General features: G+C 44.4%; 6 protein-coding genes and 2 long non-coding RNA genes across 23 annotated transcripts; 4 read left to right on the top strand and 4 right to left on the bottom strand.

Moving 5' to 3' along the window:
• The first annotated feature begins 6786 nt into the window (after positions 1–6786).
• On the top strand, positions 6787–12548 carry NME5 (NME/NM23 family member 5). The gene is made up of 5 exons (XM_061352082.1): positions 6787–6953; positions 8531–8736; positions 9066–9166; positions 10155–10273; positions 12310–12548. The coding sequence occupies exons 1-5, from the start codon at positions 6801–6803 to the stop codon at positions 12394–12396; spliced, it is 666 nt and encodes a 221-aa protein (XP_061208066.1). The 5' UTR covers positions 6787–6800; the 3' UTR covers positions 12397–12548.
• A 17782-nt stretch (positions 12549–30330) lies between these two features.
• Positions 30331–34767, bottom strand: WNT8A (Wnt family member 8A). Its single transcript, XM_061351993.1, has 6 exons — positions 33910–34767; positions 33785–33818; positions 33448–33586; positions 32397–32522; positions 32147–32289; positions 30331–31113 (listed from the first exon to the last, which is right to left on the bottom strand). The coding sequence occupies exons 1-6, from the start codon at positions 33978–33980 to the stop codon at positions 30553–30555; spliced, it is 1074 nt and encodes a 357-aa protein (XP_061207977.1). The 5' UTR covers positions 33981–34767; the 3' UTR covers positions 30331–30552.
• A 9662-nt stretch (positions 34768–44429) lies between these two features.
• Positions 44430–56982, bottom strand: LOC133211588 (thymosin beta-12-like). Of its 7 annotated transcripts, XM_061352077.1 has the most exons (5): positions 56841–56982; positions 55042–55228; positions 46425–46546; positions 45827–45934; positions 44430–44770 (listed from the first exon to the last, which is right to left on the bottom strand). In XM_061352077.1, exons 4-5 carry the CDS (start codon positions 45924–45926, stop codon positions 44733–44735), a joined length of 138 nt encoding a protein of 45 aa, XP_061208061.1. In that variant the 5' UTR covers positions 45927–45934; positions 46425–46546; positions 55042–55228; positions 56841–56982; the 3' UTR covers positions 44430–44732. The 7 variants fall into 7 exon arrangements, with proteins under 7 accessions (XP_061208061.1, XP_061208064.1, XP_061208062.1 ...); XM_061352080.1 differs by lacking the exon at positions 46425–46546; XM_061352078.1 differs by lacking the exon at positions 55042–55228.
• Positions 54074–55285, top strand: LOC133211592 (uncharacterized). The gene is made up of 2 exons (XR_009725240.1): positions 54074–54810; positions 55031–55285. It is a non-coding gene; the product is annotated as an uncharacterized LOC133211592 (long non-coding RNA).
• On the top strand, positions 56961–104795 carry FAM13B (family with sequence similarity 13 member B). 4 transcript variants are annotated; one of them, XM_061352048.1, is made up of 25 exons: positions 56961–57113; positions 67215–67381; positions 68333–68523; positions 68991–69203; positions 72500–72677; positions 73462–73606; positions 76186–76343; positions 82855–82896; positions 84075–84230; positions 86047–86182; positions 86412–86435; positions 88445–88512; positions 89100–89154; positions 89555–89702; positions 92252–92317; positions 93388–93598; positions 95242–95371; positions 95820–95901; positions 96181–96410; positions 96955–97038; positions 98201–98296; positions 100567–100650; positions 100746–100918; positions 101346–101447; positions 102476–104795. In XM_061352048.1, the coding sequence occupies exons 3-25, from the start codon at positions 68367–68369 to the stop codon at positions 102597–102599; spliced, it is 2862 nt and encodes a 953-aa protein (XP_061208032.1). In that variant the 5' UTR covers positions 56961–57113; positions 67215–67381; positions 68333–68366; the 3' UTR covers positions 102600–104795. The 4 variants fall into 4 exon arrangements, with proteins under 4 accessions (XP_061208032.1, XP_061208034.1, XP_061208035.1 ...); XM_061352049.1 differs by lacking the exon at positions 56961–57113 and adding an exon at positions 61509–61651; XM_061352050.1 differs by lacking the exon at positions 92252–92317.
• Positions 104796–107407: 2612 nt separating this feature from the next.
• Positions 107408–118163, bottom strand: PKD2L2 (polycystin 2 like 2, transient receptor potential cation channel). Of its 3 annotated transcripts, none has more exons than XM_061352045.1 (13): positions 118059–118163; positions 117734–117858; positions 115606–115859; positions 114633–114854; positions 113912–114140; positions 113218–113388; positions 111641–111822; positions 110438–110558; positions 109999–110100; positions 109123–109202; positions 108982–109030; positions 108094–108215; positions 107408–107662 (listed from the first exon to the last, which is right to left on the bottom strand). In XM_061352045.1, exons 1-13 carry the CDS (start codon positions 118138–118140, stop codon positions 107548–107550), a joined length of 1854 nt encoding a protein of 617 aa, XP_061208029.1. In that variant the 5' UTR covers positions 118141–118163; the 3' UTR covers positions 107408–107547. The 3 variants fall into 3 exon arrangements, with proteins under 3 accessions (XP_061208029.1, XP_061208030.1, XP_061208031.1); XM_061352047.1 differs by having other exon boundaries at positions 107559–107662; positions 108982–109026; XM_061352046.1 differs by having other exon boundaries at positions 107408–108215; positions 108982–109026.
• A 1297-nt stretch (positions 118164–119460) lies between these two features.
• Positions 119461–132265, bottom strand: MYOT (myotilin). Of its 5 annotated transcripts, none has more exons than XM_061352058.1 (10): positions 132165–132265; positions 129954–130556; positions 127816–127966; positions 125616–125717; positions 123580–123623; positions 122930–123062; positions 121811–122018; positions 121175–121340; positions 120433–120566; positions 119461–120017 (listed from the first exon to the last, which is right to left on the bottom strand). In XM_061352058.1, exons 2-10 carry the CDS (start codon positions 130388–130390, stop codon positions 119845–119847), a joined length of 1548 nt encoding a protein of 515 aa, XP_061208042.1. In that variant the 5' UTR covers positions 130391–130556; positions 132165–132265; the 3' UTR covers positions 119461–119844. The 5 variants fall into 5 exon arrangements, with proteins under 5 accessions (XP_061208042.1, XP_061208043.1, XP_061208045.1 ...); XM_061352059.1 differs by having other exon boundaries at positions 132169–132265; XM_061352061.1 differs by lacking the exon at positions 129954–130556 and having other exon boundaries at positions 119462–120017; positions 132165–132255.
• Positions 123630–129393, top strand: LOC133211590 (uncharacterized). The gene is made up of 3 exons (XR_009725238.1): positions 123630–124278; positions 126424–127022; positions 129253–129393. It is a non-coding gene; the product is annotated as an uncharacterized LOC133211590 (long non-coding RNA).
• Positions 132266–132855: the final 590 nt, after the last annotated feature.

The raw sequence follows: 132855 nt of genomic DNA, 5'->3' as shown, positions 1-132855 counted from the left end.
AGTCAGTTACCCCAGTGTGAGAGGTTTACTTAATGTTTCCAGCTCTGCTAGTTTTGCAACCGAGAGGGCCAGGATTTTGTTGGTTCTTAATGGAAACTTAGGTTCAGATATTACGTAACTCCGGAGCTGTCATCCTGAGTGTGCCGAGGCCTTAAATTCCTTTTGCCCCCAGATATATCAGCCTTGTTGGCAAAGTTGTGCGTGAAGAGTGCAGAAAGCAACTGCTTGCAATCATACTTTGAATTCTCATACAAGATGTGTTCCCAATACCCTATTTGTCCATGTCAAAGGCACAGAGTTCGGCTTTTGGACAGCCAGCCAGCCAGCCAAAGCTCACTGACACAGCCTTAAAAAAAAGTTAAGCCCTTTGCTTGTGGGCAGAAAGTAACCATTATTACCTGGCTTTGTCTGGTAATGAATATATGTGGTAATGATGCATATGAATAATGCATATGAATATATGCATCATTACTTTCTTGCTCCACCCTCTGTCACATATCTCCTCTGGCTCAACTTCCGTCTGCTAGTACAAGTTAGAAAGGGTGCACATAGCTACTGGTGAATAAACATAAAGTGGCAATACATTTTGTTGTTGGATCCAGGCTGTCCTTCAGGGAACCGCCTTCAGAGCGCTCTGTCCTCTCCAGGATTCATTTGCTGAAGTAGGAACTTGGTCAAACAGGGGTCATGAGGTTTGGGTTTGTAACCTTTGTAGCACTACAATAAGCAGAGCATTAAAGATGAGCATTAAAAGCAACAGGATAAGGGTCTGAACCTCCCTTCTTTCTTTAATAAAACATCCATTGCTTCAGACCCTAAGCCAGAGCTCAGAAGGGAAGTGGGGAGAAAACCAGAAATTGCTCTTAGTATTGGGAGGTGGTATAAAAAATAGGCCCCCAATACAATAGCCAATTTCAAACCGCCCTTATTTAGTGCTTGCCACAAGCGTCACATTATCTGGTCCAAGCTGAGCTTTCTGCTTTGATACCCATGCACATGAGCACCAAGACTTGCATTGTATTTGTTACTGGAATTACAGCTGATTCTCTTACAATACCTGGATTTTAAATCCTCATCCATAAGGGTTATTTGCTTCTGTAAATCTTCCCCCACACACACACCACCTTTATACTGCTCACAAGTGAAAAACTATTATAGCAATTTAAGTGCCCAGCAATACATGAGCCTGGTGTGACACATGTGATGTATCAACCAGATGCTCTATGCATAATGGATATTAATTTGAAAATAGTCCTGCACACTTTCAGCCCAAGCTACAATAGTACAGAATTTTATCTTCAGAGATGCTAATCTCAGCCAGATCTGCTGACAGGGACAAGGTATGCTATGGACAAACTCTACAACCAGCTCTTCAGGCTAATGTATGAGGTCAGGTCTAGTAAAGAGAGTCAGAATCAGTGCTCCCCACTGCTCTAGCAGAAAACAGGAGAAAACATAGGGGAAGGTACTGACAAGCCAAGCTGAAGAAGCAATAGGTGAGAATAACTGTACAAGCGAAGATCAGACATGAGCTGGTTATGCTACACGTGGCTGAAGGCCAAAGAAGAGATTGGTTTAAGATGGGTTGAGAAGCTTCCCGATGACAGGAGGAAGGAACACCAAGTTTAAGGGGATTTAGGGTAGAACCAGATAAGAGATGCCATTGGAAGACTTGTAAAAGTAAGCTGACAGAAGGCACTTTTACTGAAGGCTTGCATTTGGTTTCTGTTGGCTTTTTCTTCTTAATATGTAAAAGAGACCAGCAAATCTGTGTGGGTGCTGGGGAGTCAGAGCAAACCCAATGACTAAAGCTGTGAACAAATGGAAGAGTGGGTGTGAGGAAAATCAGGAAATGAAACAAAGTGAGGTTAATAAGGCAAGTGATGGAGTTACAGAAGATGTGTAGATAATATTATTGTTATTGCCACTTAGAGACTGGAGCATCAGGAGAGTAGTTTAATTTTAACTTTAAAGAAAATGGTGCAGTAGGAAGCAGAGGAGAGCAGAAAGAGAGGCTTGCCAAGGGTTAGTCAGCAGCAATGCAAAGCTAGCTAGGAATACAGGAGGGCAGATAAGCTGCAGTAGAATTGCTTAGCTGTAAGAAGGCAGAAATGGAAGACTGAGCTGGCTTGCAGGAGAGGAAGCTTGCTTGATGACACGGTTTCCGCCAGAGACACTTGGCACTGCAAAGGCAAGGATGGATGAAGCAAGCTGAAGGTAAGCTGGTGCTGTGGGTGTGACAGTTTATCATGAGAGACAGAAGCAAAGAAGTCAGTGGTGGATTAAAGTTGTGTGTGGTAAATGTATAGCTAATAAATTGCTGCTAAAGCACATACGTACTTCTGTGCTTAATGTCAAAATGCAAGTAAAGCTAAAGGATGTGCAAGCTGCATTTTTAATCAGTGCAACTAGTTTGTATTGCTTCTTTAGCTGTTCTTCACTCTTATTTTCATCATTCTGTTTTTCTACTGTTTTTCACCAGTCTACCAGCCATTCATTTATCCTCCATGTTGCAGTGTTGGAGTACAAAGCTCTGGAGTAGTTTTTTCTCCTTCAAAAGTTACTTACCTGTTGTTACTTGACTGCAAATGCACTTTAGCCACAGCCTGTCAGTGTTGTTATATTCCACGCCAGCTAAAAATAAGCGAGAGAACCAAGGCTGGTTAAACAGCTTAACAGATAAGATACAGCAGCAAAGCTATGCTCTAAGAAGTGATCAGAACTGTGATGGTTTCTTTCATTGTCAGTGTAATTTTACCCTTTTTTCTTTTAATCGTTTCTTTCCTTAAAAGCACACCCCTGGCCTGCAGATGTTAGGGAAGGTGCCTCAGGCCAGCATTTTAGTTACACAGACATTTTTTCAAGCACTATAAAGACAATAAAACCAAGATAACGATGCTAACACAGGGTTGCAAAGTCAGGTTTATGGAATCCGAGGCTTTAGAAGAACCCCTTGAGATCCTACTACTGTAAAAAGACGTGTCGTCGTTAGGGAACACAGGAGGGTATCTTCTCTTAACATGCGGGGCCACTTTAAACCCGCAAGGCTGCATTATTAAACCATCGTGGGACGCGAAGCCGGAGGAAGCCCGGTGTAATTGGCTGCAGCTCCAGATGCAGCCGCCCGCTCATTGGAGAGCAGAGGATTCTCCGAGCTACTAAAATTAGACAATCTCCGCCCTCCAGAAATGCTTCTGGAAACAGCGAGGAGCAGAAACCCCGACCCAGAGCGAGGGCCTGTGCTGGGGCAGAGGGCACAGGACCCTGCTCCCAGCCAAGCTGCAGCATCCAAAGGCACACAGAGGTTGGTTTCTTAGCTTGGTCAGCTGAATAAAGCATGCCCGCAATAAAGAAACTGCAGGAGATGAACGTTAGCAGTGTTTTACACGGATATTAAGTTCAGCATTTCTTATGTAATCACAATTCTGAAGCCTTCATCCAGGATGAGGAAGCCTTTGAATTAAAATCCAGGCTGTCAGAGTGGTGCTCATTGACTTTGAAATGAAACCATCTTCCTAAATGAACTCTGAACTGAACTAAAACAAAATGGTGAACTCTTTCCATCAGCCTTTCTGTTTAATACTTTTAAATGTTATCCATTATCTCTGTGGCCTTGCAGTGTTTATGTCTTCAGATTCCATACTGTACAAGGTATTCCTGTGAAAGAAACACCAAGTGCCTGTATCAGTGAACAAAGTCTGCATCTGAATTACTCCATCTTGTGCACTCAGGACCTTTATTTTGGTTTTTAAGGTATGTGAATAAAAACTTCAGCCTTTGCATTTCAAACATTTTCCAAACTGGAATATGTAAGGAAATAGTTTTTTCTATTTTTTTCCAAACTGGCTGCAAGGAAATAGTTTTGTTTCTCGTTTCTATTCTTACATTATTTACATTACTTGTGAAGAAGATAAAGGCAAAGTGGATTCTTCTTACACTATAAGCAGCATTTGCTGTTTCCTCTGCTAAGCAGGGTACAGTGTCAGCATCTGTGGCTCTTAAAGTGAGGGGGTTTTGGGGTTTTCTCCTTTACGTTCAGTCTGAGTTCAGTGAGAATTGAAACTGGTATACTTGTGTTTATTGGTGAACTTGTGTTTTATTGGTGAACTTGAGCTCAGAGGTGTCAGGAACCCTTTGGATCCCTCGACTTGTGATAAATGGGCACTAAGAAGGGATGAGGAGGAGCATGGCGCAGTTATCGGTGCCGCTGCACACCCGATAGCGCAGGGCCAGCTGGCCCGTGTTCAGCCCCGGCAAACAGAGAGGATGGCAGCGGGGCTGGGGATACCTGAGCACCCAGCCCTTGGGATTCCAGCCCACGGGCTCGGCTATGGCATGGATGAGCCCATTGGGTGTGTGAGGACTGCACTGTAATTGCTCCAAGGAGGAGCAGCCCTGCAGAGCTGGGGAAATAGGGAGTGTTCTGGGAGCAAACACTGGCACAATGGTGGTGGAGGCTGGTAAAGATCCACAGGAACCAAGCTTCCCCAGCTCCGTGGTTCATCTCATTATGGTTTAACCTGGAAAACAGTAACTGTTTCTTACTTATTATGTGTTTGGTTTTGTGGTGAGTAGCTCTGGATAAACACACGCACAGAGAAATCGATAAAAACCACTGAAAAACAACATTGGAGAGCTATAGATTCAGGTTAGCGTGTCTGGTGTGCCAGGAGGCTGCGTGCTGTATGCTGATCCCGCTGGTGTCAATCAGGCATGTAAACAGGAAACCTCAGGCATGCTCCTGCGATATATATTAATATTTAAATACCCCAAAGAAGGCCTTGTGTGCACTCCTTCAACACAAAGCACTACCTCAGTTTATGAACGTTTGCTGTGAGACTCCCTCAGCAGCCCTGTGAGGTAAAACCAACATAAAGCTTTGTCAAAATAGAGAAAAACAGCTTTTATAGCGCTCCCGCTGCTCCCTTCCTTATTCCCGTCTCCCACAGGGTGCCCATGACCACGTAGATGTGACCCTCAGTTATCTGCCCCAGGGCAGCAGCCTCCTGCTCTCAGCTGCCCAGCCGCCATCTTGGGTCCTCCCCCTGCCCAGCGCACAGCCGAGGGGCGCGGAGGCCATCTTGTGGCCGCTCCGGAGCCGGCCCCGCCGTCGCCTAGCAACGGCGGCAGAGCGAGAGGGTGCGAGGCATGGGCCCGGGTTAGGCCGGGCGGGGGGACCGAGCGGGCGGAGCTCCCTCAGGGCAGGCGGGGAAGAGGGAGCTGTTCCTTCGGGTCTCTGTTGCAGCCTGTGCCGGCGGGGTCTGTCGGCACCTTCAGCCCGGTTCGCAGGTAAAGGCAGCCCCGCGGTCCTGTGCTCCGCTCTGTATCCTTCCTCCCTGATGGAGGCTGCAGTCTGTTCAACCAGATTTGAAAGAGAATGGGGAGCCTCAAAAGTACAGGTACAGGAAAAGTCGCTTTAGATCTTTCTAAAAGATCTAAAAGAGAGGGTTAGCTGAGTAATTGCATCGGGTTCTGCAGCAGGGAGCCAGCGGCTGGCTGCGTACCGTGTCCTGTGGAGTGCGGGTGGGGAGAGATGGGAGGCTGGGAGCATGGAGGCAAAGGGACGAGGTGGGAGAGGAGGTCACAAGTGCTCACAGGTCCATAGGGAGCCCATCTGCGCTAGTTCTGCTGGTCACAGAACAACTCTGTGTTCTGATAGCTTCCTGATGGCCTCAGAAAACTGGATTTTGAGTCCATAAATACAGGAATTAAATAACAAGAAGTCCCCTGGGGCTTACAGATGGACTAGCTTTGGGGAGTACATCCCACACCACAACCTGCAGGCACGAGAACACAGATTTGGGGGTGGAACACACAGTTGGAGGATGGGGATGTGCGCAGCAAGGTGTGTGATGATGCTACACGGATTGACTCCACAAACTCGTTAGAGTTGTAAAGTAGGCATGCTTTATTCAGCGCTGAGGCGCATGGGGGTTGCTCCTCCAAAAGCATGTGTGCCCCTCTTTGCCACTCAGTTCGTTTATATTACATATCATGATTACCTAAACATGAGATTTTTCACGCCTAATACATATGCAAAACCTATTCCCGTCTACTATTATAATTGATTTTCTGGCATTCGTGCCATTGATGTGCTTGTGCAGTGCCTCCTGGTGGTGGTGGTTAGGGGGTCGTGAGGATGAAGGCCTGTAGTTCCTCTTCATCACCGCGAGTAACCTCTTGCCTTCACACGGACTCCATAGGGTTTCGGTTCCTATCCAAACCTCAGGGTCAGTACAAGCCAGTTTTATGTATCTTAAAGCAGAAACTTGTCAAGTTTGTAAATGGTGTTACTCTGGCTATCTTTTGTTCCTTTTCTTTCTATGGATATTATTTGAACAAGAGCATCTTAAATATTAAGCTATGAATCTTATCTACTACAATTCTGCCTGGCAGCTGTAACTCCTACAATTCTGCTTCACCATTCTAGCAACTTTGACTCCTACGGTTCTGCTTCACCAAGCACAGCGACTGCTTCAGCAAGCAGGCACAATGTTAACCCTTTATTTCCTGGTATCAATAACACTTCCGTATCTATCTCATGTATTGTCCTAGTGAAATGTTAGAGCAGTTTACATCTTATTTACGCTGACTATATAATATATATTATAACTATAATAACACTGAACTTTTGGCTTCTTTTCCACAAAGTGCTTCTGCACTGAGAAATGGGAGTGGGAACTATAGAGCTAACTAACCCAGAATAAACCTCACATGGCTTTTGTGGCGTGGGGGTGACCCTCTCTGCTCTTACACAGTGAAACTCCTGCCCTGGTGTCATTGCAGGGGGAAAGAGGCCGATGACGTCCAGTTTAGAAGCCGAGATGCAGATGTTAATGCCTGAACCTCAGGTTTTTGTGGAAAGAACTCTAGCTGTCATCAAACCAGATGTTGTTCATAAAGGAGAAGAAATAGAGGATGTCATTCTCAGGTCGGGGTTCATGATCCTTCAGGTAACAGGCTCTAGAGAAAATAACTGCACTTTGTAAGTCAGAACAATACTTTAGCAGCTAAGCAAGTGATTAAAAATGAACTTACATTTTTCACATCATCAGCTGTTGCTGCCAGATTCCATTTTACTGGCGCATGGAATGAGACAGACCAGACTGATGTGTTTGCTGACACGGAAAACACAGACTGTGTCAACAAACTCTGCTTTAGCGAACACACGCCGCAGTGATGCGGACTCCCTTCCGAAGCAGAGCGTATGGTGGGTTTGCAAGTGGGCCCTTGGGGCCCTGACGGATGTAACCGCCAGCCATGTGCGGTGTGACCACCGTGTGTCACTGTGCCGGTGGGCATGGCCTGTACGGCCTGCGCTGCCCGCTGCCAGCCAGGACGCGCTCCCCGCCGCGCTCGGGCACTGCCCGCCCGGGCCGGCCGCTGGAGGGCGCTGTGCCCCCGCTCCTGCCCCGGCCTCGCCCGTGACTGCCCACAGCAGCACCGTCTTTTTCCCCTTCCTTTTTCCCTTCTTTTTTCCCCTTCTTTTTTTCCCTTTCTTTTTTCCCTTCTTTTTTCCTTTTTTTTTCTTTTTCCTTTTCTTGCACCCGCTTTTCCCCATTTCCCCCCATTTTTTCTATTACTTCCTTTTCTTTCATTTTTTCCCATTTTTCTCCTTTTTCCCCCCTCCCTTTTCTTCCTTCCTTTTCCCCCTCCTTTTACCTCCCTCCTTCCCCCCCCTTTTCCTTTTTCTCCCTCCTTTTCCACGTTCCTTTCTTTTCCTTGGAAGTGCAGTATTTTTTCTTATTCTTGCAAATTCCCCTTTTCCATATTTGTTCTTTTTTAATTTCTTCCCTTTTTTATTTATACGAAACATAAGACAAGAAAAAGGAGATTTGTTTGTTGGTTTTTTTTTAATGACAAGGTGTTTATAGCATCTTCTGACATCTGCAGTGAATTTTGGCACCGAAGTCATTAGGAATCAGAATTCGTGGTGCTCTTGTGCTGCACCAGTTCAGGCTCACAGAATGCACTTCACAGTAATTCTCTTAATTCTCTCTTCTTGACTGCCCTGTGCCTTCTGATAACCTCCCAAACCTATCCTGGTCCTAATCCTGGCCACATGTGGGTAGGTAGCTATTGTGAGACTCAGAAAGCCTGAAAAATAGAACAATTGCATAAGTACCAGTGTGGGCAGAAGAGAAAATGGTTTAAAAGTAGAACATTACGCTGGAGCAGGCGAATAATTAAATCCTGCCCTTGTAATGCTCTTCCACTTTCTCTGTGCGGTGCCCTGACTGTGCTTTAAGTCATCCAACAGTTATAAAATGCTGTAGTTTGGGTAGGCTAAAAACACACCTTATTCAAACAGCCTATTTGTCTGCTTAATTAACTTGGAAAACTCTTGCTCTTTGTTACTCTGTGTCTCAGAGAGGATCAGATCTTGGAGAATCAAATTAGGCTGGGAAATGGCTCTGTGTCTGTTCTGCATTTGAAGATGTGACACAGTACAGGACTGTATCTGAGGTAGCAAGCTCTCTTCTTATAGCAAGCCTGTGTTAATTCTTTGTTTCTCTTTTCCACTTTCTAGAAACGGAAGCTGCAGTTAAGCCCGGAGCAATGTAGCAACTTTTATGCAGACCAATATGGAAAAATGTTTTTTCCTAATTTAACAGCCTATATGAGTTCTGGACCAATAGTCGCTATGGTTCTTGCCAGGTATCGTGCAGTCTCATACTGGAAAGAACTGCTTGGACCATCAAACAGCATAAGAGCTAAGATAACGCACCCTCACAGGTAACTCATGGATTGGCCTTAGGAAGCCAGCAGGATCTTGTAATTCTCTCAATTGAGGCTAGAATTCCTCTCCTTTTTGTTTTTATGTTAGACATACAGATTTGGGGTGACTTCAGACTCAAAGCTTTTCACCTTTGTTCTTTAGTATGCAAATTTCACCCATTTAATGGGGAATGCTGAGTGCATAAACATATTTTAGATAGCTAGTTATTTTGTTGAAAGCCAAGATCAAGCCAGTGCCTTGTTAATGAGTCCATATACATTGATTTTATATGCTCCTCGCAGGGATTTGCAGTTGCCTACCAAGCAGTTACTTTTCTTGTTCTTAGCTTGAGAGCAATCTATGGGACCGATGACCTGAGGAATGGGCTTCATGGCAGTCGCAGCATTTCCACAGCAGAAAGAGAAATCAGATTCATGTTTCCAGAAGGTAAAATGGTACAAATAATACGCTGCCAGTCTTTGGAGGATAGTGTCCTTCCCTGTTACAACTTCTCTCTGTCCAAACTCTAGATACAATTGGATTTAGAAGAGGTTGGGCTTGTTTGCTTTATGAGAATGTGTGAGTCTTTATGCACAAGCTTTTCTGCTAAGGAAAGGCATACCAAAACTTATCTGAAGAACCATTGTTGTTACAGGGATTGCTTCTGCTTTTCAAACTGTGGTCTGGGAAGTGGAGCAAAGCTGGTAAATGAGAGGAAAGGGGAAGGTCTTACACTCTAGCACATGCTTGTGGCATCCCCCCAGGGTTGTCTACTGGCTTGAGAAGACTGACTCTTCTTGGACTCAGGCTGAGTAATTCCTGTTCAACAGCAGCTGGATGCCCTCATGGTGCAGTTCCAAAGTTAATATGGAATTGCCAGAGAAATGTGTCATAAAACCTTAAAGGGCTGGGAGAGGATCTCTTGTTTGTAATGTAGGAGTTGAATGATGCCTTTTCTCTTGACAGAAAAAACTTGGGGTTTTGTCAAGTGTATAGGTTTAATGAAAGATGTTGCACTTCCCTACAAACCTTACCCATTATAAAGCATGTCTCTTCTCCTCACCCTAACAACAAAGCAGGACTCCAGGTAAGATTTTTAGGAGTCTTCAGAAGCCAGCTGCAAGAAGGAAGTACTAAACATGGGATATACTGTTTCTCTCCTGCCCCCAGTGCATCTTCAAGGATATAGGTTTTCCCCAGATGATCTGATTTCCTTCTCTTTCATAACTGGCTATAATTAGTAAGGTTACCTCAGGGACATTGTAAAGGGGTTTAGGTAGTTTCTTTGCAGTTTGTTGTGGGAGAAGCTATAAAAACCATTATGTATTATTAACTTATTAAGGAAAACAGAAACATGTATATAAACAACCTGTGGAAGAATGCCTTTTTTAATCACTCTACAAGCTGCTTCCCAACACCTGTTTGCTCATTACAGTGATTGTGGAGCCAGTTCCAACTGGACAGAGAGCCAGGGATTACTTGAACTTGTATGTAAAGCCCACATTACTAGCTGGGCTCACTGCACTGTGTAAAGAGAAGCCAGCAGACCCAATGGTATGTAGAATAAATCAGTGTTGTGCTGTATGCTTTTTGATACACCTACTTTGTGTTAAGGAAGTCCCTGTATATAGGAAAGCTACTCATTTGTGCTGTTTTAGCTACCTGTTAATGAGCTAATCAAATAGCATTTGCCTTTCAAGACATTGATTGGTTTGTTAACAGATGTAATGAGGGCCAGCAGTGAAAGAAATCAGCCTTATTAAGTGATGGGGAGAGGGGGTTTGGGTGGTTTCTGTAAAACTTGAATGTGCAGTTGTTACAGATGGCTGGAAAGGTAAGCATGTATATGATGTCATGTAGAAGTTTTTACTTCATTTACTGTTTCTGAGGTGAGTTTGAGTGAAATAACTCTCATATGGTAGATACTAAGTGAGATTAGATGCTAGTCACACTGGTAGTAGTTACACAGTTGAGTAAAAAACTATAGAGTTCTTAGCAAGGCTGTCTATATTGTGTCGTGCTTGTTTAATATTAATCCTTCATTTGAATAACCTATTATCTTGACTATTTATATATAACTATTATATGCAGTGTTGATAAGCATTCACTTGAGTTGCTCCACAGTTCCTCATGAAAATGAGTTATGATTCTTTGAAGTGAAACCCATCTCATGTAGTCAACCTGATGTGCAGAAAACTCCTCAGTCTTCTTGTGACCCCTCTGCAGTTATCAAGCTGATGCATCTTGCCCTTTTCTTGCATATTATTCCTTTTAACCATGGATGTCATTCAAATTACAGTTCTTAGTAGAAAGCCTAGAGTTAATTTCCTGTTGTTTTGGTGGTGTTTGGTGTTTTTATCAGTCCCTAAACAAAATTAGCTTTCTTTCATCTGGAAAAATATGGTAAATGTTTTTGTGTGTTCTTAAAGTTCAAGTCCTTCACACTTGTGCTTCTTTACAAATGTAGATAACTCATCAGTGTGACAACTTAGTGGCAGCTGTGGTGGATTCTAGTTCATTATCAGGTTTTTAATCAACATCACTTTTTTTACAAGATACATTTCAGAAGAAAAGCCTGAAAAATAATTCAGAGTTGTTTCTGTGTGATATACACGAGGTCAGATTAAATGTACTTTGATTGTTCCAGCTTTATAACCTGTTCACTTGATCTGGATGTCTGGCGCTGTTACCGTAGAAATCTAGAAAGCAGAGATGAAGGAGTCTTTTCATCCATCCCTTTGCCCAAAGGCCACACCAATTGTAGCTGAATTTGGGGTGATTCTTTTTGTTTTTACCACCAAATAGCCTTTCTAAGGGCTTTTGGGTTTTTCTGTTTGTGTTTGGTGATAAAAGGAGAGCACTGCTTACCTTACTGGTCTACTGCCCTATCAGTTCTTCCACTTCACAGTAAGCTATGAAGTAGCATTCCAGAAACTAATAATCAACAGCCTTGTGAAGTAAATAAGGACGTGTTAAAAACATCTCTTTACAAGTGGAGAAATGGAGGTAAAAGGTTATTTTGCCTAAGGCCAGGAGTGGCAGATGAAATTAGGCCATTCTTCCCTTGCTCATTCCTATGTAAGTACAATGTGCTGGAACACTTAAAAGATGAATTTCAAGAAGTAACCATGTTTGGGGTTAATGTTTTAGTACTATAAGGTGATTTCAGTGCAAAAGGCTGTCACTTTTAATTAATTAATTCTTAGCTAAAGTATCTCTAAGTGTTACCATGAGTCGTATTTCATTAAGCAGTTTCATGCCTATTGTACAGCCTCAGTCCAAAATAGAGCTGGCCAGGTTATTTGAAGTGTGGATCACATGTTCTTATACATACACAAAGATAGACATTGCCAGAAGTTTTCTAAAGGTCAGTGTGAATAGTTCAAAAGCAACATAAGCTGTGAGGATTTAAAAGAACCCTTTGAAAAAAACCAGGTTATTTTGTGTGTCCATTTTTGCTGAAAAATCTCAGTTTCACAGCATGGCAGGAGAGTTTCTGGATCAGGTTTCAAATAATGCTTTTAATATTCTCCCATACCCTTAACAGAAAACAACAGAACACTGAAAGTGCTTGGGGTTTTGTTCCACAGATCTGGCTTGCTGACTGGCTTATTGAACACAATCCTAACAAACCCAGGCTACAGCATCATGGCACTGAGAAGCAGCATCAGGGGTGAGAGCTCAGTGGAAACCACCTTAAGCATTCCAAGTTCCAGATCTATGTTATAATTTTCAGTGTACCCCTTGGCTATGTAATCAATATTATCTGAAGTTAATGTTACTGTCATAACTACTCATGTCTCTATGGAATAAATAACCTTGCGCTTAACCAGGGTGTAACAGTTGTAGTTTCTTTTCTATTGACAAAGTGAATGTAGAATCACAGGATACATTTATGGTTTGAGGTGATTAGAACAAGAGGAGTATCTCAATAGGTGTGACTTAGCTGCTATTCTCCCCATTTATCTTGGCTTGGCTGTTTGGGGAGAACAAAATCACTCGCACCAGTGCAGATTCCCAAATTACATAGAGCTGGCCCATGCTTTGGGAAACTGGGAGTTGTGTTTGGCATTGTTTTAGCAGACACCAATTCCATGATGAAGGGAGGTATTGGATGTGACTTAGAAAACAATTACTGGAGGTGTATTAACAGCTTTAGTATCTTAATTGCTGATTGCACCACCCAGCTAAGGTCACTCTTGAAGGGGATTCACTTGAGCCTCGTGTATTTTGTCAGAATGTAATTTGAAGGTCCACTGAATGTACCTTTCCCATCTTGGTGGCAAAAGGCATAGTGATTATAAATCAGTCTTTGATTTCCATCTGAAGCCACAAAAAGGTGTATTTTAGTCAAGGACTAATGCTGTCTTCCAATATTTGTGTGAAAGAAAGGTGCTTAATTGGAACATCTCACCTGAAGGGTGCTTTTTGCTCTTTAAAGGTATGCTGATTCCTGTTGTGTTCCTTGTATTGTTCACACGCTTGAACTTTAATGTGGTCTGTTTTAAGAATGTCAAGGAAATGGGTTAGGGGCCATGCTGTTGAACAGCAATGGGTTAATCCCACACTATTACCTTTTCTGAAGTAACTGGACTGTGTTTTGGGGGAAGGTTTGTAGAGCTTTAATTTTCGCTGTTAACTTCAAGCTTTGTATCTTATGGTTTGGTTGGGAGAGAATGTCATTTTCACAGCTCTGAAGCATGAAACATCAGTGTGCTTGGTTAATACCAAACAGGCACTTCCAGAATTTGTTTCATCAAAAACTTCCTCCCTCAGCTTATGGAATTATCAGAAACATGAGTCATTTGTAATATTAAACTGTGTTTAATTGCTTATCCTCTCAGTGGAATAAACCACTATTGCCGGCCCAGAGAATAAACCTCAGAAAACTGGTCCCTACAGTACCGAGCCCTAACAAGGAGAAAGAAAGCCCAAGCCCTCAGATACAATGAAAAGTGTGAGGTGATTAGAAATACACTGAACAGATCTGTTTAGGAGTAATTTGCCTATAACTATTGCCCCTATATGTATCTGACTGCCCCAATTCCAGGGCAGTTGCACTTTGTGGTTTCCTTCAGCCAAACTAAGACATTTATTTCTTTTTTGAAGATTCAGAAACTAAAATCTGTTGAATTCACAAGGCACTCTCCTGTACTTTGTTAGTTACTATGGCATTTGCTTTCTTATTCTGATAACAAAAAATAACAATAAATGCTTAACAATATCTCCTTTATGCTACTGGTGGAGTTTTCAGTTTTGCTTTTGTGACAGTCCTGTGGGGTATTGTATTGGTAGAAGATCATAACTTCCACAGAGAGTATGTGTCCTTACCAGGAGAGGTAGGAGAAAGGGAAAAGCAGCTGATGTTGCAGCTTTATAACCCTCACAATATAAAGTTTCAGTCATTCAAGTGTATGTCTGTCATCAATTTGATCAATATTAGAGGTGACACCTTCAGTTGCTGACTGGTGTTCACTTCCATTTTTCCAAGGGAAAGGTAGAAAAAGAGAAGATCTCTTCATCCCCCGGGTGCCATCCAGACTCCCTGTCTCTGTACATTAGACAAGTATTGATTCATCAAATCTCACAACTGAGATCTGAGGAGCCTGCATTAATAAGTAGGATGTGGCAGGTCAGTGCTGGGGATGTAGAGTGGACACCAGCCTGGTCCCCTGGGGGTGCTGTGGCACCACTGGAGAGGCTGGTGAAGGATGTGCTGCTTACACTCCTTTTGGTCTTTAGGTTTTTATTTGGTCCAGAGTGGTATGAACTTGGCTGGTGTTGTAAATCCATATCACAGAAAACACAGCTTTCAGTTCATCTGTTTTCCCAGAGCTGTCTTACTATTTGGTGTGTCAGCAAGGTAAGCTGCTGCCTGTGGGAACGAGTGACCTGTCTTCTCCCTCTGTCGAGTCAAAATAATTCCCTTGCTGTTGAGTTTTATTGGGTATTTTTAACTTGGAGGCAGTTCATTTTGGTTTTACTGCCTGAGTGCTGAGATAGAGCTATGTCCATAAAACCAGCGGCTCGGTCTGTTTCCCATAATACTGTTTTTCTCCTGGAACTTTGCTTGTTGTATGCTTGCTATTACCTGCACTGGGAGTTAACTCTTGGAGCTACACAGATGGAGCTAGTCTGAAGTATGATTGTCCAGCCTTCCTGTCTCATAAGGGATTTATTATCTTTAAGAGAAGTTAAACCGACAGGAACTTCGAATATAAAGATGGCAGAAAGCTCAATTAAAGCCATTTCCCCATTGTCAACATTAAGTCAGAGCATTCAAGCATGCCAAGCTTCAGGAATGAGTCGCTGTTCAGAGCTTAGGACTTTCATTCAGCAACTTTTAAGTAGAAAAAGTGTTCCATGAGGGTTTGCAAATCCTCATCTTTCTCATGTAAGAAAAGAGAGGATTTGTCTGTCTTCCTTCAAGCTATTAATATTGACCATCCTTTAAACAACAGTTACCTAACCAAATTGGTCCATTGGTGATGAACTGATGGACGTTTGTCTCATGGCACTGCGTGAGGGGAAGGAGTAACTAAAACTCTCTTTTTCAGTGCTGCATTGTAGTGATAGATTCTACAGAGACACAAGGGTCATGTTAATGATGAATTCATCAAGTCGGAGCAGTCAGATGAAATAACTTGTGTTACTCTGGACAGAATATGTTGCTTGGTGTTGGTGCTACCCAACAGCAGGGGATCCTGTGAAACTGCTGTGGTTTTCCAAATTTCTTTCTAAAAAGAATGTGAAGAGTAATTATTGTGTTGGAAAGAGGCTCTTTACACATCATAAAAAGGTAACATGCAATTGCTTTTACATTACCCTTTCCTTTTAGATGGCAGTGAGTGGATTTGTTCCTGGATTAGAAATAGGTCTTCAGTCCTCTCTGCTGATTACCTTCTGCTTTGCTTTACTCTAGGAGACTGAGCTCAGACCAGCGTGGCAATGTCACAAGGGCTTTCACAGAAAGCACGTACTTTCTTGTTCTGCTGTTACTGAAATAGAGAAACTTGGTATCTTTTGGATGGTAAATCAAGAGCAGCTGCCTGTACCTAGAAATCGCACACAGTCTGGATGAGCTCCTCTGGGTGTGGAGTGTGTCAGCAGCATGACTGATGTGTTGAGTCCCCATGGGAGGATGCCTGTCAAATGATTGTTATGCTGCCTCCTGCCAGGGCATCATGGAGGAGATGCCATAAACTCAGGGGAGAGCCTATTATTGGTCCTCTGAGTCAGAAGCCAGGCATTGTTGTGAGGCAAAGCAGTTGGTGGGAGAAGAAGGCAGCTCCCAGACAAGTGAGTGAATGATACTGTAATAAAGATAACACTGAAGGATTAAGAATTCAATTTACTGCATGTGTTTTACAGCCAAGGGAGGCGACGCTTTCACACAAAGTACTTCATGTAGTGCCTTGCTGGGTGCTTGCATTTGTCTTGTGTGGCATCATATGTCCCCTGAGACACCTGATTCATTCTTCTGAGGCACCATTGTTTAAAAAGTAAGACACTGGTACAACAGCTGTAACTTTTTTGCCATCTTTATTTAAGACTTTATTTAAGTCTTCTCACCTGGCATCTCTGAGCCAGCCTGGATGGATCTTATATGTTGTTAGAGAGAATGGCAGGAGGCAGTTGGGTGCAGTCTGTCAGAGAAATCGCATATGAACTCACCCTAAATCCAGGGAATTTTTATATGCAAGAGCCTAATTTGGCTCAAAATACTCTTGGCTTTAGTAAAGTACTCTGAAACCACCCATGCTTCTTTATCATCTATTTAGAGTTGACACCTAAGCTCTCATTTCCTTGCAATGGGACGGCTGGTTTTCTGTTACATTCCCAGAATCCATGCTGATTGTCAGGGTAAGGAATTCTGCACTTCCAAAAGCAACATCTTATTGCCATGCTGGCTGTCGGTTCTTATCTCTTTTAGGGGTTGTAAAGTCTTTCCTTACTGGGTGGCATTCCTGCTGCAGTGTGAATGGCAGCAATGTCTTGTACCAGTTAGTTTTGTGTCAGGCCTCATCCCTCCATGTGAGAAAATTCCCAGCAGCATTTAACGCACGCGTGCGGATAAACCTCCTGCGTGCCCCATAAAGTACTTTACTATGGGCAGTATAAAGCAGTCATTACAGGGCGATGTTTAAACTTCTGAGATTAACACAGTCTCTCAATTGCACTTACTTGTTTTTATAATGTGTAATTTAGCAGCTGAACCATGGAGAGTTCTGGCGTAGCAGCGTCTTCTTAGAAACAGTGCTTCCAACGGGGCCTTCAGCTTGCTTCGTTGTAAATTCAGAGCCATTTCATTCTCTGGTTAAAAGAAAGAAGGGAAACCAGACCACTTCTGGGAGCTGCACACATGGTATGTTATAGAGTCTGAAATGTATTGTTGGATGTTGGCATGGCACATTCTCTGCTCCTGTTGAAAGCAAAGAGTTTGTGTCAGATTTCTTTGGGCCAATCCTATGTTCTGCATGGAGAGCACTTTGTTACTTGTCATTTTCTAAGGCAGGTGCAATGGTATTTTTTGCCTGAATAAGAAAAGTTTGATCAAGCCTCTGTTTGAAAAACAGATGCTTTATTCTGTGGCCACCACCCATCCAGATAGCCCTGGGATCATTCCCTCCTGCTTTCTACTTCCAACTAAACTATCCCAGGAGGCTGTTTCAGAATCCTGCTATTTCTTCAGGGGTCTTCCATGTAAATATACTGCATTGACCAGCAAAGTTTTGACCGTGACTGTCTTTGTTTTGCAAAGTTCTCTTGTAAACAGGCACCACGCTGGCTGCCCTGAATAGCACCATCGGTGCAACTGAATGGGAGCCACAAAGGCATAGGAAATGAAATGTCCATTCCGTTTCCTATTCATGTAAATGATAGTTTATCGTGCTGATTATTAGCTTCATGTAGTCAGGATCTGTGACTGTTCTGAAGCCTTTTATTGCCTTTTTTTAATGAACTGCAATAAAACTTTGCCTCACCTGAGCGCTTTCTCAGTGTTGAGGCATTCTCCAAACTTAGTGCTATAATTGCTACTAATTCATCATTACTTATAGCAAGGAATGTCACCATACTACAAAGCAGCCTTGATGTATCTCTACCATTTGCTCATTCTCTCTGCAGCGTGTTTCTTTTTAAGAGTACATGGGGTTCCTGGAATGAACAATGTTAAGTAATCCATAAACATAGTTTTAATAAGGATACCAAGTTCCTTTAGAACATCTCTCCTGAGTAGATCACGCAATGAGGTACAAAGGAACTGGCAGCGCACAAATGGGACAAGTGTGAAGGTCAGGGATAGAGGAATGAAATGACTCCCCTTGGGGTCATCCTTTGAAGCAGCAGGAGGGTCAAGAATAAAACGCATCTCTCTTTAGTTTTAGCTTTGTGTCATGTCAGCTGAGCATGATATCAGTATATCTCTTGAATTCAAAAAGTGCCTGCTTGTAGTTAAGGAGGTTTGGCACCATGTACTGGGTCTGTAGCCTCATCTAATGTCCTCTGAGTCAGTGTGTCTCTTCTCTGTGTTTTCTGGAGCAGGACACAAATTAAGGCTCGTGGACTTTAATTCAGGCTTGTCCACCAGTATTCTGTGTGCCTAACATCTTAACTTCCCCATCTGAACATGGGCAAGCATTCATGTCATCATCCAACACCCCACAGGCTGCTAAGGTTGAACAGTCCTCGAAGCATTAGTGCTTGTGCACCTATTACCTACACTAGACATGGGTGATTACACAAGCAGATGGTTACTACATGTGAACTGCTGGGACCTGCACATTGAACTACCTACTCATAGGTAAGAATGGGGAGTTTAACACCCGTGTTCTCCAGGTTTGCCAGTGCTTTGGTGCTTGGATCATTTGCTATATCCAAATATATGCATATTCTACATATCAAATATATATATTTGATACGGTTCTTTGGAGGTAGTGACTGTTGCCTGAGTATGTGTGGAGGATGTCTGTGTGGTATGATGTTTTAATGAAGAAAGCTGCTGTCACTGCAGTACTGCCTGTTACAGGTGTGGGAATGAGTTCTGGGCTTTCTAAATCAATGATCAGAAATTAGTGGCCGGTTTTCTTTCACTCCAGATGAGGCTTATTTTTAAATGTAGCATATATTGCAGAGTAACCTGGAAGAATCAGTTGTTTAACATCTTATAACAATGCCTTGTAGTAAATAAAATGAATCCAAAACAACTCTTGAGCTGCATATAGTCATAAGGAAGCTTCTTTGTAATGCATCTGTGAGAGGGGGAAGCTGAGGAGCTATAATGGAGAGTGAGAAGGTGTGCTTCATCTGTGGAAGTGAGAACGAGCCCAGCCAGCACAGTTTTGCTGAGGGTCTCTGTGTATGGAACTGGCAGCAATTCAGCTCCAGCCACGCAGGTGAGTCTGTGACCAGGAGGATCTGTGTCTGCTCTAGCAGCCTCTCCCACTGCTCTGATTTCTGTTCTGTGTTGCTCTCTGCAGCCATTGAAGGCAACGATCCAAGAGGAAACCACACAGTGTGTTCACTTACACTGTCTTTGGGAGCTGTGAAACAAAGAGAACAGATAGAGAAAAGGCCAAATGAGGACAGGCATCTTCTCTGCATGCTCAGCTTTGGCTGCCTGTGTCTTCCTCTGCTCCTATAACACTGAAATAACACATCTCCCTATGTCCCCACCTTGCGCGTATTCTTACTGTTCTCTGCTCAGCTCACTGATGATTGCAGGTGTATGTGGGATGGATTGACCTGGACAGAGAGAGCAAAGGCTGATGGGCAATTCCATTTTCTAGCTATTTTCCCCTCTAGCTGCTTTTTTGGGGGGTACAAACTGTTGATGTGACCTTCCCCAGCTGCTGTGAGGGGAAAGATATAAGGTAAAGGATATTTTTTTAATTGAAATGAACAGATTTACATGTGCCTTTATAGATACACTGCACAAGATGATGTTGGGCCATGTCCCATACTATAGCCTGGTGTAATTCTACCAAGGTGAATGCTGTTTTATCAGTTTGGGTATGACCTGGGAACATAATGTCCTGACAGTATAAACTGGCAGCTTTGAATTTTCACTCCCTTGTCTGACAAGAAACTGGATCTTTATTTATCCACCCAGTTCCAATGAAAATCAATGGTTTCATTATCACTAACCTTAAACTGCAGTTCTGCTGCAGGTTTTCTTCCTTATGGGTCAGAAAGTATCACATGGAAGAACTTTCACAAGTCACTATTCATATGTGTGTGTGGAGTGGCAGTACCTGGGTTTCCCAGGAGAATGTGTCTGTTATGTGCACACGTGTAACATTAAATCAGTTCTGCTCATAGAGGTTGTATGGTTTGCATACTTGTCCAGAGCTGACAGGTTGCTGATGGGAATTTGTTTAATATTTAGAGGGAAAAGTTGTCTTCTTAAGGCTTCTTCTTACCCTGCTATAGCCTGCAAGGGGAACATGTTGGGGCATGTCCTTTTGGGTTTGCTGTCAGTAAAATGGCAATTCTTTATTTAAACACAAAAACATGGGAATGCCCTTTCTTCCCCTCCTCTCAAGTATGTTTAGGGAACTGAAGCACATTCACACTTGGAAGGATGAGCCTGTTTTGCAAGGGAAAACCAAAACATTCCAGTGCAGCTAATATTGCAGCCCCTCTGGTGTCTTAAGTTCAGGCCACAGCAGGGGGTGCAGACACCTAAGGGGAATGCAGTAACTTTCTGGATCTTTTCTTTGGAAGAAATACTAAGATGAGTCACAGTTAACCCATTCAGCTAAATCAGTGAGGCTCTGCTGGTGAGAGAAGAGATGGCGAGTCTGTTAAGTGAGGTTGCAGTGGGTAGAGGCTGCCCTGCAGTAGCCTAAGTCTCTACATAGACTGGGCAGTCCCGTCCTTGCCATCAGAGCTGTTTTACCTGGCTTTCCTTTGTGGAAATCAAGACCTCTTTGGCCTCACTCTTTGGTTTCAAGCAGCTGTTGCTTTTTTGAATGACTGTAGGTACAGAGACAACGTCCTGGGAAGGTATCTAGGCCTTCCCATGTGATGGGGACTGCGCCCATGGGAATAGCTGTGGCACGTTTTATTCCAGGCTGGACTCTTCCTGACTCCTGTACCAGCTATCTGACTCGCCAGCCACGTTGTAAGTTTACTTGACTCCACTGCAGTGGATAGGGCATTTTTCCTTGGCCGAAACCCTTTGTAAACCGATCCCAAGCCTGGGTTGGTTTTATTTGGTGGAGGGTTGTTTTGGTGGTGTGTTTTTTTTTCCCCTGCTCAAGTAGTTAAACTTGGTTTATGGACTACACGGAGCCATCAGTTACTCATAGGCTCTGCTACTCATCCTGCAGAAAAGAGGTATTTCTTACATTCCTCCAGGCTCCATCAATAACACCTGTATTTGTCATTGCAAGCAGCACAGTTTTGCTCCCTTTCTTACAACCTTCTCTAATCCATCCTTCCCTGCCCCATCCCTGGCAGTGCTCAAGGCCAGGTTGGACGGGGCTTGGAGCACCCTGCTCTAGGGGAAGGTGTCCCTGCCCGTGCCAGGGGGTCAGAAATGGATGAGCTTTAAGGTCCCTTCCAACCCAAACCATTCCATGATTCCCTGAGATGTCCAAGCCTGCTGTAATGACCTTGATTATCTGGCACACCAATGGGCTTGGTCCAGGCATCCTGTATCATGGAATGCAGCTCTCTAAGGAAAGAAAGGGCTCTCTGGAGCAAGCATCAGTGTGTTGGCACAAAATACCTTGTTCCTCTTACATGATTGATGTGGAAGGAGCGGGTTTAAGTATATGGGGTGTGTGTAGGATCCTGAAAAAGTACCTATAGCTGGTGGGCAGTGGGTGAGAAGCCAGTGGGGTGGCTCCAGGCCTTCAGCCCAATGTGATCTCTTCTTGCATCGCAGCGAGTGTGTTCTGAAATGCTTAAGTGAGCACACAGGCTGCTGTGCTGCTTTGCCAAGCCAACTGCATTACTCACCCTTTCCCCAGCTGTTTGCAGCGCTGTTATTTGCATGTCGTGCCCTGCAGGCCTGTGGGGAAGTGAGTCAGGAATGGGGTTTCGCTGGAGACTGTTACTTCTTTTGCAGTAAGAAAAAGTTAAAGGAAATATGAACAGGTGTCAGGAGCTGCAGGATGTTTAGGGGAAAATACATTAAAATAAATGAAATGTGGAAGCTGCACATCACCAGCTGCCTGATCCGTGCAACCTGGTGCATAGGTACTGCTGAGGGCATTCAGTGAAAGAACACTGTCAGCTGTCACAGTGACTTGCAATGGAAAGCCCATAGCAGCAGCAGTGGGGACAATAAGTGCTCTCTCATCGGCTGGGCTGTCCTTAGGAAGTGAGGACTGTTTCCAACCCAGGTGAAATCATAGAATCATGGAATAGTTGGAGTTGGAAAGGACCTTAACATCATCCAGTTCCAACCCCTCTGCCATAGGCAGGGGCACTTCACCCGTGTTTCTTCCTCAAGGACTGGTGCATGGATTAGCACTCAAACCTCTGCAGAACAGGCCAAAAGCCAACCTGTGGTAGGGACATAGCGGGAATTAAGAAGGAAAACCACCACATCCAAACCCTTTTATTAGCATTCTTGTTTTCTTTTACCATCAGACCTTTTGTGGTTTTGTTTATTTGGCTGTCTTGAGAATCCCTGTCTCCAAGCAAGCAGAGAAGTGTGTGTGTGTCTTCCCTGGAACCTCAGAAAATAAGGGTCTATCTTTGCCCATCACAGAAACACACCGGTGAGTTGGGCGAGCTGGAGATTTCATGTCCCATGTCCCTGCCTGCCTTGTGCAGTACTTGTGGAGAAGCCCTTCAGTGATCAGACAGCTGCCAAATGATGATGGATGGACCTGCAGTCCACAGAGCAGAGGATAATGCAGACCTGCTGCTGCAGCTCTTCCCCCTCCATCCCTAGCGACAAACTGCTGCTGAGCGTTGCTCCCATGGGATACATCTGTCCTTGTACCACATAAGCGCTGACCCACTTGTCTCAGCAGTGCTTCACCACTTTCTCTTTCCATTTTTTCCAGCCTTTGGGCCTTAATTTCTTTTTCTCCATCACCATGTAGCTGTGAAATAAGTGTCTTGGGGTGAAGAGGTCTGTGTGAAGAGCTGTCCATCATTCAAAACACAGGTCGTGGTGGCATCTGGTCCGGTGAGTAGCACCTGAAGGACAAGGCTTTTATTCCATAACTCCCAAAAGCTGGTAATCTCCAAGGAAGAAATGGCCTGTCTGGGAAAATAAAGCAAGGCATGTAAATTGCTTTAATAGGAAGCTTTATTGCATTTATAGCTCCTTAAAAGGAAGCCAAACTGCAGGCATGAGATGGTAGATGAGTTTATTTTCACATGTGGATTTAATAGCCTACCGAGATGTAACCACGGGGTCAGTGCTAGGAAAAGCATGTCTCGCCTTTGCCTGTGTCCAATTGAATGATCAGGCTTGATCTGAATCATAGAATCATAGAACAGTTCGGGTTGGAAAGGACCTTGAGATCACCCAGTTCCAACCCCCCTGCCGTGGGCAGGGACACCTCACACTAAACCATCTCACCCAAGGCTCTGTCCAGCCTGGCCTTGAACACTGCCAGGGATGGAGCATTCACAACCTCCCTGGGCAACCCATTCCAGTGCCTCACCACCCTCACAGGAAAGAATATCCTCCTTAGATCCAATCTGAATCCCCAGTAAGAGTCCTACTTCCCAGCCCATTGCAGACCACAGCCCTCATCCCAGCAGACCGGAGCCCTGCAGCCAGGCTCTGTGCTGGGACGTGCAGTGCAGCCCCACAGACAGCTCAGAACCAGCAGACTCGGTCCATGCGTGGCCCGAGTTTGAGCCCAAGAGCTGAGGCTTGCGCCTCTCCCCCCTGTTTTACAGTCATCCCACTGACCCCATCATTATCATCTTTTATGGCATCCCGTGAGCTATTGAAAGCATCGGAGGAGGAAATGAAGGGCCGTATACTGTCCAGGCTCTGTGGTGCTATGTCCCCTGACGAGCTATTCTCTCCTGGCCCTGCCCGTAAGTGCCTTCGATTAACGTGTGGATACTGAAGAAAGAGTAGAGAGACAAAGAGAAGGAAAGTTAAACCCTGCTCAAGGTCTCCCTATTTCCCATCACATCCTTCTCCTTGTGAACCTCCACCCTGCCTTTCTACAACCCATTTAGACTTACTCTCTCTCATTTTCTGGCCCTGTCCCACATGATTGCTACTCTTCTCTGCATCCTGACTGCATTTGGTGCATGTTTCCCATCTGTGGTCATCAATCTCTGCTCCTTACCACCAACTCCCTCTCATTTCCTTCAGGGATGAGTCTGGGCCCAAGACCCAATTCAGGCTCTAACCAGGGGCTTTTCTACACTGCAGAAACATCTGGACAGGATCCACTATGGCTGGGAGTGCTCTTGTGGTGGTGTCCCAGCAGTCACCTCTGTGCCTAAGTAACAGTTTAGTTAGGGAGCACATCGTCTTCCTTGTGCTCCTTGTGTGTCTGGAGGAAGGGGAGTGGGGATGGGAGAGGAGGAAGGAATTCATTTGGGAAGTACATTGTGAGTCACGGTGATTTGATTTTCTCTGATCCATCAGTCTTGTGTTCTATTGCTCATCTCCATGGGGCTTGTCTGAAAAGGGAGGATTTACTGCACTGTAAGCCAGGGCAGTGATGTGCAAAGGGGGGGGAAGGAAGGAATGTATCCTAGGAGGGAGCAGGGAGCCAGAAAAAGAGGTGGGGGAGCTTGTGAATCCCCCCACTGAGGTTTAAATCTGCCATACATTGCCCATTACCCCCCAGCCACGCATGGGGGCATCTTTGGAGGGGAACAACCTACCTTATCATGGAATGGTTTGGGTTGAAGGGACCTTAAAGCTCCTCCAGCTCCAACCCCTGCCACGGGCAGGGACCCCTTCCACTATAGCAGGTTGCTCCAAGCCCCTGTGTCCAACCTGGCCTTGAGCACTGCCAGGGATGGGGCAGCCACAGCTTCTCTGGGCACCCTGTGCCAGCGCCTCAGCACCCTCACAGGGAAGAGTTTTTCCCTGATATCTGGTATTGTTAATGAAGCTTTTCCCTGCTCCCCACATTTCCCATGCACCAGCACACGTGGCTGCACCAGAAAGGACCAGCGGATGGGCAATACACTGGCTCCCTGCACACCTCTTCCTCCTTGGAGTAACCCATGGGTAAGACACTTTCCCAGTAGAGCTGTGCTTGTGGATCAGGGATAGAAGCACGGTGTGAATTCATATGGGTTATGCATATTCAGTGTTCCGTGGTGGGTATGGACATGTCCTCTGAGACCAGGGGGAGCAGATGCAGCGCATCCCCATAGACAGTTATTGTAGGTGTTCTCCCAGCTGAGCGAGGTTTGGGAAACGCCTGGAACTCTCTTTCTCAGGTGCTGCAGGGAGGATTTGGTTTGTAAATAGCGTTAATTGCCTTGACTTCATTAAGGGGGAGCCACAAAGGTGTGAACAAGTTTCTGTTGCTCAGCGCTGGCCATGAGCCACCGAGGCACTCCATAGGGGGAAGGTGGCAAAGCTGCTAGGGAAGTCCCTTTGCTCCATAGGGAAGGGAAAGGGAATTAGGCACCGATTCAGCCAAAGACTTGGGGGTAACGTGTCACCTCTGCAGGAAGGGTTTAACCTGACCCACTGCCCAGTTCGATCCCATGGGATTCACAATGTCCCCATGGATGCGCTGGTGAAGGTCTGAGCTTTGGAGCGTTTTGTCCCCCTGCTCCTCCTGTTTGCACAGTGCTTTCAGCAGCTTTGGCACCAGGCTGGTGGGGTTTAGGGTCTGTCTTTAAGCACCTCACTTAAACAGTGTTTAGGGTTTGAGTTAAGGTTTCAAAGTCACTGCCTGGTCACAGAAACGATTCCTATAAACCCCAGCAAACCAGAAACCCCAATTCCCACCTGCCCCTGAAAATCCCCATCAATAAATCCCGCACGGATGTTTTCTCATCCTCCTCTATGGCGCTGGCTAACCAGGGGCTGATTAAAGCCCTTTAACTTTGTCATGCTAAGGGCCGGTTTTGCAAGTGGAAAAGGACCTGTGAGTTGTTTTTCAAGGCTTTAGGGAATTGCTGGCACTCACTGGTTTCACTGCACCAGATGCAGCGTGACCGGGAATCTACGCTGCATATGAAAAGGTCACTCACCCCGTTCAAGAGAGGAGATGCTGGCGCTTGTCAGCTTGAGTGATGGAGACTCTGCATGGAGAGCCATAATATTCATGTCAGGGAATTGCCAAGCCCATGCGGAAGTGTTGAAGATGGATGGCCCTGGGATGTGCTCCTGACACTTTAATACGGGGGGAGGATACAGCACGGACACCTCATGCAGGATTATCATCCATGAAGGGGCACTGCAGGCAGACATTAAAGGTAACCCACCAGGCAAGGAGTTGACTGCTGGGGCGAAGGAGGGCAGCGGGGTGGGAAGGAGATGGGCTCAGCCAAAACCCAGCCACCCCCAAACTGTTTTGCAGAGCCCATCTGCAGAACCTGCGCGATGTGAACTGAATAAACCCCGTTCTCAGCTTGCTGATGGTGACCCTGCAGCGATGTGACCTGAGAGGGGAGCGGGACTGGGGCACTCCCAGCTCACTGTGGTACCCCACATCCAGCACAGACAGCCCTGACAGCTTATGGGAGAGCATGGCCATGATGGTGTGAATTCTCCTTTGGAGCCCCCTTGGCACTCTGTTTTGGGAGAAGGGCACTGGCATGGATCCATCCCTGACATCCTCATCCCATATGGGTGCACTGTGGGTCTGCACTGCTGATGCACAGACTGAGGCCAGCACCAGCCTGGCTTCCGAGGACCCACACCGATAGGTTGGCATGGGATACAGCTGAACCTGTCCTCCACGCAGTGATGGAGGTGCCATTGGCCAACACCATGTGTGGACTCGTGCCATGTTCCTGCCTGGTGGGGAGTTAGGCTGTGGGGGCATTCCCATCTATGGGGCAGAAGAAACAAGAAGGGAAGCCGGTGGCTGTTGCTCCCTGTGAGGGTGCTGGGATGGCAGCATGGCAGAGCCAAGAGGCACCAGGTGAAGTGCTGACAGCGACAATGCTCCCACCAGTTAGATGGGAAGCACTGGGACAGCTTCTTGGGCTGTTACCATGGTACAAATATCCCAGCACTGATTTTCTGAAGCCCTATTAGCTGAGCATGGATGCCCGCCATAAACCTGCCCCGGTCTGTGGCAATGCTCTAGCTGGATGATGCTATTTCTTCATTCACAACATGTTTCCCTTTCTCATTGAAAATGCAATATAAATCAGTCCTTTCCCACAATAAAGCATAAATATGATACATAATCTATATATTTTATATATTATACATTATGCATAATATATAATATAAAAATGCTGCTGGCACAGGGATTTCAGGCCAGTTCAAGTGCTGTCCCACAGGTTTCTTATCACACAGGTTACTGTGGCCATGGCAATAGCTCTGCCCCCAAGCAGCAGCTCTGCAAAGCCTGCTCTGACAGGAAGGTGCTGCTCCAGGACTGCCCAAGAAGCTCCATGGGTGCCCTTTTTGGGTGCCTGGTGGGGTGTCTCTGCTCCAGGGCATCCCCCATTGCCCCAGGGCTGTGAACAGCCTCCATCCCCAGAGGAAGAGCCAGAGCTGACAGCTCTTTGGGGCTGAGTTCATACAACATTTGGCTCAGATTTTGACTATTTCATTGTAATTTGGGTCAGGCTCCTCCTCGAGGCTTTCTGGGGCCAATCCATCCCTTCCTGCAAGCATGCAGCGAGCTACAGGTGGTGGGGATCAGTGTCCCAGAGTGGAGTTGACTTTGGGTAATCAGGAGTAAATACATTCAGCTTTGAAGACATCATCAGTCCCTTCAGATGCTCCTAGGCTGTGGTTAGAGAACGGGCCTTTACAAGCCTGTAGGTGAGAGGGCTTTGCCCTGCTGCGTGTGATGGTGTTTAGTCTGAACACTGCTCTGCAGGAGTTTGCTGCCCAGGTAAAACCACTGCTGCAATGGGATCAGCCTGATGGAGTGTCCTGCATCAGCCTTGGGTTCGTCACCCGGGGCAAGTGGCATCTCTGTGTGTGTTACTGCAAGCGGTGGGTACCAGCGGGCAGGGCTGCTCCTGACAGTGCTGTGATGGATTAAGGTGATCCCGAATCTCTATTGTTTTGTAGTGAATGTAGTGAGAATTGATGACTGTTGTATCCAAGCAACAAGGGGGGGGGGGGGGTGAGGGAGCTTTAGCTTCTCCAGGACTGTGATATCTCTGGCGAGGTGCAGCTCTAAGCCATTGGAGTTGTTCTCTGTATTTGTTCAGGCTTGGTGCTATCCCTGCATGCTGTATAAAGGGAACAGAGATCTGTATCATGGGATGGTACGTCATTTTCTCTTGAGTTTGCTTCCATTTGCATTTGGTCTCTGGTTTTTGCATAAGATGCGCTCATTGCCTCAGTCTGGGGGCCAGAAATGTAAATGGATTTAAGAAAGCAATTAGAGGGAAGAACAGCTCCTATCCAGCATTTAAATCAACGCAGTGGGGATGAGTGCTGACTCGGCAACCCCCGGCTGCAGGTCGGTGGGAATGGGAGGGTTCAGTGGGAGAAGGATCCGTTCCAGATGTGGAATCTGCAGCTCTGCTCCCTGGGATGGAGCCTGTGTGAGGCAGGCCTGGTTTGATGCTATGGTGCAAGCCTGTCCCTTGTGTTCTGTGGCAATGCTGCTTCAGAGAGATGCTGCAGAGAGCGGTGGGAGATGACACACAGCATGCGCTGAGCATCCCTGCTCATGGGGACCCTCATCTCCCAGGATGCAGCTCTGGTAACCCTGCTGCTGGCGTGCAGCAGGATGGTGTTTGTGTGTTTGGGAGCTATCCTGGTAAAACAGTTCCCTCCTGAACGCAGCACTGCCCCATGCCCTGTGTATCCTCCTTCTGTGGCTCTATGGGACTCCCAGGCACGGTGCTGGTGCTGCTGAGCACCGGCTGGGGCAGCAGCGCGCTGGGCAGCCACAGCAGGCACTGCAAAGGTTTAGTTCCGTGCAGACAAACCAGCCAGGGCACAGGATGCAGGGAAGGGCTTGTCTGCTTTGATCGGTTCCAGTTCAGGCTGGATTTTGACGGGTTGCAAACGTGGCGACACTGCAAAAACCCTTGGGTTTTCTGCTTGGGACCTTTGTTATTTAAACTTCATCAACAGCTCGTGATAGGCAGCAGAAAGAGCCCTCCAGCGGGATGGGCACTGGTGCAGCTCTCCCAGCTTTAATGGAAGCACTCTTTGCATGGAAGTCAGTTTGTGCTTCCCAGCTTGTGTGTTTTACACCTTGAGCATCCTGCTGCGGCTCGAGTGCGTGTCAAGGCTGTGTTTGACTAGGAGCCACAGAGATATCTGGATACAATAGCATCAAAGCATTGGCAGTGGGGACACAATAGAATGGCAAAGCTGTGGTGTGGTTTCTCACCTGTGCCTTGTCCTCCTCCCCTGGCTGACAGCAAACCCCGCAGAGCATCCTTTGCCCCTGCACTGTGGGTGCAGGCGATGGCAGAGCTCTAGGGCAGCGCTGTGCTTCCCAGGAGCGATCCGTGCTGATGGACAGCGCTGGGGAGAGGAGCAGGACCCGTTCAGGACGGCGGCAGCAGCAGTTTGTGCCCCCGGAGCAGCAGGGACCCGGCCCCGAGCTTTCTCTCCTGCCCCAGTTCAAAGGCTCCTCGGTGCCTCCGAGGATTCAGCCCTGAGTGCCGATGGTTTCCACATCAAAGCCGGGCATTGCCTGGGGGATGTCGGGCCCAGGCAAATTAAGGAGGAATCGGGAGCTTCAAACCGGGATGGAGCCGGGCAGTGCCTGCGTGCGCGGCGCTCGTTGGGTGTGCGGGTGAGAGCTGTTAACGCAAACCCTCGGGGGCTGGAGCCAACGTTTATTGAGGTCTAAGAGATCAACCCCGGTGGCTCTAGGGTTAATGAGGAGAAATCTTGGAGGTGCTGGGTTTTATACCAAAAGGGACAAATTGGCACCTAAATTCATGCTCTCAGGAAGCCAGACAGGAAAAAGCCAGTCCTTTCCATTGTGTTTATTGCAAAATACAGTCCCAAAACCTAACTCTTGAGGGATACCTTCAAAATACATAGGGAAAAGAGATTGTGCTAAGCAATAATACAACTTATTAATAACAACATCAGGCATAAAGAATTCTGAATTCTTATAGTTAAAACCAAACCCAAACCAACAGTATAGGAATTGCAAACTGCTCAGTTTCATCCAGTACCAACACATGAAGCTGCTGTCTGTTGAGGCAGGGCTCTGGTAGCCAGATACAAAACATGAGAGGGAAGGAATCTGTAAACACTGACTGTAAACTTAGCGAAGTCCTCCACAGGCTGCAGTCATCTCCTCACCTCAGAAAGTGCATGAGTTTCCCACTAGGAATGCTGCTGAGCAGCCGCTGTGCATCAAGGGCTGGGGATGCCCCAGCCCTGGTACCCGGGGCTGCTGAGACCCACTTCTGGCCACAGCTGGAGCCATGGTGGAACCACTGTCAGTGGCACAAGGGGTTGATCCCATCTAACAAGTGAACTCTTCCCTCTGTCCAATACACAGATAAAGTGACTCCCAACAAGAAAGAAGTACTATTAGTAAACATTTACTACTAGTAAACACTGAAGACCCACCATGGAAGCAAGGAGGACCGTGGTCCCTCAGCGCCCGCGCTTTGTGCTTCCTAATCTCACAGCATCCATCCTCAGCAGGTCCCTCCGGACCCTGGCGATGCTCCCTCCCACCCCAGCTGCACCAGTGGCTGCCAAGCACGGGGACACCACCGTGTCCTCCTTGGGCACCACATCTGCCCTTTTATCTCTTATGCCCCTTGTTCCTCTGCTTGACGTGGTTGGGCACAGCGGTGTCGCGCCGGGTGCAGAAGTGCTTGGCCACCAGCTGCCGGCACTGCTCGCACCGCACCGTGCAGCACCAGTGGAACTTGCAGTTGCAACTGGCCACCACCTCGGTCCTCCTCTCCTCGACCCTCAGCCCGCACTCAGTGCACAGCCGCCGGCAGCTCCTCCGCTCCCACTGCGAGAGGTTCTTGCCCGTCTGCAGGCACTCGCGGCCCTCGGTGCCGTGGTGGCCCAGGCTGGCGTTCCTGGTGCAGTAGTCGGGAGAGTCCTCCAGGAAGACCAGCTCCGTGGCGTGGACGTGGTGGAAGGTCTCTGCCGTGGCCCCGCGGCTGTCGGCGCTGTTGCCGGCTCTCACCCGCCTCTTGTCCATCTCCAGCTTGTGGGCTTGGTCGTATTTTATCTTCAGGTAGTTCCCGATCTCGCGGAACTCGGCGAGCTGGAGCCAGCAGGTCTGGATGCTGCAGCTCCCGGACACGCCGTGGCACTTGCAGGTTCGCTTCATCGTGGCTTTCACGGCCTGAAATGGGAAAGGCGGAGGAGTTAGGAGCAGCAGAGCATCACCGTTTCAATCCCGAAATCACAGCACTTCTCATTCAGATGGCAAGGGGACAAAAGTGGCTTGTGCTCAGCATCACTTCTCCTTCCAAGAGGTGAGTGGATGCTGCTGGAGAGCATCTGTCCCTCTTCACTGATTTAAAGGACAGAAATAAATGGGCACAAACTTTTGTCTCCAGCCCTGGCAGGAGCTGTTTCTCCTGGCCAAGAAAGAGGCCAGGTCATGCCCTTCTCACGCCGCTCACCTCGCTCATTGCAGCATCGCCCTTACAGCGCTTTCATTCAAAACGTGTGAAACTGCTTTGGAATAATCATACCCAACCTCTCCGCATCTCCTCCAGGCCAAGCACTTCACAGATATTATCTGCCTATCTCCCTCTGGTATTTATAAGGTCCCAATCGCTGGTATCTATGTGAGATTAAGCCTCCACACGCCCTATCAGATAGGTATGTTAAGTGTTGCCATCCTTGTTTTTACAGACAAGGAGGTTTGGCAAGATGCTGAGAGCCTGGTCCAGGGTGTGGGGGTGAATCTGGCAGTGAGCAAGGCCAGCTCCCACCTGGCTTTCCCGACCAAATAGCTTGGAAATGCATATTGCAAGAGGGTAAGGTGGTTCTTGCTTTGTTTTACAGAGCAGACAAGTACAAACCCCATGCACTTCTGCATAAGGGGTGTGTGCTGGTAGTTAACTGCATTACACAGAGCTGCAGAGCTGGAAGTGGGAACAACTCTTGCTGCAGTTCCTTTATTCAGGTTTAGGGCCAAATTCTGGCTGTGTTTTTTAATCCATTCAATGCTACAGGGCCTAGATTATCACAGCGGGCTGCAGACAGGGACCTGAACAGCCACAGAGCCTCAGGTTTTGTTCTCAATATAGACATTTAATAATGTCTAAACTAGTATTTAATAAATAGTATTTAATAATGTCTGTATTAGTATTTAATAAGTAGTATTTCACAATGTCTATATTGGTATTACAATGCATTTGACTTACAAGTCTCCCGACTTCATTGTTGTGCAGGTTAATGAGCGCCCGGGTATCGTGTCCTGTTTCCAGAGCATCCACAAAGAGCTTGGAAATCCTCTCCCCGAACTCCACGTTGTCGCTGCATCCTCCCCAGACCCAGCCTCGGCCACCTGCAAGACAGAGGCCCAGTGAGCACAGACCCATCCCAGCGGAGCCAGTCCTGCCCTGCTATCTGGATGGAGAGGAGGTCTCAGCGCATCCTCAGGCCCCAGCTCACCGACGCGCCCGTTCCTGGAGTCATCGCAGCCGCAGCTCTCGAAGTCCCCCATGCTGCAGTTCCTGGTGAGGGTGTACATGACACCAGCCGAGCTGATGGCGTGCACGAAGGACGTTTCCCGGGTGGCTGAAGGAGAGAGGAACAGAAAGCTGTCCCATGCACACACAGAGACACCGGTCCCGGTGCACTGGGGATGAGGATCTGCGCTGCAGAGGTGCAGGAAGGAAAATACCCACAGGTCTGTGCAAAAGGTAATGAATGTTCTATAGAAATCAAATACTTGTGGAGTCTTCAGGCTTCAGCATGCAGGGTTGCAGTAACCTCGCACTGCTCATGCAGGTGTCCATGCATGGGGTGGAGTAGGACCCTAAGGCAATGCACCAGCCCCTCTCTGGCCAAGGTCAGTTATCACTGCCTTCTCCTCACTCAGTTCTCCCCTGCCCTTTCCTGCTCAGAGGGGGCACGTTTGGGCTTTGATCTTGCCTGCTGGGGAAAACCATCACTGATCTTGTTTCAGCGAGCCGTTGAAGCTGTGCTAACGGCGTCTGCACCCACGCTTCTAATCAATCTGGCTTCTTTCCTGGCTTTCCTAGCGCATTCAGAGATGCTGCTTTGGGGAAAATAAAGAGATTTCTGCTTGTTGAAGTAGAAAGCTTTGGAATATATCCACGGGTTTCTTATGAAGACAGTTTAGCAGTGCCTGTCCCTGGTTTCTCTCCTGTGCTTTTCCCCATTGCAAGCTCAGGTGCCTCTAGCATTGCACTCCTGGGATGCCAGGCACTGAGTGGCAGGAGCAAGCCCATGGAGCGGCACTGCAGGAAGGACTAAGCTCTAACCTAGCATGGATAGTGATCCAAAGAGAGCCTGGGAGTCACAGAGCACGTTAGCACTGCTTACTGTACCCATTAATACAGACAGAGGGAAAACCACCACCACACTTGGGACACCAAAGCCCTTCTCCATCAGGTTGACTGGCAGCACCGGCCCCCTCCAGAGCACATCCCAGCCTGTACCCAAGGGCATCCCGGGATGCAGGTAGAGGCGCACTCACCGCTGCGGAGCCGGTTGTGTGTGGAGAGCTGCAGGGCGCTCTCGGGGCAGTTCCAGCGCTCCCATCCGAACTGGAACTTGCACTCCTCCATGCCGCTGTGCGCGCCGGCCGCCACGCTGCTGGAGTACGTCAGGTAAGCCTGGCACGGGAGATACCACGCGTTCCCATCACCATCAGGGATAACAGACACAAAGGGGTTGTGGTCCTTCCCCTCATCCTCAGCAGGACCTGGAGCTGACACACTCTGGGAGTTCTGGCTCCTTGGGAAAGCACCATTTCCCATTTGCAAACCAAAATCCCTGTACTTTAACTCCCTGATAGTCCGTGTGTTAATTACCTTAGGTCCTGTCATCAGAAAGTTGTTCACAGACCTGAAAGAGAAGAGAAGAAAATGAATCACTGAGCTTGCCACAGCCTGAAGAGCATCCCTAAAAAACACCCTTTGCATGAACTGGTCCCTACCATGCTGCTGCGTGGAGAATGGCACCGAAGAGCCCTGCGATGGAGAGGATGAGGAAGGCGCTGCTCTTCATGGCTGTCACAAGGAGAAGGTTGGGTCCCTTGTGCTGGTCCGTAGCTCTCTGCACCACAGGTCCCGAGTGAGCAGGGCCGCCTCCCTCTGCTCCTTCCCAGGGTGCGCTTCGGGGTGGAGGGAAGCTCAGGAGCCACCAGCCCTGATATTTATAAGGTGAAGTTGTGAATAGTCAAAACCCCCCATTCATTTGCTACCCAATGACTTCATGGGGTAAAAAAGCTCCCTCTCCAATGGGTGACAAGGAACCGCCTAAGGTTGCACTTCAAAAGGCAGCACAGTGTCCCTGGGAGCGGGATGGTCTGAAGCAGAGCAAACTTCCCTAACAATGGGACACTTTTAACTCTCTTTCCCCATCACCAGCCACCCCTTTCTGCTGGCCCCGGCTCTGCTCCCCTTCTCCTTTTCATCCCCTGCTTGCCCAGCAAGGCTCATCCCTGTCCCTCCGAAATAACAAGCTGATGCATTTCTATAGTGCCCGAGCGCTCCCCTAGGAGCTTTAACAACCCTTCTGTAAAGAGCTATAGGGAATGGACCTCCCAGGTCTTCTGGATGGGAAGAGATGCGTTTAACGGCGGGGCTTTCCCCCCCCTCCACCCTTCTCGCCTCTTTATGATGAAAGTTGCTGCATTTCCATCCTGATAACAGCGTGCAGGGCTCGGGAGTGTTTGGGAACGTCTCTCATTTTCAGCTTGGGAACGCTGTGTGAATCATTCATGTGGTTTGCTCCCTGCTCCAACGCTGTCATTAGGGGAGCAGTTTTCTGGGGTTAGCAATTTCCCTACGGTGGAGGCAGGAGCGCTGCCCGCAGCCCTGAGCGGGGCCAGGGGCCTCCACCGCTGCTGGGCCATCAGGGAAGGAAAATCCTTATCAGAGGAGACCCCAAAAAGCCTCTCAGTTGTTACAGCCCATGTCACTGAGGGCTGTGAGGAGCGGGAGTGCAGAGATGGTGCTCATGGAAACTGCTCCATGTTATCCTGTGGATGAACGGTCCCTCGCCCTGGGCAGGGATCCTGCCTGCTGGGTGCTATCCCAAAGCACCCACCCTGCCTGCTGGCTGCTATCCCAAAGCACCCACCCTGCCTGTTGGGTGCTATCCCCATGGCACACAGCATCTGCTGGTGCTGGCTCCATGGCAGGGCAAAGGTGCTGCCCTCTTCTTCCTCTCAGCTCCCCATCTGAGCCCTGGGACACCATCTCCTGGTGATAAATCACTGCTGCTGCAGTCCTGAAGGGGCTGCAGATGGGAGGCAGAAGGGAATGGGACCGCACCATGAGCAAGAGGGGGGCACATGGGGTAAACCCCTTCTTTGCAGCTGGGTGAGCAGCCAGCAGCACTATGGGCAGGCAGGAGGCTGCACCTTAAACCCCTTTGTGAAGTGCTTTGCTGCCTGAACAGCAGCGTTGCAAAGCCAGCGCCTGCCCTGGGGTTTGAACATCTCAGCGCTGGATGTCTGTGGGCTCAGGTCCCAGCCTGGGGTAGCTGTCACTGCCCAGCAGCTCCTCGCCGTTCCTGGCTGCAGGAAGCCCAGGGACCCTCCCTGTCCTGTCCCACCGGCAGGGGAACGCGCTCCCTCCAGACCCAGCAAAGGGAAACCTGGAGTCAGCTGTGCAAAGCCGCAAACTGCAGCCGGGGGACTGAAATTGGAGGTTGGTTGGAAGCAAGGATGTAAAATACCTTCCAAGTGAGCACAAAGCCAGCACGGCAAAACCCCTGTGAGTCAGCGTTTTAATCACTACCATCCCCAACAGACCCTACTTGTTAGAGCTGTCAAGGGGCAATTACTGGGAATAAAGCGTTTCCCACGTATCAGTGAAGTTCACTGATTAAAGCACATGCAGAGGGTTTGGCAACCTTCCTATAGGCACGCAGGTCATGTTGGGGTTTGTGTCTGGCCGTCCCCGAGGGCATATTGATGTTTAGGGGCTATTTCTTGTCTCTGAGCTTGTGCAGCTGAAACCCATTGGTGTGTCTGCTCTTGTCAGTTCACACATGATATCCCTATCACACAGCAGGGGAATAACAGGGATTCCAGGCATGGAGCTCTGCTGGGAACAGTGGCTGCAGCTGGCAGCATCACGCAGCTCTTTGCTGGGCTGTTCAAAGTGCCCTTTCCAATTAAAGCCATGGGGATCTTAAAAGTCCCTCCTAACGTTATCACTGAGGCTGGCTGGCTGCAGGCAGAGCAGTGCGCTGGGAATGCAATGATCCCAGTCCTTTCGCTGCTGGACTTTCCCACCTTGGGCAAAAGCAGACTTTGTCTTGCTGTGTGAGTGTGGTTTGCACTTAGAGAGTGCTACATGTGATGCCCGTGCAGCAAAAGGGGTTAAATAGAGCTGTGGCTGCAGTTGGGTAAACTGAGGCACGGGGATGGGTGGCCTCAGGGTAACTCGGTGGTGGAGCTGGGCTGGGTGGAGCTGATTTCAGTGCTTTGCTCTGACCATCACTGTGTGTGTGTAGGGGGTGAAGCCTGGCTGGGCTCTGGAGGATGGGGACTCCACCATCACCCATAAGCAAAGCCCATAGGCCCTGCCTGGGTTGCCTGAGCTGCAGGTCCCACTGTAAAATGATGCTGAATGGGTTTCGATTGGGTTTTCCCAACAAGAAACTGGATTTTGGTTTGGGTTTGGATGGAGGGGGAAACATCTAAAAGGGAAATCCTGTTGAATTGACCTGGTTATGCAGAAAATGAAGTGTCAGCTGTTCTGGGCAGCCTTGGACCTCAAAGTGACCACCAGTGATGGTCAGTGTGATGGCACCACAGGGTAGGCTGTATGGAAAGGGGTGTCCTGAATGTCAGCTGGAACTCCCTGGCTTTACACATAAAACACTGATGCTTTGTTTCTTATTTTCTTGCAGGTGACCAAACAGCCTGTGCTTTCCACAGGACAATCAACATCTTCAGGTGTACTTTATGCCCCAAGCCAAGAGATAACCACGGTATAAACAGCCCCATGCACCCACAGACCCCCCTTCCCATCAGAATATGGGTGTTAAGGGAAGGCAGACATGAGACAAATCAGTTTATAGGTGCCCCAAGCCCTGCTGGGTGGCGGGTCCTGCAGGGATGGGCTCTTGGCTTCTCCATGGCTGCAGACAACAGGAAGATAAAGCACAGCCCACTTGCTAAATAGCCCTCCGCAGGTGACACATTCAGAGCCCCAGCGTCAAATCCTGCTCTGTTACAATAAAACCCACCTGGGTCATTAGAAACCCCCTCCTGATGGTGAGTGAGGTGGAGGAGGTTTTATGGTGCTCTCCCACCATGGGAAGCCCTCTGGGAATGGATGCTGTGTCCTTGCGCTGTGCACAGCAGCTGCAAAGGGGATGTGATCCTTTCCTTCAGAGCACTGCATCAGAGAGAGCTGCAGCCATGGGGCAATCCTGCTGCAGCTCAGCTCCACGCAGGGACTGCTTTGGGGTTATTTTAGTGCTCCCAACTCTCCTGTATCGAGGAAAATGTGTCCCCATTGCTCTGCCTAATGCAGAGTCCCTTGTGGGCTGCTGCAGTGGGAGCAAACCCCAGCAGGACCTGATCCCTGGATCCATGGTGGGAGTTTTGCCTGTATAACGAATGTGTCTTAATTAATGACTGGTAACTGAGGATGGAGGTGAAACTGAATTCAGGTTTTATGCCATACCTACCCCACGGGCTTAGTTCAATTCACTCCTATTGTGGCACAGAGAAGTGGTCTGATGCCCACTGAAAGCAAGGTTAAAGCATCCAACAGGGCCAGCTTAGGTTCCTAGTGATGAAGTTATCCTGAGGAGTTCCTGTCTCCTGCCTCCCCACAGCACTTTGTTCCCCCTCCGCTGTACCAATGCAACCAGTTTTACTGTCTTACTGTGTCTGCTTCCCAGCACAGCCTCATGTGCAGAGTGATGGGGTGAGCAGTGAACTTCATCAGAGAGGCCAAGAGCAAGCAAAGTCCAAGGTAAGAGGCTCTGCTGCAGAAGGAAGCACATCTGGAACAGGGCACAGAACCATCGGGATGCACAGTTTGGGGTTTATACCTCTTGGTTTCAGGAAGCAAAAACTTAGGGTTTGGAAGCAAATTCTGCCAGCCCCGTGCACAGGAGCTGTTCCTGGCACCAGGGCAGGGAGCTGAGCATCTGCTTCACTTGCAAGCAGATAAAGGGCATTTCTTTCCCCCTGTTTCTGCACTGTGTGTTTTAAAGCTGTAGTTTTCTGCTATCTTCTCACTCCAGTGACTCCCCCCCCCGCTCCCCTCCTAAGCCTCTGTCTCCCATCCTCACCTCTCCCAGAGGCAGCTCCCTTGCTCTCCCAGCATGGGGCAATGAGCAGAGGAGCCTGCAGAGCTGAAGGCTCTGGCACATTCCCCTGCAGAGGTACAGGCAGCATGCGCATCCCTCTGTGCTGCACAGCGAGGTCCCATCTCCCACCCCAAGCCCTTCCACCGGAGCAAAGCTTTTCCTTGCTGAGCTCTTATCCCTGAACCAGGGCTGCTGTGGGGCTCTCGGTCCATCCTGACTGACGGCTTTCTAAATCCCATTGGCTACTCCATGCCTGTTTCCACAAATGATGCAAAGCTTTTGGACAAAGACATGCCTGAACTTGGTCCCGCTGCACCCTGAACCACCCTGAAAAGCAGGACAGAGTAAAACACCCGAGTTTAGGTCAACCTTCAGTGATTCTGAAGAGGACTCAGCCCTCAAAAGGCATGACCTGGTCAGCATCACCTCACCCAAGCTGTGCCCTTCAAAGCCTGCAGGGCTGTTGACACAGCAGTGCTATAAAGCAGGGACAAGTGTTTTGGGTTTCTCCCCTTCTTTAAAGGAAGTGTCATGCAAACGGTGTTAGTGCAGCAGATAGGTTACTGCCTGGGCATCTGCATGGGGGAGCACATCTCTGTCCTGGCAATGTGTCACCTCAGCAGGTAAAAGCCTGTGCAGGAAGAGATGGGGCACTTGATACAGAGGGGAATTATCACCTCCATCTTAACCATCCCCACCGAACTCAAGTTGAATTAACTGATTGCAGCCTGGCTCATGTGGTGCTCCCCAGCCTCTCCCAGCATGGTTCCTTGTGTTATCCCTTTGTGGCTGTGGCTCTGTCTCCCCTCCTGTCCCCATCCACTCTGTGCCACAGGGAACAGATTAAGCCCAAAGGTCCTGATTCCTGAGCTGGAGGCTGTGTGTGCTGGTGCTGGCTGTGTTGGGCACAACGAGTGTGGGAGGATTTGAGACCTGCAGTGATTTGAGATACGGATATCTTCTTACAACTCATCTTCATCCCTTTGGACCAGGGCGATTCCTCTGGAGGATCCTGTGCTGAAGAGGAACTTCAGAAGCCCTTTGAGTCTTGCTAGGAAAAGCAAAGAGGGATGAATCTTTCCCAGTGGCATCCTCTGAAAACAGATTTCTTTGCTCATATTCCCTCTTTAAATGCTGCACCTCAAAACCAGAACCGTGGTGGTTTCGGAGGGAGCTGAGGATGGAAGCTGACAGCACATCCTGCATCTGTTACTGAGAGAAGGAAATGGAGCAGAACTCCCCGTGCTGGGATCAAGCACAGCGGTGCAGCGCTGTGTGAGCAGAGGATGCAGGGGTTGGTGGGGATAGCAGGGATGATGTCCACAGGGATGATGTCCCAGGGCAGTGTCCCCTGCAGGCTGGTGACAAGGCTCCCCCCGGTGGGATGTGCCTGCTCCACACACACATCCCAGCCCATCCAGCACCCACCCGTGCTGTGTTGGGACGTGTATGGCTCGGGTGGCCGGGGGGGATGTATGGATGGGACAGGCTTCAGTACCTCCAGCAGGAGCAGGGATAAAGCCACCCAGCGATCCCGCCTGCTGGAACAACCACCAGTGATGTTTCAATGCTCATCGCCCATCCCATCCCATCCCATCCCATCCCTGGGTTTTCAGGTGGTACTGAGGAAAAGAAATGCCTGTATTGTGGCTCTGTGGTTCACCTGGCCATGCTCAGAGCAACGAGGAGCCGTGTCACAGCAAAGTGTTCCTTCAGACGGGAGCGCTTGTATGCATGTAACTGCTGGGCACTAATGGAGATGGTGTGAACAGGAGGAAGGCTGCCCTGGTGGCTCTGGTGCATGAGGGAGGTTGGTAGCTCCACTCCTGACTCTCATGTGGTGAAACCAAAGTGCAACGAGATGATCTCATAGACCTCATAGCAGCCTTCCAGTATCTGAAGGGGGCCTACAGGGATGCTGGGAATGGACTCTTCCTTACGGACTGTAGTGACAGGACAAGGGGTAATGGGTTAAAACTGAAACAGGGGAAGTTTAGATTGGATATAAGGAGGAAATTCTTTCCTGTGAGGGTGCTGAGGCACTGGAATGGGTGCCCAGGGAGGTTGTGAATGCTCCATCCCTGGCGGTGTTCAAGGCCAGGCTGGACGAAGCCTTGGGTGGCATGGTTTAGTGTGAGGTGGTGTGCTTCTGCTCCAGTTCCTGCTGCCATGGCTGCCTCCCTGGCTCTGCTCCTATGGCATCCTCCTTCCCGGGTGGATGCAGCTCAGGCCCTGATCCCACCGAGCCTGGGTCAGGGTCCTCGTTCCCCTCATTTCTCTCCCCATTCTCCTCACAGGAAAGGTCTGTGCTGTGTCAGGAGCAGCACTGACAGTGAGTGAACACAGAGGTGATTGTCTTAACCAGCAAACTGAAGTCTTCATCTTCATGGAATGGGTTGGGTTGGAAGGGACCTTAAAGCTCATCCAGCTCCAACCCCTACCATGGGCATGGGCACCTTCCACTGGAGCAGCTTGCTCCAAGCCCCTGTGTCCAACCTGGCCTTGAGCACTGCAGGGATGGGGCAGCCACAGCTTCTCTGTGCCAGCGCCTCAGCACCCTCGCAGGGAAGAGCTTTGTAACATGTAATCTAAATCTCCCCTCTTTCAGTTTAAAGCTGATGATTGCCTTCCTCACTGCAGAGCAGGACCTAAAGATTTGCTGCGGGATGCCTCAGCAGCCACAGGGCCCATGACCCAAACAGGAGAGAACACCCAGATGTATGTGGGAAACAACATGACAGATGCTTTGGGCTCAGTGTGTGGCACCTGAGCTGGGGCTGGCAGGATCTCCAGGGGTTTTAGCTGGGCTCCAAGACACACAAACATGTGCCCTCTTCTCAGGAGGGCTAGGTCCAGGGTTCCACTGTTATCCAGTGCCTGCTAATGGGATTTATGAAACCAACCAGCTCCTGTGCAACAGTGACAGGAATGTGGATTTCCTCTGCTCCCTGAGACAGTGCAGAGCAATTAGAGGTGACTCACAGGGCACGTGGACACAGCCATGATCCCAGGAGGGCTGGCCCTGTCCCTGGGATGCAGGGTAAGGCTGGGTTCACGCTGGTGCCAAGGAAGCAGGTGTGTATCAGCATACAATGATTGCTGTAACCGGAGGAGCATGGAAGGTTCTCATTTAGAGGGGTTGCAAGGTGATGTCTCCTTCTGTGAAGGACCCAAACAGCAAAGGGCTGTTGCTCATTGGTACAAGTATTTAAGCTTCCCACCTGGAGCAGGTTGAGCTTCCTGATGAAGCTGCCTGCAGCTCGCCTGCCCCCAGCATGGTGTATGGGAAGGGATCACAGCTCCTGGTGAGTGGGGATGCTCTTCTGGGGAGTGAAGGTCAGGAGCAGGTTAACACCAGAGCACGTTCCCTAGGTGTGGATAAGGGGTTTGGTTTGTAGCTCCCTGCCAATGGTGGGAACAAACATTTCCTCAGTACAATGGCTGGAATGATGAAAATTCACTGTCTCAGCCTTAAACATGAGCAGTTTCCTGGTCTGTGTCCCCAGCCTGCCCCTCAGATAAGGGCTGCGCTGCTCTTTGGTTAAGATAACAGGGAGACAGGCCTGCCCCTGCTCTTGGCAGATCTTAATCTCTTGCTCCTGTTCCTGGGCTGAAGTGGTTTCACAGAGCAGCAAAGGGGATGCTTCTCAAATCAGGATATGGTAACTGCGTGTCCTTGGGCCTCTCTTAACCTGTTAAAAGTAAAAGCAAGCCCCCAGATCCTGCCATAAAGCTGAGTTCCACCTGGGGCAGGAGGGGGAGAGGTGGGAAGATGTGGCCTTTATCCTGGTGGAGTTCTTCCTGGTGTGCAGCTGCTGCGCTCTGTGCTGAGCCCTACAGCTCCCACAGCCAGATCCAGGGGTGGGGAGCCTGGCTGGGGTCTCATCTCCATCACCTTCCCAATGGGGTGAGGCGTGACTACAAGCACTGGGAGTGTGGATTTATGTGTCAGGCTTTAAATGCAGACACCTAAATCAGGAGGAGGTTTCATGGGGGCAGAATGAGTGGCACCGGGAGCAGCCCCGAGCCAAGTGCTTGGATAAATCTGGTATCTCCAGAGCTGTCAGCAGTGCTCTGATCTCCTGTATCACCCCTTACAGCCACACTGCTGGCCTTTTGTACCTGTGCAAACATGAGAGGACAATCTCTGTTGTTTCCTTGCTCTGGCTACACCCTCCTTCCCTTCTATCCACAAAGTGTATGCTTGAGGATGCAGCCCGGACCTTGAGTCTCTGGGAGAACCTCTGTGCACAGACACTGGCCGCTGATTCAGCCCTGCCGAAGAGGGGTTTAGTGCTTTACAGTGCTTTGTGCTGAGCGAGTTGGCAGGTGCCTGAGCTGGCAGAGAAGGAGGGAGGTCGTTGTGTGGAACAAAGCTCTGCCTCCTGGCAAAACCAAGGAGGGAGTCTGGTCTGCGGGCTGGGTACCCGCTGAGCGCAATGCGGTGCTTAAAAATCACCCTGTGGCACAGCAGTGAGTAATCCAGGGATGCTGGGAGGGACTCTTCCTTAGGGACTGTAGTGATAGGACATGGGGTAACGGGTTGAAACTGAAACAGGGGAAGTTTACATTGGATATAAGGAGGAAATTCTTTCCTGTGAGGGTGCTGAGGCACTGGAATGGGTTGCCCAGGGAGGTTGTGAATGCTCCATCCCTGGCAGTGTTCAAGGCCAGGTTGGACAGAGCCTTGGGTGAGATGATTTAATGTGAGGTGTCCCTGCCCATGGCAGGGGGTTTGGAACTGGATGATCTTAAGGTCCTTTCCAACCCTAACTATTCTATGATTCTATGGTGTTACCTGCACGGGTTTCTAGCTGGTGGTGTTGCTCCAAGTGCAATTTCTGAGCTCCTTCTCCATGAATGAGCCATCATCAAGGCAAATATTTAAACAATGTCAAAGGCTCTTTGACCCATAGGCATGAGAGGAGGGTGTGAGTCACAAAGAAAATAGCACTGTGTTCCTTGTTGCTCACATTATTCACCTTCTACATAAAAATGAGTATTAGTAAACCCAGCAGACCCTAAAAATACCCCAACCTTTAGAATCGGGCACCAAGGGGAGTGAGGTTCTCCAAGGACAATGTGCAGAAACCCTTGGTTATGGAAAGAAAGCAGCAGCACCAGTGAACTGATGAGTGGTGATGGAGGCAGCAGACTTTTTGCTCCTTTGAATTCCCCTGCCATTAACAAAGCCTTAGCTCCAATCCCCAGTCCTGCATGCTCTGTTCCCTGCGGTCTCTTGGCCACCTCTGTTTGCTTTCTGTTGGCACCAGAAGTCAGCCCTTCTGTGGCTACGCTGCCATTGTTTAATTGCAGCTGTGACTCTTCCCGTTAAATGTCAAGTGTCAAACCACCCTGAAGTAAACAAGGCCTTTCTAAAGATCACCATGACCATTTGCTTCTGGTTTCTGCCTCGCTTTGTGCAGGTGTAAACCCAGAGGAACCTGTGGAAGTACACAGAATCATTCCTGTTTCACAGCACAAGTAGTACCACTGATGCTCCAGGGACAGCAGTTCACCTTCCCAGGGTAAGCACTTGCTTTCTAACATGACTGCAAATTAATTCCAGCCATAATGTGATACGCTGTAATTGAGAGTCCCCCAGCTGGTACCAGGGTCTGGTTTTGCCAATAGTGAGGATGCAGTGAGGTGGCGATGTTATTGCACCACCAGCAATGGAGATTTAGAGCATCCCTGCTTCCTTTGAAGGTGTGTGTCCTATGCCCCTGTGCTGCTGAAGGTCTCCTCCTCATCCCAGAAATCAGTGCAGTAACAACTTCTCTTTCCTTCTCCCACCTTCCTGCATTGCTTGATATTAGATAGGCCAAAGGCTACATGTGCTGCCCTTGTCCCAAGGTTGACTGGATCTTGACAGGCTGAAGACAGAAAAGATGTTGTGGAGAGGGTGCTGCAGCCCTGCTCCCATTTGGGATGTTAATCTGAGCATTTGCTCAGCCCAATCTCAATTTTCCATGGAATTTATAAGCCTCTAACCTGCTGCTGGATAGGACTGAAGCAAGCCAGCAGCTTCCCATCGTATTCACACCTGCTGCCAGGCTGGGTTGACCTGGGTGTGCTCTTTAGGTGCTGTGGCAGTGCAAACAGAGGAAGAAGGATGCTAGTAGGAGTTGCAGTGTAAACCCTATTTCTACAAGGCTCAAAGACAGCTCAAGATCAGAAGAAACCTGTTTATTGTGAGGTTTAGGACAACAATTTTAATGCAAATTGCGCTTTTTTTGGCAAGTAATGGGGTTGATACAGAATTTGGGATTATAGTTTTAAGAGTACAAATACACAGTCTCTTGCTCAACAAACACAAAACAAACTTATTCCCCGGGGAACATTAAATGAGCAAATGTTTGCTAAAATAAATGGGCAATAAACCCATTTTGGGGGGTGGGAGGGACAAAACAAACAACCCGACTTGGAAGCCAAAACCCCACTGAAGAAGCAGCAGTCACATCTTCAGCTTTACGCTTAGGCTGTACTTTCACTTTGCTTTTCCTGTTCGATAGCTGCCAGACAAACAGAGGAAACAAAACCATCATTCAATAAACATTGTCATGATTCTGTAGGATACACTTTCCTGTGGCCATTTTTAAAGCCAGGGGATGGCAAATCCCCACTTTCTCTCTTTGGCCACCCTGGAAATGCCAGCTCATTCTCATGTAGGGTGTATCACACAGTATCACAGTATGTTAGAGATTGGAAGGGACCTCAAAAGATCATCTAGTCCAATCCCCCTGCCGGAGCAGGAAGTTCATGATGTGCAAACCTCATCTTGTATTTACAGCTTGAGCATTGGTAGGGATAATAAACCAGGAAAAAGCAGGTATCTTATGTTGAGGGACAGTGTGTCTCCATGGCTATCAATATTAACACACCCTAAGTGGTTAGTGATAGTGTTATGAAGGAAACTGCTCACAAAGTCCGGTCTAAATGGAGTGAAATGGCATGTTGAATGGGAATTACAACCAACATCTGGCTGCCTGTGCACAGTGCATGTATGGGACATGATCCTGCATGAGGAAAACTTCCTTCTTAAGGAAGATTGCCTGGTAGATGAGGATGATGATGGGCTTCTCTTGAAGCCTTACTCTCAGAGAAGGTGCCTGGATCATTCATGGCCAGGGCTGGCAGCAGGTACCAGTGGGGGGCAGCAGCTCATCTGCCTGATAATATCAAATCCAGACCCCAGGCAACTTTGGGGATGCTGCCAGGGACACAGAAGGGTTCCCCTGTGCTTTTGTGCCTCCAAAGAGGCTGGTAACATGGCAATTACAAACAGTTTGATCCTGTTACATGCAAGTAGCAGAAAAACTCGTCTTGCTTTTAGCAGAAGCAAGAGCAATCCCATCAGAAAGGCTTTTCCAGGCAAAATATACCATTGGTTACAACTAGTCGTATCCTTGGCAGCCCAACACAGAGTACAAGTCTTAGTATTATCCCCAGTTAAAGTCAGGGATGAGTTTGAGCCTGTAATCCTGTGATTAGTATTCATTTTGCATATGAACTGCATTACACATTGTGTCCTTGCCGCTCGTAGTTCAAAGAGCCTCGTAAGCACTTACTTTCTTTAGTGGGCAGTGGATTTTTCTCTCTGGTTTCTGTCTTCTTCAGCTTGGTCTTGTCAAATGTTTCGATTTCTGCAAAATCTGGTTTGTCGGACATGGTGGGTGCTGACAAAGAAAGGAAAAACACACCCGGGGCTCCATTAACCAGTGCTGTGCTTTCAGCCATCTGCAAAGCATTTGCTGCTCGGAAGCAAGACTACGAGAATACCATCAAAATGCTTATTCAAATAACCCCCCCCCCCATCCCCCCAAATCTAACACCTCGGTCTGGGACCTCTCCCTGAGGCTTGCCTCTTACAGAGTTAAGGAGGAAAGGCATAAATAGGATTTTATCTATATTTCTCAGCTGCAATTTCTAAGAAAAATCATATTTTACACATGGAAACAAGCATATCAGTAAAGACAAGACAATGCATTAACTGCCAATAACCCACGGTGCCTCCTGACGTAAACCTCTATTTTAAGCAATGCTGCTAACCAGAAACGTCTACAATAAACCTCAAATCCAATCTGAACAAAGAGCTTCAATTCTGATTTGGGTTTAATTCATAAGGTTTGTCTTTACTCCAAGCACCCTGCCTGAGTGCATACATACCCTGTATCTGGATGAGCTGCTGTGGACACTTGTGCTTAACAATAGGGGACCAGTTCACCCAGCCCTTTGTTTGCTCTCGCACTCAATATCCCAGTTGCAGGCTCAATGGGTTTGATTATACTCTATTAGAAGAGAAATCCACAAAGCACAAAGGCATTCAGCACTTCACCCGTCAAAACTTCCCTAATCCAATCCTTGGTTTTAACAGAAATTCAAGTTAAAATCCAGCCTGGCCATTATTCCCCTTATTTCCATGGAGTTTCCCATCAAGGCGAGGTTCGGCCCGGAGATGGCTGATCTAATTGTATTTTTAGCTTCCTGAAGACAATCAGATTTCATTGCTATCTGCACTGAGACAACAGAAGCAAAATATTCACAGGGAAATAAAAGCAATTACAAGCTACCAAACCCACATGGCATTACCGTCTGCTGCTCTCTCCTCGGCTGCTGGGTGGCCGTCTGAGGCAGTGTGAGTTGAAAAAGGTCAGGGTAATCCCTCCTCTCCTCCCCCCGCCCGAGCCCATCGCTATTAATATTGATTAGTTTAGTGCTGGGATTGCTCAGCCTTCAGGGAAAGGACAGATTGCTGCTGCAGAAAGTGCACGAGGGAGGGAAATGGGAAAACGGACGTGGGAAACTGCCAAAGTACAGCTTTTTGCCTTTCTCCTCGTTTACCAGGATGATCATATTGAAGTTTCCCTTCCTGCTCTTCTTTCACAGTGCTGAGGTTTGGAGTTAAAGGGAGGTTTGAGATCATTTAAGGGCTGCTGCTTCTGGATTAGTTTGTAGGGAGATTCTGGGTGCATTCAGCATCGTATCTGGGGATCATCCCCAACCTGCTTGCTCCCTGTTCTACACCCATACTGGTGGCATTGACCACACTGGAATTGCTTGTAGGAACATCTTCAGCTGCAGCAAAGGGAGAATGCACTGTGGTGCTGTATGGTATAACCCACATAAACCTTTCAAATGGCTATCAGCCTTTGTATTTGCAAGACATTTTATATTAGATGTACAAATAGCCACCTGCTAGAGCTGCTGCTGTTGAGGGCTGAGGACATCCCTGCGACCCTGACATGGCTCTAGCTATGCAGCACAAAACTTGGGGAATCGTTTTTGGGGTTTGGAAGGGCTTCCCCAGATGCCAGCAAGGGTTTCCCCTTGTGCAACTTTAGATGTCTCCATCTGAATTACTTGCCTAGACCCTAATCAATAGGGAGGCAACTAACTTAGGACAAAGTTAGTGCCCTACGAGTATCCGGGTTTTTCTACTGACTCTAAAGGGAGCCTGGACAATGAGCTCGGGGAGACAGAGATGTCTCATGGCTGACTAAGAGCACCAGAAAGGTGCTGTGGAACTTTCTGTTTGCATAATATGCTTAGGTGGAGTGGGTTTGAGACCGATTTGTGTGTGTGGAGGAAATGGTTTTAATGTGTTTAAACATGGTTTTAAGGACCTCTTCTTCCAGTGTTTGATTACATTAACAAAATTAACAGGTTTGTGGTTGGATTGGATGATCATAGAGGTCTCCTTAAAAGGTCTCTTAAAAGTGTAATGGCTTTAAGTCAAAAGTGGGGAGATTTAGGTTAGACATTAGGAAGAAGCTCTTCCCTGTGAGGGTGGTGAAGCACTGACAGAGGTTGCCACTGAGCTCAGCCCTCTGCAAAGCTGGCTGTGCTGCCTCCTGACCTAAGACTGTCCTGGCAGCAATGTACCTACATTTCTGTTAGCCTAAAAGCTCCAGTGACTTGTCCAGGCTGGCTCAGTTACCTCTGCACTTGCCTGACTGTTCCCACCAAATCAATGTGTGAGTACCAGTCATACCTAGGGACAGGACTCAGTTCCTTTGCTTCCATCCCATTAGCCCAACCAATTGCCAAAAATAGAAAGCTGTGCTCTTGACCAAAACCCCCTGGGAATAAGCAGGAAGGCAGCCACTGGGTGAATGTTCAGTGTAAGCCATGGCTGAGATTTGGCACTGAACAGTCTTAGTGTCTGTTTAAAAAGACAGCATTAACCTTTTCTTGTTAGGGTAGACACCAGATTTAGGAGATAATAAAATAATAAAGACTATAAAACACAATCTGAATGATTCATGAATTCAGGCAGTTCATCAGTTTCAGTTTTCTAAACACTTGTCCATTTTTACAAGTAACAATTAGAATTCTTATTATGAAGAGACTACAAGGGCAAAACCTCTTAAACTTTTAAACTGGCACAAATTCTCTTAGATGTAGAAATGAAGTGTTCAGGACAGCAAAGCAGAATAAACTCACTTCTGGCTTTCTGTGGGCAGTCACAGGTTGGGTCCCTCACATCCACAGCAGAGCTCAGGCTTTTTTAAACACACAGAGACTGGGTGGCCATGCTTGTTTTTCCATCACCACCATTTTCATTGCATGATTTATCAGCAGACCTAGTATTAAAAACAGTTTGAGATCTATTGTTTGTGGTTTTAGGCTGCAGATGAGCAGGTTTTAAATTGATATTAGGTTGGGTTTCTCAGGAAGGTGCAACGGTGTTAGTCCATGTAACATAATGATGAGAAATTACGTGTTCTCATCCTCAGTGGAAATTAGTAGATACTCATCTCCATAACAAACATCTTGACCATTGCATAAAGTCCTTGTCAAGTTTCTGTAGCTTTCAAGTTCAGTACTGTGGTCAAACACAGCTCATGCTGGGTTCAAACCTCATGTTTACATACTCTGTGCTGGACAGACAGCCTTCTGTGGTTTTCATAAGGAAAGTTTGGAGTTTGGCCTGAGGGCATTGTGTACTGCATTGAGGCTGGTCACAGAAGCAAAAGATGGGTAGGTAAGATTTTACTCAGCTGCCTTTTGCTTTCACTTCAGAATGAAATATTCTTGCTATATGAGCAGCAGAGCAGTTATTTGGAAGGCTTTTAATAGCAAGATTTCAGTTTCCACCTTCGGTAAGGGGAACATGGCATTTACCTGGCCTTGGGACAACTGTGGGAGCAATGAACCTCAGCAATGAACTTTACAGATCCCATACACATAATGTATGTAAAGCCATACTGGTGTGGCTGTGTCTGAAAAGCTGCCTCGGATACAATGGCAAGTGCATTTAATTTCAATCTGCTGCCAAAGAATGGAGAGCTGAGTCAAACCTTCCAGGACTGACACCTCTGATTCCAGTGAGTCACCTGCCACCGACAGCATTAAACCGTGCCTGGCAGCACAAGGCACTGAGTGCCTGTCAGACACCCACAGAGAAACAGGGGAAAACAAATATTTGCTACCAGGATGCAGTATTAGGTGAGAGGGAATGTTTAAAGGCAGCTCAAGTGCAAAGGAACATTCAGAGGAGAGTCTGAAGAGTGTGGCTGGGAGGTTTGGAGCCTGCTGCCACTTGGCTTTGCCACTTGGCTGCCGTCACTTGGAAAGACGGAGGCCAGCCTGCGCAGAGCTGGGGCTGCAGGGACCTATATATGAGGGCTATGGCCTTTCAGTGGGCTGGGAGGATGCTGTGCTCCTGAGAATGCCAAGGTTCATGGAGATTAGGTGGGCAACTGCAAGAAGAAGGGTATTCTTTCTGTTTGGTGCACCAGTGGGAATCAGATCACATCTCCTTCTATGTGGAGCTGAGGAGGGACAAAGCACCCTACTGCGAGCAGCCGGTTCGAGGAACAGACGCTCGAGCAGATCAGTGTCTGTAGCTTAGCCAATGAGCTGACACAACTGATTTTATAATCACATTAGTGCTGTCTTGAAATACCACACCCACTCAAAGATAACTGATTTCATTTTCAAAACCTTGTGGTATTTTTGGTGCTAAAGGTAGGGGATTAATTATTCAAGGTCAAAGGCTGAGCTAGAATCTACAAGCACCCTCATTCCTTTAGGTCCCTATGAGCACTGAGCACCTTCCAGAAAGGTAGCAGGATTGCATGTGTTCTAAACTATCCTTAGGTTTCCCGTCCTTAGGGGAACAGGAGGGGAAAAAAAAAGACTACAGCTTCACTGAAAGGGTTTTCTTAGTTCTCTTTGTGCCTTTTGTTCCGTCTTGCTGCCAAAAAAAATATCCATGTTTGGGAACAGAGACAGGTTCCCAGGCTAAGAGACAATGAATCCTGGGGGTGTAAGGAAGGAATGATCTCTCTTTGGCAGAGTGTCTGCCGTAATGCTGTGCTGCTGCTGGGTAAATGCTCGACTCTTGTCTTCTCCTGTATGTTTTATCATGAACTAAGGTGCTTCATTTCCTTGAGACTGTTGAACCTGAAGGGTAGGTGCATACAAAGGATGAGGGGAGAGGATGTTTGTAGATAGTCTTTCTGCTTGGGTTATTTTTTCCAACCCCAGGTTTTCAAATAGCTCTGGAGTTCAGACAGCCTCTACTAGGAGTCCCCTTGCAGCAAAGAGCAGAAAGAGAAAACATAAGCTAGTGAGAGTGGAAATTTCCTCTCCCTCTCTTTTTTGGTCTTATAAAACTCAGTGTGGGGGTGATCTTTTACAAGTTTAAGCAGATGGGATTCTTGCAACAGAACTTTCTTGAGAGCTGACCCAAAGTGTGTCTTCAGCAGAAAGTACTTGGCTTCAGCCTGGCCTTTTCTAGCAAAATGTGGTGATCCATGTGTGCATTATTAAAGGGAGAAAAATGAATACAAAATGTCCATGCACATGCTTCTCTTCCAAAGACAGGGTGGGGAAAGAAGCATGTGATATGTTAGTCACATTAGTCACTATGCTATGGAGCACATGACAGTTTGTGATGAATACGGTCTAGAAATGCTAGTTCAGCGTGAATCCCAGTCTTTACTAACAGTCTTTTTTGTCTCTCTGTCTCTGGACAGAAGCCTCTCTTGCAAACAGCAGCTCTTAGGGAAAGGGTAAGACAGAGAAGTCTTGGGTGAGCGTGGGGAGTGTGCTCAATCACGGTTCTCAGTGCAGCTGCTCTGGAGCTAAAGAATCCACTGTTGCATTTCTCACTCCTTTTGCTTTAAACAAAAGGAAAATCACCATTCCTTATGAAGATCAAATTGTGGCACCCAGTGTGCAACAAATAGATAAACAACCTAATCCAAGTTAAACTAATGCAATCCAGAGATCTGCTAACTTTATACTAACTTCACATTATCGTTTTGTCTGGGGGAAAAAGACAGCGGGTCTGATTACATGCTACATTTTGCTGGGGTAGATATGGAGGCCATGGTATCCTCAGCCTCTGGGCTACAGGGTTGTGGATGTAGTTTTGATGGGTGCCTACCCAGCACTTCTTTTATTGCCAAATCATTCTGGTTTCAGCACCCTGGCATCTCCTGGCCGCTTAAGTAGGTTTTGTCTTTTGGGGAAAAGAAGATAAACCCTGAAGTTTTTCAGCTGCTTCAGGAAACAGGGCTGCTGAAGCAGAGGAACAAGACTAAGCAGCTGAGTGTCTTTTCTAGTTGATCTCTCTGAGCAATTTCCAGAATCGAAACCTGTATTTCTACTTGAAGGGTTTCATACTTTACCTGTTACCAAAATCATTTTCCAATTTTATAATCTTATAATGCAGAGGTATTACATACTGTGTAAGGAAGGGGTAATCAGTAAGTTCCACATCTGTTACCTTCTCCCTGTTCTGCAGTATGCTGCAAGTATGCTATATTAAACACTGGTTTTCTTCTCTAAAATGTGAAAAGAAACCACACACACAAAAAACAAAACAGGAAAGATGAGATTATTTTCCTCTCAGGGCATCCAAAGTGAACAGTTACAACCTGACCAAACTAGAATGTTTTCAGTGAGTACTTTTACAGCTTTTTCTTTACAAATGTATATAATGTGCAGAAATGGGTTGCAGTCTTATTAAGGTTATGTCTTCTTAGGAGGGTTAGCTTGAGCTCTGTACACTCAAACTGACTCCTCTGGAGTCAGTATACTCTGCGTGTGAGTGGCCACACCATGAAATAACATGGGAGCAGCAGAGAGTGATTGTGTTGGCAACAGACAAATTGTACTAACTTGAACTCGAGCTTTCCCTAACTAAGGTTAAAGCACTACAGCAGCTTAAGATCCTTGTGAGTGCAAGGAAAGGGAATTCAGAAGGGATGGGGATATTCACGCTTTATTTCAAGCAGAGACTAGCTTTAGGGCATGAGTTCACATCCACAGCCCAAACTGGTGAATGCAAAGAAAAGCAAAGAGGAAGTAAAAACTGAAAGTGTGCCATGTTGTCATTTTTGCTTGTCTGATGCATACATTGAATGATTTTTCTCTTTGGATGAATACTAGCTTGCATAAAATTCAAAGAACTCAGCTGTCTACAGATGGGGGGAGGGAGTGTGGGAAGAGGAACAGAAGGAAGGAAATGGAACTGAGAAGATTGAATTAACCTTTCAATGTCTTGAATTTCAAGACGGGAAGAATTATCTCCTCTTAAGTCTGTAAGCATGCAATTAAAATGTGAACAAGCCTTAAAAGACACATTTGCCCCATATTCCTAGATCTCTAGTTTAAAGACAGATCTTAACAAAACAAAGGTTCAGATACAGGAGGCAGGAAAAAAAAACCTTATCCTTTGAACTTCTATTTTAATCACAGAACTCTGGTAGAAAAATGAGTAAAAATGTCTGACATTTACTTGGAAGATGTGTCTTTGAGATTTAATTCAGTTTCAAAACATCCTTATGTATGTGTCTAGTAATGGCAGACAATCCTCAAGAAGGTGAATGGTTTTCTCTGTGCTGGTTTCTGTTTCCATGAAATGGATTCTTTCAGGTATCTGCTTGAGCATTGTGAAGCTTCATTTGTTAATGCAGGGCAAAGCTTTAGAAAGGACTTTGATTCTTAAGTGCTCTGCTCGGACTCTGTGAGTCAGAAGAATTAGATACCTGCTGATTCAGGAGCCTCCATGAAGAGTTACGGATATCCAACGTGGCCAACGGTCTTGTGCTGGGCATCCTGAAATAAAGTATTTGTTAGAAAACTTTATAATGCTGCAAAAGACTCTGTTTGGGGGCATATCCCTGTTTCTGGATGAAATATCCAGGAAGGAAAAGCATTTTACAGAGCAGCTAGCTGGAAATTGTTACTGTTTGTTAGTTCTTTGGTATTGAAAGGACTCATGCTTGTCAGTACTTTTGCAAGGTATCAATAGGATCCATTTAAGACACAAATTGAGCACTTCCAAGTCCATGATAGTATATCAAATAATTTGCTTGTAAATGAAAAATTAAACCCAGAAGTAAATACTTTGCTGACATAGGGATAATTTTCCCACGAAATAAAAGCTGCTGGCACGCAATATCAGGTATTACAGCAGACAGTGTCTTGCTTTGATTTCCATTTCCTTCTAGTAAGATAATGACCCAGCATGAAGGCAAAGAATTGCATGGCAGGACACCAGCTTTCAAAGGATCAGGAGGCATTGCAAAATTGATTCAAATTCTGGAGTATTCTAGCTTAGTTTCTACGAAGCCTTGTACAACAGTGAGCACAGTTGGGATAGGGATATTTTACTTTCATTGGCTTAATTTTCTGATGAGGGCTGTTGCTGGAATTAGACTTAAGTGGAGATGCAAGTGTTCAGAGAATATTTATTGTAAGGTTGTACTAAGTCAGGACTGATATGGGAAATATAGCTTCAGTTCTTCTGCAACAAATACTGGTAATCATCACTTGTGGTCATGAATAGCTTTTCCTGAAAACATGGGATATTTTTATTAGTAATCATCTCAGATCTACCAAGTTACTTTGTAGAATCTCTGTAACAGTTTTAGGCTAAGGAACTTGGCTGGACATGTAAGATTACACACAGAGCTATAGAAATGGCTCACCCTTCATGGTGTGGCTCTGGATATGGATTTACTGATGAGACAGGGATGCCACGGCACTCTGGCTCCTTGGTCCTAGGAGCCAGGGGCATCTGCCAAGCTCCTGGAGTTGGGCAGCAGCTGGGAAATGCTTCCCTCTACTTGTGAGCAGCCTCACACTGGGGCCTTGTTGCTGTGCAGGGCAGTGCATTGTCATATGTCCTGACATGTGGGTGGTAGTCCTATGTCATATGGTGGGACTGCAGCCATGCATTGCATGTACTGTGGATGCTCTGCATGTGCCTGTGTGTTCAGAGGGGGAAATGAGCCTGTGTGAGCGCCACGCTGTCTTGTCTAGCCTGCTGAAACTGGGCTGGGTGTCTACCTGCATGTCGTGTAAGCAGGAAGTTACAAAATGCTACCATAAAATTTGACCTGTGCCCTGATAAACACAAGGGGACAGATCCCACATTGCTCCATTGTAATTTTAAGCAGTGATTTGAGAGGCAGACACCTTTGATTAGCTGTATTTTGGGGGTGTAACCACGCAGCTACTCATTAAGTCATTGTCTTCCTTCTCTTTATATTTACTGTCTTAGAAAAGGTGTCTAAAGCATCAGGACTCCCAGGTTCTCCTCAACCTTTCAGAAACAGGCAGCGAGAACACAAAGTGAGCAGAAAAGACTAAAATGGCAGCTTGGGACTGCATATGTCTGCCCCCTGCAAGGAACATTGGAAGCGTTTGAAAGGGAGGTAGCGTAAGCTGGCACGAAACGGGGCACTCGGAGCCAGTTCAGAGGAGGGAAGACGCTGCCTTGGACTCCAAACCAGTGAGCAGGTGCTGTGCAGTGCCTGCCTACCTGCCTGCCTCTGCTGTCTGTCTCCTCGCACTGCATGTGTTTTGTATGTCAGGTTTCTTGCCGTTTTAGTCCTGTCAACCGGCCAACGTATCTGCTGAAGAGCCAGCTGGAGTCTGCGCTCTCCCGTGTTTCATCAACAGGATTGCCAGCTTGTTCTGATTCAGTATCTTTATTGTTGTTGATGAGGCTAAACGAATCAGAAAGAACACAGCTATGTATACAAAATACAAGCTCGGAAACCTCAGTCTGATGCGAGGAAATGTCATTAGCTGTTCCAAGTGGAGAAATCTGCTGTAGAAGCAGACTGGTTGCAAGTACAGAGCTCCCGAGAGCCCTGTATCCCCTGGCCCTACCCATTGTATTGTCTTTATACAGCACCTCCTAATGATACCACACCTTCTAATAGGGAAATATAGGTTTAGATCTGATTAAAACCTAATCTACTGTGGGACTGTGATTCTCCCTTCTCTGGATTCTAAATGTAAAACCTCTTAATGAGTGTTAAGTATGTCTAGATAAATTTTAGAATCCATGTTGGGAAACCTGAAGCAAACCCCTCGCAGCTATTGGCACTACTTTAGTTTCCATTAATCCCATCCTACATCTTATCGGGGTTTTTTTCCTGTCACATATTGTCAGTTTTTCACCGGGGGGAAGCTTTTCTGCAAGGAGTTTTTTAGGAACTAAAATCCAAACTCCCTTAAATGCTTTATTAAACCCAGCTCTATGGCTGCTGGCATCTCATGACAGAGAAAGCTGTTGTAGTTACAACATGGCATGTGGGAACCGCAGACTGCGAGGCATGGCTTTTAACACTTCTACTGCAAGCTTGCATCTCCTTACTAACTTATGCTGACTTAGTTTAAGGGTGCTAAATTGTGTATTTTGGGACGCATTAGCTCTTTGTCAAAGGGCACTTCATTACTTCTGGTGTGCTTACACGTTGGAAATGTTTGGGAGCGATCACTTTTGATGCTTTGATTCAGGAAATACTTAAATACGGTTGCGAGAAATGGGGAATCACAGAACCAGCTGGGTTAGAAAAGACTTTTAAGATCAAGTCCAACTGCTCCCCAGCACTGCCAAGGCCACCCCTAACCCATGTCTCTAAGGTCTACATGGCTTTGAACGCTTCCAGGCATGGTGATGCCACCACGTCCCTGTGCAGCCTGCTCCAATGCCTGACTACTACTCAGTGAAGAAACTGTTCCTAATAAAAACCTTAGATTGGATATAAGGAAGAAGTTCTTTACCGTGAGGGTGGTGAGGCACTGGAACAGGTTACCCAACGAGTGGCCAATGCTCCATCTCTGGTGGTGCTCAAGGCCGGGGTGGACAGAGCTTTGGTGCCATGGTTAGTGCGAGGTGTCCCTGCCCATGGTAGGGGGGTTAGAACTGGATGATCTTATGGCCATTTCCAACCCAGACCATCCTGTGATTCTAAGTAGTGATCACTCTCTGGTCACCTCACAGCCCGCAGCGGGCGGATGTCTGAGTCATTGTAAGGTTGATGACCGACAGAAAAACGCCGATCCCCGGGGTGCAGTGCTGCAGTGCCTGAGCCGCCGGGCAGCTCGCACCCATAAAGGACAGCAGCCCCGAGGCCGTCGGTTCCCCCTTATTGACGAGCCATTCCCGCCCGGGGCCCCGCCGATGGCCTGAGGCGGAGCCGTTGCTCCCGGTAGGACCCGGGTCCCCTCAGCTCCCCTCAGCGCGGCCCCGCCCCTCCCCTCGACACGTGACCCTGAGGGGAGGGGAAGGGAAGAGGAGAGGGGAAGGGGGCCGCGCGCGCGTTGCACCTGTCAGTCAGCGCGTCACTTCCGCCAGTTGCCGCCGCTACCGTTGAGGGACCCCCCGCTCGCGGTAGGCGCCAACGAGCGGCTGAGGGGGCACTGGCACGGGCGGCCCGGGGCGAGGGCACAGCGGCGGCGTGGCGAGGCCTTGCGGCGGGAGAGCGGAGCGGAGCGGAGCGGAGAGGAGAGGCCCGCGCCGGACCCCGGGGTAGGAAGAGGCGGAGGAACCTGCTGCTTGGTGTGCTGAGGACGGCGGGGAGGGCGAGTCACCCGGCAACGGTGAGGGGCCGCAGGGCGCATGCGCGGCGCTGTGCGGGCCGGGGGTTCTGGTGGTCGTGGTGGTGGTGGTGGTGGTGGTAGTGGTAGTGGTGAGGGGGGGGGGGTGTCGGCCCCTCATCCGCGGGGAGAGCGGCCCCTCATCCGCGGGGAGAGCGGCCCCTCATCCGCGGGGAGAGCGGCCCCTCATCCGCGGGGAGAGCGGCCCCTCATCCGCGGGGAGAGCGGCCCAGGCCGGGTCTCCGGTTCGGAGGTGGTTGAGGGGTAGGGACAGTGTGGCGTCAGGCTTCAGGAACCTTCTGGCACCGGTACGGGAGCGGGAACTTCCTCGTGTGGGCAGCGGCGGGCGCGCCGCAGAAGTTGCTAGAGCCTCTCGGAGGGAGCTGTCAAGCGGTGCACTTGCGTGGCTGGGACCTCGGAGGCAGCCCTGGCAGCCTGCAGGGGTTTCTTGGCTCCTCGAGTAGAGTTGTCTGCCGAGCCTGTTCCCTCCTCCCACGGTGGATCAGCTCTGTTCCCCCCTGCGATGGGGCTTGGCGCGCTGACAGCGTTAGCCTGGTAGCTCCCTGCCAGCGGAGTTGTTCTCAAGAAGTTAAAGAAGGGTAGTCACTAAATCTTGTGTGAATAAGAAAGAAGCGCTAGCATCGAGAGCACTAGGTTATGGGCACGGCACTCCATCCTGTGACTAAATGTATTTTCTGAGGAATCTGTCAGTGTGTCTGCTTCCATTGTTCTTGCAAGCTCCTTAGGGGTTTAAGCGTTTTAAGTGTTTCTTGCTACCAAAAAGTTGCTTTAGTGTGAGATGCTCCAGCGTTAGGGGACTTCTTCCAGGTTTTGAAAAAAAAACACCCAACCACAAAATAACTGCAATCAACCCCTGCAACTTGAACTTTTAATACTTAATTCTTACTCTGGAGTTGCATGGTCTGGCAGCACTTCTAAATTTGAACAGGGGAGGGGAAAAAGGTAACGAATGAAGAAAGTGAATAGTACCAAATCACTCTTGCCTGTTGAAGCAAAACGAAACTGACTATATAAAATGCAACACAGTTTTATTTTTTTTCAGGCACGTATTCCCAAATGTCCTCAGGGATGGAATAGTCTGTGACTTCGGAATAAATTGTTGAAGTGGATTAGCATTTAGGGTTGAAGCTTTTCTGTCTTCTGTGCAGTTTAATCTGCCAGCATAAAAAAAAAGAAAAGAAAAAGCTGCTTTGTGGGCCTATATTCTAACAAATTCACTGTCTTAGTCTGTTTGTTTCCTTTTTTTTTTGTTTTTACTGCTTATTACCATTAAACTGCTTTATGTGTTCTTTGCTGCATAGTTTTGAAGGTATTTACAGTATTTTCTTACCTGCTTTGCCTGGGTTTTGCATGCTGTCTAGCACTGTAGGAACCCTTTCCTTGTCTTGACAATGTTACAACAAGGAATCGAATATCCCGATGTTTTGAAAGCATCAAACTGGAAATTCACAATACTATTTTAGAAAAATCGGTTGAGTGTTTCATGGTTACATTTAAAGATGTGGACCAGGAGAAACTCCTGATCATTCTAATGCTTGCAGATTCTGACATGGACAATGTGTCAGAACATCTGAGCTTAGGAAATGACAGTGTGTATCTGCTGAGTCAGTTTGGGCTCTTGCTGTATGCACTGTAACATTGAAGGACCTTCTAATAGCTCATAAAAAGACTTAATTTAACATTTATGGCTCGTAACAGGAGACCTGTGCAAGCAATGAAGTTCTCTTTCTCATGTATGTAACAGCATGTTTGCAAAAGCAGGCGAGGCTGAAGAAATGTTCCATGCATTTGGAACAGACAGCAGCTGTCGTGTGTGTGAAGGCTTTTTGTGGTGCTTTTCCCCTTTTCAGGTACTCAACCTTTTGATCTCTGCTGAAATGTTTATAGCTCAGCAGTGATGCCCTATTCTAGGACTCGGTAGAAAGTGAGTAAAATCTGCCAAGCCTCTTCTAGTTTTGATTTTTGTTATTATTCCTCTTTGGTTCTTGTTCTGGTTTCCCCTCCCCAACCCTGCCCTAAGAAGCTGTAGCTCTAAGGAAGAGGAACTGCTATCAGTAGAAGAATGCCTTCAAGTTGTCCTTAAATCCTGTGCATAACACCAGGTTATGTTTTGCTGCCATGTTAACGCACGAAACAAAAGTCTAGCAGCCATTAGGATGAGAGTGAATCGACTTCTGGCAGGGCAAGGCAGTATTTGCATCTGTGAGGGTGGAAGATGGTAAACCATTTTAACTTCTTTCCCCCCCCCCCTTGTACTGCAGGCCCAGTTCTGTATTTATTAATCATTTCAAATGTGGAAACTGTTACTTAAGAGCTAAAAAAAATAACACTTTATCCGGGACATTTGAGGAGGAGATACAGAATTGAAGGAGTATTTAATCTTCTGTGAAGGGCCATTAAAGAGGGAGATTTGTTACTTGTCATGCAGTTTTTAAAGTAATGAATATATCAGTTATTCAGCAGAGGGGCTGTATGTTTCGTGTCAAAATAGTATCCAGGCAGAGAATCCAGGAATTCTGCATTGTTCCCTGAAAAGTCAGTAGAATTGGGCAAGTCATTTTGAGTCTCTTGCTGACCATTACCTTCTTCAAATTCTAAATTTTACCTGCAAAGACTTTGGGAATGATGACCTGCCTGAAGGCTTTAGCAAATTCAAATTTGGCTTTATAGTTTTGTACTGGCCTCGTAGCCAACTGCTGGGATTTGTGAGAGTTTGGTCAGTTCGGATGAATTCTGTGTATTCTTACAGCCTAAAAGAGAATCTGTTTGTTCCTGCATCTATTTTTTGTAAAGCTGTTTTTTTTTTAAGCCTTAAACCCCATAGTTTAAGTGATGATAGTGCTGAAAGCCTGTTCTGCTTGCAACATATGGGTGGAGTCATTCAGTGCAAGAAATTGGCAGTATTTTGCACCTGGATCTAGGACTATATTCTGATTATAGTGAAATTAATAGTTCTGATAGTAACAAACAAGGCTGCTCTTGAGCTGTCTCACTTGGTGAATGCGTGAAATTTTATACTGTACGTTTGTCTTAGAAAAAAGAAAACTTGAGCTTAAAATAAAGATACTGCATTATGTTCATGTTCACACAGCTTGTAACAAAGACTGTGCCTGCAGAGGCTTTTTGGTATTGAGGGTTTTATTTTCCTTGCTATCTGGAGCTTTGTAAGGATGTTAGGGTGGGGCAGCTGCTCGATCAGAACAGAGGATCTGGTGGGAGCCCTGAATGGATTGTCCAGGTTCCAGTCTCCCTACCTGCTCTCTTCATATATCTCTTCCGTTCAGTGTGTTCCCTGCAGCGTGTTCGGGATTAAAATTTGTGCTCAGCTGTGTAGGATAATAATACTTGGACAAAATTGAAAAGATGAAAGCTGGAATCTTATGAATGCTGTTCTTTCTTCCTTTATTTGCCGCCTGTTTTTTTAAGCATGTATATTTGAAAGGGTTTTTTTTTTTTCCACTTTTTGCTGAACTTCACATTTGATTAAATCTTTTGTTGTCTTGTCACTCTTTTATTGTCATTGTGTTACCTCATTTTTAGGTTGCAATGTAATTTCTAACCTTGTGATTCTGGTAGTATCTTCAGATTTGGTCATGACCAAGTTGTGACAAGAATGGGTTGTGGAGGAGATCTCATTAGCAGTCCCCTCTCTTCTAGCCCCTCTCCCCCTTTTTTTTCTCTCCCCCTCTTCCCTTGTAATTCAAAGAGTCATTGAACTCTTCATTAAGATGTCTTACTCCTTCAGTGGGGATGCTAAGACTGTTCTTTATTTTGGTGGCACGTGGTCATCATTATGACAGAGGCAGTGTTTCCATAGCGAATGGGCCATTCTGTAAGGTGTTGAGTTCCAATGTGAATTTCTGCTTACCTGCTCAGGAGGCAGAGAAGCAGGCTGATGATAAATGTATGTAATAGGATAACTTATGTATAATAAATTAAATGCATTATGTATTTATAGTTTGCTTTTTTTTTTTGGTGTGTCTGTGGTAGCTTGACTTCTGTTCCAAAGTCTGGCTTTAACAGCAGTGACAATTGTTAAGCTGCTCTGGATTTATAATGTGAACTTCTCAAGCTGCATAGTTTTACTGATAATTTCTTCCTGTCTGTTACCTCAGTGTACTTTTATAACGCCATTGCACTTCAGTTATTATCTGATGTAGTGGCAATTATACATCTGTGGTTGGTGGAGTACAGCTTTACTTTGGGGGGAGGCAAGTAGCATGAATATAATTAGCTGTTACACAAGATACAAAAGCCTTTTTATTTATTAACTACTGTTGTTAAGAATGTGATGGGATCTGTGTGAGCAGGAAGTTTCTTTATAATTCTGCACATGTGCATTGGCAGCAGCAGCTGAGAGCAAATCTGGCAGTGTTCAGTGGTGGGTGTGAAGCAGTGAGCAAACATTGACTTCTTTCTGGTATCGCTGATGGTTTTATTGAATTCCTCCTGCTACAGTATAGTTGTGGAAGGATTCCGAGTTGCTGTAATGCTGTTTAAAAGCCTTTGGAGTTCATCTAGTAAGTGAATATAAAATACTATTTTTGCATATCAAACCACTTGAAAATCAGCTCACATTTTGGTGATCTCTCAGCTTGCTCTTTTAAAATGTAAAATCGTTTTGGAATGTTACTTAAATCAGTCGCTGTGTTTCAGGGTTTACTAATGCTATTGCAATGCAGATGCTAAATGCTTGATTTGGTGCTTAAAATTTGAACCTTTGTATGTTGTGTTTTTTTTTTTTTTTTTCCTCCCGATTTTGCATTTCATCTAACCATAGCCTGCCCACTTTCCTGCCTCTCACGGTGATCTGCATTGGATGATGGGCTTTTTCACAGAAAGTCTAATCGGGTGCTGGCAGCTGACATTGTAGGCTAAACTTTAATGACTGGAAAACAAATCCTAATCAACACTGTGGTTTCTTGGCTTGTAAGTTTTAAAAATAAAATCCCAAATTTCATTAATTTTAGAAATATCTTTTTTCAGAGGAGCTTTGGTGAGTTGTTTTGTTGTTTTCTTCCATGGTAAGGACATCGAGGCTTATTTTGAATTGGTCTGATTTGTAAATTAGGTAGCTTGCTACTGTGTTTCCAGGAAGCAGAAATTACATTCTACTGAATCTGCTTTTGTGTTTTTTGTGTGTGTTTTTATTTGCTTCACCACTGTAACCAGTATTTTGTGTGTTTTCTGAGTGCTAGTGGCAGATGATGGAGAATTTCAGCTAATTGAGGTTGCGTGTGTGTGTGTGTGTGTGTGTGTGTGTGTGTGTGTGTGTGAGAGAGCACACATATGAAGGCATGTACATGCAGGTAGTGAGTTTATTAAATAGGTGTTGTTCCTGCTTCTGCAGACTCCTGTGACTGTGTGCAAAACTGCCACAAGCTTGTTGGCTTTTGATTCCTATTTAAGCAGAAGGCAGGCGTGTCAGTGAAGAGTTAATAACCATGTTAAGAAACGAAGGGAGCAGAGAAGTCAAACGTGCTTGAAAAGACGTTTATTCTGACATGGTTTCCTTCAACACTGTGAGTTAAATTCTGTAGTTACACTTCTTTTAAAACATTCTGCCTTCATGGGAATGAGAAATAAATTCTTAAGAAGTCCAGCTTGTGAAATTTGAAATAACAGCTGAGCCTAATTGTCTGATTTGCCAATCCAGACTTTTGACTAAAATGCCTCCCAATAGCTGATTTCCCTTACAGTCAGAGCAAATTTTGCTTTAAGAATCTATTTCAAGCTAATCTTCTGGTTTTAAAACTCTACCCTTAAACAGTTTTTGTTTGACTACTCAGTTTAATGAGTACTTAAATGTTGCTATAAAATTGATGATCCTTTTTACATGAAGGATATTCTGTCTGTATATTTAAGCACTTGTCCAGCTCTGCATGTTTTCGGTTATTCTCTTGAGACAGATAGCATTTGTCCTTTTGTGTGTGTTGAGTTTGTGGTAGTGCTCTCTTTGTTTGCTAAAAGCTTGAGGTAGGCATTTTTAAAGGCTTTTAACTTTTATTTTTTCTTTTCCTGTAGCTGTGTCTCCTGCCCTGACCTGCTATCTTTTCAATTTGGACTGGATTAATTCAAATGAGCAAAATACTTTTATTTTTACTTATTAGCCAAATAAAAGCTGAAAATCAGATGAGCGAAGGCTCCTTTTATCTTGCTAAAACTTGAGAGCAAAGAGCAGACTGCTGGTTGCCATTTTTTAAAGCCATAAACTGTGTGTAGCAGTTGCCAAGTGAGGCTGTGTGTTCTACAGGGAGCTGGTACACCAAAGTGTCCCAAGCAAACCCTATGGCTCATGTTTATGCCTGACAGCTGGATCTGGGCGATATTCCTACATGAGGAAAGTTTCTGTGACTCTGAGTTGGAATCTGTGTCGTAAGTTTAGGCCATCAGTTTGAAATTCTTAGGATCTATTATAACTTTGAACATTTCAAACTTAGCTGAAAACAAAATTCTTTATTTGGATTTAAAAAGTATGTTTACTGTATGCATCCAGAGGGATAGCATGAATTTTTGCTAGTTATAAGAAAGTCATGTAAGTAACATAATAGAGGATTTTATTTATCAAATATACAGTAAAAAAATAACAATTTGGAGGCACCTTAATTTTTTTGAGGAATTGATTTGTAACTAAACCTCCTTGCCTGCAGAAACGATCCTCCTTGGAGTGGAGGATGTGTATGGGTTCCGTTTGGAGCCAGTGTGAGGGCATGTGGGTGGGTGACAGGATGCAGCACTGCGGACTGAAAAAGCCAGTCTCAACTTGAGGTGTGTTTCCTGAGAAGTAGGGGCAAGCGATTGACCTTTAGCACTTTATTCCTAGCTCAAAATCTTACTCAGTTTTTACTGTTCATGTTAAAAAAAAAATAATAAATCACTGATGTCTCCTAATCCCACAAAATAATACATTAAAAATAGAGCAGAATGGCAGACATTGTTAGCTTTGGTTTTGGCTTCACAGATGATATGAATTTCTTGCTAGATAAAACAAGCAAATGAAAGAATTGCTTAAATAGTTGAGACTTGTGGCAGAAATTCTGCAGGCAGATGAATGTTTTCATTCCTATGGCATGGTTTCAGTTTGTAGCCTTTTTTTATCTTATTTTTACTTCTTGTTTTTTCATTCCTTTGCTTTAAGGGAAGGTGCCGCAGCCTGAGGACTTCAGTTTAAAAAGACACCCATATATTTGTAATTTAGCCAGTAATGTGAAAGCTGAGCTAATTTTAAGTCTAAACTTTCATATGTATTCCTCAGATACTAACAGTTAGCCATGTATTCTGTGTTTTCTTTAGTGGCATTTCATATGTGGATGTGAATAGTTCTTCGGTTGCCAAGATAAGTGAATGCTATTATGATGGCAAAATGAGACTTGTGGTGCTGTTTTCCCAGCAGACTCCTGCCTGGTACTTGCCTTATTAACAACAGCTACATCAAAGAAACAACAACAACAACAAAAAACCCCCAAACAAAACAGCAAAAACCCCAGTAAATCTTTTTTAATAAGGGATAAGAGCACTGAAATACATGGAATGAAACTCAGTGTTTTACCCTCATTTAAGGTTCTTGGGGATTTTGCATAGTATTTTTTTTCCCCAGCCTGTTTCAAAATTATAAGAGGGTCACAATAAGGTGTATTTTTTGTTTTCTGTAGCTACATTTTGTAGAGCATCAGTGTAGCTTAGGAGATCTTTGTAAGTGTTTGTAGTAACAAGGGGGGAGGTAGATGAGAAAGGTGCAACCAGACTATTTCTAATAAAGCACAAGCTGGTGTGTTGTTTTAATGACTGTGGTTCCCTTGATAGGACTTATGAGTCATGTAGGCTGTGAAATTGGGAAGCACATGTTCAAAAGGATCAGGGTAAAAGGGGCAAAGCTGCAGATAGTTGAATGTAACACTTCCTGTTTTCTGAAATTGTTTGATCACGGCAAAAACACCCCAGACAAACCCCCAAATTAATCCCTCCCCAGAGGCTTGCTTGGGATTTGTAAAAGACTCTAGAAGTAATATTGAGGGTTAGATGTCTTGTCACAATTTTCATATGTTGTCTGCGTTAAAGTGGTGGACATCTTGAGTCAAGGGAGACCAAGTGGAAAAGCTGTTGATCAATATAAGAAGAGAAGATATATAATAATTTCTGAGCCTTTCCTTCAGTGATACGATATGAATGATGATAAGCCCTATAAAACTATGATTAAAGTATGAGCTTGGGTTGTAAATCCGGTTTGGCTGTAACAAGGAGACAATCAGGCTGTTTTGCCTTCATTGTTACATTGCCAAGCTAGCGAAAAAAAAACAACAGAAACAGTTCTATTTTACTGTCTCTTGAATGAAGTTAATATTCAGGTAGCCTGTTTGTCTGCAGCACCCGGAAAAAATGGCAATGCTTTAAGGTCAGCTAGCTAAGCACAAAGTTGTCTTTGTTAAGGAAGCTGGACCACAAGGTTGTTCATTTGGTGCTGAATTATAAAGAAGTGGTTGCTTCTAATTTGCTTTTTATTGGGTGATGATTGTTTTGATGTTTATTTGAAGGTTGGTTGGTTGGTTTGAGCAAGGCAGCCTGAAGCATTGTGGCAGATCCATCAGAGGTTTTTTTTCCCAGCTGCCATTAACCCCACTAACATGAGCCTGTCTGATTCCTTGTGGATACGTGGTTGACTTTGGTAGAACTTCAGAAAATAGACTGTGTGCCTCTTCAGATCTTAAAAGTTGCATGATATGTTGGAATTGATTGAAATGTACAAGAGATGGAGACAGGTGACAAAGAACAGGAGATGATATTGGTCAGCATTGCTTACATCATTAGGCAAAGATTTAAACACTTTTATGCGTGAAATACTTCTTTTCCTCTAGGCCTCAATGCACGAAAATTTTGAGGAGTTTGAAGCAGTGTTGCATAGAGCTTATGGTCGGCTCAGTGTTAACGCATGGGTGCAGCGTGGGGAGGATTTGGAGCAGGAAAACGGCAGTTTTTTCAGACTACTGGAAGTGCTCTGGATTCCTGGTGGCCCAGGCTAGTCAATGGACTGGCATTTTGGTACTGAAATGAGTAGTGGGTGTTAGGACTTCGAAAGTGAAGATGAAAGTGAAGATGAAGTTGATTTTTTTTCTGATGTGGAATAGAAACAAGAGCCAATGTGCGGGAGCGAAGAGAGGGTCAAGTCTGTCAGCTGAACTCTCATCTTGATCTCAAATTATGAAATGGAAGGTTTTAAAGCCAGGGAAAGCTTTTTTATTGTCTAGCTTTGGTGGTGTGTTTGTGTGTGTATATGTATGTCTCAAGCTAGTTTTGCCCAGTTACAGTTGTTTGAGTTTAATTAGAACAGGTAATAGGTGGGGTTAAGGAGCTGAGATGACCCTTTGGCTGTACCTGGGCATTAAATGAGCTCCACTGTGTCATGAAGCTGTAATTTAAATGTTCAGTACCACACAAGACCAAAAGGCAATTGCTGTAGTTTGCAGCTATTTTGAGAGATAAGGACTTGAAAAATGTACAGATAGTTGGGATTCTAAAAGGTAGCAAAAATGTGATTGATTCAAGGGAACCTAATTGGGGAAGTTGTTTCCTGTATTCATATCTCATGATGACTGGCTTTGAACTGGAAATTAGGACACATAATCGATTTCCTAGATCTGTACCACTGAAAACTAGTTGACTCTATGTTCCTTGGTTAGGATTTAGTTTTTCATCATGCCATTTAAAGATGGGGTGTTAAGCCAGAGATCCTTCTAAAAACTTTATAGGCATGAAATGTTTTAGTATGGTAGGTACTATAAAACAGTTCTGTCCAAGCTACTACACCCTTCGTGGTTCTTTAGAAAAAGAATGAATGAGTCTGAAAATCATTTCATAATTGCTAAGGCTTAGCTGGCTGTCCCATGCTTTTGCTTTACATTTGGTTAACTCCTAAGTGAAGAAAGGGATTTGCTTTTTTGTGTGATGAGGTCTCTTTATACTTTCTTGATCAGAACAAGAAACGGATGATTTAACAAGGAGAATTCCTCAAATGTGATGTTTAGACTTGTGACTGAGTTTGAAACTGTTGAAAACTTTATGGTCTGATAATATTTTGCTTATTTTCAGATTAACTGCTGAAGTACTGATCGAGTTCTGCTATTCTTCAATGAGGAACTACAGGCTGATCTTTTGCCATAATCTTAAACAACCATAAATGACAAAAGAATGCTTGGTCAGTGAGGGCAGCTGGCGCAGAAAACGCTTTTCAAACTCGGCTGTTTAAGTACTCTGAGGTGGGTTTCTTCATCTGCTTTACTGAAGCTGTTAAAAAAGAAGTGTGGATTTCAGTGTGTCTCATCTGTTAGAATTTATCAATCCATTAGTAATCGGAGGATTAAGTTTGGTTGCAGTGCTTTGTCTAGCAGTCTGTACTTCATGGTCTGTGTGCTTTCCTCTATGAAAGTGACTGCTTGCATTTAAGCAAGTATGTTTTCTTTTTGAGTATTTATTTTGGAAAGACAGGTTTTTCTTTGCTAAAGGAAATATTTTGGTTCTGACAGGTTAACAGTTTAACTGAAACACACTGTCTTTGGTAATACCTTTGGTATCTACTTAGATCCTTTATGAAGCAAAGACTTGCAGATAAAGCTGGAGCTTCTGCATGGTGGGAAGAATGGTATCACTGAGCATCTAGAGACTAATTTTGGGGGTTTATGTTTATTAAATGTTTAATTTGATGCAGGTGTTGAAAGCTCTATTGTACAGACTGTAAAATACTGAATATATTAGAAGCTGATTGCAGTGGAACTGAGTACCACAAAATACTTTATCATTTCACGTAACTAAAACCAGTGGGTTTGGTTTGGTATGACCCACTAGTTTAATTTCCTCTTCAGAGGTTTTTGTGGTGGGTTTCCAAGGCCTGACCGATAAATACTGTCAGGAAATGTATTGAAGAATTTCTCTTCTGAAACACCTTAGGACTTAAGCAGTGACGTTGTAACTAGAATTTTCTGAGTTTTCTTTGTTGCTGTATGTGTTCTTCTTAGTCCTCTATTGAGGATTGGCTATGACATCTATCTTGGTTATAGTTGTTTCACTAGTTAGCTGTACTTGGTGTCATTATAGAATCTGTCATTAAATCAGTCAACAGACTGAGAGAGACCAAAGAGTATTTGCATTAGGTGATTAAACCAGCGTGCACTGAAGTATGATTTTTGGTTTTAATTCCTCTTACTTGACAGAAAAGACAGCTTTGATTTTTGGCTGCAAAAAGATATGAGGAAGAGCTCCTCCCCTTCCTTGAGTAACTGCAACTCTGTTCTTGCTAACAAAATATTTGGAATTCCACTTGATGAGCTGCAGCAAGAAGGGCAACCAGACAATGAGGTTCCATTCATAGTCCGCCATGTGGTGGACTATATTGAGGAACATGGTATGTATTATCTTGCTGTACTTGAATGGGTTGAGCTGTTATTCTTACGGAATAAATTGTGGGGTTTGTAAGCTGTATTTTTTGAAGAGTACTTTTTTTCTAAAATTACTTATATTTAATTGGATGTGATTTAGTTGGAATTCTTTTTTGGTGATACACACTTTCTTCAGTCCTTCTGTTACATTTGATGATCACTTTTTTCTAACTGAGACTAATGCAGTCAGCTTATCAGGATAGTTCATAGGAAATTATATGGTTTAGCTACTGTAACACTTGGCTTCCTGTACTGTTAGCTGGGCATAAGAATGTATTTGCTGGGAAAAGGACTGCTGAAGTCTTGCAAAACTGTTGTCCAGGAAGTGTTTCAGTCGGTGTATGAATTGTGCATATCTGGTTATCAGTATTTTCTGCAATATTTGTCCATACTAGATCTAAAAGTTTATTTCTGCAATTTCTTTCTAATTCAGGGGGTCTGGAACAAGAAGGACTTTTTCAAGTCAATGGGAATGCCGAGACAGTGGAGTGGCTTCGGCAACGATATGATAATGGAGAAGATGTGGACCTGGTTAAAGAAGCAGATGTACCCTCAGCTATCAGCCTTCTTAGGTTTTTTCTTCAAGAACTTCCAGAGCCAGTCATCCCTGGCAGTTTGCACATACATTTAATGCAACTTTCTCAAGGTAATAATTATTTTTGATTCAATGTTTGCATTGTTTTAAGAGTAAAAAACAGTATTAAATGGAGATTTGTAGGGGCACTGGGGTGTCTTTGGTGCTCTGTGTAATCATGTGTGTATCAGGAGGCATTGAAATAACCTTTTCTTAGCACAAACCCCAAATAAATAGGACTCTTTAGGAAGCTCAGACTTCATTCAAAGGCACAGTTCATCCATCATAGTGGAAAACAGTGAGCTGCCACATATGCTGATTAATTCTGAGTGTTCCATGTTCTTGTGCATGAATACTGGGACACTAGTCAAAGCTACTGGAACCAAAGTTGTGTGACATCTTCTACTGATGCTTCAAAGTACTAGGAATGCTTTTGTCTGCTTTTCTCTTATTTCCTCTTAATTTCTCTTACTCTGCCTATGCTTTCCTAGCTATTAAAGTTTTTGTATACTAGAGAAGAGATCTCAAGCCCTATGCTCATGTTGTATTTTCCCTCCCACTGTGGGTTTTTTTTCAGTTTAAAACTCATTTGTAGGAGGAACGCCCCTGCCCTGTCAGCAGCATGTTGTTGTGACTAAATATGTTTTTTCATACCCTGCAAGACCTTGCCCTTTCACATTGATACCCATATGCTGGCACGGTATTTTCCTTACCAGTTCCCAGCTTGTCTGTCTGTATCCAGTCTCCTGAGTCTTTTGGCCTCTGCTGTCTTGAGTGCTGTTGGAGTTGATTCATAACTTGACTAGTGAAAAAGCTTGTCTTGCAGCACTACCTTAGTAATGTCCTCAAAGGGTACGTTGCTGTTAGAGCTCTGCAACCCTGTGACATAACTGAGGGGTTTGCTGGTTGTCGCTCTGTAGGGGTGCTGCTCATTTTCCAGTGTCAATTCATACTTCGCTTCAAGTGCTGGGCTTGTTCTGCTTTGGAAGTTGCACGTTTTGGTTGTTGAGTTTATTCCTCATAAGAACTTGGTAGTGTTCATGGTTGTCCAGTTTGTTCAGTGGTTCGTGGAATGAGTGAATATAGCATGGTTTTTGTACACTGTTACTCTGTATTTACCAACTGCTAAACTGGTGGGTCATCTTTTAGAGTGTGAAGCTGCTTCATTTTCCTCCTTTGGTAGCCCCCATATCCTGAAATGTTGAGTGTGGGGTGGTTATGTGCATAGCTGGTGAGCAGAGCCTGAACACTGATGTGTGAGGCACTAAGTCTTGTGCTAGAAACAATTTTTGGAAGCTGTTGATCACAGAACTTTGTTAAGGCTGAAGTTCTGTTTGCTTGTCCTGTGCAGTAATGAGAAACTGAAGTGGACAGGGAATCTCGTTAGTGATATGTCTGCTTTTTGGGTTGTGTTGCTGATGTTATGGTTCCTTGGACCTCAGCAGCTAGTAAACCTGAAAAAGATAATAAATGACAGGATGGTTAAGACAGTAATGCAGAATGCTGCTGGTTGCTCAGCTAATACTGCTGTGCACCTTGATTTGCAATATCATGACGGGAAATAGGATTGAGGTGGAATCCCTGGGTATGACAGTTTAATCCCCTTCTATGACTTGTAAAATACAGTGTGAAAATTGGCTTTTTTCCATTTTTTTAATAGATGACTATGTAAAAATAGATTATTTTTTTTTACATGGGGGTTGATTTGGGAAAAGAGTTTTTCTTCAGCATGTAAATCCCATTTAGTTCCTCTCTGTCAAATACACAGAAAAGCTTCTCTTTAACTTGCAGTTTATTTTCTTTACTGTCTTTCTTTAAAGTTTAAAGTGATTTTCAGAAAGATCTAAAGCTATCTGCACCATGGAAATCGGAACACATGAACCTTTAAATGCTGTTTCCTGATACTAAAATTAGAGTTTCAGTTTCCTCTACTCAGGTTTTGGCTTTTTCACTGTCTGATAGACATAGCTCAATTTCCAGGAAGAAGTATTTTTCTGTGCCTGGTTATGTGTATTCAGATACTGTAGGCATTACCTGTGTCTAGGTAAATGAAGTCCTGCATGTTACTGTTTGGTATTGCTTGCTGTACATGTACAGAAGGGAATTTGCTACTTGGAGTTGACATTAAGGACTCAGCAGCTGCTCATCATCTTCAGGTGTCTTCTTTCCTTTCTGACTGATCTAAGAACTGAGATTTCGAATCCTGAGAAAGGATGGGGGTCTGTTAGTACCAAGTTTTCTCCCATTTTGGCTTTCCCAACATTTCCTTTATATGGAATTTCTCTGTTAGGTACAAACAATTGTAAATTCTTTGAACCCTGTTGCTTGTAGGGCTTATAATGTAACAGATTGACAGGGAGATGCTTTGCTGAAGGATGTAGTTAAATGTGGGGTGAGAATGAGAAAGTTTATGGTGAGCCTTTCTCAGGTCTGAAAAGGAATCAACAAGCTTCAAGCTAAGTACATGTTAGATGATTGTATTGAGATTGCTTGTATTTATCAGTTAAGTGTTGCAAAAGGAAGCAGAGTGCTGAGAATGGGGTGCCTGTAGAGGAAGAAGTGGCAAAGAAGCTTGTCTGAAACAGGAAGAATTTAGGTTTTAAGCTAGCTTGCTGTCTCTAGAGCTGTTGCTGTCTCTAGAGCTGTTGCTGTCTCTAGAGCTTTTCTGAAAAGCAATTGTGCAAGGGGTAAAATGAAGGGATATGGAGAAGCTGGCCTATGTAATCAGCATTAACTGGGGAAAACATGCTAAACTGGACTTACAGAGGAGAATATGGTGGAAGTCATTGGTTTAGGTTATCAATTTGTTTCACAGAAGAAATTAAACTTACAGTTCATCATTAGAGAAAGTAATCTGATGGTTCTGTGCTATGGAAACAAGACTGGCAAGGGTTTGTGATTTTTGTTATGTACCCCTATCTCTTCACCACCCATCCAGACCTCTGACATCACTGAAGAAGATAGAACAGGAAAGGAGCTCTCAGGCTCTCCTGAAGAGATCAGAGAGTAAGGGACTAACCCAGAGACTGAAATGAGAGGATGAAATGCAGGGACATATAGATTGTTATGAAGTGCCACCACTGTAACTACCCTTCAGATATGTGGCTTGGGTTGGTTTTTGTTTGCCTGGTTGCTTGTTTGTTGAGTATTGGGTTGGTTTTTTTCCTTTTTCCATGGAGAAATTTAGTAATGGAATCTCAGACAAACCAACACAAGTCAAATGCTGCCAGTTTAGGTTATATTCTGTCCCAGTCATTTGTACTTCAGAAGCAAGTAATTATTGTTGCAATCAAAAAATCAGTCAATATTAAATGTGCAAAAGCAGATATTTATTTCTGTGATTAAAATACTTTTATTACGTTTTCCAGATTATAATAATGAAGATGAATTTGGAAGAAAGTTGAGGTTCCTCTTGCAGCAGCTTCCGCCTGTTAATTACAGTTTGTTAAAGTTTCTGTGTAAATTTTTAGCTAATGTAGCATCTCATCATGAAGAAATCTGGTCAGCGAGTTCTTTAGCTGCAGTCTTTGGCCCGGATGTTTTTCAGTAAGTTGGTTTTTAAAGTTCATGTGGTGTTCCTGTGTGAGCTTGACAGAGTGTATCTGTAGTGTGAACTTACTTCTAGTCCATGAGTAACAGTAGCAAGTACACAAGATGAAGTTTCTGGAGAAGCTGTGCCTGCCCCATCTCTGGCAGGGTTCAAGGCCAGGTTGGACAAGCCTTGGAGAAACCTGCTCTAGTGGAAGGTGTCCCTGCCCATGGCAGGGGGTAGGAACTGGATGAGCTTTAAGGTGCTTCCAACCCAAACCAGTTTATGTTCCTATGAATATGTTTTGGGCAGCATCTTTCTTTCTGTTCCCCCCCACTCCCTCAGCCCAGTTTTCTCTTGCAATTTTTGCTCAGGTGTAAACAACAGCTTGTCTATGAGCTGTGGCATTAGAAACCAGTGATGTGGTTGTTGCATTACTGTAATAATACTGAGGTTCACATTTTTTAGAGATAGCCTCTAAGATTGCTATTTGTAGTGAGAAAGGTCTTCTGGTATAAATGTATCCTGGGATTCCCCTCTGTAGGAAAATACTTACATTTTAGATATTCCTCATGAAAAGTTAATTGACAAAATAGTACTTTGTCACTTTTAAATGTAAGCTAGTATAAAGCTCTATAATGCACTGGTGTGAAGGCACACTGAAAGTTCTCTTGTGTTCTGTGAATGGATTAGGGATAATGGTGTGAAGTGCAGCCTTTAGTCATAGAAGTCATTCACAGGAGTCTTTGGGGAAACAGTTGAATTCATGTCTCTAAATTAACCCAGTGTTGAAATCTTTAGCATTTACACAGATGTGGAGGATCTGAAAGAACAAGAACTAGTGAGCAGAATAATGGCAGGGCTTCTGGAGAACTACTATGAATTCTTTGAAAATGAAGAGGAAGATTTTTCATCCACCAATGATTTAAGCTCAGTAACTGAGCAGGTAAGAATATTTTAAATGGCAATATGTTATCACTTAAGTATCTGTTATACACATTTATGTTTATGAAATATAGGTTGAAATATAACTTTATTATGCCTTTCTCTTTCTTGCAAACTGACAAAATGTGGCATTTCCATATGAGTTTTCCAAACATAGGCATGCTTGTGGAATTGTATAGCTATGCTATGGAGAAACATACACTGGCACTGGACCAACAGTGATATCCTGCCCAACACAAATATGCTACATAAACAGTACAGCTTTTGAGTTACCTTTTTAGGACTGGAGAACTGGGTTTCAAGTGAATGCAGAGCCATGCTAGTGTCTATCTTGGTCAATAATACATCCAGGTGTGTCTTAGAGGAGCATGCAGGGTCTCGCACTCCACTTGATGATGTTATCAGTGGTGTTTCCCTGTGCCAGAATTTCTTGAATGGTGTTTCTGATTCTAAGGCTTCAAAACAAATTGTTGATATCAGTGGGGAAGAGTGTTAAAATTGGAGAAAAAAGGCAAATAGAACAGTAATCCTCTGGGTCCCAGTATTCAACTGCCAGGCTTGTCAGATGCACCTCTCCATGTGGTTGGTGGTATCCAGTGTCACTCTTCTGCCTTTCCTCACAACAAATTTAACTCTGTGCAGTAAAATACCATGTCATGCTGGGATATATATGAATATCTGTATAAATACAGAGATGGAGAGGTGTTAAGGGAAATGAAAATCTAGTATTCTTCTTATGTTCACAGATGTTTTAAATTCTAGCAAGTCATGGTGTATAAGTGGTAATGATGGAAGAAACACTTTTTTTGTATTATCAAAGCCAGGTTTGTGGATTTATTAACAAAATCTTGGCTCAAACACTTCCTCGGAAATACAGAAAGCTATAAAAACTATGAATTTTCTCATATTCAGTTGGCTTAAGTGGTATATTTTCTTTGAAGAGGAAAAAGGGGTAAGTAACAGCAGTTGCTAAGGAAGGTAACGAGAAACACTGAGGTTTTTGAAGCCTCACTGTGCCATGAACCCCTCCTCTAGCAAGACAGGTAAGACAAGTCCTGGGGTAGCTGATTGCTTCCTCTTGACTGCAGGAGACACCTCTCTCACCTACTGGGCAGCTCTGCCAAGCGTGGGCAGCATGTTCTGGATTGAGCAGCTTCTGCTCTGCTCGCTCCTATAGCAAAGTGCTTCAGCTTCGCAGTGTTTGCTGTCTCCAGCTCTTTGCAGGAGTGTGTCTAGCACTGAGAACTGCCACAGCTCTGCTGTGAGCAGGAAGCTGTTGCATAAAGCTGGGCTGTATCTTCTGCAGCCGGGCTGAGGGCTGTCACCTGAAGCTGGCGTGACTGCTCTTTAAAGAATGATTAGTCTGCTCTCATGCTTTGTAATGGCTGACTTGTGTGTGGGTCATTCTGTGTTTTAGCAGGGTTTCCCAAGCATAGCAGCCTGTTTGGTGTGTGGTTTTAGCTTTGTTTTTTTCCGGGTGGGGCATCACTTTAATGCTTGGTGTCTCCACCAGATGTCAACAGTGCACTGCTGCTGGGTCCTGCTCCCTCCAGGCCAGTGTGTGGGGTGCAGCAAGGCCCTGTCCCCACTGTGTGCAGCCCCACTGTGTGTGGCTGCGCTTGCCTGTGGGCCACTGCCACATCCTCTTGCAATTACACAGGAAAGTCAGGGATAAGTGTGTTTCTTGACCTGGATGTATTTCCATGTAACACATTACACCCCTTTGAAAAATAGGCAGCTCCTCTCTGCTTTCTGTGTAAAGTATCAGTTTTTCTTAATTCAGAGAGTTTCTTTTATACTCATGCAGAATGTGATATAAAGCATATATTCTTGAGGCTGCTGCTGCTTTAATGTTTGGGTTTGCAAGTTTAGGAGGTCAGTAATCAATCACAGGGGCTTTGCAATCAAACAGAGTAACTTTGTGTTTACCTGTTTATGGTTTTAACATAGTTGCTTTGTAAAAAGGGAAGGTGCTGTACTGAGGTGTCAGTGGCTATGTTTTACTTTTAAAGTGCCTGTATCGTACTGCTTCAGTAAACGCATCTGTGTTTGGAAATGAAACAAAAATAGACAAGAGTCTTTGGGGAAGCTTCTCAATATTCTTATATTTGCCTTCAGAAGTATTCATTCAATACCTTAAAGTTTGGATTCTTAGACTTATATATTGCTTTCCATAAAGCATTTGAAAATGCTTCTCATGTATGATTAAGGCTTCCTATGGAATAGAGGAGAATTGGCTCTGTTTCATATATAAAGGAAGAAAGGCTCTGTGCCTCATGACTTCAGCCTGGCTGGGATATTTTTGTCTTGATTCTGCTTGTGTTCATTTACTGCATTAGAGGTACTTCTCTTCAGGTGCTTCTCTTTTGTCCAGTGTTTCAAAAGAGTTCTGTAGCTTTTTAGTGACATGGAATATATGGTTTAACATAAAAGCAAGTCTAGTGTCTCTGTCTCTTTCTAAATCTGAAAAATGTTCACCTCTTACACGTACATTGTTTTTAAACCTCTCGTGCTCTTTTAGTTCCTTGGGCCTCTTTAAAGATCTTTTCCAGCCAGTAACTGTGATTAAATCCTTTTTAGATCAATGACCTCTTGGAAGAGGAGGAAGATGTAAAGCTTGAGCAGTCTGAAGAACTTCCAGAAGATGGCACAGAGAAACCTGTTGAAAGGCCGGCTGTGGTGCATCTAGATATGACAGGGAGTCTCTCGGATTCCAGGAGTGTTACAGCATCAACAAGGTAACCTGTTCCTGCTTTAGAGTTTGGATTTAGAGTCTGAAGTATCGTCTGTTCTGTCTGAGGGAAGCTGTCAGGCTTTTGAGTGGTGTGTCTACAAATTGAAGCTTTCTAAGTAAGTTATCGTTGTAGTAAAATACAGAAATAAATAGTACAATACAAAAATAAAATCACTGTTCCCAAATTCAGCAGAGAAGTGCCTGTAGAACACAGATGGGATTAACAATGTGATTAATGCAGAGAAAGGGAAAAAGGGCATATTGTAGTGAAACTGTAAAGCTGTATTTGAACAGTGAATTTTATAGGAGAAATATAAAAAGAATGTGAATATTTTTAGATGTGAACCGATTCGGAACAGTCTTTCCACCGCTCCCTTTCAGTGGGAAATCCTGGAGCTATTTCTTGTCAAGTGCTGGTCAGCAGAGCTGTCCTTGTGCAACCCTCCTTATTGTCTAAACCTGTGAGAATTTGTTTCTCCAGGTGTCTATTATGCCCAGTTTGTTGGCTGTTAAATGGGGAAAATACTTTCTGATTTCACTAGCATTCGGTGGAATATATTGCATTCAGCAATTGTAATGAAGAGTCTATAGATGTGATTACTTCCTGAAAATATGCTAGAGAAAGAAAACACTGGGGATGAAGAGAGAACTACATATAACCAAAAGGAGAGTGGGAGAGCTGGGTAGTACTGATCACTAATGATTTTTAGGTTGGTATTTATAGGTTCTAGAAAGGCCTTTAGTAGGAGCAATGTGGAGGAAATCTTGAACGCTTCAGAGATGGTTTTTGTAAGGTTATGTATGAGACTTCACAGAGTGGGTTGTTGAATTGAGGGTCCAGAAAGTCACTTTAATATGAGCTGAAATGAAGACTCTGAGTTCCCTGTTTTCTGAAAGTTGCTTTGTTCATGTACTTGTAAAACACCTCAAGAGTGATCTTCAGATAATTTAAACTCTGCTAACTAAATTTATCTCGGAGGCTGATGTTTGTTACATCAGTATAGGAGTGACATAATTGGCACCTATACATAAGTTGAGGTTTATTTGTTAACGGCCTTCTAGAAAAGGTTATTAGAAAAATGCATAGGAAGCCAAGGTCTCGTGTTGTCCAAACAAGTATAACAGCTGCTGAAGCTGGAGGGCCCTGCAATACCTGCCCAAGGGCCAGATTCTGTAGAGAGATCTTTCAGATAGGCTCTGCTGGCTGGGGGCTGGGAGCAGGTTTGGGAGCTGCAAAGTGGAATAAAGCATTGGAGTGGGATTCAGCTTTTAATTAAGACCAATCTTCATAAAGGAGATGCATATACTTAAAACTGTGTTTCCCTTTGAGAGCTCATTTGTGTGCATTTGTAATGCACAGATTTATATTGTATTTGCTTGTAGAAAGCAAGTTTTTATTTTTAAGTCTGCTTTACTTAGAGTTCACATTTTACAGAGAGTGAATTTTACCTTTTCCTCTTTGCAGCATGTGTTTTTTTATGGGTATTGCATGTAAGAACTTGTGGGGAGGGATGAGGAAAGAGTCTATATTAAAAGCATGACTGAAAGCAGAAGAGATGCAGAGAGAATCACAAATAAGGTTCTGCCTAAGACTCGGTAGTCTCAAGAATGTGTATTTTGGGTTCTGTTGAGGTGCATGGCTGCAAACTTCCTTCTGCTTCACTGCAGGAACTTGTAAAATAGAAAATAAAGAAACATTTTTGTTCTGTAATTGAAATTCTATTTTAACAATTATCCTTGTCAGTAATGGAGGTGTTTAATCTTGGTTTGAGTTAAATGGAAAACAAGTTGCTGTAATTGGAATTTCTACCATTACGGTTGTAAAGCAGTTTAGCTGTTCACAGGTATTCACAGGTCTTTAGCTGCCTGTGGAATGTGGAAGCACAGCAGTAGTGACAACCTCAACATGTTTGAGAGTTTAATTTTGATAGCCTGAAGAGAAAACCATCTTTCCTCAATGTTTAGGGTTAATTAAACCTTAATAGGCTTTAATTATGGTTGGCATTTTCCATAATTTCTGTGGGGAAGGATAACGAGGAATCCTGCAGAAGAAGAGTTGTGACTGTAAAACCAGAACTGCAGGAAACATGAAACAAGAAAATACAGTGAGACTGTGCTTTATTAAACCTTTAACCACCATAAATACTGTATGTTTCCAAACGTAAAGCCTTTCATAATATGTATTTAATGTCCTTTGTTTTATTTATGCAAAATGCAAGTAAAAAAGCAAATGTTGATGCAGCTTTATGCAGCTGTTTGTCTTGACATAGGGCCTGCAGCAGCTTGTAAAGGAAGGAGGAAGAGGAGCAGATCTCAGACGTGATTCATGTAGTTTCTTAACCTGTAGTTTTGTGGCTTCTTTGCTCCTGTCAAATTTTGGGGACGAACAATCTGTATATTTTAGGCTCTTTGTGGAGACAAGGAAAACAGCACTGAGGTTGCATGTACTGCATGTTAAAGGTTGGGTATCTTGATCCATACAATGCAGTATAGACCTTCCTTCTAGTTATCTAGACTATAACTGCCTTATAACTTTGCTCACTAGCTTTTTTCTCATGTTTGTTCTTGCTGAAACACTTGACCTTCATGCACTGCGTGGTGTTAATTTGAGTTCGAGAGAAACTGGGTGCGAATGTGGGTAATCATTAATGCAGTTTGATTTAGAGACTGCTTGAAAGAGGTATTTAAAATAAACCTGTGGAGTGCTCTTTCAGCCCATTACCCCAGAGGGGAGTGTTTGTGAGTTGACATTGTGCATGTAAAGGAAACACGGTATTCTGTTACCAGAAGCCTTTTCCCTAGGCTCTCCTGGTTTTGCTGTCCTGACTTTTGGAGGAAGGAATCTCTGACTCAGCACTGCAGCTGACTGGCAAGACGGGCTCTTCAAATAATCACTTTAGAATCCTTCTCTATCATTATTCCAAACATTTAATCACTGCACTTTGCCAAACAGCATTTGCTTTACTCTTTGCAATTCATCTTAAATATTGCCAGCCAGGAGCCTAATGGAAAAACTCTTGAGACATTCTTTGGGCTTTTCAAAATGATACGTGTAAAAATATGAGATATGACAAGTTGCAAGTTCTATAAACAAGTTGACCTATATTAAATCAATGATAAGGGTCACATCCTCGCTGCTTGGGTGATATTTGTTAATGCTTTTTATTTCTATTTAGATCAGTGAGAGAGAGGCAATAACAGTAAACAGCAACAAAGCGAGACAAAATGCATCTGTAGTAAAGCTGACCAAACGTTACAACTGCCTGAATGGCTAGAAAATAGGTTATTGTTTTAATCCAGTGCTCTCTTTACCATCCCAATACTCATCCCTACCTAGAAAATCTGTCAACAACATGTTGGGGAAGCTTTCAAGTGTTGATTGGGCAGCTTATTGTCAGGAGTGACCTCATGTTGCAGTCTATTTCTAGTTAGACTGCAGGGTTTAGTGCAGCACTCCAGAAGTGCTGCCTGACAAGCAGCCATTGAAGCCGAGCGAGCAGCATGCACAGCCAGCAGCCAGCACCACGCTTTGCTGCTTTCCAAATGAAGCAGTTTTACATGAAGTGCTCGTTTGGGATAGCAAAAATCATCAGCATGGCCTGTAAAGTTCTGCTGCACAGGTAAATATATGAAAGGAAAGCGTTGCTTTGATTGCAAATTAAGACTTTATTTAACTTGAAAATTGCATGAGATTAAATGGTTTTAGGAGATAGCATGAAATGAAATAGTCACAACTGATATTTTTAATTAGAAATAACAAACTGTGTGAATTACTAAGGAAAAGTTTGAACTGGTTTCTCTCTGGTTAATATATTTTTCTCTCTCAGGTGTGTTTTCACTGTAACTTTCTATGGGTTGGGAGACAGTGCGAAAGGGCTTCTCAGGACTGGGTTAGCATTAGGAAACCAAGCTGTTTACCTTTGTGTGTCTTGCTGTGTCATGCTGCGTGTAGCGGCTCTGTGTAGCAGTATAATTTACAGCTTTTATAAAGTATCCTTGAGCTGTAGTAGCACAGTGGGGAAGTTGGGTTGTATTTTCACTTAAGAGCCATTGACACATTTCTTTCAAAAAGCACTTAATTGCTGAAGGGTTTAGTTGAAGATATCCTGTATGTAGTAAGAGGATTGTAAAGGCTTTGCAATACTGCTGATTTATGCAGATCTTTTGCTGAGTACCTCTAATGTATCTAAAGGTGTTTAATGGGGACACTGAGCAATGATCCTGTGCTGGGGGCCTGAAGGTTACACAGTAAGATGGAAAATTGTGTTGTGAACCATGTATGAAATCTTTGTGATTCTTTGGAGGGGAATTTGATTCTCCCCATTCTTGACACAGTTCCTCATTGTCTGAAGTGGTAGAACAAAAGGATTCCAGGTCATCAGTTTACTATAAATAGTGTTTGTACTTGTGCCCTTGACTGAATTACTTCTTTTGCTCTCTTTTACAACTGGAGTGCAGTGTTCTGTGCTATGATTACCTTCTCCCCCCTGCCTTGTCCTAGGAGTAACTGTGTGTTAATAGTAAATTGATTCCAGTGTATGCAGTTGTGTATTAGTACTTTTAGAATGTGAGCATACCTTTTATAATGTAGAACTTCCTGAAAACACTGAGATAGGTGCTATGGTTTGAAATCTGTTATGTTCACTGATGTTTTTGCTCATGTTCCTCTTTTCTCTTGTTTGTGAAGCTGAACTTACTCACAGCTTCATGTCTTCATTTTTGTGATTTCAAGTATGGTCAAATCAAAATGTGTTTATCAAAGATCTTGCTTCGTACCAGTAGTAGGGCTGTGCTGAAACTTCTGTGCATAGAAATATCAATGAAATGTAGATATATTAAGTTGTAAATTTTTTCTTGCTGTTCCTTAGTTTGAAAGAAAACAACCAAAGTGCCATTGTGTTCACCCTCAGGTGTCTGATCCAGCAGCTCTGAAATCAGTGGCTGCAAGATCTGACTTCTGTATCAGGTGTTTTAATTCTCCAAAGCTATGCAGCACTCTGGTTTGAAATGGTAGTTTAGAGCTGCCTGTTCTGTCAGAGCATTTAGATCTGGATCTGCTTTGGTTTTCCACCAAGGCAAATGCACCCATCAAAATGAGCTTGATTCAAAATCAAGTTTCCATTAAGAAAAGCTCGTGTGGGCACCTGCTTGTGCAGTTGTTCCATGGTGGGGTTTGCAATCAGTGCTGTGCTGTGTCCCCGGACAAGTTGTCTAAGGCAAACGTACATCATTATTTTTAAAGAAATGCTTTAACCACTTCCCTGTCAGCAAGTGTTTCAATGGAGATCCTTTATTGTTTGTGTTTCCTCTGCTGAGAGGAAGAGAAAACCAGTCTGCTTGAGGTGGTGTACTTACCTTACTCTCTGGTGGTAGAACTACTACTAAACTTGATAAAGTCTGACCTCCTTGCTGCATTAAAACTATTCTTGGGTAAGGAGGGAGACCATCTCTGTGTTTTAGTGCAAGGCAGGCTGGGATCAGAGTATCTGGCAGAGTACCTGTTGAGCTCCAGTGCAGTGGGAAGCTCCTTTGTATTCAGACTTTACTTTATGCATTCATGGAAATAAGACTTAAAATCAGCTGCGGGTGTCAGCAGTGTTGTTGCGTGGTAATGGGTGGGCTAAAAGGTTGGGCTTCAGCTTTTTGAGCTTAGTTATATGTAATAGGAAGCATTTGTTTGCTTCCCTCCCTACCTACCAGTTGAAATGAAGTTAGTATTTCTTTCTTTTGTTCTAAATGGGATATGTAAGTTATACCTCATAGCTGTTCACAGTAAGGTTTTAATCTTTTACTCTGTATTTAGCATATTTATCATCACTTTGTCTAAAAGTTAAACATTTTGTTTATGATTGGAGAATTCTGATCATATTAATTTGGGACCACTAACTTGTGTTAGTTACACTGATCACCACCATCCCCAAGAGTTTGATAGTCTAGGCTGAAGTGGCTTGTGCTGTTCTCCAGACAGCAGGCTCCTGCTTCAAAACCTCTGGAAGGCACCTGCCTTGGACTTGAAATGCTGTAGCTGTCCTTGGAGGGCGCTGCACATCTCTTGAATGGTGCAGAGCAAAGTGAGGCAGCAGCCCGACACGCAGGGAAGCAGCTCTTATGGATTGCAACTGCCGAAGAAAGCAGAGTGATGTGGAATGTGCTTTAGGCAGCAAGCTTAAAATCTGCATTCTTAAGCCAGGTGTCAGGAAATCTTTGGAGACTAAGTGATTAGTATTTCCCATGGGAAAGACTGTACTTCTGAGAGCTTATGGCTTCATAACGTACTGAGAGACAAATCTGCTTTGCTACTCCTACAACGTTCTGTCTTATGATGGCGATCTTTAAGATTCCTTAATCTAAACAGTAAAGGGAGTGCAAATCAGTGTTTTCTTTACATATTTGTTTTATTAGCTGCATTACATGCAGTCTTTAAATATTTTCTAAGTTGTGTCCTGTTGATTTCAAGACTTTTATTTAGTGTGGTAAGTTTTTGCATTACATTAACTTCCTTTTCTTTATTGCAGTGCTCACATCTCTCCCATAAGTATCTTGCCAGCCTCTGCAGAGTAAGTACAATGAAAAGTTTGAGTTGTGCTGTTACTCGAATGTGCGTAAAAGATATGTCTGCTTTCAAGAGAAGGAAATGCAGTAGGTTTGATGGTTACAGTTATGAATGAACATATTCTAGCATGAAGTATTTCACTTATGACATTTAACACTAATGCAGTAAAAATGTCAGTGTTGACTGCAGAAGCATGAGAGCACAGTGTGGTAGAATCTAGATTCTGAAACACTTTGGTTTTACGCTTGGATACATCATAGATTGACTTTTAAAGATCTTGATAGCATTCATATTGTATTTTAGCACTACTTCTAGTTGTTAATATTGAGTACAGTTCAGTGGAAATTGTGTGCATTCACATTGTATTTTAGCACTACTTTTAGTTGTTAATATTGAGTACAGTTCAGTGGAAATCGTGTGTATTCACATTGTATTTTAGCACTACTTCTAGTTGTTAATATTGAGTACAGTTCAGTGGAAATTGTGTGCATTCACATTGTATTTTAGCACTACTTCTAGTTGTTAATATTGAGTACAGTTCAGTGGAAACTCTGTGTAGTAATGCTGAGGGGAAAATAAATGCACAATTCCAGAGTTAAAAATGGGATAAAATAGTTTAAGACTCTTACAGGAGGATTTTTGATGGGCCTGATTGTGTGTTTTGGATAATCTGGCTAAGAAACACTTAACAGAGTCAACTGTTTTTAAACAGTGCAGTACTTTTTTTGATGTATCTTTGGGTATATCCTGTGTTCTTCATCAGGTACTTGCTCATTGTCTCTGCTGTTTGTGGCTCTTGCCTTTTAAGATCACAGCCCTGTCCAGGAGGGCTTGCAGCCAGCTGTGCTGAAGTGGTACCTGTGCCAGGGTTCACTCTTACCTCTTACAGACACAGGATTTTACTGGCACATTAATGTATTAGGCTTTAAGAAAACTTTATGTTGTTAAAAAAAAATAAGTAACTGTAATGTGTTAATTACTTTTAAATAGATTTCATAATACTTTATGTAAATCTTATGAAATAAAAGATAGGTGCAGTAATTTCTACTGCCTTTCTGGAAAAGTGAGTCTCTTGTCATCAAAGATTCCTGTTGTGTATAAAGTTTATCTCCACCTTTCTGCATATTGATCAATGCAAAAGGAGAGTTCTTAATATGAACTTTCTGTCATTTTTCCCTGCAGCATTTTAGAGAGAACAATCAGAGCAGCTGTGGAACAGCACCTTTTCGACCTGCAGAGCAGCTTAGATAACGATCTTAAACACATACAGCAACACAGACTGGGCTGTAACAATGAAGCAAACAATCCCAGCGGGGATGAGGAAGGATCTAACAACCAGTAAGATTTTGTTGTATCTTAGATTCTGTAGGATTGTATATCTTAACCCTTCCAAAACAAACCACCTCAACCCAAAGCAGAAGTTATGAGTTGCTGTTCAACAGTTTTGCTATGAATCAATTTGCCTGTGCATTTTTAACCAAATCAACTTCTGTGAGTTGTCAGTAACCAGCAGCTCTTAAAGCAAAAACTTTAAACTGATCTTGTAGCTAAAAATGTAGTCGACTGTAACTGCTTCACTGCTGAATTCTATGTAAATACTTAAATTGACCCAAGTGCTTTAATTCTTACATTACTGCTGTTACTTATGACATAATTTACCATATGAAAGCTCTTGTACATGCTGTTTCAGTTTCTTTACCCTGTCTTTCCACATCAGTGTAGCTGTTTTACTGCTCTGGCTGCCAGTGTCAATGAAATAGCTAAAAATGGCTAGAATGAGCAATGTGGGTCTGTTTGCATTGTTTCAGCTTTGTTTGATCAGCTTTTCTTCATATTGTAAATCTTGCCATGTTACCAGTGTATTGATTGCCATGGCAGCACTGAGAAGCTGGTACATTTTGGTGCTTTATTAAAAATAAATAGTCATGATTAATATCCCAACTCCAAAAACGTGTACTTACGTAGGACTTCAGTACCTAAATTCCTTGATTCAGAGCCTGAAATATGTGAAGTATTCAGAGACTCAAGTGTTGTTTTCTAAATTGTTCTATCTTTACTGGTTTTAGAAGTCTCGCCTGTGACAAAATGTCACACTAAAGTTAGGAGTTGATCTTAAACGTAATAATCATTGCTGGTGGTAATAAATTAAAACTGAGTTTTAGTGTTAGAGATTTAATGTCTTTGAAGTAATCTATGTAAGTGGTTGCTTGCCCAAAAGACCTATTGTAGGTGAGTTCCTTCAGTTACAGCGTAAGTGCTTTAAAGGCTGGCTGACTTCATAGCAGTGGAGGCTAAAAGTGCCATCACTGGGGGTTGAAATCATTATACTCTCCTGGCACATGCTCCTCATCATTCCACTGTGGATTAAGTGTAATAGAGGATCCATGATAGTGTTCTGGAAAGAGGTCGTCTGCGTCCTCTCAAGCAGTGCTGCCAGCAGACTGTGTACACATCAAATACACAGTTAAATGGAGAACTGACAAATGTGGGGATCCACTGCAGATTTCTTAGAACTAACTTTAAATAACGGCTGAAATTAAGAAAAAGGAATTATAGTCAGAACTGTTTAAGTGAGGAGAAGGAAGTTAAAGGCTTGTGATGAATTAGAGAATCCTTTGGTAACAGGGATGGTGGCATGTATAGAATATATGGACACAAATACGATATAAGTTAGTTTTAATCTGGATGTACTGTTACAAGCCTTAAGTTGAACTCTAGGAAGATTAAATGTTAGAAAGAATGGGATTTCTCACTAGAGGGCTATAAGATGTCTGGCTTCAATATTGAGAGGAGCATAGGCACAGCAATTTCATTGAGTTGTGATAGTTTCAATATGTTACTGCTTCTGGCTGTTGGTGCTTTTATTCCTTAGGTCAGCATAGTAAGTGGGGGGTTGTGTGCCTGGTCCTTGATACACGAATCAAATAAATACATTTTAATATGTCATATTACATGCTGTTGGTGAAAACCTCAGAAATATATGTAAACTACAGAAATAATTAGATTTGCCTGCAGGTGATAGAGATTGTAGCTATTACCAGTCAGAGTAATTTTGATGAGGGGGAAGAAACCAACCAACAACCCTGATGTTTGTTTTATTTAATTTTAAAGGTAGAACAGCAAATTGATAAAGTCTCGCTGTTCTTGTCTTTAGGAATGATGTTATTGAAGATAATGACACTGGTAGCAGTGAGAACACAGGAGACTGCTCTGAAGTACTGGTTTGCACTGATTTAGACAGTGAAGCTATGAAACATGATACTGTAACTGAGGAAGAAGAAAGCATTCAGGTGAGAGGAAGAGCCTCCTGTATATGAAACTCATTAAGTGCTGTGGCATTAGCAAAGTGCTTTGGAGATCCAGGTTTTCCTAGTAGCTCTGATGTAGCCTTACTTGCTGCTGTTGCTCTGTGCAATTGTCTTCTGTTGTGTGTTTCATGGACATGCACAGAGAATTTTTGTGTACTTTGGGGCAGGTTGTGGGACTCTGACTAATGTTGTTTCTATTGGTCTTTCACAGGTACCAGCCCTTCCTTCTGCTCAGGTAAGTCAGTGTATTGGCACTACATCATATCACTACTACTACTACTGGCATAGCACATGATAGAATAACATCTTGTGTTAGGAAAGGCTTCCTGAGTAGCAGAAGATGTAGAGCTGTGTCTGTAGCATAGCCCACACACCGTTACTCCTTTTACTGTATCAAGAACCAGTGGAAGTAGCAGTCGCCTTCAGACTCTGCAGCCTCTTTGTGCTGGGAAGGTGTGGGTTTGTACTTAACTAAACACAGCCCTTTCTCATTGTTCCCACTTTCTTCTGTGGGTAGGCATCAATGTCCTGTTCTTTTCAACCACATCTCCTCTCTAGCTGAAAGAAAGCCTTCAAAAGCAGTAGAGCGAGTTCCTCTTATTAACTCTTAATACTTTGCTTCTTCCAGTTAAAATATATGTTGAGCTTTAGGGATCAAAACTCAGAAAATACAAATGTAAATGAAGGAACAAAAATTGGTGCAAATTGGTGACTTTTCAGTGTCTTTTATGTGGTTTCTAAGAACAACTGAGAAGGGTGAATTATACTTCTTAGGAAGTTATGTGCACTTCAGTGTTCCATGTTCATAACCATCCTTAAGAATATAAAGGGGAGCATGATGCTTGGGGCCATGTGGTCATGTGTAGATGCACTGCTGTTGTACCTGATGCAGTTTTGGGTGGTTTAAAGTTAGTTTTTACCCTCTTAATACAGAATTTCAAATGCTATGAGAGTTGGATCTTTCAGGGAGATCTTAAAGGGAAATACACAGATTCTTCTGTATGAAAGGAGATAGAGAGGAGCATGTAGGGTTGTAGGAAAGAAAGGAGCACGTGAGCTCTCCTTTGAGTCTGAAATAGAAACAGAAGCAGTTGTTCCCACAACTACAATAAGTGTGACTATGCAGAATGTGCAGAGCTCATCTCCAGGGTGCACATTACCTGCTGGAGTATGATAAATGCTCTGTGATTAGAAATTGTTCCTCCTAATTGGAATTTGACTTGAGGACTGAAACAGTGTAAACAGAATAATGGAGCTTTGTCTGATAAGGGTGGATGTTAACTGTCAGCAGTGTAGAACTGGCAACTATTTGTACTCTTGAGGTGATTTTATGTAAAGGTGCTGAGGCACTGGAGTGGGTTGCCCAGGGAGGTTGTGAATGCTCCATCCCTGGCAGTGTTCAAGGCCAGGTTGGACGAGGGCTTGGGTGGCATGGTTTTGTGTGAGGTGTCCCTGCCCATGGCAGGGGGTTTGAACTGGATGATCTTAAGGTCCTTTCCAGCCCTAACTATTCTGTGATTCTATGTTCAGACATTTTAGGCATCATTTGTGAGAGCTTCTTAAAGTCCAAACCCAAATGTAATATTACTTTAAAATCTCATATTGCATATGAGAAACTGAAGCAGTCTAGTACAGGGCTTTGATACAAATAAGTAGTCAGTCTTCCTGTGCCAACTTCACTGAACAAAATGGTGACATGTATTCATCTGAGCTTGTTTTGTGAGATGGTGTCACAGAAATGCCAGTGTTTCTTCATCCCCTTCCAGTTCTGCTGCTGCTTTATTTAGTAACAGGGATTAGTAGCTCCTTTCTGACAGACAGAAAGTCTGTCAGACTTGTTTCATTTCATGTATACTGAGCACAAGGCTACCTTCAACTGTTATTTTTGAGACTAGGATATACTTACTGCCATGGTTTCAGTCACCGCAAACATCATGCTGTGATTGACAATTTGCAGTAGAGTTGTTTGTATTAATATTTAAAAGAAATGGTAAAAACTGCTTTGTCTGAAGGCAGAAAGTTGTTGTCTGTCTTCTAGTGAGTAAAACACCTGGCTGCTGACCTTGGTTTTATATACAGATAACCGGTATTGCTTGGTTAAAGAGTATGATTTCCACCACCACACAATAAGCTGTGCTTTTAGTTTTTGAGGGTTGTTTTTTTTGTGGTCAGAGATGATTACAGATATGTTTTCAACTGAGAATGCCATTCCCAAATCTTTCTAAACATGCTTTTTGCCAACAGGCTGCAGATGTATTATTGAAAACATGTGATGAAGATGCAGAAGTTGATGGAGAAAATAATAGTGAAGGGTATGTATGTTTTTTAAGTCACATCAGTTTTGGAACCTAAGTGTACCTAGCTGTGATTTGTGGCAACACAGTGTAAGATGGGGGAGTTGAAACTAAAAGCACAACTTTTCATGTGTGAAAACAGAGGAGGTAAGATGGAGTTACCTTTTTATGGTGATGATATAAAAGGCATGGAACTTTATGCACTTAAAAGAGATAATAAATACAAGCCTATATGATATGTATCATGGCTTTTTTGAGGACAAGCCTATGTTCTGGGCAAGAGAAACAAAAGAACAAGTGATTTAAAATATTTTGGCACATTTTATTGCTCTTAATGAGAAAAGAATTCATGCTGGTAATAGTGATTAGCCAGAAAGCTTTAAATTCACTTGCAATTGGAGTTCAGTACTGACTGAAATCTCAGTATGAGTTGAATTGTGTTTGAAAGTATTTCCTCCCAGTTTGAAAATAAAGGTCTAAGCTGGTTTTATTTTATTAACTGGTCTTGGATATGTAAGAATAAAATGCAAGGGGAGTGTATAGTATTTACTGTCCATTAAGAACTTATATTTAAAATTATAACTAGATCTGTTTCTTTTCTTTAGGCAAAATAGTATATTGCTTGGTGGGAATGATAGAATACCTTCAGAGATGTTTCTGGTAAGATTATGATTTCATTTATATCCAGGTACACAGCATCTTATAAATTTACATGAAATGCAGTTATGAAGAAAACCAGTAAATTCAGCTTTTAACATCTTATGCTTGTTGGGCTCTTGCAAGCTTTGCAAAACCTCTGTTAGAGATCTCAGCATCTTGCATCACAGGATGTTTTAGCAGCAGAGCAAGCTTATACTTATGCATCTTGTGAGGAATGTTCTGTAATGCAAACAATTGGCTACTGTTGGGGGTTGGGAGGATTGTTTATAATTCCTTGAGTCAGGAAAGAAGAAATCTTTCTCCAGTCAATTCTCAGCAATGCTGGATCTGGCACTGTTTGGGTACCTCATTTCCAGTTGCTAAATCATAACAACAACATTCTTCTGTTGTTTCAACACAGGATTCAAGTAACAAGACTTGTGATCTTAATGCAAATACTGATTCAGAGATGTTGGGGGATGGCAACATCAATGTTCCTGAGGAAGCTCTGAGTGTCCAAGTACCACGTCTAGATCTGAAGAATGTGTCTGATGGTGACAAATGGGAAGGTAATTCTCACCCTTTAGCTCACAACGTAATGAGTAATGATAAATAGAGTGTTTTATGGAGTAGAAAGCAGCAGACAACACTTGTTTCCTTTGGTTCAATCTGAACAATATGTTCTGTACACATGGTAAGATGATCCAAGCCATGGCATAGATCCCATCTTGTTTCAGAATTATCTGCAACTTAATTAAGAACCTTAATAAACATGTGAAGAAAAAATAGTCAAAAGAGCAAATAAAGAAACCAAAACAGCCCAAGTTTCATAGCAGAGGTTTTGCTGTGTCTGGTTTTTTTTTCTTTCTTATTCATTTTTACGTTTTCAAGGTGACTTGTGGTTCTCAGAACCCTGAGTCTGTCATCCCAGTGCTTCAAAACACCTTCTCTAGTTATGTCACAGTTCATATTCACACTGGCTTGTCTGGTTTTCTGGGTTTTATAAATACAAACTATTGAAGCTCTAATACAAGCTGAATTTGACTTAAAATCACTAAACTGCTAAACGCAGAAATTCATGTTTCATTTATTCTTCAAGATCTGTTGGCTGATTGGTTTTAAAAGTCAGGAATGTCAGATGTTGGTTTCCATGTCTTTGGGCATCTTCAAACAGTTACTTTGTCTAATGCTGTAAGCTAGTTTTTCTAAAGCTATGAAGCTAAAGCTGCTGATGGATATTATTCCTGTCCCCCTTCTGCCTCCATTGTTGGGATTTTAGTAAAGCAAAATGTTTGGAACACAGTTTTCTCTCAGGCAGGATTCCTTCTCTCTGTTACCTTATTCTTCATGCCTTCCAGGCTTAACAAGCCCTGAAGCTTGTGACTTTACTGAACTTTGTTGCTCAAATGTCTGTTGTTTTCCTTGTGTAAAAACATAACCCCTTCCTAACCAGAGCAAAACACTCTTGTCAGTATCTTCTTTTCAAGGTACTCATGTTTTTATGTGTTCCCTTATATCCTGTTTCCTCTGCCTGGTGTTGATATTTGAATCATCACACCTTAAAAAAAAGCAAGTGATAGAGTTTGCTGAAATACCATGAACTGTCACTGATCAATGGCCACAGTCCACTTGTTTCTAGTCTTAAAAACTTAGAAATGCAACTTGGCAGCTACAGTACAGATTTACTATGCAGGGATGAGGTGTTTACTTCCAGCAGGCTGTTCCAGTGACAGCTCTTCTTCAAGATGCCTGTAAGCATCATGGTCAAATATTAGTAAGACACTAGTAACAAAAGAATGGCTGCACTTGACTTCTGGTTGCTCTGTTATGAATATTAATATCAGTGAGGTGCACCTGAAATGAGTGTAGTTTAACAGTGCAGCATACAATTGTAGCATGTCAGCACATAAAGCTTTGTCCTGAAGCTCAGATGGTGGTAACTTAGTGTTCATTTGTCACCAGTGTTGGCTGTTTTCCAAGTGTGTTGCCTCCTTGAGTCCATATTTTCCTTTTACAAATGATGCAGCTTGCAAATTGTGATAGATTTACGTGCTGGTTGGCCTTTTTGAGCCCTTGCAAGCTATACATTGTATGTCGTGTCACATAGAAACTGATTTGGAGGCATATGGAGACACTGAGTCCAGGTTTTTATTCTCATTGCCCAAGTTAATAACTTTGTCTAAAGTCTAAAAGCAAAAGAATAACCCTGCTTATGTTCTCAGTGTTCTATTTACCTGAATTGCATCCTTGCACATCGCATTCTGTTGCATCCTCTGTTTTAATCTGATTTAATACGGATTCTCAGAAGGTTTGTGGCTTCCATTTTCATTATTCCCTTAAATCTGCTCATAGAAGTTGCTTTGGTTTTACTTACTTAAATAGCTTCATGAGTCTTAGTTTTAAAAGAAAGTAGTATTTCTGTATACAAACTTATAAGCTTCTTGGTAGTAAAATCATGATGTTTTGCAAGAGTTGTTATTTCATTGCAAACAATTTTAACTTTGGCTGTTGTTCAGTCCTGTTTAAAATGGTTATCAGGATCTCAGACTTCCAAGGCACTGCAAGTCCTTGTGGCATTCCATTGAAGTAGATTGGCTTTGTAAAGAAATCTATGCTAGTCCAAATCTTGTTTGGGTTATAAAAGCCTATATAATGTAAAACCAGCAGAGTTCTTGGAAATGGTTATCAAATACTTGCTGGCTTAATGCAGAAATGCAGATCAGTTAATCTATATTTTGAGTGTTTTCTCTGCATTTGTTCTGCCTTTTGGAAATTACCATCTCTATTTAAGAGCCACGAGCAAAAGCACATTGAGAACTTGTCATCTGTTAATGTGAGGATGCATGAGCCTCTTGGTAAACTACAATAAGTCTTTACTATTCCTGTGTCAGATCTCTGTAAACCTTTTCAGTAAGAAGTTCAGATTCACTCAGGACTGAGCATCCTCACCTGCCATTGAAAGTGCTTGGAAGCTGAGAGTGCTCAGGGCCTGGCCCAAAGGATGGGATGGTTTTCCCTGGTACTGTATCTTCCTGCTTTACATGTGATGTATAGTTTGTTCTGACTGTGCTGTGTGTTCACTTTAGTATTTTTTGCCATTCTTTTTTCATTTTATTAGCGCCATGCCCTATCACTTTCCCCCTCATTGATTTCAAAACAATGCATCTGCAGAGAGAAGGGGAGGGTAAGTATGGTTCGCCATACGTTCAGTTATCTGCCTTTTGATAGTTTATGGTTTGCTTTCTAGCTAACCCTTCACCTGCTGTCCCGTATATCTTGGGAATGTTCTGATCTGCAGTTGTTTTGCTTGCTTCTAAACAGTCCCTTTCTTCTGTCTTGTTCTGTGTAAACAGGCAAGATCAGAGCTTCAAAACAAAACAAACCCCAATCATACTTAGTCAACGTACAGTGGAAAGCAGGTACAAGGGTTATGTCTTTTTAAAGGTTACTTTGTGGGTTGTATTGTTGTTCTGCACACTTTGAACCCAGTTGTCAAATTTCAGTTTTGAACTGGGAAATACAGGCAACTCTTTGAAAGGAAAAGGGGGGTGGGATTGTGAATTCAAGTGCTTGGAAGGCCACATCAGCTACTTGTTAGACAGCAAGCAAACCTTAACTAAGAATTGGAAGGGATGTTAGCAGCTTTATGTAGGAATTTAAAAGGTCTGATTGTTTTGGAATCCCCTGCCTAAAAGAAATCACCTTCCACAAATTAAGAAATCTCTTTTTCTCAGTGGTGTCAAGATGCATTTAAACTTAAAAACCCAACAACACTCCCTTCAGACAACTCAAGTGAATGGGTATTGTACCTTAAGAGCTATTGGCAGGCTTAAGTTCTTCAAACCCAAGAGGACAATCTTTCAAAGTACCTGTGTAAGGTATAAAAATTAATTTCCACAGCAAAATATCACAATGGACAACAAATACATCCTTCTAACTTTGGACTTCTGATACGTAAATAAGGCTCTCACACTGCTGGAACTGTTCAGAAATGCATACTCCCAAGATACACTTGGAAAAAGGGATCCTAGTGTGCATACTCCGTTCTGGTACCTTTTTCTTTCAGTTGCTACATGACAGAATTTGTAGCTTTCTGATGTGTTTCAGTGTTTATATCCACTTTGTGTATGACACCACATCCTTTATAGCATACAAGACTTAAGCAGTGGGTACGCAGTTTTGTTTCCTTTTGACTCTTGTTTGTAATCCTGTTAACAGCAAAGTACCATTTTGTGTCCCCTTTTTATCTTTTAGATCCCTTTCCTGCTTTCAAGTCTTGGCAGGAGGACAGTGAATCTGGAGAAGCTCAGCTTTCCCCACAGGCTGGAAGGATGACTAATCATCCCTTGGAAGAGGACTGTCATCCAATACTGTCACATCGGAGCCTGGATTTTGGGCAAAGCCAGCGCTTCTTACATGATCCAGAAACCTTAGATTCATCATCCAAAGCGCTTTCTTTTGTTAGGTTTGTATTTTAATGCCATTTGGTGGGTGTTGGGGCAGGAGGTGTTACTACAAGCATGAAAATACAGCTGGTTAAAATCATCGTGGGTTTTCATGATATGAATTAATTGAAGACCAAGGGCAAATGCAGCATCATATGGCCTTTTGGCTGTTCTGCCTGCCCAGGAACTGCCACAGTGAGTCAGACCAGAGGTTCATCTGGGATGGTATTGTGTCTTTCAAAGTGGCCACTGGCAGATGCTGAGGGAAAGAGTATAAAAATAGGCTGAGCTTGCAAAGATTTCCCTGGCATTGGGTCTGGGCTGTAATGTCACTTCCTGCACTGAAGACAGTATTTATATCCTTTGTTTACCAGTCTTCACTGGACTGCTGATCTATGGTTTTATGTAAGTTTTGGTGCTTTTTTTCCCCCAGTAGCATGAATAGCTATTTTCATGTTGCATCGTTTTGGATTTGTTTTGCCTAGCATGTTGTCCACTCTCAGTAAAGACACAAACCACTGCAACTGAAGTGTGCAGTAATGGTCAGTGCAGAGGCAGGGTTCTTAGTGCAGATTTAGAGGATCAAGCCTGTTCTACCCAGTGTGTTAGAGTTGTAACTAAACAAGCTGCAAGTTATTTGTGTGACACTGTTGGGAGTGTGACCCTCCACAGCTGTATGTAGCCTGTGACCTACACTGCGTACTGCTATTACTGTGAAAGGGTATTTAAGAGGCATTTTTGTGCTTGCTAGGGAAGAAATGATCTCATAAAAACGAGAAAATCTGGAACAGGAAAGACCAAGTTTTTATTTTCCAATTCTGTTTGACATAAATTTATTGATGCAAAAAGGTACTTACCTGGGTTTTCTCCAGTTGACTGCAGAAAATAGTTGATGAGTACTGTTAAAACGATGCACAAGACTGACCTGCAGAAAAGTACTGATTGTATTCCTCATTCTGAAACTAATCAGGATCTGCACTAGTAGATGATTAGATTAGTATTTCTAATATCTTGAACTACATAGATCTTACTAGGGTTGAGGGATCTTTCAGGTCCCTTGCATAATAAGTGCATCAGAAAGTTTGCATGGTCAGTGTTAAAATAGGAAGGCTTTTCACAAGCAGCATCAAGGAGCTAACAAGTGCAAAAGATGATTTAAAACCAGAATCACATACTCTAGAAATATATTAGTAAAGCCAACAAATGATGTAGATGTGTTTTAGATTAATATCTAATTACTTGCCTAAGACAAGTAGCAGAGCTGTTAAATTGCCAAGGACAGCGCAGTGGTAGCTTTTAGCCTCAGCTTTAAGTGTGCCCAATACTTCAACAAGGTATCTAATAACTTAGATAAGTATCCTAGCCACCAGAAAGATCTGAACTGGTTTAATGACAATGTAATTAGTGGCACATTAAAAATGCTGTTCTTCTGTTAGGGCTATTACAGAAATTAGAGAGGAAAACAATAACACAGCACATTTTGAAGGCAGCAGATCAAAGCATTTTGATTCAGTAGGTAAATAGCTCTTGCTAAAAATGTGCCAAGAATGAATTATGATCTGGAGGAAAAAAAAAATGAAATTAGTCCTCTCTTACTAAAATACACAAATTGTTTGCACCTGTTTAATTATTTAAATGACATTTAAAAACTGTTTTAATACAGAACACGAAGAGCATCCTTTAGCTCAAAAGATGACAAAAGGGAAGACAAGACACCTTACCAGCTTGTCAAGAAATTGCAGAAAAAAATAAAGCAATTTGAGGAACAATTTGAAAAAGAGAAAAACAGTAAGGTAAGTTACTTCTGCCTTTACTCAGGATAGAGGGCTGCACGGTGGAGCCAGGTTATTTCTTGTGGTTCGTCACTGAATAACTGTGGGCTCACAAACGAGAACGATTCTGTTACTTACTGCTGTCTGTGAAAGTGAACTGTGCCATAATGCCTGAGCCCAAAGAAGGGCAGACAGTGCCGTTATGCAGTGAGACTGAGAGGATACCGGAGAAGTGGAGAGACAGAAGCATGTTACCACTCTCTGTTTCAGCTTCTGATCTGTTGTCTCAAGTTTATTTTCACAAGTGTTGGCTGTTATGTTGGCACTGAGATCTGACCTGATGCTAAGAGTCACATCCCTGCTACTAGTCCCATTCCCTGTTGTAAATATTACCAAATCTTGAAAGAAGTATTTGTAAGCAAGACTTAAGGTGTTTTAATAAACGTTGTTTATTTGTGTTACTTTTCAGCCCTCCTATAGTGATATTGCAGCCAACCCAAAGGTTTTGAAGTGGATGACTGAACTTACCAAATTGAGAAAGCAGATAAAAGGTAAGAGATGCTATAGCTTCTGGTTTTCTACAAACACAAATCATTTACGTGACTAAAATAGCGAAGTCATTCAGTAAGATTCCACAGACAGTAAAAATACTTAATTTCTATGTTCTGAAATACTCAAAACTCATATTGTTCCTTTGGCTTTTAATTTTGTTGGTTTTAGTTCATTAGAAATTTTGCCTATGCAAACTGTTATATTCCTTTATTTGCAGTTAAACAAACCGAGAGTTATTTCTTTTAAACCTTTGCACTGAGCAATCATTCTCATTTCAGATGCAAAGCAGAGGAGCTCAGATGGAGAATTCATACCTCAAACACGTCCACGAAGTAACACTCTTCCAAAAAGCTTTGGTTCCTCTCTTGACCAAGAGGATGAAGGAAACGAAGATGAGATGCAGGTTGTGCAGAAAGAGAAGAAGCCCACCAAGGAAGCCACACTTGAACTCATTTTGAAAAGGTTAAAGGAAAAACGAGTTGAGAGATGTTTGCCAGAAGATATAAAAGTAAGCATAAAGCTGTTTGTAAAGGCTGTTTGTAAAAGAACAGAGGGAAACAGAGCACTGTCAGGCACTTCAGGTTATCACTTTATCAACAAAATGACGCCTGTGTCTAGCAGCCCTTTACAAGACCCTTCTATTTCGGACTCTGTGGGGAAATAATGATGAACCACATTTTCCCTCCTCACTCTTTATTGAAATATTCTGAAGTGTGTGAGGCACTGGAGTGGGTTGCCCAAGGAGGTTGTGAATGCTCCATCCCTGGCAGTGTTCAAGGCAAGGTTGGACGAGGCCTTGGGTGACATGGTTTAGTGTGAGGTGTCCCTGCCCATGGGAGGAGGGTTGGAACTCGGTGATCTTAAGGTCCTTTCCAACCCTAACTATTCTATATTTCTATGTGCTGACAATATTGAACAGCTTTAAATGGGTGAAGGTGGGATGAATGGCATTGACTAAGTGGAGTGTGTCTAAGGTATCCATATAGCCAATAAGGTGGAAAAACTGTTAAAGTGACTTGAGTTGGACTAAATGTGAATTATTCTTCTGACAGAAAATGACAAAGGACCATTTGGTAGAAGAGAAAACATCTCTCCAGAAGAGCCTCCTGTATTATGAAAGTCAACATGGGCGGCCGGTAATTCTTGGTTTACTTCATCAAGCTCTATTAATAAAGCAGTAACTCTTGTGCAGTAGTAGTAGCAGAAGCTAGTGTGGGTGGTTTTGAGGCTTTTTAATTCTTCAAAACAGAGCTCTCTGTTGGTTTCCACATTGCTGTCAGGGGAATTTATTGCATTGTCTTCAAACAGAAAAGAACTATGTTTTAATAGGCCCTTTGTCCACAGATGAGGAGGTTCTTGGAGTTTGACAAGTGACTGGTGTCGTTTGGTGCCTTATATGTCTGAGGCAAAGAGAAATTGTACAAATAAATGGCTCTGTTGAATTTCCTGGGAAAAGGCTTGAAATGTTTTTCTGGATTTCACAAAACCAGAAAGTAAAAGACACTTCCCTTCCTCCCAAGTCTGTGGCATGTGTCCTCTATAATTGGAGGTGGGGAGGTTGGAGTGACTAGCAATTAGTGCCTGAAGTTTGGGGCTTTCGTTTTGGACAGTGTTCAGTATTACTAGTCCAATCACAAGATCGTTTCAGGTTCTACTCCATCAGCCTTCTGGGCTTGGCACACTAGCTTTATAATCAGCACTGCTGTGTAAATGTGACCAAGCCTTTCAGTCTTAAAACCAAGGAAGAATAATGGTCCTGGGGGTATTGGCACTGTTTCTACAGTCCCTTTAGGGAGAAAATGTCAATAACTGTTGAGGATAGCCTTTAAGGTTTGTTACGTTGGAGTACACAGTGGCCAAGAATTAAGAGTAAAGCAGATACCACAGGAAATCTCTCTATGGTTTCATCTCTTTCTTTTCCACCCCCTCTCATTCCTCTAGAGTCATCATCATTCCTAGGCACACAGCCCTCCCCCAGTTCTTGGTCCCTTTTTTGCCTCTTTACCACATGTCCTTAAAGACAGTTTGTTTCTACTGAAGCCCCTCTTAGCTTTTAGGAAGTCTTTAAAACTGCTTCCTGAAAACTACAGGGAATTAAAGTGAGGAAAGAGGAGGAGGAAGCACCAACTTCTTCCCATTTATCTGCACAAGCCCCATTTCGTACACACAGTTTAAACTAGTTTCATGTTCCTAATTGTCAGGTCCGTGGCTTGGCATGAGAAGCAAGACCGCTTTGTGTTTGCTTGTTATATTACTGAGTGACTGGTATAATTAATTCTGTGGTTTCTCTGCCTTTAGGTTACTAGAGAAGAAAGACATATTGTGAAGCCACTTTATGACAGATACAGACTTGTAAAACAAATGTTAACTAGAGCAAGCATTACTCCTATTCTTGTGAGTAAAACAAATGCTATTTCTACTTTTTTCCACTTTTTGAACTGCTAGGCTGCCTTTAGAAGAGCTAATAACACTGTTCCAGAGATACATCTTTCTTATGGAAGATGTATGATCATGATGTCATTGTACTCAAGGCATTTGATTTACTGCTGAGAGCAGAGCAGTTCAAAGCTGTCTGTGACCTTGATGGCTCTTAGGAAGTACACGGTTCTTGGTGGAAGTAAATGAGCTGTTCTGACTTGTGCGACTGAGATGCTCCCAAGCCCCTGTGCTGGGTATGGATCCACAGTACATACTGTACTTTCAGTCCTCCCAAGAATAGTAACAACAGTTGCAGTGAAGCTTGCCTGTACTGCAGGGTACTGTCACCAGAGGCATGAGTAATAGGATGGCCCTAACAACCATTTCATTCATTCCTGCTTCCTCAGTGTGAGACCTGTTATCAACACCTGCAGCATCTGTACAACATCTGTGCTTTTTCACTGTGCACTTCATTTCCTTCTAGCTTGCTTTCTGTTCTTTTCTTTCCTCTCTCTGTGCTCTTTTAAGAGATGAGGAAGAAAAGTTTTCATACTGTGCAAGGAGATTGATGTAACCTTGTTTATAGTACCTGTAAAACAGCTGGGGAATGACAACCAGCTGGCTAGCTTTGCTCTTCATGATTTGTAATCCGAATCTTGCATGCTGACCCAGACTTGCAACAGAACAGATTTGATACTAGCTGTTTGACCCTTTTAGAAGGAATGGACTGCATAGGAAGGGATGTGAGATAATCTCTTTATGTACAGGCAGCTCTCTACCAGGTTTATGTAGCTGGGCAGTGACTTACTCAGCAGGAACTTAAGCAGCTGTTTACGTGGACTCCGACTGTTCTCAGCTATCCTCTTTAAGCCCAAGTACATTGAGGTGAAGAGACCAGTTCAAGATCATTCCTTTCCTGCACATAGATTTTTGTGTAGTGGCTTTTACAGAAAAATGTTGTTTACACTGCAGTCATAATTCAGTTTAAAGGGTTTTATGTCAGAATCCCTTTTTGAACGTTGGCACAGGTTGCTTTTAAACACCTAAGCGTTTCTTCGTGATGAGTCACAAGGTATTGGTGGTTTACTTGACCAGTTGAGGTTTATCTCATTTCTCACCTCAAGTCTGACTCTTCAGCTGAGATGCATTTTGTGTTATCAGTAGTCTTGTGACTATACTGTAGTCATTCCTTTTTGTTGTTGTTGTTTGTCTGTGAGACAAAGGCATGGCTGATAGGCAACCCATAGGATTTTAATTCAGGAAAGATGTTGGTAGCATGTTGCCTGCAACACAGGTTAGGAATTACCTGTAAAGTGTTTTTCACAGGCCTCTGCTTTTGAAACCTGTAAGAGATGCAGAGCTCTCTAGTTACCAAGGATTGTTCAAAGACTGCTTCTGTATAGATTATATTCAGTGCCAGGTATTTCAAGAATTGGTTTTTGGTTTACACAACGCTTGCTCCCATGAGACCTCTTATGGTATCACGGTATGTTAATCACATATGCTGAAGCCTGCATGGAAATGTCTAAAGAGGCAGAAAGGTATTTACCTTCCACAAACTAAAGTGTTTTGTCAAGTCACTGTCTGTGTGGCTTTCATGTTCCATTGTCCTCCTGTTCAAAGAGTTCATCTGTTGAAGTTGCTGTTTGAGGATACTGGAAGAGCAGGGCAGAACGTGTGTGTGCTACAGGCAGCTAACGGCAGTCCATGTGCAGCACAGTGGCACCTGGTTTAGGCTGAAATTCAAAGGGGTTTGCCTGGAAGGTGGCAATAGGTAACTCTTACGCAGCACTTCCAATTGTTGGGGCTTCAGAGAGGTCTAGAAAAAGAAACTGGCAGTCTTATTCCCAACATATGCCTGGCAGAAGATAAAAGCTGGCTCTGGCTTTGTGTAACTTTATAGTGTCCCTTTGGTTTGGTTTGGAAGAACAAGAGGAAATACGAAATTCAGAGATATCATTGCACTTTATGAATTGGCTACAAAACATGGAGTGATTTTTATATTCAAAGAGTATTTTTACATAGTTTATAAAGTACAGTGTTTGATTCTATGTCAAGGATACTTTGGGCATCTGAGCTTTTGGGGTTATAGGTTATTTTGTTTGTACTCTGTAAGTATGTTTCCAGTCTTGTATTCTTCTGAAAGAAGAAATACCCTTGAGTAATAGATGACTTGACCAGAATTCTGACCCACACAGCATCTAATGTCTAATTGCACATAATGGAACCAGCTTCAATTTTTGCAGGGCTCACCATCAACCAAGAGGCGGGGGCAGATGTTACAGCCCATTATTGAAGGTGAAACTGCCCATTTTTTTGAAGAAATTAAGGTGAGTACAGTGCATATTGTAAAAATACTTCCCAGCACCTTAAGAGAGAGCTGAAATATTTCATACTGGGTTTGAATTTCTGCTTTGGCTTTCAGGAAGAAGAGGAGGAAAGTGATGGTTTGTCTGCAGACCTGACCGATATCCTAAAAACTGCTGCCCAAACGCAGCCTGTTTTAAGCCCAGTTGAAAACTCTGAGTCTGATGTTGAAGATGGTCAAGAGAAGCTGACCCGGGACCTTCGGCTGTCAAGCACCCGTGCTGCTTCCATGTATGTGGAAATAACAAGTTCCTACTTCTAGTATAGAAGTTACAGTTACTGCACTTAGAGTCACTGTACCGAGTATATGATGTTGGGTGGAAGCAAGTGACATGTTCAGTGCTTGTCAGGAAGTGTTTAGCTGGAATGAGTGTTCACACAGGTCTGACTAAGATCCTTTTGTACTCAGTGTATTGTTTAGTATCTTCTAAACCTTCCTCAGCCTTACTTGAGCTATGCAGACAGCAGAAAACTTACACCCTTTTATTAACTACCAGTTTGTTCTCAGTATTTCACCATCAGACAGGTAGCATATTCCTCACAAGGAAGGCAAGTTCATTACTGATGCAGCTAGCTCAGTTGTTTTAGAGCGTGCTTTGAAGAATTCGAGTCTTATCCTATGGCCAACTGTATTTTTCCTTTCACTTGGAATTTTCAGGCCTGAATTGTTGGAGCAACTGTGGAAAGCTCGAGCTGAGAAAAAGAAGCTACGCAAGACACTACGAGAGTTTGAAGAGGAGTTTTATCAGCAGAATGGAAGGTGTGTTGAGCACAGAAGTGTTTGTTTAGCACAGAAGCAGGCGTTGGGCAGCAGCCTCATTTTGTAGCCCAATATATTTTGAAGTCTTCTATGTGAATGTTGCCAATGGAACCTGATCTGGTTTAATCTCTGCTATGAATAATCTCCTGAAGGAGATGACATTGGTGTGCATTTTTAATAGCGGAGGAAGCTTGCTCCTGAGTTTAGTTTCCTCTGTTACAGTCTGTAAAGCACAAGAACAAAACCAAAGAAGTGGGGGTTTTCCATTTAAAAAAAACAACATTTAAAAATATTTATTAAAGTATTTTTTCATATAACCCCCCCAGATTATCCCTCTGTTTCTAACCCAGGGCAGGGCAATTTGCCTGGTTGTCCTTTATTCAGGTAGGATATTTGCTTTACCAGTAGAGGGGTGTATAATTGTTATTCTTAACTAGCAGACATTCTCACTTAACTGCACTTTCTACTGTATTTCTCCATAACTATAAACTCCTGAACCACAGGTCACACAGATTGCACTGGCGTGGCTTCATCATGCACTTAATGCATTTGGGACATAACTCCTTTTGACTTTAATGGCAAATAATGAGGTTAATAAAGAAAGGTTGGTTTAAAGCAAGTCAGATTAATATGTTTTATAATTCAGTCTTAAACAAGAATAATCCTCTGCTGTCAATTTGTGAGTCAGTCTCCATACAGTGAAAATGTAGATCAGTTGAAATTTACCTCTGTTTTCCTGCAGTGTATACACAGGATCTGAAATGAACGTTTTCATATCCTGTTAATCAGATCTCCAGAAGAACTTAAAAGAACAATTCCTAAACAAGGCTGAATAAATGCCACTGGGTTTTGTAGTCATTTCCTTAGGTGACGGCAAGTTTAACTAAAATATATTGTGTCTATTACTGGTGAACAAGCTGTCAAAAATGTCTTTGTCTTCCCCAAGATAACTGCATGTAACTGCTGTTGTGTTTGCTTGCTGCAGTGGGGAGGGTTTTCTTGCCACTCAAACGTGCTTCTTTTTGCAGGAACGTACAGAAAGAAGATCGGGTTCCAATGCTTGATGAGTACAGGGAGTACAAGAAACTCAAAGCCAAACTTAGGCTGTTAGAAGTCCTTATCAGCAAGCAAGATTCTTCAAAATCAATTTAACTTATATTCCTCCAACCCATTGAATAACATGTTTCCATATGCTACCACTGTACTTACTGGGTGCTTGTGTTCATTTGTCATGCACTGTTGAAAGAATCCAGTTTGTGCACTTCTATTGTGGTGCCACTCTAAGGTGTTTGAATGGTAAATAGGTCCTGTCTAGAGAGCAAGTAAGATTTCTAAGTTTGAGACTGCTCTATCCAACTTTAGCAAACACAGTTTCCAGCAGCGTTTTGTCTAACAGATGCATCTATCTTATTCCAAAACCACCGCAGCTTTGGGTTTTTTTAGCATTCAAGGACTGTGAGACTTTTGTTATTACCAACTTTTTGCATTCTTGAAGAAATTCTTAATACCATAATGCTACACTGAACTATTTTTTACTGGGGGGTTGGGGACACACATCAGCAAATTAAACGTACTGCTCTTTTTCCTTGGAACTTTAAAAAATCAGGCTGAAATTCCTTTTCCAAAGGACTGCTGTGGAACAACTTTAAGCTTTGGTTTTCTAAATTGCACCCGTAACACAGTAATAATTAACATCTAATGGATTTTGCTCAGTAGTGGTCACGTTTCCTCCTTGATAAAGATGACAGTGGACAAACCAGAAAGTGACCTTCCTTAGTGTCTTTTAAAACTTGGAAAACTGACAAGTTGTATCACACGCTGCCTACAGGACTTACATTACTGTTGTTCATGTTCTCATGTTATGGGTTATTGTTTCTCAACTAGCGGTGACATAGTGTTTTGTCTGAATTGGATACTGCATCTCCACTTTGAGAAGATATGAGGAGCATAAGGAACATTGCAGTGCATGGGAAATCTGATGGCGCTCCAGCAAGAAAGAGCTGGCTTAGGACAGTTAAAATTCCACTGTACCTGAACTAAGTTGTAGTATCAAGGGCTAAAATCAGTGTAGTGAATGCGCACCACAGGGTGAACTGTTGGGGTTGACTGCTGTTTCTCACAGTTTTGTTTTACAGTTGGAGAATAAAACTAAGTTATCTAACCCTTACGATGTAAGCAAAACAGTTATGGGCCTTGCATGATTTAGCTTCAGAGTTGAAACTAAATGTTTTTAAGTATCACATCTGCTGTGCTGAATGATGATTTAGCTACTAGCTTTATGCTCCGCAGCAGCCATCAGCAGCTGGGTTTGGATCTGGCAAAATCTAAATGTTAATTTTTAACTGGTGCTTTCTCAGTTCATTTTCTTTTTCCTTCAGTGTATGGGTTTGATTGTGGCCACGTTTTGCATGCACCTACTCACACTGCATGTTTTTATGACTGGCTAATGTCAACGCAGCTATGATTCATACTGCTTTCTGAAAGACCAAAAATGAACTTTCTCACCACAGAGAAGAAATGGCTAGCGTGTAACCTCATAGACTTGCTGTTCTGTCATGAAGCATATGAAATAGGTTGGAAGTAGGATTTTTAGTGCTCAGATTTCATCTGTGTACTGTAGAATACTTCTTGTTTTGTTTTACTCTGCTTGTAGGCATGGAATTTTGGAATTCAGCAAAAGCACTAAAACTATAGAGCACTGATGATATGCTTTTGGTTTGATTATTTTTTAACTGCGAAACGATCTGGGACCTTGGAGAATGATGAGGTTAAACAAGTCTTGAGACCATTTCTCAATTTCATTCAGTTCCATTGTGCAATGTACACTTCAGTTACTTTTCTATGAGTCTGCAGACACGGGTGTATCCAAACATTGAAACTAATGTGTACTGTATAGTGTTGTACATGAATGTTTGTGTTTTATATACCACATGCAAAATGTCAATATGCACTATTTAAATGTTTTAAATAATATATTCCTCCTTTATAATGCTTAAATCTATATGATTCCAATATTTTTATAAGTGAGTGAGTGATCAGACTGGTTCCAATTCAGAATTAACAGCTGCTTTGTGTTTGTTATGCAGTGTTTGGCTGTTTATTCAGTATAGTAGATAAGCATGGCAACAGTTATGCTGAGTGTGTTTTGTGCCATCCTTGTTGAGCAATAAATAAATGGTAGATCTAGGCATTTTGTGATATAACAGGTTTACTTTGGTAAAAACAAAACGCTATATATCTGTATGGATATATAGATATGAAATATATATAACTAAACCAGATATAATTGCATTGCTATGTCTGGTGCTCATTGTATAGACTTTTATAATAAAAGTACCTTAACCTTTATTGTCATATATCTTTGTTTCTTATCATGCTTTCTCCTCCACTGCCATGTCTTCAGAACAAGTGAGTCCTTCACCTTTCCTGTACCTGTTTGTAGTTTCAGGGTGTTGCTGAGGCAGGTGCTGCCAGCAGAGCCGTGCATGCTGGTAGTGGCTCAGTGCTGAGACATCTCTCGGTGAAGCTACAGCAGGTTAAGCTTTACTTTACCTGTTCAGAGTGTGCCTCTCAGCAGAGACAGCAGGGAAGCCACCAGATCAGCTCCCAAACCGACACCGAGGCTCGTGGTGCATGTGGGCTGCAGTTCCTGCTCAGTGCCAGCCTGCTGTGCGGTGGTGTGGCAGCAAACTGTGAGTCTCTCTCATTCCTGCTCCAACAGTAGCAATCTGGGAGTAGATGGGGCAGGGAGCCAGTTCAGCCATACTGGGCTAATGAATTCACTGCCAATGAACACACGTCCACTGCTGAGCAGTATTTGGTTGTGTCTCTGGATCCGTAACAATCCCTTTGCCTTAAAATCAGCATCCCAGCAGTTGTGTTTGTGGCCAGGAAGCACTGTTACTGCAAACACTGCTGTAAATACAAGATGCTTTTCCTCTGGACCAAATTAGGTGTTTGTTTTCATGGTTTGTTGATGTCAGTTCATATGAAAAACAATTCAGGGCTTTGGAACTGACTTTCCTGTTGTATTTTGTGTGAATCCACCTTTCTTCAGCCTAAGGCCTGGCAGGAGGCAGAAGAACTCCTGAAGGTGAAGACTCTGTGGTTGTGTGGCAGTGCAGGTAAATGGGAAGAAGAAAAACAACTAGGAGACTGAAGGAGCAAGTGAGGGAGAGGAGACAGAAGGCAGCTACAGTATGTTCTTCAGGGCATCGATTGGTTTCCTCCAGAGATGGGTGGAAAGAAAGCACAAATTCTTTGCACACTGGCTTAAATGTGTTTTCCGATCCTTTTTTTCCCATTTTCTCCTATTTTTTTCCTTATTCAATGAAACTTGCTCTGATCAGGGTGCTAATGAGAAGACGAAAATCCTTCAAGTAATGGTTTAGTGAGAACTGCTTCAAATCCACGTGCAAGGAACTATGAATATTCTAATAAAGAAGAACAACCCTGTGTTGAACACCACTAGAGGAGAAATGGCTATTTTTGTGGGTGCAAAAAGCTCAGTAATAACCAGGACAGATCTTCCTTGCTGAAGAACGAGTTCTGGGACAACACACCTCAATAGTATTCCAAGCTGTACCTCTTTAAACAGGTTTGCTTGTGCCATTATGTTACTGCTTGCTGGGAAAAGTGAGGCAGACTCTGAAGAGGCTTTCCTGTGCCTCAGAGCAGAGCAAAGCTGAGGAGTGCTGGAAAGCCCTTCCAGGAAGCTCTGGGTAAGTAACTGTGTCTGAAGGGCTTCAGACTTCTCTATACAAGGGGTTGCCAAGTGGAGGAAAGGTTGGAGCTATCATAGGTACAATGTGTCTGCTTTCCTGCCCGTCAGGCTATTGAGTGACCAAGTAACACAGGTCATGATCTGTTTTCCTGGGACAAGTGTCCTGGGATACTGCATGGCAACGAGAACCTATTGGAAGTGAAGGGAAAGGGCTGTTTTACTTTAAAAGAGAGAGGGTGGCTTGGCTTTGCCCAGGAGAGTGAAATGCAAAATCAGCGAACCCTGATGGGCAAACCAGTGCATGGCTGTGCTGTGCCACTGGGCTGGAGTGATCTCTGGGTGCCTCAAGCACCCATCTGCTCCCTTCAGGACACAGCTCCTCTGTGCTGTGGTTAGGTGCAGAGAGACCTGAGATCATGTAGTACCCCAGTAGTGCTCTGCAGGACATAAAAGCTTTACAGTATTATAAATCCATGTGGGATGGATGATTCAGGATGCTTTGGAGGCTGTGGGGGTTGCATGTTGGGATATACAGCAGCAGAAGGTCCCAGAGCAGGGACTCTGTGGTTCAGGTGGGTTCTTGCAGCCTGGTGCAGGGCCAGGCTTTCTCATGGCGTGTTCAGGTGGCATTTGTAAATGTGCTATATTGCCTCCTATGGCAGAGTCCCAGCAGTGAACGAGTATTAATGACTACATAGGAGTAGGGAGCTTCTGGCCACAACAAAAAACCTTGTCTCTATGGCAACGGGTATATATGGATTTGGGAATAAAAAGGATGCTTGGAACATCGAGGCTGGTGCAAGGGTGAAGCAAAGGGCCCTCTAGTGGTTTCACTGTACAAGAGCTGTTTCCTGAAGGAAGAATTCCGTTTCCACTGAAGGCAACAGAAACCTGGAAGCAGCAATGCCTGGAAGAATTGCTGGGAACTAAGAGTTAACCTTGGCAGCAGATGCACTGTGTGGTGGGCCGTGCTTGGTGACTGAGGCTTGCACTGGCTTACACAGGGCCAGAGAGCGAGAGGAGGCTGTGGAGTAGGCCCAGTGTGTCACCATGGCTGGTGATCTGCTCCTGTGGTTACACATCTGGGTCTCACAGCAGCCCCCAGGCAAGGCACAGGAATCAGTGTTGTACAGGCACCCACAGAGATGCCCACCCAGAACTGCAGCAAGGCTGCTCAGTTGTAAGAGTTGAAGCAGCACCTGAAGCTCTCAGAGAAGAGACCCAGAAGCAGCAATGGTTATTTTTTAGTAATACCTTTAATAACATTCCTGCTTCTTTTAGCCAGAAATAGAACAAAATAAAGGGGGTGGGACCTTTGGATGTATTTAAAGCAGGACGAGTTGGGGCCATCTCTCACAAGCTGAGCAACCAAGTGTTTCAGCGGGTCAGCTTGCCTGCAGCATCCTGCCGTTTCATGCTTCTTATGATTCTCCTGAGTGTTGCACTGGTGCTGTTGAGTTCCTTCCCCAGTTCAGCTGTGTAACTCAGGAGCCTAGAACACACAGACACAGCCACATATCCTTGAGATGGTGCTGTTCTTCAACTTGCAGTTACAGCCTTTTGGCTCACTTGGGTCAGCTGCCAAGGATCTAAGTCCTGAAATGCCACTTCACAAGCACAAGGTCCTATGGTCTCTGCCCCTCCCTGGGCAGCCGCAAGGAGATGTTCTGGAAGAGTGTCCTTGTCCCACCTCATTCTTGACTAATGCCTTTACAAGCTGCTCTGCTAAATCCTTTTGTTTCCTTTTTCCCTCCCTGAGGGCAGATGTTATCAGCCAGTATAAAAGGACTTAAAATAGCTTAAAAATCACTGACTTTATGTTGGTCCTGTGTCTCTCAGGTTGTCAGCCGTGAGGGTTTCAGCTAAGGCTGCAGCTGCTGGGGGACGGCAACAAGAGTGCAAGAAGAGATCCCACATACTTACTGCCGAAAATCTTCAGTGGTGACATAGCCCTGAGCTGGGTCCGAGGCCGTGTTCTGTGCAGGCACATAAATAATCTGGTATCTTTCTTTCTTTGCCTGTAGCTCTGATACCTTCGAAGCGCTCTGTTCAACAGCAGAAGGGTTAAGAAGAAATAGCAATCATACCCAAAGCCAGCATGGCTCACTGGGACACCTCTAACATACTCACTTGTGCAAGGAAAAGACCTGTCCTGCTTTGTTCTCTATCTGAAAGTAGGTTTTCCTCCCGGCCCTCCCAGAAAGACAGGCTATAGGAATGCACATTTCTTAGTGGAGTGCAGAGAGATGGCAAGTGTGTGCAGTAGTGTTCACAGTGAGCCAAGGGGGTTCCGCTCTCTTGTGCAAGTTAACTGCTTAAGAAGGGTTTTGGAAGTACTTGCACAGGCTTACCCCAGATATGGAACTATCAAAGACTATTAGAAACCCTTTTGTAAAGCAAAAGGAAGCTACGGTGACCTTTCTTCTTACTGTAGATGCAGCCTCTGACCCAACCAACTGATGTGAAACTTGCTTGTTTTCCATACATCTGTTTCTGTTTAACATTTGAGCCAATGCCCAGCTCACAGCTTTATACCACTGCTAAGCCGCACTGATCCCACCCTCCGGCCAGCTCTGCTGTTGCAGTGTGTGACCTTGCCTGAACAGGCTCCCATTTGAAGCGTTGCACATTATTAGGGATTTTTCTTTATTTATAGGTCTAGGTTTTACCATTCCTATGTCGTTAAAAATAGCATCCTGTGGAGAAATAGCTTCTGTAAGTAACAGTGGGGACAACTGTAACTCCTTTTGTATTATTCAACCTCTTGAAATATAACCAGTTTCTAAGAAGACAGGAAAGAATAAAACCTACCTTTTCTCTCTTAGAAACATGCTTCTTTCTAGTGGATGGTAATTCCTTGCTTGTCATTCACACAAATGAGAAGAGAGAGAAGTGCTGTGAGAACAGGTCCGTGCTCCGTGCAGGGGGTAAAAGCCAGTGCTAAGGTCCTACCTTTCCAGCTTCTCTGCTGCTGGTTGTGTGTCTTGCTCAGGTTTCTTCAGCTTGAGCTTGTTAAGGGCATTATCACAGCTCTGGACATTGACAGGGAGAGTTCATGTTAAATGGCTTGTGTTCAACCAGAGACATTTTGCACAGGGAGCAAACCCTCAGCGCACTGCCTTGGCAGCTCAACAGAACCCTCACCAGTCTGTCGCTTTCTTTGTTCCCTTAGCTCAACTCAGAGGACTCACCCTGCCATCGCTCAGATTGGTCACGAAAGCCCTGAAGGTAACAGCCAGCCAAACCCAGTAAAAGCTTCTGTTTCCAGGCATATTCAGTTTAATCTTACTGTAGCCTTGGTAAGTAGGAGAATGAGCTTGGGTGGGGGAATCTGAACTGGGCCGTTGATGTTGTTGGGCTGAGGCTGTGATTTCAGGTTGCACTGAAAAGATCTGTTCCCATTTTATATTCATTTCTGGCACATAAAAACGGTCTGAACTTTGTGGAATTTTAAAGGTCTGTATTTCTACTTGTCTTGTCCTTCCCCTGCACAGAAGATCTTTAGTTTCTCCATTTAGAAAAGCAACAGTAAGCTCTGAAGAATATGATGGGACATATCACAAACCAGACTGCTCTTAAATACTGCTTTTAAAAAGGTGAAGTAAAGGTAGCCTCCTTGCACCCTAACTCATACACTGCTCTTACCTGGGGATTTGATAGAAGGATGTCTCTGCATCTGTCAAACGTTTACTTAAAGTGGGAAATCAATACTTGAGTGTTCTTACATGGCTATGGCCCAGCTGTTTGAGGCTCTTTGCTAGTGATGTAGCTTAGAATTCCCCCTTCTGTCTGGAATTAAATGAGGTAGTTACACAAGTGTTTACTTACATGTCTAAAGAGGTCTCTGATCGGGAGTTTGTGACTGGGCATCACATTGTATTCTGCTTTGACTTCCTTATAGGTGTTATTTATAATGGCCAAAAACATGTTCTGCACAGGAAGAATGCAGTTAGACCTTTGTTTCTGGAAGCTGCATCTGTATTATGCTAGGGCACATATGAGCACCCAATGCAGATACATAATCTGCTAACATTATTCTTATCATTCAATGTGCTCGTTTTGTGGTGCAAAAGCCTCTTTTTGAGGCAGTTTGGAGGAAGGGAGAGCTGGGAAACATCAAGGACTGCTGTCTCTGCCCAGATGTACCGAGGGGCAGCCAGGACAAAGCCTGGCATCATCTGGGGTTGAAAACCACTGTCTCAGAGCACTACATGATAGTTCTCTGCTGTTGATGCAAAAGGTTAAGCATTTTTAATCTAGTCCTTACCAGCAATATGAAGAACACAAAGAATACGAATGAGATGAAGTAAATGGGTCCAAGGATTCTGTTTACTGCTTCTGTGTTTCCAAAATCAAAATCTCCCAGCACAATACGGAACTGTGTGAAGCTGGGAGTAAAAAGTACCAGAGTGAGGTTGACTGGCTTCTCCTAAAGAGGAGCACTGTAAGCATCACAACCAAACAAACAAGCCCAAAGCTGAGACTAATTCATCATTACCTTCATCACTGAAATCAGAAGGTGAGCCAGGATAGTACAGCAGTGATAAACTGGGTATTTAGCATATACTTGGGAATTTGAAAGTACAAAGGAATTTGTCCTGGTGTGCTTGTGTGAGAAAAATCCTTCATTTTGGATAAGTCATGTAGCTTATTTTAATGATTTCCCTTCTGTCCTGGCTTCATGATCCATCACCTTCTCTTAGCACAGAAGGTATCAGTTTAGGTCCCTATGCTCCCTATAGGGGATTTTATTCCTAGTGAAGACAAATACTTATTTCTCTGTATTGCAGCATCTTAAAACTATCTCACACCCAGGTGGGTCTAAAATAAGCTGGTTTGCTGTTTTCGAAGTGCCTTAATTTTACATGAAAAGCTGCTTTCAAACCGTCTGCTACACTAAAGATCTCTGAATTGTAAGAAACGTAGCCATGGGCTAAAATTCAAGGCTTGCTGACAGTGTCAGGTTAGAGACCCTACAAAGTGTGAGGACCATCACAGCCAGTTCCAAATGGTACCTGGAACTGATCTGATGATGATGTTACAGCGACTAGCAGAGCCAGCAGATGGGATTCAGGGCCTCTTGGCCATGCAGGTGGATGTGTTCAGCTTGTGCTCTGAGCGTGTCTGCTGGGTGGCTTTATGCCCTTACTTCTGAAAGGGGTGAAAGAGGCAGCCTGCTGCCAGGCCTGCCCCATCACCCACGGGCTGCTTACATGTGGCAAAGCTGGGAGCTGGGGGGACTAATGGCTCCATTGGGTGATCTGCTACTGAGCTTCCCTTTCTGTGGCTCCCCTGCATTGTTTAATGCACATATGGCATTTTCTGAGCACAGGAAGGCTTTGGGAATCAAAAAGGGGTTTACTCTATGAGATAAACTAAAGTGCTGGAGCCCTGTACTCTTAAGTTCTGCTTAGCAGAAACTGGTTTGAACCTGCAGCAGTTTGTATCCTAAAGTTTACAAAGTACATACATGCATTTCTGGAATGTGGAAAAATCTTCAAGTTGTGACCCAAAGACCAGATAGCCAAACTGGGCATAGGCAAAGAAGACGATGAAGAACATGATAGCAAAACCAGTGATGTCTTTGGCACAGCGAGATAAAGTGGAGGACAGCCGCTCCATTGTTTTGTTAAACCTTACATATTTAAGTACCTGCAAGAGCACAGAACATACTGTTATTGGGGGATCAAAATGTGTTGCAATTTCTCAACAGGGTTTCTGGAATGTTATCCGTAATCATCATTTACAGGTGAAGTTGTACCCAGAAATGGGACGTATCTAGAAACACAGTAGGATTGGGTGTGTTTCTGGAGATGAGTATTCTGCAGGGCAAACACGTGTCTATGCTAAAGCTAACAGCATGTTAGGTCTTTGCTGAGTACTGATATGTGTGATCAGTTCTAGCAGTTATGGACCCCCGGTCAAGGAGACCACAAGCCATTCCACCCTTCTGTGTCTGCAGAATTGGTAAGGAGCTCTCTTTTACTTTGGGTCTGAAACAAGGCCTGAACAAGCCTTGCTCAATGACAGTCATTAATGATAAACACAGCTGTGCTACTGACTGAACAGTCTGAAGGGAGGGTGATGCAGAGGCTGGGGTACAGAAGGGATGTAGTGAGGAAGGCTGTGCATAGAACTGGTTAACAGCCAGTGCTCCCAAACAGCTTCTGTTTGGGCTGGGAGGTAGAGGAAGGCCAAAAGCCTGTTGATTTTAAAAGGATGTGACCTTTCACAATAGCCTGTGTTGAGGTACATGGGACATGACTGTAAAGTGTGATCTCTGTCAGATGTGAGCATATCCCCTGCCTGTTTCATAGCTGCTTTGTGCTGGATGTTCTATAAATGCATTAGGAAAGAGAGGGCCTTGGGAAGGTCCATCCAGTCACTGGGAACACTGAGGCCTCCCAAACTCAAGTCACTGCTGTCTGCTGGGAAAAGGTGAAGGGGAGCAGAGCCCAGTCAGAGCCGGCAGGGTTTAGCAGATATGGGGCAGTGGCAGGCAAATAGGCAGGGCTGGTTTAGCCCCAGAGCATCTGGTTAGGAACAAAAGTAGCTCCTGATCTCTTGGAGCAGTTTGCTACTCTGTCAGAGATCAGCAAATCTGTTTGCAAGAATGAAATGAAAGGTGGGCACAAAGCCACTGCTGAATCAAGTTGGGACACATTTTGCCTTCCTTTTGGCTACAAAAGCTATTAATAGCTTCACCTATTACAACCATGCCATCTGTATAGGTCAGGCTGTGACCTGGATCATACTGGGTCTAGGAAAATCCTGAGTTTGAGGAGGCTGTTTGGCCATGGTCATTTCCCAGCTGCTCCAATGGAGACAGCTGCCCATGTGCAAAATTCCTTTCTAGATAGGCTTGGAATCTGTGTGACCATGTTTATGAGAAGGAGGTAATTTTAAACTCTTCTGGAATCTCATAAACAAAATTCTCCCTTTTAGCCCCACCTTTACAATTCACCCGTGGAAAGGTACAAGTGAACACTTAGGCTAAGCTTAGAAATGCTGATTCTTAAGTACAAAAAAGGGAATAAGAACCAATACCTTTATCCAAGCAAAGAGAATGTTGACAGCAATCATATTGTTGTAAAGGACTTGCCAGAATGTAAGGAAATGCAGGTCTGGATATACATTGGCATCAGACAGCAGCTCTCCCATTAGCAGGTTCACTTCTACGGTTCTGTAGATATTGAAGATGATGGAAAGGAGGGATACCTGAAGGAAAGCAGAAGCCAGTGAAACTCAAGTCCAGTTATGTGCCTTCTCCTTCAGGCTATCATTTCGCATAGGGAAGACTTTGATTTCAACATGCCCTTGGGTAGATTTGGAAAACCTGAGCTTTTTTGGTCATAATCCATATATACAAGACTTTATTGCCCAAAACAATTGCAATGGTACTGTGATAATTCCGGCCTTGTGGTATTTAACATGCTGCATACATTCCAGTTTACTGTGTTAGCTCTGTTACATGCTACTGCTTCCCAGCTCTGCAAAGATTAAGGCTCAAGAAACAACGTGGATAACAAGCATAAAAGATGTGGAGCTGCAGCAAGCTGCCAGCAAAGCTAGAAGAGTTCAATGTGCTGAACCATGGTGGGCCATGTGGCCTCTTCAGTGCAGAACACTGGGTGACTGACTCAAACCCAATGCAGATTTGGGCTGTTTGGCTTGTTGGCTGCGTATTCAGTGCAAGCCTACACTTGTCAAGCACAGAGGTGAAAGTCAAGGGGTAGCTCACCGTCAGCAGCATCAATTCCAGCCAGCTCCAACCACTTCTGAAATATTCCCATTTCAATTTCACTATTTTTATAGCTTCCTGGGTTATAAATGTAACGATAAAGAGGAGAAAGATGATTTCACAAGAAGCCACGAAGTAATCATAACGTGTGGTGTATCTGAGGAGCTTCACAGAGTAGATCTGTATAGAGGTGAAAGCACCACCGGTGGCAGGGAACTCTACCACCAACCTGAAAAAAATTGGGGACTGGTGTTAGTTACCATCCCTTTAAATCATCTCAGCCCTTTATTTTCTAATACTAATCATTACTACATTCATAATAGCTTGCTGGAACTCCTATATCTCCAAGGTCTTCTTGTAAGATACTGTTTCTCAGTAGAGCAAATGTTCACTGTATCCCCAGTCTTTTCCCTCCCCTAGCTGGCACCAGGACTACTAATACGGTCTCTGACCTTGTGAAAGGCTATGAAATTCCTTCCAGGTGACAGCAGCAACCAGCTGTACAGACCAGATACCCTCTACTACAAAAAAAACCCATGGAAATGAAGGATCTGGGTCTGCTCCCTGCACTTCTGCATTCTTAATGGATTACTGTCTTGCCAGCTACTACCTGGGAAACGTGGCTGCAGATGCTTCAGGTGACCAGCCCTCCCTTGTGTCCTCATGAAAGCATCATGCCTCAGTAAACTGGACTTCACATGTAGTAAAGGTAAGAACTCACCTGACTACACAGAAGAGGTTTATGTTAGCGTTGTATGTTGAGAAGTCGATAAATACAACTCTGGTTCCTCTAGTGAGCCAGTTGTTCTGCTTCAGAGAGGCCAACTTCTCTATGCTCTCTTGCTTCGATTTAGGTAAGGTGAACAAATACCCTCCACCACCGTACAAGCCCATACTTCCCAAGTACCACAGGGTAAATGAATCAGCTGGGGTGTATTTCCATCTGGTCAGAAATGGGAACACAAAGCACTCAGCTTATGGAACCTGGACTGAAGTAAGCTTCACCTTTTATTTTATACAACGCTTGCTAGTTCTTGTGTTCTGCATCCATGACTGACCAGTTAAGCCAGACCTTTAAATAATGCATTTCTTTACATAAAGAGTATGGCCTTAAGATACTCAAATTATATTTAGCTGCTCAGTACATTCACTAGACAGCAGTTGGTTATGAATCTGGATTTTGCCCAATGTGGGCCAGACAGTTCATGACCTTAAAACCTTTGTAGGCAAATGGAGTATCTCTGGTTTCCATAATTCATTGTTTCTGTGGCATGTTCACAGCTTCTTCCATTGCGTTAAATTCATGCTAAATGAAGTGTGTGAAGCAGGCCTTCTGGCTCTGTTTTCAGAGCATTTTAGCACGATTCCAATTTATAAACATGGGATTTAAATTCAAGTCTCATATAACTGAGCATTTCTCCAGAGATGTTAATGGAGATAGACCCAATAACATGTGCTTCTGCTGAACTGGGTTTGCTGTTTCCAGTTCTTGCTGTCTCTCCGCTCTAGATTTCCCATGCTGAATTCCCATGCATAATATTGGCACAAGAGCAAAGCCATGATTTATCACAATGTAAAACAAGAGGAAAAACTCAGCTAACTGCATGCACAGTTGTGACTGAGGGAACAGTAGTGGCATTAAGGCTTTCGTTAGGTTTCCAAAAGCATTTCTGTGCTGGAGCAGGATGACTTACTCAGATTCGTTCCTTAGCGCATCGTCAGACCTGTCTTCAGCTTGGTAATGGTACTCGCTGTAACACTCGTCTAAAAAGCTACGGAAATAGGGGTAGATGGAGCACGTGTTGTTGCGCACTTTGACCTGTCGAACCTGCGCTGCTCCTAACAGTAAGTTCTCATAGTAAATATGGCTGTAGTTCTGGAAGGGTAACGTCTTGTTGTTGTACCATTTGTCCCAGTAGAGTCCATCCAGCAGTGGTCCCTGTACAAACTGCACGTACAAGTGAGGTTAAGGTTTCAGAAGATTTAAATACCACTATCGCCCCTCTCTTTAGCATACAAATCTCTGGTATCTCTACTATTATCTCTAATAATCACAAATACAGGGTTCCCAGGTTACTTATAGCTATGGAGTATAAGCTAGAATACAAACAACTCCCACTGATGTACTGTCTTACACATATGATATATTTACATCTTTTTGCTATGAGTCAATTCTGTTCCCTGTGCAGTTCTGTCAGGGATGTGTAATGGCATTATTCAGGGTAAGACTGTAACATCTCTTTAGAATTCTCCTGAATTCTAAACAAATATGTTTAAACACAAACACTATATGTTGTTTTAACAAAATCTGTTGGTTATCTTAATCTCTGACGGATCTGTTTTGGGCTATGTTTCTCATTAGGGTTTTAGTCATCTGAATGTATTTATTTGTGAAGGTGGGGAAAAAACAATCCCTCTTTTTTCTGGGAGTTTCTTACATGCCAATAAAGAGGATTCAGTTTGGGGGGAGTATTATTCCGAGTGTAAAACAATACACCCTCATGACTTGGGACCATCTCAGCAGGCATTACAACCATGCCTAGTGCCTCAGCCCACACACTGTAATAGCAAAGGCTCCCTATTTGATGGACTGGCAATTACAGACACCATGCTAAGAGGGAGGGCAATCCTTCCCAATGAATTGTTATAGCCAGGCATTTCCATTTGTAAGGAAGAGTGGGATGAGAAACATTGCCTCCTGCTGGCATCTGGTCAATGCTGGTCATTTTGGGAGGTCTCCATCTAGTAGTGAAAACAGACAAGTGTTTTGCAAATGTCACTGGAATACAGGGTAATGTAACAGCAAAGCAGGGGAGCCAAGGTGGTTTTCCAGTGGAAATCATAGAATCACAGAATAGTTTGGGTTGGAAAGGACCTTAAGATCATCCAGTTCCAACTCCCCTGCCATGGGCAGGGACATCTCACACTAAACCATCTCACCCAAGGCCTCGTCCAACCTGGCCTTGAACACCACCAGGGATGGAGCATTCACAACCTCCCTGGGCAACCCATTCCAGTGCCTCAGCACCCTAACAGGAAAGAATTTCCTCCTTATATCCAATCTAAACTTCCCCTGTTTCAGTTTGAACCCGTTACCCCTTGTCCTACCACTGCAGTCCCTAATGAAGAGTCCATCCCCAACATCCCTATAGGCCCCCTTCAGATACTGGAAGGCTGCTCTGAGGTCTCCACGCAGCTTCTCTTCTCCAGGCTGAACAGCCCCAACTTTCTCAGCCGATCTTCATATGGGAGGTGCTCCAGCCCCTGATCATCCTCGTGGCCTCCTCTGGACTTGTTCCAACAGATCCATGTCCTTTTTATGCTGAGGACACCAGAACTGCACACAATGCTCCAGGTGAGGTCTCACGAGAGCAGAGCAGAGGGGCAGGATCACCTCCTTCGACCTGCTGGTCACGCTCCCATTGATGCAGCCCAGGATACTGTTGGCTTTCTGGGCTGTGAGATCTTGGATTGGTTTTAGCAGCTGAAAGTTGAAAGGGCTGTAAACCCAAAATCTGGTTTTATCGAAGCTCTTTCAAGCTTCACTGAGACCATAATGCAGCAATTAACTGGGCTGTTCTTTTCCTCGACTGATTGATCAGAAGTGTCAGTATTCGTGTGTGCTTGTACCCAATCCAAATGCATTTTAATGAGTTATTTGCCTTTCTTGTGCTGAAAGCACAATATCTAGCACACAGCTTTTAGGAGAGCCACAGAATGGTTAGGGTTGGAAAGGACCTTAAGTTCATTGAGTTCCATGAGCCTGTATTGCTCTGAATTAACACTGGGAGATTCCTCACTTGTCTGTAACAAAAGCCTTACCTTCCAGAAGTCAGATTTGCTCCGAATGGTCCCAAACCCATCCTTGCCCTCAGCGGGCTCCATGAAGAGATGGGTCATGACTGTGTTCAGGTGGTACATGTCTGTGCTCACCATGCCAAAGGCCACTGGAAAGAAGGGGCAAAGAGAGGATGCTCACAGGCTAAAATGAGAGCATGACAACAGCTTCTAACCTTGCTTCTCTTGTTCCTAGAGAAAGGCAATTGGCTTGAAGTGATGCTTTGGGGTGGATGATGGGGATAGGGGAAGAGGCAGAGCTCACACAGTAGGGACTTGTCAGCAGGGCTCAAGCCCTTTGGTGACTTACGTATAGAGAGGTCTATGAGGAAGAGGACATAGATGCCCAGCTTCCGCAGCATGTCCTTCAGCTCCTGCTCGCTGGTGCCCATCTCCTGGGCCTTCGGGGTGCCTGCATGAGGAAAGGGCAGCAGGGGCAGAGCCCGGTCAGGGCACGGGGCCCTCAGGCTGCAGCTTGGGCAACACTAAACTGCGGCCCGGCCCTCAGGGGAAGGGAGCGGGGCCTGAGGGCAGCGGGGCCGCCTGACGCACCTTGGCCGGGCAAGCGGGGCTCCACCACGGGCAGCTCCCGGCGCTTCCCGGTGTGGGTCTCAACGGGCGGCGGTGAGCGCATTCCCCCGCCTCGGGCCGGGCCCCGGGCCCTGCCGCCCTCGGAGGCCGCTGCTGGCGGTGCTGTGGTTCGGGTCGGGTCGGGTCGGGTCTGTCCCGTCCCGTCCCGCAGGCAGAGCCCGCGGCCGTCGGGCGGGATTAACCGGTGAGCTGCGGGCGGTTGTGTCCGGTTAAAGGGAGCCGAGCGGGGAGCGCAGGGAACACGAGGTCTGCGTTTAAAGGTAGGGCAGCGCCGCGGAGCGCTGAGTGCGCCCAGCCGGGAGCCCGGGGTGCTGCTGCTGAGCACTGGTGCCCTGCTCTGGTCCAAGCACTGCGGCATCCTCATGGTCACAACCGGTAACGCGGTATCAGTGTCTGATCAGCTCAGAGCCACCGGAGGACTCCCTTCAGTGCATTGCATTGCTCGGGCAGCCCAGAGGGGAAGGATGGGGATAGAGCTGTTGTGTTTTGTTAGGAGTTTAATAGCATTGTGCTGTTCAGAGCTGGGGTTCATTTAATGGCACTGCGGGGTTGGGGGGAAGCTGAAGCTTCATTTTGTCCATGCTGGAAGATGCTGTGGGTTTGCTGCCAGCAGCGGTGTTGCTGTGCAACCCCACCCTCACACAGTGGGAAAAGCTTCAGAGATCAGGCTTGTTGGATTGGGCAAAAATCACATTTCATGGTATTTCTTGTTGTTATTCTGAGCAAGGTGGCTGTGAATTGCGCCGCACAAACCATTCGGAGGACTCAAAGCAATAGGTTGTTGAGAGTCAACAGTCAGGTAAGCCACAGCCTTGATTAAAGGAGCAAGGAGGGAAAACATAGCTTTAAAGCTTCAAATGATGCAGGGCAGCTTTTGGGTCAAGTGTGCGAGGAGAAAGAGGATGAATGCTGCCTCATTGCCATGGTTTAGTGGTAAGGGAGTGCCAGCATCTAGTTTATAGACAGTAGAAGAGAAACAACGGGGGGAGCAGAGAGGGGAGGGAAGCAGTGGCAGGCTTTAGAGGGCAAGAATGTACCTTTGCCAGGCTGCAGGTGATGCTAGGCACCTGCAAGCTGGTTTTAACAGATCAAGGAAGACTCACGGCTGATGTTGGCTACTCAAAGGTTTATTTGCCGCTAATCTCATAAAAACACTCTAATCTATTTGGGTTTAGTATTCAGACAGCACAGACTTCTGATACGGTCAAGAGCAGCAGTACAAACCAACCTACTTCAGCATGTAACCGAGTACAGGCAGAACCAAACCCACCCGCGCTTGTACAAACTAGCCTGCTTCCTTAGGCTTTATAGTTCAAATACAATCCTCAGTAAATGGTTACAGTCACCAAGCCATATAAATAAACTCTAACATGGTAAAACGGGAAGAGCTCAATGTGGGGGACAGTAAAAATCTGTAGATAGGTATTTTGCTAATGAGGGCAATCACCAGTTAACTGCATCTATGTTGTAATTGTCTCTTACAGGTGCAAGATCTCCTCTTCCAGTTAAAGTTCATCACTTTCATACAGTCCAGACTGCTCAGCCAACCGCTGAAACTCTCCTTCTGGTGAGAAAGCTTGTTTCACATCCAGTCCTCTTCCATTCAGTGCCAAATACTTGCTAAAAGTTGGTCGGACCCGTAACTGCTTTGAGGCTGGAACTGGCTTGTTTGTATGTGCTGGAAGAGAGAAAAAAACCTCTTTTAGCGTCTGTGGGAAGACTCAGGGCAGAGCAACCCAGTTCCTTTTTATCTGCAGCATAAACCAGCAAACCCGCAGGAAGAATTTAACAGACCAAGCCCATATCTCAGCCACCAGAGATTTATATTCACCCTCCTTCTTGGTATCAAACTGTAGCCTTTAAACAGTGCAGGTAACAGACAGTGTTCAAAGGACACACCACAGTGTCCTGACACTCAACAAAAGAGTTTTTACTGAGAGAGATACTTTTTGTCTGGGCCACTATCTTTGGAAAGCAATCCTCTCAGCACTCTAAGCTTCATTAATAGATGAAGCTTAGATCTTGAGGGTCTGCTCTGAATACCGGTGGCAGTTTCAGTTGTGGTTGTGGCACTGTGATGTGGTGGTACTTACTTGCAACCTCTAGCCTGGCATGGCATGTGGCCACTCCTGCTCCATTGACAGCAGACACGGTGTACCAGCCAGCATCTTTCTTGTTAGCATTATGAATCAGGAGGCAAATCCTTCCAGTGTTATCATGTAGCAAGCTGAAAAATGAAGGTGTTTGTGTAAGTGCCACATAAGGAGAGAGACATTGAAATCAGAGGCAGTTTACATGCTGAGGAACTGAGCAAGTCCTGGAACAATTCTTGCAGGGCTGTTTAGACATCAACACTGCATTTGTATTGTAAGACACTAGTGATGCCAGGCCAGGTTGGACGGGGCTTGGAACAACCTGGTCTAATGGAAGGTGTCCCTGCCCATGCAGCAGTTGGAACTGGATGAGCTTTAAGGTCCCTTCCAACTCAAACCAATCTGTGATTGACATCATGTGAATCATATCATCACATCATTCATGTGGCACCAAGGCCCTTCTATAGCCCTATTGCATCAGCACATGATGGATGCATTGCATGTTTCAATCCTAAGGCCAGGCTTCTCCATGGGCCTTGTAACTGCTGCTAGAATTCAGTGTGGCATCTGGTCATGGTTTTCTCTCTGTGCTCTCAAGACCAAGACTTACGGTCCTGTTCACTGTGTGTCATAAACAAGGGGCAGATCTAGCTTTCCAGCTTGCTACTTTTAAAACCAGCCAATTTTGGCATAACAAATATTGGTTATTGTTTTCTAACACACCAACTCATTAGTGGGATACCTTATTCGGTCTGTATTATATTGTACCATTTCGTTGTTTCTTTTCCAGTAAATCCTGGGTGTTGGGATAGCAGAGATCTGGCATTCGAGTCTGGCTGTATCTCCTTCAAAAACCTTTTTGCTTTGTGGCTTGAAGATGAAAGTTGGCGGCGTGTGATGTTCTTTGGCTAAATTAAAGAAGATAAAGAGGAGTTACTGTAAGTATTGAATGCTAATATCAGGCTTGGTTTTTAAGATTTCAGAATGTTAATTCAGTGGGGCACATGTTCCTTACTGCATCTCCTTAGCATACCGGCAATTCCCATGAGCATAAGGGTGTAGTAGACACAATCCAGTCTAGGAGGAGAGTCAGTCAACATAGGTTATTTATCTTGGGAGATTAACAGCTCCCAAATTCTGGACATCCCACTACATCTGAATGTCCCACCAAAAGTGATTTGAAGAAATATGGCATCCTGGATGTATGCTTTAAAACAATATTGGAAAAGGTAAGGGGTTTGTTATCATTTGAGACTGAATCTATAGAGATCTAGCTCTGCTTCTTAATTGGTTTATGTTCCAAACACATGGAGGAAAGCATTAGATTACTGAGATTTTCCATGTGTGGTCAGGTAGTTATCAGTGCTCTCAGTCTTACCAATGACTTCCACTTTTACTGCAAAAGATGCTTCTCCTGCACGGTTGACAGCCACACATTCGTATGTCCCTGCATCAGAGGATTTGACTGCCTCAAAAATAAATGAGTGGAATCCCTTTTCTGACACTATCATTTTATGGAACTGATCTTGATGAACCATCCTTCCATTCTGATACCACATCACATCTGGAGTTGGCAGCCCACTGACCTGTGAAGGAGAGAAAAGCAGGGAAGAGTTAAAGCAGGTTTTGGACTATAAAAGCTCTTCAATGCTATGGGGGTTTTGATGCCCATAAATGATCAAATCATGATCCTACCACAAAATTTTACAGTCTTGCCTACTTTTGAGTATTAATGTGGAGCTGCACAAAGAGGAAGCCTTCTGAAGTGCTGTGGAAAGATGAGCTTTAGCTACAAGACAATAGAGGCTGCTCCTACAACCCCCTGACCCCATCTTGTAAGGTAGCTTTGATTAGGCAGGTCCTCATTGTGGGTTCATAGAAGGGGAAACTCTCACTGCTCACACTGTCAGCAGTGCTGATATCACACTCTTTTGTTAATGTATGTAAATAAGGTGTCCTGAAGACATGCTCCAGGTTGTCCACAACATTCAGAACTTGAGCAACTTGCAGCAAAATGCCAAGTCTGGCAAGAGTTTACTTAAGGAAAGAGATTGGAAGTGTTTAAGGGAAACCAAGCCAAATCACAAGCAGCAAACAGCCTTTGCAGTGAAGTTGCATGTGCAGATCTAGGTTCTTTCTTACCCTAGGGCTGGGACAATGGCCATGCAGTTTCAGGCCATTCTGTCTGTAATTAGGCCATTTTCTTGCCAGATTATCTGCTCCAGCAAGGGCACAGTTACCTCAGAGAAGGTGGTGGTCCGTATTTACCACTATTAACTTTAACCATATTCTTGTGCAGCTCATTCCATTTACATCTTCCAAGGGGAAAACATTTCGCCATTTCCTGTTTCTAGGTTTACACTGCCTGGAGAGACTTTGTACCATTTGCCATTAGTGCTCTGGCTTACAAACATGCATAGGCAGTGCCGTGCAGAGACCCTTCTGTGCCACACACCACACAGAGCTAATGGAACTGCAAGGGAAAGGCTGGCATTACTTTGAAGTCGAGCCTGCAGAATCGCCCCTCCTCAATAATGACGTCTTCAGGCACTTGTGTAAAACGTGGCTGGAAGAACTTCTCCTGGATTGAGTCGTGTCCACGTTCGTCTCCTCTTGAGGATGGTCTGCTCCTGAAAAGCGGGCAGGAAAAGTTGGTTGTGTCAAAGTTACCACAGCACAAATGACATAAAGCACTGACTGCAGCTCAAGTCCCTCCACATGTTCAGGAGGCCAACACTACTGTTCTGGTTTGGGTTTTAGCTGGAAGGCATGGGCTTTGATAACCACTTAAGATGTTCAACACAGAAACACAACCTATGAAGCCTTCATCTTTGGCCTAATATCCAAAGGAACTTACAAGGCTGTGTTTCAGTATTTACATTGTCAGACCTTGCTGTGACTAGAGAGTAATCTTCCAGAATACGAAGCATATTTGCCCTAGGTACACTGAGCCTTTAAACCTGTGTTATACTGGATTAAGATCAAAGGCATCATAAATGGTAGAGTTTTAGTTGAAAAGAAGAAATGGACTTTGTAATTACTACTTTAAAAAAGGTGATAAGTAGTGAAATAAAACCAACGTTGTCTACAAACATTTGAAATAAGGTCTTGAGTAGCACAGCAACTCTTACATAGTTTGTGCATTACCTTACGTGTGTTGTAGGAACCTGCAGCCTGATGTTTTCTGCATTCTGGTGTTTGGAAAGAGCAGAGGAAGAGGTGAGTTAACACAAAGTTTTATCTATAAACTGAACAAGAAGCCATTCTAATTTCATGTACTGATTGCTGCTTAAAAGCAAACTGAATTCTTCAGGAGTCATCAGGATAAGAGGTAGAGGAACTCGCATCAGGAGCTAATACACAGCTTTCACCCTTAGCTTTGCTATGACAGTAACAAGTACTATTAATAGGATGGCACAACTCCTCATCACTCTGCACAGGTGATAGGTGCAGCAGCTTTTGTTTGGCTGGCCAAAGACCTTGTGTGCCAATAACCTTTGTTAGAGGGGAATAGTACTACCAGCAGTATCTAAAATGAGAGCAAAGTACAGAGTGTCCTTCCCTATAGCAGGAATAGAAGTGGAATCGCTGGCAAGAGCACTGTATTGTGCCCACTTAAATATGGTACCAAGAGCAATGGACACATGCTGAGCTGGAAAATTTTTCTCTTTCTAGATCACAGCACCAAGTAAGCTCGCTGACAACTCCACCATCACATGAGTGAATCTGCTCCAAACCCAGGACTCATCCCTGCTAGGAACTTACATGTCTGGAAATGCAGTTTATTACCAGTGACTCCTTTTAGCAATGGAGTCAGACAGAGGAGATGCTGCATAGAAGTTTCTGGTGTGGTTGCAATTAGCCATTATGATGCTTGGTTCTGTGCTTGTAGTCTAGTCCTGTAGAACGTTTAAGCCAGCGTTTAAGCTTCAAGCACAGAAGCAGCCTGAAGTTCAGGGGAAGCATTATGTGAATGAGGGTTTCGCTGGACTGAACTTAGCGCTGAGTCCGAAGGCAATTGCTTGTATCTGCTCATTTACACAAGTTCTGTACAATTATTACTTGTCTTATGAAATGATGCTGTAGTGATGGAGCTGCTGATAATTCTAATGCTCTGTTATATGGACTGACTGTGTAGTTAAGTTCCTGAGGAATCAGGAAGCTGAGTGATGCATCAGTGACTACAGTATTTAAAAATAAGACTGAACAATGGGAATAAGGTCTCCCCATCTCTCCTCCCAGTGCTCCTTTTTATGCAGCATTTCACACATCCTAAAAGCTATCAGTTACCCTGTTTTGACTGTTTCCTTGTTCTCTGCAAAAGATGGGGCTTCCCTTGCTCTGACATCCCTAATATTCCCTTCTTACCTACTCTTTTCAGGTGATTACTGGGGATAAACAGCTCAAATTGTGTATTCCTCCCTTGCTGTGATCTTAAGTGTTTTTTCTAGAGAAGAGTTTTGCTAAGTGCACTTTGGAAGGTGCGTGCCAGCCTGCTGGCTCTATGGGCACGCAGCAGGAAGGATGTTTTCTTTGGCTGCACAGGTACCCGGTGCACGCATCACAGACATTTCCACTACCTTTGATCACAGGAGTGCTAAAGAGAGCTTTTAACTGGCCTGAATAACCAATGAGTGATGCAAGTCTCCAACTAAGATGCTTTTGAAGATGCCAGGAGCGATAGATTCTCTTCTGTCAGTGTGTGGGCTGCTAAAATAACTGCTTTGCTTCCTCTTAATGAATGCAGGCCCCTGGAGGGGCTAAAACTCAACCAATCCCACCCCAAGGCCCTGACCTCTTGTAGTGAATGTCACTTGCTCCAAGTAGTGACAGGTGTAAATCTTGCTGCCCTGGCCCTGTCTGAACTCAGGCTGTTAGGGTCGGTACCTGTATCACTCACTGTGCTGTGATCCTCCCTGCTGTCACCCAACAGTGCTGTGCAGCAGCTGTTGTAATTCTTCCTTGGTGAGGTTATTCCTACAGATCCGGCCCAGCAAGGGGATGGTGTTTAAATTCCCTCCTCCTGCCACCACCACCCAAAAAGCCCCCTAAAGTGAGAGCAGTCCCCTTCCATCCGCTGCACTGTTACCAGATAAACCCCATCTCTCTGCCCTGTTCAGGTCCAAGCAAGCCACTGCACAATCACCAGGAAACCACTGTTCTAGAGCCAGCTCCCCTTTTACCTGTGCGTTCTGCATGTTGTCTTCACTTTGTGTTTCCAACACGGATGCAGCATTTACTGGTCCGAGCAGCCTGCGAGCCATTCTTTCTTCATAAGTTAATCGCTTAAAGCAGAGTGGAGAGGAATTCTAGTCAGAAGTCCATTCCCTGCTTCAGATCAGCTTGTAAGAACGTATTAATATGCCACTAATTCAGGGTGTTGTCAATGGGAGCAGTGGCTGAATAGAAACCCCACGTCTGTTCCAGAGGGTTTTGCAGTCTGTGATGCCTGCTGAAGTCAGCCTCAATATATACAGCACTGAAATGCATCAAAGATTAAACTGCCTGTTCATCAAAGCCTCTCTAATGCCATCTGTGGCCTTCTACCCCTCCTCTTTCTCCACTGGGATTATTTATGGGTAACTGATGGCATTATCTCAGAAGCCAGAGTAAGTCCCAGGGTACCTTTCTGTTAGAGCTGGGAAAACTTCCCAAGTCATTCAGCTGTGGATTTACTTCAGGAGCTAGAGCCATGATGGATGCTATCCCACATACCCCCAGTAAAGCAAGAGCCACACTAGCAGCAGATACAACCAGAGAGGAGCACTACTACCCCTAAGAGCACAAGGGAAGCTTATGCCAGTGCAACAGCCACCTTATGAAGGCAGCAAGAACGTGTTTCAGTAGGAACAATAAGTTCCTACAATATGGATACAGCACATAGGGATAAATATGAGAGGAGTTAAATTCAAATTCTGTCATCTGGGTTACTTTAGAAGAGCACCTCAGCCCCCTGAGCACCAGAGCACTTGATTCTTCACTTCCCACAAGGGTTACCTTGGGTTTGATTTTGTGATGCAAGGACAAGCTCTCACTGGACTTCTGCTCTGTGTATGGGACGTGTGTGTAGCTACTACTGGGTAGGTAAAGGTTTAAGGAGGCTTCTGGGACTTTTCTTTAGAAGAGAAAGAGAGAGCTCTTGGAAAACCCATGAGAGGTTAATATCCCCGAGGTCACTGGGGCTGTATCAAGTGTGGCTGAGATTGACCAGTTGGTTCAGGCGTTGTTGGAGGACGAGGGGAGGAGGACACAGCACAGCGATTGCATAAGCCTTATTTTTAGCCTGGCTTCCTATGGGAAGAAAAGCTGGCTTGCAATGGCAGGCTTTCTTACAGCAGACAGGACATTCCTGGTAGGGACACATTAAGTCAGATTTGACCTCATATATTCTTTTTCCTTCAATGTTTAAAGTGATATATGTGACACAAACCTGTTCCTACTGATGGTAAGGGAAAAACTCTTTTCTATTCCAGGGAAAAGAAGATGGCAACTATCAACACTGGGCTTTACCTGTCTGCCTCCAGCCAGCAGGAAGGTTCCCACATTAGAGACCTGCTCACTTTAGCTTGTTGTTATGGGCTTCCCTACTGGTAAGCAATTTTTTCTCCTAGAGTTGGATTTCTTGGTAAAGGGGATTGCATTTTGCCCCTTTGCAGAACAAAGAAGTAGGTAGTGAGACTAAGAGTCCTTCTTATAGGAGACAAGATTTAATGATAAAAACTCATGTAATTTCTTTGATTTTCTGTTCATATAAAAAGCAAGCAAAGAGGTTTACCACATGTGGTGGTGGTCTCTAGAATGAGCTTTCAAATGCTGGTACTTCTCTAAGTGTCTAATGATTCTCGGTGGTTTATTAACCCCAGCATAGAAAGCCAGGGTGAAATGGTGTCTGGAGAACTGAGGGATTCTCCTTGGGTTTCTAATCTTCAGATGTGATGCTCAGCAGAATCCCCAGCAGAGTTCAACTTCATACCATGGCTCTAAACAGGTACCTTTCTCCCAATCCTGGCCTTATTGATTTGATAGCACAAATTCAAAGATAGATTGAATGGTGAATGCTAGCCAAGAAGGTAGGATAAGAGGAAAGGCAATAGCAGATTAAACCCATCTTGCTGCACCAGGTGGCTTTCAGAAGTTAACACCTCCCTTTCTGATGCCATGGGAGGTGCAGACAATCAGTTGCCACAGTACATGCCTGTGGGTAGATTTACAGCAACCATCTCTTGCCATGCATTCAGTGTTCGGGCAGTGTTGCTCCAGCGTTTCCTTCTGCTTTCTGCTCAGTTTAGAGTGCCTCTGGGCACTAGAACTATTCTCCACATCCCTGATTACACTACCAAGAGTCAGAGCACACTGGTTCTTCCCTCAGCAGGTTCCCCTTACCTGGTTGCCATTCTGGAGAAGGTTGTCTTTGCATCGGAGTTTCTTTTCCAAGTCCTGAATGAGGGCCTCTTTTGTTCCTCGAATTTCATGATCTGACGTCTTCTGCATAGAGTTGATGCTAGCTTGTTTGTTATACATTGGTTGTGAGTAACTGCTCACGCAAGAAGAGAAAACAAAGTTATTCCTGTAGGCCTGCTTGACTGCTACAGCTTCACAGAACGCACACAAGGTGAACCTGGTACCTAGAAACTGTGGTTCAAATGAACACGTAAAGCATTTGGGAGATAGGTAGGCTGGGTGGCACAACTGGGTATCAAAAGGGGAAGCATCATGGTCTAACCAAGTCACTGAGTTCCTCCCACAACACTCGCAGCAGTTTGCTGTGGGTGGCTGTTCAGCATCCCTACACCCTGCAGTGGCCCCTGCCAGGACTTAGATGTGCGCTAGCAATGTGGCCCATTTGGGAGTAAGTTCTTCCTCAGAAACTGCATTCCTTTGCAATTACCACTGTTAGTAAGGCCCTGGTGCTGCAAACCCTCAACAAGGTCACAAACTACTTGACTGGGTATGAGCAAATAACTTATTAATTGTCCTCTTCCTCTTGGCCCCAGAAAGCTACTTCCCACAGCATTTCTGTCCAGATAGTCAATAGCTGAGCTTACTCTAAACCAGGCTAGGTCTTTAGGACCCCATCACATAGCTTGGTCCTGTAATCCATAGTCAAGAGATACGGTCAAGTTTTGGAGTTAGATAATAGGCTTGATTCTGAAAGGTGCTAGGAAAAGAGGAACATCCTTTGAAACACGTTTGGTCGAGGTCAGAGCACTCTGTGCTGACAGGATCCAACCTGGTTTGTTGCACACAGCATGGCCCCGATGCTGCAGTTGTGTTCAGCAATTACTTCTATTCAATTATCATTGAAATACGATACAAACATCATTCTATTCAAGTCATCATTCTGGTATGTATTCCCAGCACTGCTTGGATTTAAGAACTTGCCCAAGTTATAACTTAGAAACATAAATAATTTGCCCAACAGATTAATGCATCTCCTGTCCCCATCTGCCACTTTGGAGCATGATTAGGGAAATAACTCCTGAACTCACAGGATGCTGCATTGAAGAACAGCTGATATGAAAAGCACAATGAGGCACTGAAGCTCTTTGCTATGAAAACAGCCCCACACTACACACAGAACCCAACAGTTACTCCGGGTGCGTCACTAACCCCAGTACTATTAAGCAACAGCGCACTCAGCCTTACCTTTCCGCTGCGCACAGTGCTGTGATTCAGAGAAATCCCACAAGCATTCAGATTCCCTGACTACAAACTGGTGCTTAAACCTGGATTTATACCCAAGCCAGCAGGACCCCAGCCCCTATCACCTTTCTAACATCCTCAGTTGAGTGTGGTGTGTTCCGCACTGACTTTCTGCAGGACTTCCAGCTAATATTGGCACAAATACAAGTTGATGAGAAGGCAAGACCCAGCTCCCTCTGACATCTCATTGACCTTGGAAGATATTTGGATTGCAGCCCAAAGGCAAAATGATATAATACATCTTCAGGAAAGAATCTAGGCTTTGGTCTGAAGGGGTGAAGTTTTCATGTGGCTGCCTTCCTGTTATGATTAATTAAAACTCTACTGTAGGGGAATGTAGAGTCCCATCATGATGTGGAACATGAAAGTACTGCTGAGACGTACTAGGAGCGTTGGTTAGATGTGGGATTACTACTGCCTTCCCCCCTCCCTCCCCATTCATGAGCCATGTTTGCTGAGAGAGACTCATTTGAGATGGGTGTCCTTCCTCTTGTGAATACCCTTAAATAAGAGTTTTCCATCAAATCAAACTGAACTGTTCAAACTGACTCCAGAAAAGCTGTCCAGCAGCCCTGCCATGACTGCTGTGCAGTGTAATTCCTGGTCGGATACCCATCTGTCCCACACAGACACCAAGGGCAAGCACTCAGCCTCCTAACCCGAATCATGCAGAATCCTGCCTCAAGCATCAGAAGTCAATGGGGGTTGTACCATTGGCTTCGGTGCTTCACTGGATGGTTGGATTTAAGATGGTCAGTGCATGGGGGAGGCCAGGCCAGAGGAAAGCAAGGGGAGGTTAGAAGCCTGTATATACTTACTGAGGTTCCATAGGAGAAGGAGTTTGGCTGTTATAGTCGGGCTGCGAGGGTAGCACTGAGCACAGGAATGCTGCGGGGGGTTGGTTAGGCATGGATATAAGCCGTTGCCCGGATGAGGAGCTAGCAGGAGACTGCGCGGATGCAGGAGTGACGGGATATGTGGGTTCCTTAGGGGCACTACAGGAAGGCGAGGAGAGCGTGATTGACGAGCTCAGCGATGACGAGGAGGAGAATTTCTGCCCGCTGGGGTTACGAGGCTGTATTAGGATGGAGGATTGTTTGAGTTGTCTGCTTGACTCTGTAGAGGCTGCGGGTCCCGGAGGCTGCTGTTGCCCTTGGCACACATTCTTAGACTGGATAAAGTGTTTTGGACGCTCGTAGTTAAACATGGTTGGTTGACACATAGAGGAAACGGATGGGAAATTAGGGACACTCATAGGAGAGGTTTCGCGGCTGTCCTGGGTTTTTGTTGGTGATAACTGGCTTTGGATGGGTGCCTGGTAAAAACTAGGTGGTAGGCCACGAAAGCTGTCTTGGCTGGGCTCCTGGATAGAATGGAACCCTTGCCTTGCAGAATAGAGGCTTTCTTGGTGTGGATTTTCCCTTAAGGAAGACAATACAGATAAAATAAATGGCACATCACCATCTGAACCACAAACATACTGTGTTGTGAGCAGTCATGAGCAAGCCAAAGTGTAGGAAGTTCAGACAATTAAAGCTTGAGCTTAAAATGAAGAGATTTAGAATTGACGAGAACTGTATGAACATTTTGGATTCCAGTACCAGGTCATGCACTCTGACTCGGGTGTAGGGCTCTTATCTGCAAGAACCCAGTAAAGGAAACAGCAATGGGTTAATTGAGAGGACCCACACCTTCATAACACTATAGGTGACTGTAGGTACTACTGCTAAGCAGGGTAAATTGCCATGTATCATCTTAACTAAAGATCTCTGGCTCCTACAGTTTTGTGCCCTGTCAAAATACTACATGTACTCAGAGAATTGGCCATTTGTGCTGAGAAACGCCTTATTCCACAGGAAAGCATAAAACCAGTTCCACTTTTAAGCCTAAACCTTTGAAACTAAGTATTCCAATTTCTTCTCTAATGGAGTTTGAATTCACAGCTTTTTACACTCAATTCATGTTTGGCATTGGAATGCCAAGGGTTGTGCTTGTCTAGATTTGCTGTTAGGGCTAATAATTGCCAGCATGACATAGTTGCAGGATAAAGTAGAGCAAGCCAAGCTGCTTGGAGCTCCTGCAGTTATTTTGCATGTCCTTAATATCTAACCCCAGGTTTTCCATCAGCTCAAAAACCCAGGAAAGCTTCACTAGAGAGAACTGAGCAAGTCTGCTCAGAACTGACAACTTGAGCCCCAGGATACCTAAATAACCCCCAGAACAAACGTAGAGCTGCTAATAAAAAGTGAGACTATAAATCCACACAGTTACATGTGCTGGAAAAAATGGCAATCTTGCCCCAGTGAGCTCAGCTGTTTCACTGCTATATATACCCTGTATATTGTATCCCTAACCTTGCCGAGCCCAGGAAGGGCTCCACGGGGTCATAAATTCCCGTGGGGGGGAGATGACTGAAGACATCAGTCTGCTTTTAAAGCTTCAGAGCTTTCACTTCCTAAAGGTAATGGTGAACATACATTGTGAACTGACTGCACAGAAATAGAGCTTTTCTACTAAAAATTCCCTGACTTTCCCCTTGGTTTGCTCTTGGAATCTGAAGCTGGCTTAAATTTTAGGAGCATATCTACAGTATGCTCCTATTTGCTAATGCAGGAAACTTGTTGGATCTTGGTTTGGTACCATTTTATATTGTTAACCGCGCACAGATCCATTCATTTAACCCCCGGGCTGTGCACAGAAACCAACGCTTACTTTGTTCTCCAGAATCACTTTGTTTTCTTGAGTACTGCACTTCGACGAATGCACAGATTCACTTGTTCACAGCTCCTCACATCCTTCCACCTCGATGTGGGGTGGAGAAACGCCATAGATCCAAGGAGACTTTCGACCTCGCGAGTCGAAAACAACCGGTAACAGCAGCAAACCGCTTTTCCCCACGGTTGCCTCCCACGTTCCCTGTGCCACCGCCGCCCCGACGGTGCCCCCCGCCCATCACCGTCTCACTCCAGCTCCCTAACCGGCTCCGGAGCGCAAGGTAACGCTGAGCCCCCCCAGCCGCAGCCCCGTACCTACCGCCTGGGCGCTGTCACCGGGCTGCGAGCGGAGGGAGGGAGGATCGGGACGGGGCCTCGCACCGCGGCCGCGGCTTTAATGCGCTGCCCGCGGGTGGCACCGCGCTGCCCGTCACCGCTGTCAGAATAAGAGTCACCCGTCCCCGAGGGGAGGGAGCGGGGCTTGGCAGGTGCCCGAGGTCAGTGCTCACCCCCGAACAGGGCAGCAACGAGGAAGCATCCCTAAACCCCGCTTCGTTATCTCACCGGGATTCCTGTTCTAATCCATTTGCCAATTAGCTGCCTCTGCAGTGACACTGCTCTGCTGCTGCTTGTAAGGCTGCGTGGTTAAAGGCAGCACTCGAAAGGCAGAGGTTAATCTCTAAATAGGCACCCAGCAGCAGACCCTGTGAGTCTTGAGAGTGAGTTTGGAGACGGGTGTTCAGAACTGTTAAATAACTGAGTTAATTAAAGTGACTGAGTGCATCCCACCAAGCCTGGTGCTACCCACACCTCTGCTTCATCAGAGCAGCAGCAGTGCTGGCGGATCTGTCTGAAGGGTCATAAACGGGGTAACGCAAATAAAATACATTTGGTGGTAAATGCATAATAAATAAACGGGTAACACAAATAAAATACATTTGGTGGTAAATGTTATGTGATTATGTTGCTGTTTGTGTATATTATTGCAGATATTGGATTACTCAGA

Source organism: Neopsephotus bourkii, unplaced genomic scaffold, assembly GCF_033783945.1.
Source record: "Neopsephotus bourkii isolate Nb327-2 ecotype Australia unplaced genomic scaffold, CSIRO-AGI_Nbou_v1 NB_620, whole genome shotgun sequence".
NCBI lineage: Eukaryota > Metazoa > Chordata > Aves > Psittaciformes > Psittacidae > Neopsephotus > Neopsephotus bourkii.
The sequence above is the reverse complement of the archived record's forward strand: the minus strand, read 5'-3'. Positions and strand labels throughout refer to the sequence as shown.

Coding starts and splice junctions, on each gene's coding strand:
- NME5 (XM_061352082.1), top strand. CDS start 6,801: ATGACGTCCAGTTTAGAAGCCGAGATGCAGATGTTAATGCCTGAACCT. Junction 6,954..8,530: donor CGGGGTTCATGATCCTTCAG/GTAACAGGCTCT, acceptor TCCACTTTCTAG/AAACGGAAGCTGCAGTTAAG. Junction 8,737..9,065: donor AAGATAACGCACCCTCACAG/GTAACTCATGGA, acceptor TCTTGTTCTTAG/CTTGAGAGCAATCTATGGGA.
- WNT8A (XM_061351993.1), bottom strand. CDS start 33,980: ATGAAGAGCAGCGCCTTCCTCATCCTCTCCATCGCAGGGCTCTTCGGT. Junction 33,819..33,909: donor ATTCTCCACGCAGCAGCATG/GTAGGGACCAGT, acceptor CTTCTCTTTCAG/GTCTGTGAACAACTTTCTGA. Junction 32,290..32,396: donor CTCCAGGAACGGGCGCGTCG/GTGAGCTGGGGC, acceptor TCTGTCTTGCAG/GTGGCCGAGGCTGGGTCTGG.
- LOC133211588 (XM_061352074.1), bottom strand. Junction 44,771..45,826: donor TCCACTGCCCACTAAAGAAA/GTAAGTGCTTAC, acceptor TTTGTCTGGCAG/CTATCGAACAGGAAAAGCAA.
- FAM13B (XM_061352048.1), top strand. CDS start 68,367: ATGAGGAAGAGCTCCTCCCCTTCCTTGAGTAACTGCAACTCTGTTCTT. Junction 76,344..82,854: donor AGTGTTACAGCATCAACAAG/GTAACCTGTTCC, acceptor TCTTTATTGCAG/TGCTCACATCTCTCCCATAA. Junction 89,703..92,251: donor TGATGGTGACAAATGGGAAG/GTAATTCTCACC, acceptor TCATTTTATTAG/CGCCATGCCCTATCACTTTC.
- PKD2L2 (XM_061352045.1), bottom strand. CDS start 118,140: ATGGGCACCAGCGAGCAGGAGCTGAAGGACATGCTGCGGAAGCTGGGC. Junction 117,859..118,058: donor CCTCATAGACCTCTCTATAC/GTAAGTCACCAA, acceptor CCTTCTTTCCAG/TGGCCTTTGGCATGGTGAGC. Junction 108,216..108,981: donor ATGTTTCTAAGAGAGAAAAG/GTAGGTTTTATT, acceptor GCTGTTGAACAG/AGCGCTTCGAAGGTATCAGA.
- MYOT (XM_061352058.1), bottom strand. CDS start 130,390: ATGAGTGTCCCTAATTTCCCATCCGTTTCCTCTATGTGTCAACCAACC. Junction 125,718..127,815: donor TTCTCCAGAATGGCAACCAG/GTAAGGGGAACC, acceptor CTCTGCTTTAAG/CGATTAACTTATGAAGAAAG. Junction 123,624..125,615: donor ACAACATGCAGAACGCACAG/GTAAAAGGGGAG, acceptor TCCAAACACCAG/AATGCAGAAAACATCAGGCT.